Raw genomic sequence first — 144,179 nt, 5'->3', positions numbered from 1 at the left:
GGAGAAAATGATGCAATCAAGGTATGCAATCAACACAAGGTGTATGAGGCTGCTGCTGGTGTAACATGGCATACTATTTTACAGCAAATCTTATTTTTACAAGTAAAAGGAGTACACTCTAAAATAATAATGAATAGTACATAGTTGGAGAAACCATGCCATCTTGAAGGGGAGAGTAACTGTGATTGAAAGCCCAGACTTACTTTCAACCAGGAAGACCTTGGATACCTCTTGGGACCCTACAACCACAACTACAAACCCACACAGAACATGGTAATCACAGCAAAATAGAAATAACAGTGGGACCTGTAGAGGTAGCTGGCGGGAAATGATGGCCCTGGGATTCTGGTGGCTCCAGTTGAAGGATATGGAATGAATCTACACAGTCACAGGTGCTTTTAGTGTGGGAATCAGATTGCAGCCCAGAGTAGCAAATTAGAAGGTTAGCCACAGGTTGCTCTACTAAGAGTAAGGTGACCCTGAAGCAGAGGCTGTAGGGTGGATGGTCAAAGCCAGGGCCAGATGGAGACTGTTGTCGAGATCAACAGACTGCAGCACCTGTAGAATGGAAGAGGGAATCCTGACTGTAGCAAGGGTTCAGAGCAGCAGAGCCATCAGGACTAAGTGACCAGGTGAACAGAGACTTTCTCCAAAGCAAACCAAGATCTATCCTGTTGCCACAAATCCAATGTCCTCCTACATCTGGGAACTGTACTGCATCGGGGAATGAGAAGAGACAGCCTGAAAGGCTAAGCCCTCATCCAGAAACGGTGCAGATAATTCATAAGAAACTATATTGCCCTGCAGAGATGGGGATAGTTTGAATGCCCAAGTTTCAGCCTTCCCCTCAAAAATTCCTCCCCTTAGTAGACCTGACACTACTCAGCAAAGAAAAAAAAGAAAAAAGAAACAATTTTGGGGGCACATCTCAGTTTTCTGGGTAATGCAGTTTTATCCTTCTCTTGAATATATTTCCCTTTTCCATGTGCCTCAGAAATTGTTCATCCTGAACTTGGACTGTAAGAACCATAACAGAATGGGAGTCCAGCCCACAGCAGGAGCCTCAGACGATTAAACTAAAAACAAGAATCAGAATGCCATCTACTGGCATGGGAAGGAGCAAAACTGCTCTTAGTTTTAGTGGAAAAAAGATACAGAAGGAAAACCATGTTGTATTACTTTGTCATGAAACAGTGATAACAACCAGAGAATGAAGAGTTAAAATAAGTAGTTTTAAAGTAATTGATTGCAAATAAATAAATTCTCTCTTAACTAGTAAATTTTTCACTTTTATATGTCAATTCTGTATTTTCTACTCAAGGCTCCATCTGGACACAAAAGAGATAGATGACACAAAAAAGTTGTATTTGTTTTACTGATTTAGCAAACTGTTTTCAATACAACCTAATCTTGCTCTTGATTCAATCTTTTTTAAATGTGTTAATAAATTGGTTTGCCTATGTAGAGAAAATGATAGAACACAGGATTTGGCTGTCTTCATTTTCTATATATTGGAGATATATTGGATTTCCTTGCATATTTTTGTAGAATGTAAACCAGGGACTGATGTATTATATTTGTCAATATTGATTGCCACTTTATGATCATTTATATAAATTTTCCTCAGTTGGCTGATGTTAATTCAAATTTTTAAACTTTTTCAACAGAATCGTTTATTTCTAATCATTTATTGGTTATTTGAAAAATCTTAACAAAAGTCGAAAGACCTGTGGAAACATGCTGTAAATCACAAATCATCTGAGAGATGCAAATTAAAACAACAATGAGATACCATCTCACACCTGTCAGAATGACTATTATCAACAAATCAACAAATGAAAAGTGCTGGCAAGGATGTGGAGAAAAAAAGAACCCTCATGTACTGCTTGTGGGAAATCCCATTTGACCCAATAATCCCACTTTTAGGTCTATATCCCAAGAAACCGGAAATACCAATCAGAGCGGATATATGCATCCCTATGTTCATAGCAGCACAATTTACAATATCTAAGATTTGGAAACAGCCTAAGTGCCCATCAGCAGATGAGTGGATTAGAAAACTATGGAACATCTACACAATGGAATACTATGATGCTATAAAAAAAAAGGAAGAACTCTTACCATTCACAGCAGCATGGATGGAACTGGAGAGCATTATGGTAAGCAAAATAAGCCAGTTGAAGAAAGATAAATATTACATTATCTCACTCATATCTATAATAATAAAGGCATAATATGCTAATTAGATTGGACAGCCAAATGACCTTCCAGACATCCTTCTGGATGGCCTTCCAGATGACCTTCTGGACAAAGCCAGGGCTGCGAGGGCTCAGCCCCTTGCATGAATTTTGTGCATCAGGCCTCTAGCGTGGGATATAATGAACAACATAAACTGATAAACAAAAATAGATACAGAGACAAGGTAACACTGAACAAACAGACCATCCAACCTCTGAGAGAAGGCAGGGGAGGAAGGGGGGTTAGAGATCAACCAAAAGACTTGTATGCATGATATTAGCATAACCAGTGGACACAGACACTGGGGCTGTGGGGCTTGTCCTGAGGGGTATGAGTGAATGAGGGTGTCAATTGGGGACAAAGGAAACATATGTAATATTTTAAACAATAAAAAACATTTTATTCAAACCATAATATTTTATTAGGTTCTTGATTAAGATTCATTAAAATGTCCACAAGGTCAAGGTTCATTTTATTACCCACAAATATTCAATTGTACCAGCACCATTTGTTGAAAAGATTTTCATTTACCCAATTAAATTCCCTTGGAACATTTGTTGAAAACCAACTGGCTATATAGATGTGGGTTTGTTTCTGGGCTCTAAATTCTGTTTCATTAAAATATTTGTTTATTTAACCGAAACCGGTTTGGCTCAGTGGTAGAGCGTCGGTCTGCAGACTAAAAGGTCCCAGGTTCGATTCTGGTCAAGGGCATGTACATTGGTTGCGGGCACATCCCCGGTAGGGGGTGTGCAGGAGGCAGCTGGTCGATGTTTCTCTCTCATCAACGTTTCTAGCTCTCTATCTCTCTCCCTTCCTCTCTGTAAAATATTTGTTTATTTATATGCCAATTCTAAATTGTCTTGATTAATCATTACAGCAATTCTTGATATCAATGAGTGTATGCCATCCAGATTTTTCATTTTTAAGTTGTTTTGTCTACTTAGACCCTTTCCATATAAATTTTAAAATTAGCTTGTCAATTTTTACCCCACAAATGCTGATGCCCTGGCCCAATGTGAGTTAGTTAAGCTCAGTTAGTTAAGCATCATCCCATACACCAAAAGGACACTGGTTTGATTTCCAATGAAGATACATGCCCAGTTTGTGGGTTCAGTCTCCAGTGGGGGAGGTACAGGAGGCAGCTGATCAGTATTTCTCTCTCCCATGGATGTTCCTCTCTCCCCCTCACACTCCCTCTCTCAATATAATCAATAAAAAGATAAAAAATTGCTGAGATTCTAATTAGGATTGTGTTGAATTCATATATCAATTGAGGAAAATATATGTCTTAATTAGGTGCCCAGTGCACAAATTCATGCCCCTTGAAAAAAATTGTGGGCCAGGAGGCTGTAGTGGACAAAGGTGCTGGTCTCAGCCCATCATCCGCTCCTCCACCTGTCTCTTCCCACCACAGCCCCCCGTCCCCTGTCTGCTGGTAGCCCTGCTACCACCACCACTGCTCCCACACACTGGCACAGAGCAATTGGGGCCAGCTCCAGCAATGTGTGCTAGCGGGGCTGGCACCGTCAGCGGTAGTTTCTGCCCTGATCACCCTTCAGGAGCAGAGAGAGGTGGAGAAGCCCTGAAGGTATAAGTGGTGGCTTCGGTGCCAGCAGCAGGTGCAAGCAGCGCTATGCCGGCAGCAGGTGCAAGGTCCAGGTGGGACCGTGGTGCTTGTGAGCAGAGAATTTTCAGTAACCACCAGAGACTCACCCAATGACAGCAAATAGTGTCCCACCTTGGTCTGACACCCCTGCTAACCTGCTCCACCATTCTACCAGAGCTGGTGCCCACTATGTTCTGCATATACACCCTGTGGTCAGCACATGTCATAGTGACCAGTTGTTTGGTTGTTCCACCATTCGATCTATTTGCATATTAGGGTATGTGTGTGTGTGTGTGTGTGTATATATATATATATATATATATATATATATATATATATATATATATAATATTAAATCTTCTGATCCATGAACACCATTCATCTTTCCATTTATTTAAGACTAGAGGCCCAGGCCCAGTGTATAAAATTTATACATACGGGGGAAGCGGGGAGTCCCCTTAGCCCAACCTGCAACCTCTCCAATCTGGGGATGCCCTTAGGGGATGTCCTACTGATGGCTTAGGCCCACTCCCTGTGGTTCTCTGCTCTCTGTGGACCAGCCTGCTTGACACTGCTTCAGGCCCTGGTGTCTGCTCTCTGTGCAGGGGCCTGCTTGCCCCTTGCCACTGCAAAGGCATTTGCTTGTTTTTTCCTATACAGGCTTTCACCACTCTATGGTCTGTGTCCAAGAGTTATGCATATACTACCTAATAAAAAAGTAATATGCTAATTAACCATCACTCTGCTACAACCACAAGCCATGCCCACCAACCAATCAGAGTGAGTTTGCAAATAAACTAACCAAGATGGCTACAGCCACAGAGAGCAGGAGGGAGGCTTGGGTTTCCCTGGCAATGAAGGAAGCCAAGCTTTCCACCTGCCCTTGCTGGCCTAGGCTTCTACTCAAGGCTACAAAATTTCAATTATAGAAGGTAAACAAATCCAAACAGAAATGGCTGCTGGCCACAGGGTGAGCAGAAGACTTGGCTCCACTCCAGGCTACAAAGTTTCAATTGTAGAAGGTAAATAAATTCCAGATACTAGGGCCTCCGCTTGGGTCCTCAGGGGGTGTGGCTGGCCTGCAAACCACCACAGGCCCCTCACTCAGGCCACCCCATGCCCCAAGGGAACCCCCATGCTGATCTGGGACACCCTTCAGAGCAAACCAGCTAGCCCCCACCTGTGCACTAGGACTCTACCGATCTAATAAAAGAGTAATATGCAAATTGACCATCACTCCCACACACAAGATGGCTGCCCCCATGTGGTCAAAGATCCTGCCACCATGTGGACACAAGACAGCTACCACAAGATGGCCAGCAGGGGAGGACAGTTGAGAGGGACCAGATCTGTAGGGGAGGGTGGTTAGGGGTGACCAGGCAAGCAGAGGAGGGAAGTTGGGGGCAAACAGGCTGGCAAGGGAGCAGTAAGACATCAATCAGACTGGCATGGGAGTGGTTAGGGGGTGATCAGGCTGGCAGGCAGAAGCGGTTAGAGGCAATCAGTAAGCCAGGCAGGTGAGCAGTTGAGAGCCAGCAGTCTTGGATTGTGAGAGGGATGTCCGACTGCCTAGTTAGACCCATTCCCAGTGGGTCTAAACAGTCAGTCGAACATCCCTCGAGGGGTTCCAAATTGGAGAGGGTTCAGGCTTGGCTAAGGGACACTCCTTCACCTTCATGCACAAATTTCATGCACTGAGCCTTTAGTATGCATATAAGTTCCCAAGTTAATCACTCCCCTCCCACTCACTCCCACCCCTGCCTTCCCTCTGAGAAGGCAGGGGTAGGAGTGTTCCATGCTTCTGTGTTTCTAGATCTATTTTATTTATCGGTTTATTTTGTTCATTGCACATATGATTGAAATTATGTGATACTTATCTTTCTCTGACTGGTTTATTTCACTTAGCATAGTACCCTCCAGGTCCATCCATGCTGTTGCAAATGGTAAGAGTTCTTTCTCTTTTACAGCAGCATAGTATTCCATTGTATGGATATAGCACAGCTTTTTTTACTCATTCATCTGCTTTTGGGCACTTGGACTGTTTCCAAATCTTAGCTATTGTAAATTATGCTGCTATGAACGTAGGGATGCATATATTCTTTCTGATTAGTGTTTCTGGTTTCTTAAGATATATTCCTAGAAGTGGGATCACTGGGTCAAATGGGAGCTCAATTTTTAATTTTTGAGATAACTCCATACTGTTTTCTACAGTGGCTGTATCAGTTTACATTTCCACTAGCAGTGCATTAGGGTTCCCTTTTCTCCACATCCCCACCAGCACTTGTCATTTGTTGATTTGTTGATGATAGTCATTCTGACAAATGTGAAGTGATACCTCACTGTCATTTTAATTTGCATCTCTCAGATGATTAATGACTTTGAGCATTTTTTTATGTCTCTTGAACTTCTGTCTGTTCACTTTGGAGGAGTACCTATTTAAGACCTTTGCTCATTTTTTAATTGGATTGTTTGTCTTCTTTTTGTTAAGTTGTATGAGTTCCTTATATCTTTTAGAAGTTAACCTATTATTGGATGTATTATTGGAAAATATGTTCTCCCATGAAGTAGCCCAGAAGAGCATCAAATGATGCTGTAATTTGTTAAATGCCTTACCTTGCAAGGCACAAGAGCTCATTAGGCCCATTTCTCTCCATCCTAACAGGAAAGTTTTAAACAGTTCCAAAAGATGGTAATACTTGACACAAATATTCAAATCTTCAGAAGAGATACCCATAATCTCCTTAAAAACATCCTTTTCAGCCAACTCTAAGGGAAATGAATTAAGGATCAATGAACCCATTACTTTTAGTTTTCTCTCAGTTTTATCTTGGCTCCCAGACCCTTGCAGCTCTCTCTAAGTCCTTCCCATGAAGACTGTCCCAGCTCTTGGCAGTCTGCCTGCTCTGAGTGACTCTTTTCAGGGTGTCCCAAAGAAGGGCAGGTTTGTGAGGTGCCCCAAAAGAGCCACCTTCCAGCTTCACCCGGGCCTGACCATTCAGTAAGCATCTGCTAAGTGAGTGTCTAACTGAAGGCATCTCAGGCATAAACTAACTGCACTGAAAAGCTTGCCTTTAGAATCCCAAATAGTTTAGGCTAAGTATTGTAGATGAGATATTGTCTCAAGAATCAGAGACTATCTACTTCAGAGGCCATTGCGAGAATTAAGAAGACTTCTGCAGGTAAGCACCTAATAGGCAGTATCTAGCAGGGAGGAGACCATCAATACAAAGAACCTGGTTCACAGTCACTCAGCTCATGCAGAGAAGAAGCTGGGTTAGAACTCATATCCCAGCTCCTAGGTCAGCGTTCCACACTCCACAATGTTGCCATGGAATTTCAGGAATTAAATAAAGACCTTCAGCGTTATCTGATGCAAAATGAACACATTTCAATGGAAAATGAAATGTGAGGAAAATAAAACAGGAAAGAGCAAACCTGCTATGTACAAGACTTTCATGCTAAATGCTCTCTCACTTGTTTTCTCAGTTCCCAGCCACATCCCTGATGTGAGCATTTTCAGCTTTATTTTATGAGAAGAAAACTGAGGATCAGAAGTTAAGTGGTGCATTGAGGCAGAGGATCATGGTCTTCTGACTCCAAGTTCAGTGTTATTTCCTTCCCATAGCAATACCAAGGCTTAGATAGAAGCATGCGATGTGCAACATGAGTATGTCAGGCTAGGAGAGGACACGCAGAGTGACTTAGCCTGGGAAGACAAGGAAGGTCCTTTGGAAAGGACAGCACCAAGGCAGGTTTGTCTGCATTACAGTAGAGTAAGCTAAAACATGAAATGCAGCAGCCTGGCCCAGCCAATGTAGCTCAGTGGTTGAGCATAGGCCTATGAACCAGGAGGTCATGGTTCAATTCCCAGTCAGGGCACATGCTGGGGTTGTAGGCTTGATCCTCAGTGTGGAGCCTGCAGAAGGCAGCAAATAAATGATTTTCTCTCATAATTGATGTTTCTATCTCTCTCTTCTTCTCTGAAATGAATGAAAATATATATATTTTTTAAAAGAAATGCAGCAGCCTGACAGGTCTCTCATATAGGTAACTGCATCTTTCCAATTGCTCAGCCCAAAGAACTTGATTCCTCTCTTTTCACCACCTGCAGTCATTGTGCTACTTAATTCTTATGGCTCTCCCTCCAAACTATATTCAGACTCAAAACCTCTGGTACCACCACCCTCTCCAAGCCACCACCTTTCCCCTGGGTTACTGTGGTAACCTCCAACTGATATCCTTGGATCTCCAGCTGGTCTGCCTTTGACTCCTTCAGTCTTTTCTCCAGTTATCAACCAAAATAAATTCTCCCTCAACATTTTGTTATGTGAATTCTCAAACCTACAGCAAAGGAAAATTTTATTACAATGAGTCCAAATATTCACATCCTTGATTCTACCACAAAAAAATGGTTTATATTTGCTTTATCATGTTATCTATCCCTCTAGAGAGATTCTTTTAAAATGTAAGTCAGATGATGTTGCTCTTTTCTTCAACAACCTCCAAAAAGCTTCCTGTCAGAATAGAAGTTAAACCCTTATAAAGACCAATGAGGGCCTAAATGATTTGCACCATCTCACCTTCTCTGTCTTTATATCCCACTGCTTCCTGCCTCCTCCCCTCCAACACACACACACACACACACACACACACACACACACACACACACACTCCTCATTCCTCTCCATCCACACTGATGTCCTTGTTTATCTTAAGATACACCAGGCTTTGTACTAGCTGTTCCCTCGGCCTGGAATTCTCTTCCTACAGATTTCTATGTGACTCATTCTCTTACTTCTGTCATGGCTTTATTTAAGCATCATATTATAATAAGGCCTTGCCTGCCCATTCTATTTAAAATTGCAAATGCAAACCACCGTTTACATTACTTTTCTCCTTTCCCTGCTTTTTATTTTCTCCATAGTCTTCATTACCATGGCACTTTTTATTTTAGTAATTAGTCTTATCTATTGTCTGTCTCTCCCTATTAACATGTGTTATTGTTTGCAACATACAAAACATTACATTAGGCATTTTATATGTGTTGGCCTCATTTGAGCACAATGGCTCTCTCAAATAAAGATTCTTAGCCTCTTCTAATAATAAGGAAACAGCCCTGGCCAGGTGGCTCAGTTGGTTGGAGTATCACCCTGTACATCAAAAGGTTGCAGGTTTGATTCTGGTCAGGGCACATACCTAGGTTGCAGGTTAGAGCCTGGGTTGGGACACATTTTGGAGGTATGATGTTTCTCTCACATCAGTCTCTCTCTCTCTCTCTCTCTCTCTCTCTCTCTCTCTCTCTCTCTCTCTCTCTTCCCTCTCTCTCTCTCTCTCTCTCTTTTCCCTTTCTCTCTTTCTAAAAGAAGCAATAAAAAATATCTTCAAGTGAGAATTAAATAATAACAATAATAATCATAGAACAGACTCAAGGAAACAGAAAACTAGCTCAAGACTGCCAACTAAAACTCAGGTCTGTCATATGCAAGGTTCATTCTTTTTTACTGTCTGGTTCTACATCAAATAGCAGTGAATTCTGAGAACAGTGCCTGGAGTCCAGTAGCTTATTAGTCAAATATTGGCTTAGTTTTAACCTGAATGTTAGTTCGTGCACAAGACTTCCCCTCCCCACTACAACCTCTTCTTAGTTCCCTCTATTGTATGACAGAGTTTGTATCTGTGTCTGGGCACTATATATACCATAAATTCTTGAAATTAAGAACCATAGCTTACTTCTACAACAAAGAGATCAATGCTTTGAAGATAATGGGCATACACATAAGTGCCGGGAGCCAATTCCAGCATGTCATAATTGCAAGAGTTCCATCGAAAGGTTGATGCAACTTGGGGACTCAACAAGGGCTGAGTCACATATGCTATCGCTTGCTGGGAATGGCTAAAGGCATTTCCCCAAACCTGAAAAAGATGCTGCTGCCAGACAGCTCAAGGCATCTTAATCTACATGTTTTTGCCTCCTCCTGGCCAAAACACCTGAACAGCCAGAGATAATAACCCAATCTGACAATGGATTCTGTATCTAACCCTACCCTTTGACGTGTATATCCCCACCTTGCCTTAGGACAAATTGTGTTAATAAAAAGCAAGGGGTCCTGAGACAAGGAGAACTTAGTTCCTTTAGCTAAGTCTTTCTCTGACTACCCAATATCCCTTTCAAAATTATGTTTCATCTCTGGACTCTATTAATTTACAAACAGTTCCTTCTCCAGATTGCTGAACCCTTCTTGATGCTGGATCAAGACCCCTGGGGTTAAATGGTGCTCGAGAAAAGGACAGAAATCTGTAAAAGAAGTTTTTGCCTGAGTGGATAAAACAGCACCAGTGATGGTGGTAAGATTAACTTTGCATAAAGCCCATGTCAGCTTCAGAAGCCATCAGATCCATAAGTGTGTGGGTGATACTTTTTGTTTAAGTCAGATATCTGTGTCTGGGTACTATGTATACCATAAATTCTTTTTATAAAATATATTTGATTGATTTTGTACAGAGAGGAAGGAAAAGAGATGAGAGTTAGAAACATTGATGAGAGAGAGTCATCGATCAGCTGCCTCTTGCACACCCCCTACTGGGGATATGCCCGCAACCAAGGTACATGCCCTTGACCCGAATCGAACCCGGGACCCTTCAGTCCCCAAGCCAACGCTCTATCCATTGAGCCAAACCAGTTTCAGCATACCATAAGTTCTAGAAATTAGGAACCATAGCTTATTCCTACAACTAAGAGACCAATGCTTTGAAGATAGTGGGCATATACACAAGCATTTTTAAAAACTAGTAGTTAGATTTACTGTCTTCCCTCTAACTAAAATTAGTAAGAATAGGTTTTTACTATGATATATCAATTAGATTACTAGTTGATGCACATATCAGGATGGGGAAAAATTAGACAGGCTGCCAATCAAATAGCTTCATAAATATCACATAGGATATACCACAAACAATCTTATGGACCATGTATAAGAAAACAATTTTCATTATTAATTATTATAACTACTAGAGGCCCATTGCATGATATTCATGCCTTCCTTCCTGTGGCTTCACTCCTAGCCACTCAGGAGCCAGCAAATCTCTGCTCCCTGGCTGCCTGCTGGTCAGCAAGTCCTCACTCCTGTAGCTCCTTCCACCACCCCCCTTCCCCTCATAGCAGGTGTCACACCCCTCCAGGCCACTCTGTGCCTGCATATGCAAATTAACCTCCATCTTTGTTGGGTTAATTTGCATACTCACTCTGATTGACTGTGGGCATAGTGGAGTGATGGTTAATTTGCATGTTTCTCTTTTATTAGGTAAGATGGTGGCTCATATTAACTAGCATTTATTGACTATTTGCAAAATGTCTGAACTGGTACAGGTGTATTTACAAATATCAGCTCACTTAGCCCCAGACCTAAAATTCATTATGTACAATTGTTATCACTCATTTAAAGAATGAGCATATTAAGGTGTAGAGACATTGAGCAAATTTCCTGGGGTCATCCTAAGTACTGGAGCAGGGCATGAACAGGCTTGAAGGAGCACAGGGTTCTACAGATCTAGCATTTTAGCATTATTTTGATTAATTGAATTTTTTGGGGGGGTGGGGGGGAGGTCTCATTTTTGTTTGATTTATTTAATTTTTATTTTATCAGACTGGTGTTTTAGTCTTTCCTAGATTGTTTCAATTGTAGGATCTACATCATTATCAGAGAGCCTGTGGACCTTTGTTGAAGTGGAGTGAGTTGATTTCTTGATTGCTCTGCACTATTCTATCACTTACAGTAATAATTACAGAAGTTAAAGTACAATAAAATGGGAGGTTTTAACCCATATTTTATGAGTCACAAATGGGCTCTAAAAAGCTGCCATTTTATTATTTCCTTTAGAAATACTTAATAGGTAATGTCAGTAGTAAAGTTTAATGCCTAACCTGCACTTAATATTCCCTGCCTCCAGAATTATCAACCCTCTTTAATGGAAGAATAATGAAAGGAGGTTTGTAATATATACACGTGTCCACACAATTTCATATCATCTAGGTTAACAACTTATTGTAAAGGAGAAGGAATTAAGGAGCTGCCATCTACTGTATAGATTGGGCAACAAGAAAATGTAAGAAAAGAACCAAAATGAGGACATTATCCAGAAAATTGAAATTGTATGTGGCTGAACATACAGCATATGCTACCTGGAAGGAATGGCCTTAAATTGTAGACACAGCATGAAATAGCCATTGCAGAGTTGGTTATTTTCACATTAACTCATATAATCTGACCTCCTCCGACATAGTTCAACACCTAAAAATTTTTCATTTCTCTCTAATAAACTAAAGATCTCTTCTCCTTGGTTCACCTAGATTTCCAATAACTATCCTTACTAGAAGCTGCTGATTAACTGAATTCCTTTCAGCTCTTGCCTAGCTGCTGGTTTCTATCCATTTTATGGAAAACAAGGATATATCTTTCTATGTAGGCATCAATGGAAGTAGTTTGTCACCTTATAATTCAGTTTACAACAAAACCTATTTTCCAATACCACCAAACCAAGCCATAGACTTGTTTAGACACTATCAGAGTCTCTCCATGAAGAGTCAACCCACACTGTTTTTGCTCAAGGGTATACCAGAAGGCTCCAGAACTTCTAAAAGTCTGGGAGATGTAAATTATACATAAATGTATATACCACTGGCACTGCAATTTGTCAAGACCTACCATTTTATCCAGTGTAGTTATTATAATAAACACTTGCTTAAATTCACTGCGTATATTCTTTAAACATTTGATGTAGATCTCTATTACTTCAAACTTACTGTATTTTCAAATTACTATATCTTTATTAAATATTTTTATTGAATATAACAATAATTAAGACAAGTGCAATGATGTTCCTACTATTGCTGATAAATTTGACTTACTCTGAATCTATCAATTTTTGCATTATATGTTTAAAATATTTTGTTAGAGAAATATGATTTTAGAGCTGCCATAGCTTCCTGATAATTTCATTATCTTATTATCCTCTAGATTTATCATAATGTTTTTTGTCTGAAAGCCTACTTTGTCTGATACTATATCTATATCTCCTTCATTTTGGTTAACTTTCCTGGCATTTGTGTTTTTCTACCCTTTAAACCATTCTATACCTTTATACTCCAGATGTAAGCTAAAATATTGAAATCGAATCTGATAATCCCTAACTTTAACTAGCATATTTAATTTATTTTTCTTTACCATATTGTGATATAATTGGACTTACTATATTTTTATATATATTTGTTTCATTTTTAATGCTTTCTTAAATGTTTTTTATTTGTTTAACTTATTTTTGCATGCTTTTTTGTCACTTTGTATTGAACTTCCCTTGTCTATTACTTCAGAGTCTCTTGTATTACTTGTCTCTTATTCTGGCCACTGTTAAAGTGACTATTTCTATGTGGACTCCCACCATCCCCACACCAGTGTGAACTGCCAGCACCTTGCTCTGCCCTATAGTACATGCTCACTTACCTGCAGCCTCTGGGGATGCAGCCCAGACAGGCATAATTGAACATTCTATGGAGACTAGGGAAGAGGCACCAGTGGATGAATGCTTTTCTGAGTTTCTTTGGTGTATTTGTTTTGTTTTGTTTTGTTTTTGTAGGACAGCCATCATGTGTATTTCATATAGCCTCTCAGTTGTATCTCTAATGTGGGGTTAAGCAATCAATTGCCTGTATCAGTGAAAAAGAAATAGAAGAGAAGAGCAGGAGGAGGTTTCCATTAGAAGATTTTGATTTAATACAGTTCAAAAAGCACTGGCAGTGGACAGATGATAGCAAGCCATGAGCCTCCATAGCTTTATAAAATAGAGACAATAATGATCTCACAAGATTTTTTTAAGAACTAAATATGTAATATAATAACCCCTCTCTATTTTTAAAGTGCTTCTCTAATTTTAAAATGTTATTTTATCATAGAGTGCTATTTATTATTGGCAGTAGGCTTGAGGGTAATAAATGATTTTTATGATTTTTTTTTCTAAAGATGATTGTAACACTGGGCTAAAGCTAAATATTATTTATATGCTAACAACAGTGGACTTGCTATTGAGATTATCCCACTTACCAACTTATTTCACAAATATTTATTAAGTATAATGCTGCCATTATTGTTTCCACTTGGGAAGAAATTAATTTCTGGCTCCATCCTGTACTATGTGACATGGACAAATTATTAATCATCTCTTGGCCTCAGTTTTATTTTCTCTTCTTTTAATTTCTCTTCCTTCTTTTATTTTCTCTTCTTTCAACAGGGAACACTCTACCCACTGAGCCCTACTCAGTTTGGCTCAGTGGATAGAGTATTGACCTGCAGGCTAAAAGATTCTGTGTTTGATTCTGGTCAAAGACACTGACCTCAGTTGTAGGTGGAGGCAACCAATTAATGTATATCTCTCACATCTCTGTTTCATCCACTCCCTTCCACTATCTTAAAAAGTATCCATAGGTGATGATTAGCAAAAAAAAAAATGTGTAGTAAGTAAACATTTAAATCATAAATAGGAAAAACTTTTGGTTTAAGCTCATTTAACCTCTTTTACCTTATTTTGACAAAAAAGGCTGTGAACAAGAGTAAGGGCTGCTGGCAGGAGTGTACAACTGACATTTTCCTGAAAGATGGCCCATGAATGAGGCGCAGACTATCAAATCCCCATATTGGGTGATGAAGGACAGCACACATGTGATTGAGTGATTTGCACAACTTTACTCGGCCACTCCGGGAGAGCATGCTTTATAATTAGTGCCAGTAGGACTAGACACCTACCTGTCTGCTCCAAAGGCATGAAATGCACACAATTTACCTCCCATCCCAGCATTTCATCAAGAAAGAGCAGCAGACACCTCTGTGCTTGAAAAGTACAACAGAACGACTCCCTGTTGACCCCTGTCCAAGTTTTGAGTTGATGCAAAATTTCCATTTTCTAGTTTTATCTTATGTTTTTAATGGCTGAGATATGTTATCTAGATCTTTGTACTGCTCATGGTAATGTAGTCTCTAAACACAAGTCAAAATTCATTCTACGATCCCAAAAGAGCCTATAACTACTTTAAAGAATTTCTCTCCACCAATTCATTTTTCAAGGGAATCCAGCTGTCAGGCCTGAGTTATCTTGGATGGTTTAGATAGAAAATTTTATGCACACGTTTGTTTTTATATATACTCATAGGTGTTCACACATATTTTTCACCTCCTTCAAAATTTAGAAGGAATAAAAACACGAGCCCTGAGTAAATCATACAAGATCTACTGTCTGTCTGGTGCATCCTTTGTTCAGACAAGTCTCCTTTTCATGTTTCCCTCCTTGTCTCGTCTATTTTATTCCATTTGAAGAGGCCAGTGTATGTCTCTTCAGTTTTCACTCACTAAAGACCTTGGGGTCTTATATAAGGGCTAGGGATCTGAAAGCCAGCTCTCTTTCAGGACCTCAGAAACACCAAACCGTAATAAACTCCAGAGGGAAGCAACTGGAAGGTTTCATTCCAATTTCTCTGAGGAAGACAGTGAAGGAAACTTGTTCACAAATAAGTCAATGCACACAGAACATTCCTTATGCTTTCTAGGTAGGTTTCCACGGGATTACAAGATGACAGTATTGCAGCAGTCACACTACTTACTAGTAAACTCAGTCAGCCTGAAACTGAACACACAATTCAGTGGTGCCGTGTGGTCTCTGTGGCAACTACACTGTGCAATATCAATCACATTCCTTTATAAGTTTAATTTTTAAATGGAGCAATCAATTTGCATGGATATATATATATATATATATATATATATATATATATATATATATCACCATGATTAGCATTTCCTATTTGTCCTGACATTTTTATTATTCCAACCATAAACCAGTTTATATGTAAATTGCCACATGCTCTTAAGTTAAACTCATAGAATCCTACCTGTGAAGGCCTCATCATTTTGCTGTAACTATGTGTAAAAACCCATTGCACAAACAGTTCCAAGAAAAAGAAACAGTATGTTGCATAAAAGAAGCAAACAAACTTCGTGCCCAATTCAAATGAATTCATGAATAATATTATGTGCTTGGCTTTAGTAATGTTATAACAAGGACCATGCCTTCTGTTTTAAATGAAGGACATCAGCCAAAACCGGTTTGGCTCAGTGGCCTGAGGACCAAAAGGTCTCAGGTTTGATTCTGGTCAAAGGCGTGTACATTGGTTGCGGACACATCCCCGGTGGGGGGTGTGCAGGAGGCAGCTGGTCGATGTATCTCTCTCATCCATGTTTCTAGCTCTCTATTTCTCTCCCTTCCTTTCTGTGAAAAATCAATAAAATATATTAAAAATAAATAAATAAATAAATAAATAAATAAATGGCATCAGGTAATTAAACATTATTTTTATCAGAAAATTTAGAGATTAAGCACATACTATATGGGTTGGGTATAGACATATCTTCCACTCTATAACCATCCCAGCTTCTAAACACATGCACACATGCACACACATTTGCCGACAGGTGCAAGGCATGAAAAGACACCTAGATATTTACCACAGGTCATGTTCATGTGAAATAAAATAATTTAGTTCAAATGTATCCACTCTCCAAAACTGTCATAAGAGTTTTGTTTATAAATGACTGTTTTACAGAAAAATCCATAATAACCATATTTTAAGTCATTTAATCATCTATTTATTATACTTTATTCCATTATACAGCATTCTAAACTACATTTAAATAGATTGAATAGGGCAATAGAACAAATTGCATAACATTAAATTTTTATATATTTAAGAGATCTGTGGGAGAGTGGCTATTTAAATGAGTCAGGAGGGTGAAGCAAGCAATGGTATTTGAAGAAACAGTTACAAGATCCCAGGACTGGGCTGCTTTCAAAATTATTCATTCATTTATTCATTAAATATTTCTTAACACCTCCTAAATACCAGGACCTCTTCTAGACAGTGGGGATATGGAGGTTAGACAGAATGATTTTGTCCCCTTTCCCAATATATCCATATTAAAACCTAACCCCTAGTGTGATGGTATTAGGAGGTAGGGACTTTGGGAAGTGATTAGGTCATGAGGGTGGAGCCCTAATGCATGGGATTAATGCCCTTAATAAAAGTGACCCCATAGAGCTCCCTCACCCCTTTCCGTATGTGAGGACACAGTGAGAAGACAGCCATTTATGAACCTCTATGAACCAGGTTCTCACTAGACACTCAGTCTGACTGTCACCTTGATCTTGGACTTTCCAGCCTCCAAAACTGTGAAAAATAAACTTCTGTTGGCTAAGCTACTCAGTCCATGGTATTTTTGTTTTAACAGTCCAAACAAACTAAGACAGAGGTGAATAAGACCAACATTGAGTTTACATTGTGCTGGTAATGAATGGAAATAATCACATTAGAATGTAGTCATATAGTGCTTCATACTGGTGGGTGCTATGAATAAAACAGAACAGAGAAATATGGTGCTTTTAAGCATTATCTCACTTATACTCTTAAAGTATCATCCTGACTACTATGTAAAGAATAAACTATAGTCCTAGCTTGTTTGGCTCAGTGGGTAAGGCGTCAGCCTATAGACGAAAAAGGCCCCAGGTTTGATTCAGGTTAAGGGCACATGCTCAAGTTGTGGGCTCGATCCTTAGTAGGGGGCGTGCAGGAGGCAGCCAATCAATGATTCTCTCTCATCGTTGATGTTTCTATCTCTCTCTCCCCTCTCCCTTCCTATCTGAAATCAATAAAAATATATTTTTTTAAAAGAAGAAGAAACTATAATAAGACAAATATGGAAGCATGGGGACTAATCAGGATGCTATTGTCTTAAACAAGGTATGAAATAAGGACAACTCGAATTAGAGTGCTACTGATGAAAGTGATAAGAAAGGGTCACATGTGGAACCCACTCTGAAGGTAGAGACAACAGGATTTTCTGATTTAGAGTGGAAGAAAAAGAGAGGCATCAATGATGATTTCAAGGTTTGGAGACTGAGAAATATTGGATGCAAGAGAAATCATTGACAAAAATGAGGGACACTAAGGGAAGAAGAAGTATGAAGGGAGGGATCAATAATTCTGTTGGTTATACTAAATTCTAGAAGCCTATTAAACATCTGTGTGAAGATGTTGAGAATATACAAGTCTGAGGTTCAAGGTGGAAAAACAAATGTTGATTTGACAGTAAAATAGAAATCAAGTTTTCAGGTTAATTTAAATTGGTTAATAGAAATAAGTGAACATCCAAGAAAATTTAAGTGTACTAGATAAAAAGCTGTTACTAAAATATTAACTAAAATTTCTGTTGGTAGTGCATTCCACAGTAAAATTGCTTAACATGAAATGAACCTAAAGCAGTCTTATTTTTGTGCAAAAACTTAAAATTTAAAGTTATCAAGATGGCATTACAAAATTTACAAAAGCATCCATTTAAAAAAAAAAAAAGAGGGATAGTAGGATAATATCATGTAAGGAAAATATCCTGTAAGTAAATTACATCTAGAAAATTTTTACTGTAGAAAATTAATTTTCATTGGCAATGCTAACAGCAAGACACCCATGAAAATCACACATGGTGTCAAAATAAGCCAAAATAAAATTGTTTGGGCAAAAATAAAAAGGATCCCAAGTCAATTTTATAGAAAAGATTCCTTTATTAACTTTTGGTCAAGAATATATTTGTATATTTTCAGAAAACTACTCCAAGACCATGGAGATTCCTGCAACAGAGAGGAGTTGTCAGGTCTGCTCCAACCATGAAGACAAGAGGAAAAACAATCCAGAGATGGAAGATGCTGATGACACCTGGCCACGCTAGCAGTCAGCAGCTGTACATTGCTGCAGGTTGCCCAGGACCAAACCAGAGAGGGTCGGACCTGCATTGCCACCATCTGTCCATCATCCATATATCATTGCTAACATGAACACATAAGGCACTATTTGACATTGAAACTGGGTCTAAGAACTGTTGGACATTGAAATTTGGACTCAAACATTTTTCTAGTCTGCAGTTGCAAGATTTTTTAAAGAAAAGAAATGGGGGGAAATTTGTTATAGAGATAAAGAACCATTGAACAGACTGTCAAACTATAGCGGGAATGCAAGGGAGGTAGGGGAGGGAGCTGTAAGAGATCAACCGAAGGACTTGTATGCATGCATATAAACATAACCAATGGATACAAGATATGGGGGTGGGGGGAGAGCAGGTGAAGGCATATGCAGGGGGGTAGAGGAGAGTGGGGGGACGTCAAGGGGGCGGTGAGAGGCATATGTACTACTATTTGTAATGCTTCAAACAATAAAAAAAAATAAGAAAAATAAATGTTGGCGTTATCAGTATACAGATGGTATTAAAGCCTCAGGAATGTATGTGTTATCTAGGAAATGAAAACTCTAAGGAAAGAGAACAGATCCTGGGACTGAGTTCTGGAGCATTCAAGTATGTGGAGATTGGAAATGGGGGGTGATCTTGGAAATGAGACCAGAATAAATAGCATATGAAAAATAAAAATATCCATGAGTACACAGCCAAATGTAGTCAGTATTTCCAGAAGCAGGGAGAAAACCAATAGACTGAAATTCTGCTGACAGACTCACTAAGTGAATGAGCACTGAGAATCATCCAGTGGACTTGGCAGTGAGGCAGTCCTTAGTGTTCTTGATGACAGTAATGATAATAGAGTATATATAAATGCAAAAGTTTGATTTGAGAAAATTTAAGAAATAATGTAAGAAGAACAGTGAAGAAAGCAAATATAGGCAACTCAAGGAAGTTTTCTGTAAAAGGGAAGTGATAGATGAAAGGCTAACTACAGATGAAGGAGAATATTTTTTAATAAAGAATACTATAGTTTGGTGTATGTTTATGGAAGTGCTCCAGAGGAGAAGGAAAAAAAAATGATGATGCCAGAGACTTCATATAGGCTAAAAGGGCAGGGTCACAGTACCCTGCGATGGAGTTGGCCTAAATAAACAGAAAGGACACTTTATCCAGTGCAACAAGAAATAACGTGGGATATTTGGCATGAATACAGGTTAGTAATCTAGTAAAAGGAGGACATGGAAGTTCTTGGTTGATTGCTTCCAATTCCTCAGTGATTAAAGAATCCAAGTCATTAGTTGGACATGAGAATGGGGGGGGGGGGGATGTTAAAGTTGAAGGAGAGCAGGTTGAGTGCAAAATATTCATTGGGAAGAATGAAAATCAGGAACCAGAGATACATTTGGATGCAGAGGTGATTGGGAGTAGGAGTGATACATGGACTGTGATTCGCCCAAGGGAGAGCCCCACTGAGAAGATGAGTGAGGCACAGAGAGGCTCCCTGAGGACCAGAACTAGAAGAGGGGATACTCTAGTACTCAGGTCCATCAAGAGGCTGCCTATCTGGGAATCGAGCTTTAGCTCTGTTTTCTACGAGAAACATAGTAAAAACTATAAGATCACCATCAGGTTCCATGGACATGTTAAATTTAAGGTTTAACACAATGTCTTTTACATGAAGAAGAGGTACTCTACCATCACAGAAAATGACGATGCTCAGGAGTTAGATGTGATGGGTTAAACCCAACTTTCCCAGCATATGAAACTCAGAGTCCTCATTTAGAAAGTAAAAATGCTAATATTTCCTTTTGAAGCTTGTTGTGATGGTAAATGAGATACCTATCAAGTATCGTATAGGATGTAAGTAGAACTACTAATCAGTTAAATGTTTGGACTTCTCTTTAAACTTGTCAGTTTAAACACATGTATTTTATATCTATCAATACTTCCTCTAAAAAAGCCCACTAAAGCAACAATACAGACTAAAAAGAAAATCATGAACCCACAGAGACAAAGAGAAGTGAAAATAAAAAGCTTTTGAAGATACTCTATCTGATTTGTAGGAGTTGAAACCTGCATGTTTTCCAACAAGAAGCAAGCACTGCCAGTCATAGAGCCCCCAGAAGGTCGATAACTGAAGATATCAAGTATTTATCATAATAAAAGTGTAATTTGCTAATTAAACCAGACAGCCAAATGACCTTCCAGATATCCTTCCAGACGTCCTTCTAGATGAAGCCACCACAGCAGGGGCTGAGGCAAAGGTGGGTTAGGGGCAATTAGGCAGGCAGGCAAGCAATTAGGGGCAATCAGGCAGGCGGGCAGAGTGGTTAGGGGCAATGAAGCAGACAGGCAGAGTGGTTAGGGGTTATCAGGCAGGTAGGTGAGCAGTTAGAAGCCTGAGGAGTCCTGGATTGCTAAAGGGTACAGGCCAGGCTGTGGAACCCCACTCTCCCCCTCCCAGTAATATACAATACATAAACTGGTGATTATACATGGGGCTGATAAAAGATGCAATGGATGATGATTGTAAAAACCTTGCTAGATTTATAAATAGAATAGCATAATTATAAATTGAATATTACAGATTAAGTAAAATATAGGCTTTTGAATCTATAATTTTAAAAATTAAATATTTTTAAAACTGAATATCAGTCTTGGAAACCACTCAAACCATACAATGAAATTCTGAATATAGAAAACAAAGTCAATAAAGAGAATGAAATTATCAGAGAAATAATTAAGGGACATTTCTCAGAACTAAAAGCATAAATTTTTATATGTAAGGGGCCAACAAGAACCTAGCACAATAAATGAAAAAAATCTCTCACATCATTAACTCCAGAATACCTGAGAAAGCAGTGCATTCTAAAAGTTTCCACAAAGACCATTTACATACAAAGAAACAAGCATCAAAATGCACTAGGGTTCTGAATTGTAAAGTTAAAAACTAAAACAATGGAGTAATAGCTTTAAAATTCTAAGGAACAGTTATTTTCAACCTCAAATTACATACCTAGGCAAATTATCAAACAAGTGTGTGAGTAGATAGAACTACTTCAGCCATAGAACTTTCCAATAATTTCTTTCCCATGTACCTTTTCTCATAAATTACTGATACACTTTGCATTAAAGTGAGAGAGAGTAAATCAAGAAAGAAGACTTGGGGTCCAAGAATCGGAGGATCAAACATAGGACAATTTTTTATTTTAATTTCAAGATGAAAAGGGAGGACCCAAGGTGACAGCATTTAACAGGACTAGAGAATTTCTAAATTGGTGTTAAGTGAAGGAAGGAATGCAGAATGAATGTCAGAGCTGAGGCGAGAGGGTGAATGACTTGCTAGATGATCAGATACATTTGATCACTTTAAAAATGGTATTGAGCTCTAGCTGGTTTGGCTCACTGGACAGAGCATCAGCCTAGGGATTGAAAGGTCCCAGGTTCAATTCCAGTCAAGGACACATGCCCAGGATTTGGGATCCATCCCCAGTCGGAGGCATGCAGGAGGAGCTGATCAATGGTATTCTCTCTCATCATTGATGTTTCTATCTCTCTCTCCCTCCCTCTTCCTCTCTAAAATCAATAAAAAATATGTGTGTGTTTTTAAATAGTATTGAGAGGGTGTTGGTAGGATTAAAAGAATTCATGAAAATTGCCAAAACTGATTTGGCTCAGTGGATAGAGCATCGGCCTGTGGACTGAAAGGTCCCAGGTTCGATTCCGGTCAAGGGTATGTACATTGGTTGCGGGCACATCCCCAGTGGGGGGTGTGCAGGAGGCAGCTGGTCGATTATTCTCTCATTGATGTTTCTAACTATCTATCCCTCTCCCTTCCTCTCTGTGGAAAATCAATAAAATATATTTTAGGAAAAAAAAAGAATTCATGAAAATAACAAAAATTTGCAAGGAACAAACTGGCAATTATTAATACTAGGAAAATGTCTATTCTTGGGGGGGGAGGGGAGTTGTAATAGTGCACTACTTTGCTTAAAAGTTTACAAAAATATTTACATTATATGGGGAAATGGTCTATATCTTTGTCTACCAAACAGCAAGTAAACAGATGTTCCTAAATTTGATAAATCAGTTTAAAGTTGATTAAATAAGTTTAAGTAAATTGCAGTGTAAGCATAGTATCTAGAAATACAGAGGCAAAGGCCATATCCTTATGGCCTAAAAGGCTTGAAGGTAGTTGTCTCCGGGGAGCAACTCTGAGGGGCTAGGAAGAACAGGACAGAGGGCTGTGGGTTGCACTTAGCCTTCAATAAGTCTTGACTTTTAGATTTTACCAGTATGTGTTCTATTTTGATAAAATTAGAAAAGTTTTTGAGATTATTTTTTTCTAGGTTCCATTCTTTCTTCTATTCCTTCTCTTAAATTCTAAACACCCATTGACACATACCCTTATAATGAATAACACAGGGCAGCAAGGCAATGATCACACTGGTTATTTCAGTAGCACACACCAAATGTTTGTTGAGCTGGGTTAGATTTATTTTATACATGAGATAGACTCCTATCTTTATTTTCAAGAGACAAAAAAGTTGGATATAAAAGTTCCTATATTCCAAGTAAGTTTTTCTCAAAACTAGGATCTGACAACTTCAATTCTAAATCAAGGTCTGTATGACATTAAAGCATTGTCATATTTTTTTTTTTAAAGGAACATTTTAACAAAAGCAGTAATGTCATACAAGCACAAAACTCACCAAACATTTATTTACATAATTCCAGAAAAGACTATTTTTTATGAATCAATACAACTTAAAGGAGAGGTCAGGTTCTCTCCATGGAAGGGAGTTCGCCAACATCGTGAAATAAAGAATAAAGCAGTAGGTCCATTGTCTAGAATATAATTCCCTTAACTGTGAGAACATAAAATGCCTTTTGTGTCTTAGAACTAATCAAAGCAACCTACATTCAGATACCTGTAATCTTTCCCATAGAGATTAAAACCTACCCTTACCCCCATTCTCCCTAGATCTTATAGGATTTTGTTTTGTTTTGTTTTTTGTTCAAGATGCTAAACACTGAAAAAATGATAACAAATTAAGCCAGCTAATTTAAAGTGTCACAGTTTACTGTCATTACATTAAACAAATGATCAACCCTCAAAATTACTACAGCAGTGTTTATTTTCTAGATCACATTTCTTAGTCTTTGAAATGTCAAATATGCTTTCCCACTGAGAGGCAAATGTGGATACATATATGCAAAGATATCATCAACACAGAGAAGATTGAAAGCAAACTTACAGGATTCCATACAGAATTAATGCTTCCTAAAATTCTGATTCAACAAGGGACTTGATTTGGGGGCATTCAATTTATTGATTATAGACATAGTCTCTGGTGTTCTTTATTGTTTGACAGAATGAAATTTTGGATTTGAGAGTATGTGACCTCCCAATAAGGGACATTTACAGTGTGCTTTATTCATATTCATGTGATATAGTCTCCTCCGACCTGGAACAGAATGAGAGCTATGGCCTGCAGAGCTGTATTCCTGTTATCACATTAAAGAGCAAAGGCCACAAACATGCTCATGAGTCCAAATAGCCTTGGAAACACATAAGCCTTTTAGAATAATAATGGGAAATGTTGTCCCAGACCTCCATACCGGTCACTCCTGCCAATATCATGAAATAAAGAATAAAGCAATAGGTTCATTGCCTAGAATATAATTTCCTTAACTGTGATAACATAAAATGCCTTTTGTGTATATTTGGTTAGTCCACCAAAGCAACCTACATTCAGATACCTGCGGTCTTTCCCATAGAGATTAAAACCTACCCTTACCCCCATTCTCCCTAGACCTTATAGAATTTTATTTTGTTTTGCAGATGTAATTGGTGAAGATGAAATCATTAGGGTGGGCCTTAATGTGCGCTTGCTTTCTGGCTTAGCCAACCGCTGCCACCCCGACCTACCCCAAACACACACACTATAAAAGGTATCTATCTGTAAAGGTGTTTAGCCACCATACACATGAATGACTGCTCCCAGCCAACCCATCTTGTCTTGCTCCCAGTTACAAAATACCGAAGCCCTTGCTCATTGGCTCCCCTTCAGACTCCTCACGCCTATGTCCTCACACTACCTGTGAGGACAATGGCACAGGTTTCTCTCTGTGGAGGGCTCATAGTTTACGTGCAGAAACAGCAGCCAAGCAGGCAATTGCCAGATAAAAGCTGAGCACTGAGAGAGAAGCAAGCATGAGGGAGGAGGGAGGGCAGGTGCTCATTCCACTCCATTTGAGGCGGCATATGTGTGTGACATGAAGCAGGGGCACCAAACAGGGGCCAAGGGCAGTATTCCGGGGCAGGGAACACGGCCTTTAAATAGCACAGCATTGCCAGCAAGCAGGGTGCCCTCAGAGACCTATAAATGGGTTCCATGTAACCGAGGCCAGAATGTACCGGTAGAGAATGTAAGGAGATGAGGCTGCAAAGGCAAGTTTTAGGAATAATTTACAAAGGGTCTTATATGCTGAGCGAAGGAGCTTAGATTTTTGTCTTGTAGTGAATAGGGAACCATTCAGAATTTTTAAGAGACTATAGTCCTAGAAGTTTCAAAATTAATCTGCCTCTCCATTTTTTACCACAAATTCACCTAAGAAGACTGAAAATGCTCTTATCTCCATTTTAGAGTTGATAGGAGGATTCACTCACCAACTCAAATTCCCCTAGTGGCCTTAGATCAAGAGCCCATAAAAGGAGAGAATACATCTTTTCTGTGTGTTTTATGCCGCCCTCTAATTCCACTTAGCCCGAAGCAAGGGGGCTGTAAGTGCATGCTAAATCTATTCCTAGAATTTCCTAAAGTAATCTGCAGCTTCGGGTCTTCTACAAATAATATTCACCAAAGGAAACTCAGATGCCTCTCATCTTTGTTCAATATATTGCTTCGCTTTTTAGGACCAGAGTCTCCCAATAAAAAAAAAAAAAAAAAAAATTCAATACAGCTGGATTTGTTTGCCCTCTCACCAATCCAATTTCTGACAATGACCCCATTCCATCACACTCAATGTCAGGTGCAAAGACATGACTCTGGGTCACCTCTTGCACACAGGCGAAGACCATCTTGTATTCCTGTGGAAACATAGTAAGTGCTCAGTAAACGCTGACTGCTGGGCTTGTGCGCGCCTCCTCCTAATTTCTAAGTAGATTAGAGGAGTAGCGGATCTCCAGGCAAGCCCACATTTCCCAGGACTGATCTAACCGGAGCACACCCGGTTAGCACTGGAACCCACCTTACCTACTCATAAACTGCCAGTGAAGGATGGCCCTTGAAGAGCTAACTGCGCCAGATAGACAGATGGACTAGTAGTTTATGCAGAAATCTCTCCAGGCTAACAATTGTAGCTGGAACTCAGGAGAGTCCAGTCCACGCCTGAAGGCCACTGGCCTGAGGCCAGCGACGTCACAGTTACAGCCGGGGCTGCTTCTGTTGTAGAGAAGCAGTAGAAGCAGAGGCCCGGCTCCTGCCCCATGTGGCAATCCCCCACACAGCTCCTCTGCCAACACCTGTTAACAATGACCCCAGGCCTCACGCTGATGGAGGCTCTGTAGATAACATCAGTCTCTACAGGTAGGACCACACAATTACTCTGATTTTTCTTTAATTCTCCTTTACAGTGTTTAATATCTCAAGGTTATGTTTCAGCTTAATTAATGAGAGTGCTGAGCTTCTTCCTAAGACACTATTCTATGTTTAGCTCATACATAGTCCTTATTATAATGCTGTCCCCCCCATTCCAGAGATGAGGAAAGTGAGACTCTGAGAAGGTAAGTCCCATCATATAGATTTTAAGTCGTGGAGCCAAAGCCACCTCCCAGGCTTTTCTGCTTCCTCGGCCGAAGCTCTCTCCCCTGCACGCACCACCTCTTGCTCGCTGAGACGAGTGGACACAGTGAGAGGCTTGGGGAGGATGGAGACTGCTTTCAGAGATATGCCTCCCTGCTAGAGAGGGTAAGACACTGAGAAGGGAAGGAGGGAGAGAAAGAAGAAGGATGGAAAGAAGAGGAGGGGAGGGGAATTTATCTTGCTGATTTCCACCCTCCAAGTAGACCTTATGACATATTGGCACAAAATGTGAAGCACATTTCTTAATTAGACATATGTCTGGCTTAAGTCAAAACAGCGAGAGTTACAAATATGTTGAGCACACGCTCATGATTTTAGAGTGACTTTTGACAAACTACGTGTTGTGGGCATTAATTCCCTTTCTGTCCGCCATCGACCACCGCTGCCATTTCTGATCTGATGGCCATCAGTGACAGAGAGACAGGGAATTCCTGAGGCTTTAGGAAACTCCATGCCAGGGGCTGTGTGGGGTTTAGGGTAATGTGCCCTAGAGGAAGGAGGTTAAGATGGCAAAAAAGAGGCATTAATTTTACCTTCTGCTACCAGTTTCCATTGCTACTAATCACCTTTTGTTTTACTAAATTTCAACTGTGAAAAAGGCCACTATTTTTCTGCTTTTCCTCAGAACCTGCCTCTTGTTCCCATGTTGTACCTAGACATTTTTTTAGGTGCCATCTCCCTGAGGAAATACTTTGCGCGGTTCAATGACAAAGATTATCTCAAACGGCTCCTTACATAGTAGATCTTCGAGGGGCCAATCTTAGAAACATCAAATTATAAATTGTAGGCATTTTGATTACTGAAATATAATAATTAAATTACACAGAAATTTCCTTAATGGTAGGGTTGAAAGGAACAAAAACAAAAACAAAAACAAAATTGGTAAAGCGGTCTCAACCAGAGTCAATAACGTTTTTCTTTTTACTTACATTTGGTTTTCCTATAAACTGCCTACTGGGTTGTGAGGAAGTAAGAGGCCAGCAAAAAACCGAATCCCCATCCATCAGTATTAATCTCACACTTTACTGTGGCTCCATCCATTTATCTTTCCGACACAAATTAGAAATTCAAGAGTTTTAACAAATGAGCCTGCAAATGTAAACTTATTAGGCCATATATTTTTACTACACACTGTGCAGTGCCCTCCACAAAGCTGTCCCTTCAGAGAGCATTTTCCTGTTTTGCGTTATTGATGGCAGCTAACTAATCACATTTTTAATGTTGTCTTCGGGGAGGGCTGTTTGAGTGAATGTGCAAGCTAAACTACCCAGAATAAATCTACCTTATTAAATGCTTGAAATTATGTGTCTTTTACGATAAAGAAACTCCCGAGCATTGTTACATTTGCTAACCTTCTTTCCGCAGGAATCAAAAGAGTGGGATTAATTAAAATCATACATCAAAACTGGGGTGTTGTACAGAACGTGTCTGTGTGTGAGAAAAGGCCAAGAAAAATTGGTTAATTGGTCTCTTCATCCCTATTCACTCTCCTCCATCTAAATAGCTGTAAGTGTTACCTCCTGAACTGAAACTACAATGAGGTGAGCGGGGGACTCACTGCCTGCTGTAGACAATGGCTGGTGCCCGCCCCTAGGAAATGTGTTCCCGTTTACATACATATTGCCTCTCTGATTGATGACTCCAGAATTTTTAGTCCCCAGACATAGAAGCTCTAAAACATAAAGTACAACAACTCTATGATGAGCCCCGGTCTTTCTTCCAAAGATGCAGATTTAAGGCCTCTGAACAACGTCATGTTTCACAAATATTAGTAGCAAAAGAATATGTCTGTAGGTCAATACTTTATCTTTTAAGCCCAGGTCCTCCTTTCTTTCCTTCAGCTATGGTGGGCATTGGGATGGCAGGCCTCCCTCGGTCCTGTGTACAATCATTTCATTATTCCAAGGCGGTTTAATTACTGGCAGGTCCTTCACTACTGCGCTCAAGTGCTAAACTGAGCCTTGAGCGCATCTGCTTTCTACCTCTAGTCTTTGTAAGTTTGGCGCTCTCAGCGGCACCTGCGTACGTGGCCACGGTTCTGGCTTGTCACATAAATTTCAAGGGTAACAAATGATGCCTAAGCTTGGGAGATCGAATGGAGATCATCTGAGAATTAGAGCTCTCGAAGGCACACGTGGTACAGAATTTGGAATCGGCTCCAATACGTACACTTCGGGACAGGAGACGGATTAGAAATTTGCCTAAAAGAGGGACATAAATGCTTGCAAAGGGGGAGGTGACAAAGCAAGAACTCAACTTTTGCAAATCATGTCTCAGTGACTTGACTGTCCCACCTGAGACGCAGGGCCTTTGTGAAAGCGACACTTAAGCTCAATAAGCATATGCTCTTCGCAGAAATTAAAGTCACGAGCATTTCAAGACCGCATAATAGTTGTTTTAGTGTTCCCCTGCAATCAGCATTCTCCTCTATTACTTAGCTTGGAGGGGAAACATAAACTTGATTAGCACTTAACTAGAGTGAAACGGCTGATAAATGGACCTTAATGTTTCAACATTACACAACTACGCTAAGGTGCCTAGAATGTATTTCTTAACTACGCAGAGGCACTCATTTTTCTCACTCAGTCACAGGAATCAACAGTTTTAAGAAAGCACTGGCTTTCTTGGAGTGTATTTCTTATTTATCTTGGATTACTTAAAGATTGAGCTGTTATCTCTGGCAAGAGTACACTCAGAAGAAAGGTAAGGACTGATGAAGTAAAAAGAGAGTCGTGGCTGGCAGAGGTGAGACTGACTGGGAAAGCCTTCTGCATGAGAATTTGATTTGATAAATGAACGAAGGTGTTTATTTAGTCACTCAGCGAATGTTTATTGAGCACCTACTCGGAGCGGGACCTGTGTCAGGTGCTGGAAAGACAAATGAACAGCTCCTGCCCTCAAGTTGCTGGTGAAGAAGACAGCCCTGAGAGCCTGCAGGGGCTGTAACAGAAACACACCACTAGTTTGGGAGCCCAAATAATCACTGAAGAAATATTCCTGCCTCTGAAAATTTGGTCTGTTGCGATGTTTAGAATCTAAATTACACTTGCTTTCATTACATTCACATGGGGGACATATTCCATTTTGCTTTTTATATTAATGGAAGCAACCTTCACATTTTATTTTATTTATTTATTTTTAATATATTTTATTGATTTTTGTACAGAGAGGAAGGGAGAGAGATAGAGAGTTAGAAACATCAATGAGAGAGTCATCGATCAGCTGCCTCTTGCACACCCCCTACTGGGGATATGCCTGCAACCAAGGTACATGCCCTTGACCGAAATCGAACTCGGGGCCCTTCAGTCCCCAAGCCGATGCTCTATCCATTGAGCCAAACCGGTCCCGGCAACCTTCACATTTTAAATAGTAACACTTGCTACCTTCATTGTGAACCAGGTGAAACCCCACATCCCAGAAGAGTTTCTAAAAAGTTGGATTTACAAAGAATTAAATAAATAATCATTTCACGTAGCCCATCCTGAAGGATACTTATTCTTAAAGAGCTCCCTGCAATTAGTCCTTTATTGAAGTAAAGGACCCTGTTTTGACTTGAACGACCCCCAGGTTTATTTGCAGTACAAGCCTGGATTTTCATATATTAGGTTTGAATCTCAAAAACCTTAGTGGTAGGTCCCCAGGCAATCCATTGTTTTATCTTCATTTAGGCCTTGATACTGTGCTTGCAATGAATAGAACGCAAGGCATTAGAAGCACTAATCCCTCCTGCCTTCGGGATAAGGTCCAAATTCTTTAACCTTTCCTGGTAAAATCCTCCAGCCTCCCACTGAGTGACATAAAATAGTGGGACCTCTAACAGCCTGGTTCCTGAGTGACTACAAGGAACAGAGACACTTCCGCCCTCACCAATGTCCCCTCCAGTCACGTTGGATATATAATGTGAGCCATAAATAAATAAAACATTTTTCTTAAGCTGCTGAATTCAGGGGCTGTTTGTTAAAGCAGCACAGCCTCTCCTTACCCTTAGTCCTCTGACAGCCACAGTCCAGTGTGGCCTGGAGCAATGTTTTCCACACTTGAGCACTCATGCTATCTTCATAATTTTTTTATATCTAAATACTATATTTAAATTTAAACCAGTTTAATTTTATTTACCTAAAACTTCTAGTTTAAAAATAAAACTGCAGCCTGCAGGTGTGGCTCAGTGGTTGAGTGTCGACCCATGAACCAGGAGAACATGGTTCCATCCCCAGTAGGGGGCGTGCAAGAGGCAGCCAATCAATGATTCTCCCTCATCATTAAGGTTTCTATCTCTCCCCTCCCTTCCTCTCTCTAAAATCAATAATAAAAAAATAAATAAATAGCTGAAACCGGTTTGGCTCAGTGGTAGAGCGTCAGCCTGGGGACTGAAAGGTCCCGGGTTCGATTCCAGTCAGGGGCATGTGCGTTGGTTGCGGGCACATCCCCGAAGGGGGGTGTGCGGGAGGCAGCTGGTCGATGTTTCTCTTTCATCGATGTTTCTAGCTCTCTATCTCTCTCCCCTCCTCTCTGTAAAAAATCAATAAAATATATTTTAAAAAATAATAATAAATAAATAAATAAATAAGACTATATTATCACTATTTTAAGTAGAAAATCAGTATCACTTCTAGTAAGTAGAACTACAAAAACGATATCTCTCTAAAGAAGGTGCTTATTTATGTTCCACATTAAAACCTCTGATGTACCACCAGTATAAACTTAATAACCCTTTAGAAATACTAGTAAAGAAAAGAAAGGCATAAGCCTTAGTGTTCAATAAAATCACATTTGAATCCCAGTTCCACCACCTACTGTGTGTCCTCAGGTAAGTTACCTGATCTCTCTAAGCCTCATATTCTATTAAGATAAAAATAACTATTACATAAAATTAATTTGAAGATAAAATAAGAAATGTATGTGAAATGCCTTATTTTCAGTACTCAATTCAATTGTTGCTAGTATGCAGGCACATTTTTCATGTTCAGAAATATTAAATGTTATTATTATTTTTATGTCATATAATTTCTAGATTATGAGTTCCTTAAGGTATCATGTTCATTCATCTCTGAGTCCTCATAACACATACTGGTGTTTTATGCACATCAGAGGTGCTAAATAAATCAATTGACCTGAAAAACCAAAGATTTTCCCCCTTATCTGTGATATCCGTTTTCCATCCCTTCATGTATAGAATTAACCAATCAGTTGAATTACTTCTCAGGGTGTGACTATAAATCATTTTGGCCAGGCTTTGCCTAATTCCCACCCATAGACCAATTAGGGGTTCTTATCTTTATAAATCATCATTCTTCAAAATAATCTGTATCTGTCTTTTAGTTATAAAATTTATTAATTAGTCGCAGAAAGGATCTGAAGTTTGAAAGTTGGAGGCATATATTTATAATAGAAGCAAAAGCTGGATTTTTCAAATCCAAGGACATTCAGACATTTGGAACGATAATTACTGTTCACTTTTCAGGGATACGTAAGGAAGCCATTTTGTAGTGATTAAGCATACAGAATATGAAATTAGAGGCATGTGGGTTTGAACCTTGAATCCACTGTGGACAAGTTATCAAACCTCTCTGTTCTTAGTGTCCTCATCTGTATTATGGCCCTATTAACAGCACTCTCCTCTTAGAATTGTCAAAAGGGTTAATCGAGAAGATGCACAGAGCTTAGATAGGGTTAGAATAGTTCCTGACACACAGCAAGAGCTTATTAAATATTAGCTATAATGCACTGACCAGTGTGGCTCAGTTGGTTGAGTGTCGTCTCTTGCACCAAGAGGTCACTAGTTCAATTCCCAATCAGGGCATTTGCCTTGATTGTGGGCTTGATCCCCCATAGGGGGTATGTAGGAGACATCACTGTTTCTCTCTCTCCCTCTCCCTTCTAAAAATCAATTTTTAAAATATTTTTTAAAGTTAGCTGTTATTATTCTCTTTTGTACACTTGATTATTGTGATTATAAAACTTTACATTCTAAGTATAAGGATTCAAGCTCTGAATCACTATAACATTTCAGGTAACTGAAGAGATACTTTAGGCATCCTGTAATTGCTTTTTTAATATATTTTATTTTTTCAATTCAGTTGTTTCATTAACCAGGATAAATTAGCTAGGTTTTTTGTTTGTTTATTTGTTTGTTTAAAAGTCCAACAAAAGTTTTTCTCTCACTCTCCACATGACAGACAGCACTCCAGGGCAGTTTATCTTCAGAAGCTTGAGTTTTAGGGCATCTCTATATCAATATGAGCAATCCAACATGGGGTTTGGCCTTTGATCAATCTTACCTAATAATAGAGAAACATGTAAATTGACCATACCTTTGCTATGCCCACAGCCAATCAAATTGAGTATGCAAATTAACCCAACAAAGATGGCGGTTAATTTCCATACATACCTGGGTCCTGGGAACCTCCTCAGTACCCAGGTCACTCCCATCCAGTCATCGAAGGGGAGTGGGGGGCAAGGAGAGATCCCTTCCCAAGCCTAAAGCCTGGGGCAGAGGCTTTAGGCTTGGTAAGGGGCTGAGCCTGGGATCAGAGCGAAGGGGGGAAAAAATAAATGGAAACATATCTTCAAGTGAGGATAAAAAGAAAAATAAAGAAAGAAATGTCATATCCTGTGAAAGACACATCTTGAAAATGCCTAAAGAAAGTTGTCATTTTTTTCATGGTGAAGGCTACAGCAGTGGGGTGATGGGTCTGGCGCCTTTCCTGATCAGCTCGGTCACCTTCCACAAAGGAAGGCCAGACTGTGACTTAGGCCAGCTCCCGATGGGGAGCAGACCTAAGCCATCAGTAGGACATCCCCTGAGGGTTCCCAGTATATGAGAGAAGGCAGGTTGGACTGAGGGACCCCTCCCCAGTGCACAGGGCCCCTAGTATGATCATATTGCTTGTTTTAGGAAGGGGTACAATCTACAGAAAATCACTTCCCCATGGGAAAAGGGTGTCCTCACTTTATCAATTCTTTCCAATTTCCCTCCCTTTTCTTGTAAAATAAAAACTTGTAATTCTACTTCCTCAAACTTGCTCCCTAGTTTGCTTTTTTTCTCTCTCTCTTTCTCTTGCTGTCAAACTACTGAAACAAATTATATCTAGAGTTTCTGTTCATTATTTTCCATTTTCTCCTTCCATGGACTTCATCATTAAATCTGCACCCACAATTTTGATCACCCCAGCTACATACACACTACATCACTTGAATGTCTTCACAAATCTAGAAACACACTCAGAATATCCCCCCAAAGCCAGCCATCTCTGTTGCATTATTTTAGTTAATTTTCTGCCCAAGTTTGGGATGTCAATGAACTCTGATTTCTTTATCTTTCTTAGCCCCCAAATGTTATCTGGTCTCAATGCCTATTAATTCTTTTTATGAAATCTTTGTTTCCCTTTCCATTTTTCACCGCCAGTACACTTGGTACCTCACACCTGGACACAGAAATCATCTTATAATTCCTCCCCTTTTCTCCAGGCTTTTCTATATCTCGACTTAAGCATCAGCCTGCACAATCATCCTAAAGCATTACCTCTTTTAGGTTAATCTCCAGAGGAAGGGGAAGAGGATCCTCCCATAATTTGCCACTTGCATACAGCATTAAACACCAACCATTAAACACCTTTTCCTGATTGGACTTTTTGTTGTAAGCATAAATTTTCTACCAAATAAAATAAAATAAAAAACACTCACTGACCTTAGGAAAGATCAGCTACTTTCTTTCTTTGCCTTTTCCCATCCATCTCTTCTACCTAGCATGTGGCCTCCCATCTCCAAATCCCTCTTGTCATTTATAACATGAAATAAATGCCTTCATAAACTCTTTTGAACCGTGGTTGGCTCTGTAAATGCAACATAATTTGTGAACAAATAATCAGAAAGCAGCCTGCCACAAAGTGCCACTTGGATGAATTTTGTTTGGTCAACATGGTGTTGTTACTATTGTTGGGTTTTAATGCTGTTAGGGATCACTTACACTCTTAAATTGCCTTAGCACTTGAGTTTGAAATCCCTTATTCGATGACTTGTCATACTGGTGGCATTATTTATTTCATAATCTTAATATGTGATTTAAAAAACACATGCTTTGTTTAATTTTCCAACTAATGTGTATATTTCATAAGGTTAGGGAAATGTTTTTATACAATTAGAAATTTAAATAGGGCAAGATGAATAAAAAGCACTTTGTGAACTTAATTAGCTAAAACATTATTGAGTGCTATGTCTCTTTTATCGTAAGTCCTTCAGTAGCAAGACCAAGAGGATATCTTGAGCCATTCAGGAACCAACATGGCTTCACTTAGTGGGGAAGATAAATGATTTCATAAATACCTTTTCTCCTCTTTTCCTCCTTCCCTACCCAACTGACAACTTTTATTTTTTTATTAATTCATGGATTTCTTCCACATTTTATCCCAATTTAAGTTAATATTTAAGAAAAAACTCACAAATTCTGTAAAAAGCATCTATTTGGACTCTGTCCTTTGGCAGCCATTGCTGATACATAGATGGTCAAAATGAAGGTCTGGTCCTTTGTGACTTCTGATAGGAGCAAGAACCATAGAAAGCATTTCAATGCACCTTCCCACATTTGCGGGGAATGTTTTGTCTTCTCTTTCCAAAGAGCTGAGACTGAAGTACAGTGTTCCATCCATGCCCACCGAAAGGAAGATGAAGTTCAAGTTGTGTGAGGACTTTACAAAGGACTGCAAATTGCTGAGCAGTCCAGGTTTACAGGAAGAAACACGTCATCTACACTGAATGGGTACAGTGGGAGAAAGCTAATGGTACAACTGTCCGTGCAGGCACTCAACCCAGCAAGGTGCCATCATTAGACCAACGCTGGACAAAGACTGCAAAAAGATCATTGAACGTAAAGCAAATCTTGCCAAGTAGAAAAGGGAAAGGGCAAATACAAGAAGGAAACAATTGAGACGATGCATGAATAAAGTAGTCTTATATATAACTTTCACTAAAGACTGTTAAAAAAGAAAAAAAAAAATTAAAAGCATACATTTGAGAGCTCTTCAAATTCCGAATTAAAGAAGTAGCATGAAGTAGGTAAATCCAATATGGAAAAATGAGTAAAAATGACTTCAAAGAAAAAGAACATCAAAATTCCACAGAGAAGATGAAAACAAAATCTCAGTGTTTATAATAATTTGGAAATGGAAGAGGAAAAATATTTGCAGGAATGACTGTATTTTGAGAAATTAGCAAGAGCAGGAACAGGGTAGTGATTGAAAAAGTCAATACTTATTGAATGCTTAATAATGCCAGCCAAGATTTTACATGCCTGATATCACAGAAACCACATAAGGTTGGTACTGTGTTTTTTTATCCTAAATGAGGAATTAAAGTTCATAAGATTTACCAGAGGTTAACATCAGGATTCAAACCAGGATCTGTCTGACTCAAAGCCTACATTTGTGGAACTAGGCTGCACAGTCTACTAACAGAATGAAATAGAAATAGTAGGCTAAATAGATGACAATTGGTTAAATAGTTTATTTTTAACTAATAAAAACTTTTAACTTTATTCAAAAAGAAGCCACAGAAGAATAACTCTACTAGTGCCAGAAGATAAACAATGGTTAAGAGAAATTATTCTGATGTGAAATGATTAAGTGAGGGCAGGCAGAGGATTGTAAGAAAAGACCATGGCAATAGTTTGGAGAAGACTTGACCTGGGCTATGACCTTGAGGTGAGGGACACTCAGAGGCAGGAGATGTTAGCAGGACCAACACTGCTGAGGGCAGAGATTGCAGTTGACATTGTAAAGGGGTTCAGACTTTTTGGATGACAATTTTGCAATACAGTTCAATATCCACAAAATGTTTATACCATATGAAACAGGAATTTCACCTCTGGAAACTTGAAATAATACAAAAAACAGGGGCAGCGGGAAGAGGATGATGCATGAACAGAGATACAGATAGCTGTGTTTATTTATAAAAGAAAAAAAACTACTAATAAAAATATGAATATTTGCCCTGCCAGTGTGGTTCAATGGTTGAGCACCAACTCATGAACCAAGAGGTTCCTGATTCAATTTCCAGTCAAGGAGCATGCCTGGATTGCAGCTAGATCCCCAGTTGGAGGCATGCAGGAGGCAGCCAATCAATTCTCTCTCATCATTGATGTTTCTAACTCTCTCCCTCTCCTTTCCTCTCTTTGAAATCAATGAAAACATATTTTTTTAAAAAATTAATAAATAATACAAATATCCAATAGTTGGAGAAATGAGTAAACTATGGAAGACCATATAAACCCATTAAAATATTAAGTATTGCTTAGAGACCTTACAAAAATATTAAAAATAGGTGAAAGGCCAAAGTAAAGCATTAATCTTGTATGCACTATAATAGCTGTTATTTTAGAGCACTCACTATATTCTGATCTAAAAGCATCACAGGTATTAATTCATTTATTCTAATAACTGCTCTATGAGGAAGGTATTATCATCATCTCCATTACATAGAAGAGAAATCTGAGGTTAACAATGAGTTACACCCAAGATCACACAGCTACTGAGAGGATGAGGCAAGATTCCAACCAATGTAGTCTGGCCCTAAAGTCCAAATTATTGACCAGTGTTAATGGTGGCTCCATAATAATATGATTCATAATTAAGCCACTGCAAAAATGAAACAGTTTATATGGATAAAGAGTATTACTGAAGAGCAATTAGCACTCCTTGAAAGTAGACAGTAGATCAGATTAGACATTAATTTATTTTATTCCTACTCTATCTAGGCCCTGTACTAATTGTTGTAATAAAAGATGTCTCTGATAATGGCTTCATTCAATTCTTTCTGGAGTGTTAAATTATTTTTTGTGGTTCTTTTCAGATTTTCAATTTAGAGACATTAAAATATCTCATAATTAATATTGCTCATATGTAACTAGCCATGTTGATTTGAAATTTATACATACAGGCTCATAGAGACTTTCATCCACAAAATAAGAAATTATAATAACATGAAAATAGTAAAGTCTAAACAAAATATAATAGGGAAAAATTATTCCTCTGTCAAAAAATAAAGTTCAACTCTTAAATATATTATGCTTTTAAAGTAATGAACATTTCATATCCCAATCTAACTTCTTAGAACATTTAGTTATTAAACATTATAAAGAGATTCGTGTACACCCAATTATTCAAGTTAGATTTAATCTGTCATCATTTTAGCAATTTGTGGCAAAGAGAATGAGGTTGTTTCTTTAGACTATTACTGTATAAAATCATATAAATTCAACTATTTCTTCAATTAACCCATTTCATATGACCTACTAAAATTAAATCCCCAAATAATACCGCAATGAATGATGTTACATCCAACTTTTGCAAGCCACAAACTGTCACTGTAAAGGCACATTTCATTTCAACCCAATTTCAAAAGTAAAACCCTCTAAATCTCTAAGGTAATTTAAGCTGTATTCCACTTTAAAGGTTTCAGCTTTAGTTGCCACCATCCTCGTTGCTTAAACATTACACACCTAAAATATTAGGGGTAAATTAATGCAGTAAAGCAAGCAGAGGCATTGTTATAAACAAGAGAGAGATTTTCTTGTGCATCTCCTGGAAAACAAGGGTTGGGTTTTTGGGGTTGTTTTTTACTTTATGGACTCACCATGTACATTGTTTTAATATGCATCAAGAAATTACCAAGCTACGCCCTGTAAAAATAAAGATCAGTTAAAGCCTCTTCATAAAAAATATTGAACCAGGTTGTACATCATACACACACAAATTTTCAAAACACCCATATTACGTACGAGTTAAACAGAGCTCATGAGGCTGAGGGTTACAAGCAGAGGAATGTTATCCCTTGTTTCTAACGCTATTTCAAATGGATTCATTTTGAAAACTCGATTAAAAATGCATACTGGTATGTCAGGTAAAGGATTGGGAAATAGAAATGTACTTTTTAAGACCCATTATATAGTTTTTATTATTTGAGGATCAGAAAGTAAAAAAGCACACATAGGTTTTAAAACAAACTAAAGCTTGCTACTGCGCCCACCCTTCATTTTCTCCTACCAAAAAGGTTATACAAGGCAATAAAAGCGCGCACGGTGGCTTGCACCAGCATTGTAAAAATCGATTTAAGAAGTGCGACTGCCGTTGTCTTTCCCGGGTTTTTAATTATGTGTTTGTTTGCCATGGCGGCTTCATTTAGTCAGGAAGATGAGCCCACATTAAAAGCCGGCCGGAGAGGTAAGTAATCCCCAGGGTGGGCGGCTTGCGCTCGGGAGTTTAAGGCTCCCCACACAGAGGCAGCAGCCACGGCACATGTGAGAAGGGGGTCCACATGACAAACAGGGAAAGGCGAGCAAATCAAATTTTTCACAATTAGTTGAACAACAACTGTGACAGGTTTAGCGCTGAGCATTTTCATTTGTGTGCTCAAATTTGGTTATCTGTCCTCTTTTATGCAAATGCGATGTGACAGGAGAAGCTGGGAGCACTGGAGCAGGCCAATCACTCACCACAGGGGCTGGGGCTGCTGGGCTGAGGGGCCCAGAGTAAATGGACTGGATGCTGATGGATAAATGACAGGAGAGGCGCTGAAAGCCTCATGAACTGATTTAAAACTTCTGAGGGAGGTTGCCACGGACATAATGATGCTTTATGCCCCAGCCTAAACTGTCAAAAATAAAAAGATAACAGAAGAATATAAATTGTACCAAATGAATATTATCAGCATTCATAATTTAACTAAACCCCACATGTTTATCCTGCGTTGAAAAATAGATAAGATTGGAAAGCTGTGTTCTTAGGCCAGACGCCTTGGGGCTGAAGCAGAGTTTAAACATTTTTAAGGGAAGCGCAGTGGCTAGAAATCCAAGACATGGCAGCTTTCTTCTTAAAGGGCTTCCGTCCCCAGCAAGGAAAGGCCCCTCTGCAAAGTTGGCACAGTCAGTTCATCTTCAAATGTATGTCTGCCAAGGGGGTTGGGTTCAGGCGGCCCCTCCCATGCATCTGGAGCATTGGAGCACCAGCACCAGTACCTAAGAGACAGAAGGACCATTTCCATGAATTTTGGGGTGTCTGTACTCTGTCCCAACCGGCACTAACAGTCTGTGATTCTAGCAAGTCAAAGGACGAAAGAACACGAGGGCTTGTTATCTAGCTTGCTCTACCTGGTCTTCTAATTCTATTGTCTCTAACATGTTCTTCTTAATGGAATGTTTTACATACGCTTTTCAGAGGTTCCTTTCAACATCTGACTCTACAATTTCTTTTCCTTTCAACATCTGACTCTACAATTTCTCCTTTATCATTACACACACACACACACACACACACACACACACCTTTCTGGGAAGACTTCAATAATTCTAGACAAAAAGATGGAAAAATCTCACACAGGTATTTTATGGATGAATACATATACATAAAGGGACAATGTGATCTTAAATTCTTTTTTATAAAAAGAAAGAATATCAAGCAGTGGCATATGATATAAAGAAATGCAGGGAATAAAGATGGTAACAAAGGCAAACCATGTTTAAATGAGCCAGAGAATACTCATATGCAAGCAAGCACATAAATGTTAAAGTATAATTTGTCCCAATTAATTGGTGCTATAAGCTAATAGAATATTTTCTGCTCTGTAGTAAACTTTGACATAATTTGTTACCTTAGTCCATCTCTTAAAACTCATTATCGTTTATCACAGGATTAACTATTAGTGTCAGAAAATATTAATGATACATATATGTACTTAAAAGAAATATATCAATTTCTGTGCAAAAGATACTATAATAATAAGAAAAATTAAACTCACCTTCATAAGACTATAAATAACATTTAAATAAAATGTCTGTTACTAGACAAATCTCTTCTTAATTTTTTTAGAAGTAAAAATAGATGTACACAAGTCATAAGTACATATATCAAAGACGTTTTAAAAAAGTAACCACCATCTGTACCAGAAATGGAGCACTCCCAATACCACAGCAGCCCCTGAATGCCCCGTTTCAGTCATTAACCCCTCAAATGTAACCACTTTTTAAAAATATGTACTTTTATTGATTTCAGAGAGGAAGTGAGAGGGAGAGAAAGACAGAAATGTTAATGAGAGAATCATCAATCGGCCCATTGGGGATTGATTTTCCCAACCTGGGCATGTGCCCTGACAGGGAATCTAAATCTCCTGGTTCATAGGTGGATGCTCATTTACTGAGCCACACCAGCCAGGCCAAATGTAACCACTTTTAGAAATTCTGTCAGCACAGCTTGATTTTGCCCATTTTTAAAATTCATACAAATTGAATCATTCAAAGTCTACTCTTTGTCGTCTGACTTCTTTTGGAGAAAGTGGCAGTGTCTAGCTTCTTTACTCAATATTCTGTTTGTGACATTTATTTGTATTGTGTAACAGTGATTTCTGCTTTTTTTATTGTATAATATTCCATTGTATGTATAGAATATTCTGCCATTGGTGAACACTTGCTTTGCTGCTACGAATATTCTTGTACATTAACTCTGATGCATATATTTTCATTTCTATGGAGTATATGCCTGGGGTGGTATTGCTGGATTATTGAGTGTACACATATATTTTAATACTAGAGGCCCGATGCATGTATTCATGCACCGGTGGGGTCCCTCAGCCTGGCCTGCACCCGCTCGCAATCTCTTAACTACACAGAGTCTGTCGGGAAATGTGCAGCCAGCTCCACGCTCACTTCTCCCCCACCATTTTAAGTAGCTCATGGGGAGAAGGAGTTGAGATCTGGATCTTTCCCTCCAACAAGGCTCCTAGTTTGAGAATGTCCTCCACCTTTCCCCAGGAACCATCAGACCCACAGAGTGTGTGTGTTTTTTTTCTTTTTTTGGAAGGTGGGGGTGTCACAAATTAAAAACCAAAGTCTTCGCCCACTGGTACACAGTCCACTTGTCCCTCCCTGGGCTCCACATAAGCTTTCTTCTGACGACTGACTCCCCCCACCCCCGCTGGCCCACCTGCATTTTTGGTGCCTTAGCATTTGTCTGCATTCATGGCCAGGTGTCCTAATGTTCATCCCAAGGCAAGGACCCGTCTTCCACAACATCGATGTCTTCATTCTCTTTGTCTTTGTTCTGTGTGTTCCAAGGTTTGCATCCCATTCTGGCTTCGTGACTATTGCCCATATCCTGTGCCTCTGTGATTTTTTCCCCCCCAATTTTATAATGCAGCAAGATAAGGTTTATATTTTGGTGTCTTATTCTTCAACCTTCTTGGCTAAGCAAGTAGCCAAGAGGGAGGTACATAAGCAAACGTACATCATTTTCTGTTTGGAGTTCCCCTCCTAGTTTCCCAATCTTCACATCAGCCATCAAAGGGATGTCACTGGCAAACCAAACTGCCCATAAAAGTGGCCTGCCCACTCTAGTGACCTTTTGTACTCTTCCTTACGTAACGGACAAGACAGTACACAGCAAACAACACTCACAGAATGAACCACAAGCATCTAACCTATGGGCCATCCCTTCCCACATAGAGATCGATGGCCACCTCAGGATTTGCCCCACAGAAACTCCTTTTCCCTCTCCCATTTCTCTGGTCTCCTGATTGGCTTGCCAATTGTTGGGGGAGTTTCCTGGGGCCTAGAGACCAAGGAAAGAGGCTGACAACTCCGGAATCACATCAGGAGTTTATTAAGGGAATGTACAAACAGGCTTTAGAGGCAGCAGGGCAGTCAATCTCTCCAGTGAAAAGAGACAGGATCCTCATAAGTATGTAGCTAAGCAGCCGGTGCTAACGCAGGGGACTTCTAGCCACATGGCATGTGCTTGTTAAGAGCTGTAGAACACAAGCACAAAATAAACGAATGGGCCCACTTTTCTACACACAAACATTCTCTACAGGTGATAGGGGCCGCCTTTCCTGTGACAACCGGACGTCAGCTGGCTTAGAAGGATGGTGTTGGTCTCATTAAGTACCAAGAATCATTTTGTATAACACATGCCTAAACCATCGTTCTCCACCAGACGAATTTTTAAAAAATATATATTTTATTGATTTTTTACAGAGAGGAAGAGAGAGGGATAGAGAGTTAGAAACACCCATGAGAGAATCACTGATCAGCTGCCTCTTGCACACCCGCTACTGGGGATGTGCCTGCAACCAAGGTACATGCCCTTGACCAGAATCAAACCTGGGACCTTTCAGTCTGCAGGCTGACGCTCTATCCACTGAGCCAAACTGGTTTCGGCACACCAGACGAATTTTTTATTCATCCTTTAACACTTGGCTCCAATGTCATCTCTGTGTTACCTGCAGCAACTCCTGTAGACAAAGTTAGTCATTTCATTTGTTAAGCTTCACAAGACCATTCTAGTGTTTAACATGTGATACTGGAATTATCTGCTGAAACTCCTGCCTTCCCCAGTGGACCATGAACTCCACAAGAGCAAAGGCTGTGACTATTTCATCTTTGCATCCCCACATTTCAGTTCAAATCAACACCCAAATTGTGTCAATTTCAAAGTTGGTAGTTAATAAATATTTCATGAAAGAATGAAAGATAAAAGGAAATTAAACCTACATTAATTTAAAACTCCTTCAAAAAAGTTCGAGCAGAAATTTCTTTTTTCACTCCTATGTCCAAAGAGGGGGGAGGGTGAGTTTTCCCAAAATTCGTACTTAAGTCAGGGAACTTCATGTTTATTTTTTCAGTTTGCTTTATATTTATAAATTTAAATGAATAACTTGAGTTATATGGCATAGCACAGTGACCTCAGACATAATCTACTAGTCTGAGGAGACAGCTAATATACATCACACTTGGTTGCTGATCTTCACTTCCTGCATGACAGACAGCACTAATCGATCATGGCACTGCTTCTCAGATTCAGCCTTAGAAATCTTAACTCAGCCTTAGAAATCTTAACACAGGCTGTTTCTGGAGTCGGTGGTCAAGATGAACCCTGCTTGTCACTCCTGGTCTAGTTTACTTTATCTTATTACAGATAAACCAAGTGACGTCCTGAGAGGTTGAATATTATAGTTTTGCCTAGGTCATAGAGCTAATTAGTAGTAGAGCCTGAACTAGAACCCTGGTCACCTAAGGCTCTTTCTTCTAGAATACACTTTCTATTTATTTTAATTTTTATTTTGATAGCAGATTAACAGAAATGAATACATCATAGAACATGTTAGTTTTGTTCAGGGTGACCAAAAGTAGGTTTACAGTTATGAATAATTGAAACAGCTTATTATTGCTTTATTATTTATTAATTCATTATTATCTTATTTATTTGCATTACTTGTCTTATACATTAGTTATTATTATAGCCTTATTTTATCTTTTAAATACTGACTAGAGGCCCAGTGCACAGATTCATACACATCAAAAGGAAATTAATTAGAAGGTGGCTGGCATGGTAGGACTGGATGAGACAGGCTGGACATGCCCTGGAGCCAAACTCCCGAGGCCCCTTCCTGATTGGCAGCACCTGGGGCAGTACTGGGGCTCAAAGGGCATCTTCGGAGTAAGCGGGATCCCTCTGGCAAGTGGGGTCTCTCAGCCTAGCCTGCAGAGATCAGGCCAAAACCAGCAGTCAGACATCCCTCTCACAATCCAGGACTGCTGGCCCCTAACTGCTTGCCTGCTTGCCCCTAACCACTTTTGCCTGCAGCCTGATCACCCTCTAACCATTCCCCTGACAGCCTGATCTCACCCCCAACAGCCCTTCTCTGCCAGTCTGATCACCCCTAACTGCCTCTGCCTGCCTGATCATTCCTTATTGCCCTCCCCTGCAGGCCTGATTTTGCCCCCAAATGCCCTCCTCTGCCAGCCAATTTGGTTCTGATTTGTCAGTTTCTATGCCAGTCAGAGTCAAAAGCTCCGCCTCCTAGGCAGCCATTGGCTCCTTCCAATTCACCCAGATTTGGTTCTGATTGGTCAGTTTCTATGCAGTCAGCATCTCTGGGCCTATTTCTGGGTCTGATCATAGAGGCAGGGCTGATCAGCATCTGACCCAGGCTGCTGGCAAGCGGCTGAACTGCTGACCTCTGGGAGAGAGAGAGAGAGGCTTGGCTGCTAGAGAAGGAGAGATAAGCAGGGTCTGACCCCTGCTTCTCTCTCCCAGCCTCGCCAGCAGCCACTGCCACTACTGATCAGCCCCAGCTCTCTCTCTCTCTCTCTCTCTCTCTCTCTCTCTCTCTCTCTCAGAGGTCAGCAGTTCAGCCCGTTTACCTGCTGTGCGTGCACCCTAGCAAACAGATGAGCCTCCTGGTCCTTGCTAATGAGATGGACCCAGGGTTTTTATATATTAGGATAATAATTTTGAAACTTCACTTACTATGTCTCAACCAATTGTATCAACAGACCAATGTATCATAAAAACCTCATTGCTCTGTCATTCCAAGCCCATTTTCCCTTAAAGCCATAAAGGCATAATTTTTCAAAACTGACTGAAGCTTGGCCCGGCATTCTGGAACAAACATACCACTATTTTTTAAATCAAAGTGAGTGTGCTGCCATTGTCAACCCTATGGACCAGGAAGTCACCTGTTCAATTCCCGGTCAGGGCCCATGCCCAGGTTGTGGGCTCAATCCCCAGTAAGGGGCATGCAGGAGGCAGCCAATTGATGATATTTCTCTCTCATTGATGTTTATATCTCTCTATCCCTCTCCCTTCCTCTCATTCTAAAAATCCATAAAAACATATTTTAAAAAATTAAGTCAAATCAAAGTGAGGTGCCTCTAAAAGTTTGCCATAAAAAGTAGTAAAACACCAGAAAAAAAAATGCAATGGAAGCAAAAAGTACTGGTCAGTTTAACTGTTTGGTATCTTATAGCTAGTTTCTTAGCATATCAAGAATGTATTTGAAAAAAAATAGCTATGGAAATTAGAATATAAACAAGACTGGTCATATATATTATATTTTCAAATGGGTGCTCGGTTAGTAATATTTGTTAACTTTTTCTGTATATTCTCATTATCCTCTTCCATTTGCCACCAGTACAAGAGGGTGTCAGAGAAGACCCCCAGAATGGTCTTTTAATACAAATGCTGTAGGTCTCTATCTTTATTACACACAAATCCTGATGTGTAAAAGGATGCATGTAAAAGAAAACAAGAAATATATTAAGAAGTGTTTTCTTTTCCAGTGCATAAACTTAAAACTCTCCAAAAGGATGGATTTGTTTCTTCCCAGTGGGCTCGCAGATGAAGAAAGAAACAGAGAAAGTTGAAATAACTTAAAATCTCAGATTCCTCAGCCTCTTTTTCTTTGAGTAGCATACTGAAAAATACTCTCAAAGAATCAACACCCAAGATACCTCATTATCAGAAATAGGGAGGCAAATGAGAAAGGGGGGAAAGAAAAAGCAATCCCACAGCCTGAAAATAGATAAAAGAAGGCAAACCTAGTTCTTGGGGATGGAATCACACAAAGGTTTTCCATTTGAGGATAAGAAATGAAATAAACTGTTAGCAAGTAACAATGATAGCCTTTGGCCGGGGAGAGGCGGGGGGGGGGGGGGGGGGGGGGGTGACTGGTTTTCATTGACTGAGAAAAAGTAGTTGTAACTGACCTCTGGTTGATATTGAGCAACATGTGTCCATTTACTTCAATGACAGTGATCCTGTAGACACGCCTCTTTGGAGACCTGGGGTATCAAAGCAAGGCATTAACAATCTTCTTTTTCTGACAATTCTGGGAGAAATGGTGATGGTAGCTACTACCTCTCAGACCCAATCTAACCTGTCTACATTTGGTTCTGCATCACTGGGTGACTGCAAACTACATTTCCCAGAATAACTGCCAGGTGGAGGCACTGTTGGGAGACTACAAGGGAAAACAAAGGGTGAAAAGATGCTCCCACTTCCAGCTCTTTTTTTTTTAATTTTTTATTGTTCACAGTATTACAAATGTCTCCTTTCTTCCCCATTGACCTCTCCCCAGCAACCCCCCTGCACATGACCTCCCCCGCTCCCCCCCCCCTTGTCTGTGTCCACTGGTTATGCTTATATGCATGCATACAAGTCCTTTGGTTGGTCTCTTACCCCCCACTCCCACCCTCCCCTGCCTTCCCTCTGAAGTTTGACGGTCTGTTCGATGGTTCTCTGTCTCTGGATCTACTTTTGCTAATCAGTTTATGATGTTCATTATATTTCACAAATGAATGAGAACATGTGATATTTATCTTTCTCCGACTGGCTTATTTCACTTTGCATAATGCTCTCCAGGTCCATCTGTGCTATTGCAAATGGTAAGAGTTATTTCTTTTTTACCACAGCATAGTATTCCATTGTGTAGATGTACCACTGTTTTTTAATCCACTCATCTGCTTATGGTCACTTAGGCAGTTTCCAAATCTTAGTTATGGTGAATTGTGCTGCTATGAACATAGGGGTGCACGTATCCTTTCTAATTGGTGTTTCTGATTTCTTGGGATATATTTCTAGATCACTTCCAGCTCCTGTGTGCCTCCCTCCAGCATCTTTTATTACTTTCAGAATTAGCTGTGTGATTCCCTCAGAAGTCCAGATAGGCCCTGTGAGTGGGTTCCTCTTCCATAACTGTCTGTTCCCTTCTAGTCTTTGTTCTGGAAAGAGCAGTGACCACCTCCAACTCTTTAAATCTGTTGTTAACTAACACTTCATTATCTATTTTTGTAAGATGTTACACTGAGAAACAAGAAGGCAATACAACTACATGCATGACTCTGTGTGTGTAAACTGAAAAAAGGTTCACAGTGACCGATCACAACAGAATTTGAAAGAAGCAACATGATGGATCACTGATCATCATGCACATCTCTTATTTACAGAGTGACTTGTGGACTTAAGAGCTAGTGGTGAAGTTTGCACTTGAAATAATCACAGTTAATATATTGTGGCAATTGATTTTGAATCATGGTGTTGTGGGACCAGTGGTAACTAAAATTCATGTTCATAAGAATAATCTAGCCCTAGCTGGTTTGGCTCAATGGATAGAGCATTGGCCTGTGAACTGAAAGGTCCCAGGTTCGATTCCAGTCAAGAGCACATGTTCGGGTTATGGGCTCAGTCCCCATTGGGAGACTTGCAGGAGGCAGCTGATCCATGATTCTCTCTCATCATAGATGTTTCTGTCTCTATCCTGCTCTTCCTTCCTCTCTGAAATCAATAAAAATATTTTTTTTTTAAAAAAAGAATGATCTACAGCAATGAGTTATTTATATAATTATGGGTTCCTTCGTCCCCAGCCTTTGCAAATATTGGGGCTCACAATCGTTAGTCTTCCCTTGTTGCATGGTGATGTCCTTACTGGGGAATCTTACTCATGTATGTGGTTCCCAGGCCTTTATAGGCACCCCAGACTTTTCTCATGTGCTTCAGAAAGCAGACATCTGCCTATAGAACATGTCAGAAATGAATTCACCTTTTTTTCTTGTCCCTGCTCCCAACCCCACACATCCCATTTCAGGCTATGGCACAACCATCAATTTTGTTGCTTAACCCAGAAAGCTGGGGTCTCTTTGCCCTGATATCCAGTTAGGGGCCCCGTGCACAAATTCATGCACCTTGAAAGATCCATGAGGCTACAGTGGGCACATGGGTGGGTCTCACCCATCCTACACTCCCCCGCCCACCCCTCCCACTGAGGTCCACCCCTCCCTTGTCCCCTGTCTGCTGGCAGCCCTGGTCCTGCCACCACTGCTCCCATGCATTGACAGCACCAGCCCCACTTGGGGCCGGCACCAGCAGTGGGTACAAGTGGTGACTGCTGCCCTGATTGCCCCTCAGGAGCAGCAGGGGAGGTGGAGAAACCTTCAGGGGTGATCAGGGCTGGCAGCCGCCAACTCACACCCACTGATGGCACCGAGCAATCAGGACCTGTGCCAGGTGCCAACAGTGAGTGCAAGTGGCAGATCCAGCACCAGCTACAGATGGGAGTAGGACCAGTGCCATCAGCAGGTGTGAGCACCAGGTGGGACCGCAGCATATGGGAGCCAAGAATTTTTAGTAACCACCAGAGGCTTGCCTCTGTGACAGTGACTGGCACCCCACCTTGGTCTGGCACCCCCGCTCACCTGCTCCACCACCCTGCTGTGACCGATGCCCACCATGTTCTGCGCACGCCCCCTGGTGGTCAGTGCACGTCATAGCAATCGGTTGTTTGTTGTTCAGTTGTTCTGCAGTTTGGTCTACTTGCATATTAGCCTTTTATTATATAGGATGTCCTCCCTGCCTCTAATTCATCATCCTCACCATTACAAAAATGATCTATAATCAAAAATAAAATTATAATCATTTCACACTATCCTACCCACATCACTGTCTTCCTTCCATTGCATCTCCTTTTTTCTTCCAAACTTTCAAAACTTTCAGTGGCTTCCCAACACCTTAGAATGAAGTTCAAAGTTCTTAAACATTTTCTGAACCTTGTTTCTTCCAGATTCCTATCTAGCTTCTATTTTTCCTAAAACTCTTTACATTCTAACTACTTCATGCTCCTTGCCACTTCTCTGAGTACTTGTTTTCATTAATTGATATTTACATGGGAACCTTTACCCTCCAAGTTAGGTATCAGGAAAGAGAATGGATAGAGTAGAAAAGAATTACAGAAGGAATGGCAAAATGCTTGTTTGTTTGATTGATTGATTGATTGATGATTGTTTACTGGCTTGAGAAGTTTAGGGAAGGAAGTGGGAGTTGTGTTCCAAAAAGACAGGCTCTGAGCAGATGCTATGCACTGCCTCCCACGTACAATGACTGACAGTCTCATTGCTCAGACCGCAGTGCAGCTTTGGTGCCCTGAAGGCATGGCATGGGTGGGAGAGAGGGAAGCAGTGTTTTAATAGAGACTACTATGGCTGGCAGTAGCAGCTGTGGTGAAGGATCCAGGTGAGTCTGGTATGGAAATATCAAGACTAGATATTTAAGGGATTCTCAGGTACAGTTGGGAAAGATGGGAAAGTGGAAGGGGGGGGGGCTATTTAGCAGTTATACAGGTGAGGACTATGCACTACATGATTTTTCTACTAGTTGCAGAGAAAACTAAAGTCATCTGACGGGAATTCTCTGAATTCCACTAGCAAACCTAAAAGCATAATGAGCTTTTCTCCCTCTCCTCCTTGCCTCCAGTTACAATGGAGGAGGTGTCTCTATTACCACCTAAGTACTTCCACCTTCTTGTTAGAACTCCTTTCTGTACAGATTTAAACATGATTAAGTGTCTGGTTTCCTTATATCCTACCTGCCTTGCAAACTACTAATGTATCTCCATTCTGCCTTAAAATCCTCCTCAACAAAACCTGCAGCCTATACTCCGTCTCTATATTCTTACCTCCTTTTACACCTCAGCCCAGGGGTCGGCAAACTCGTTAGTCAACAGAGCCAAATATCAACAGTACAATGATTAAAATTTCTTTTGAGAGCCAATTTTTTTTAATTTAAACTTCTTCTGGATTTTTACTATTATGAATAAAGCTTCTATGAACATTTGTGTGTACAATATTTGAGTGAAAAGAAATTAAATACTCGGAGTATAATTGATGGTTCATATGACATTTGTTTAGTTAGCTATTTAAGAAACTACCCCACTGTTTTCTAGAGTGCCTGTACAACTACCAGTTTTCCAAAGTAACAGTTTCACTAACAACGTATGAGTGATCCTTTCTCAACACCCTCCAGCATTTAGTGTCCCTATTTGTTCATTGGCCATTTCTGATAGGCATGTGGTGATATCACATTGTGGTTTTAGTTTTCATTTCCCTAGTGGTGAAGGAGGTTGAATATTTTCATTCATGTGCATATTTGCCATCCAAATATTATCTTTGATGAAACTCCTGTCTCTCGCCCATGTTCTAATTAGATTGATTGCTTTTTCATTGTTGAGCTTTGAGTTATGTATATATTCTAGATACCAGTGCTGACACATATTAATGTGTTTTACCATTCTTTTCTCCCACTTTCTAGTAATCTTTTCATCCTCTGACGGATTCTTTTAAAGAACAAAAATTTTAAATTTTGATGAAGTCCAATATATCAAGCTTTTATGGATCGTGTTTTTGGTGTTAAATCTAAGACTTCTTGCCTAGCCCTAGATCCCAAAGATTTTTTTTCTAAAAGTGTTATAGTCCTACATCTGTCTGTGATTCATGTTTTAGTTAATTGATGTTGAGTGCAGTTCTTTTGTCCTTTTTGTCTTTAAATAATGTCTAATTATTCCAGGATCATTTGTGGAAAAGGCTGTATTTCCTGCATTCAGTTGCTTTTGCATTTATCAAAAATCAGTTGGGCAGCTCTAACTGGTTTGGCTCAGTGGATAGAGTGTTGGCCTGCATACTCAAGGGTTCCAGGTTCGATTCCAGTCAAGGGCATGTACCTTGGTTGCGGGCACATACCCAGTAGGAAGTGTGCAGGAGGCAGATAATCAATGTTTCTCTCTCATCGATGTTTCTAACCCTCTATCCCTCTCCCTTCCTCTCTGTAAGAAATCAGTAAAATATATATATTTTTAAATCAGTTGGGCATATTTGTGTGGGATCTATATTGTATTCCACTGATCTATGAATCAGTCCCTCTTAAGATCCCTTCATTAAGAACAGTTTTTATTACTGTAGCTATAAAATGTCTTGAAATTGGATAGACTGGTTTTTCTCACTTTAGTCTTTCTTCAAAATTATTTTATTCTAGTTATTTTGCCTTTCCATAATGATTTTAGGATAATTTTGTCTGTATGTTGGGTTTATTTAAGTCTTAACACTTTGTAGTTTTCAGTACAAGTCCCGTACATTGTTAGATTTAACACCTGTCATTTTTCCCCATCAGTCCTTCTAATTGGCATTGTCTTTCATTTCAGTCTCCAAATGTTCAATGATAACATATAGAACTATGATTATTACATGTTTGTGGTAAGCCTTAGCTAGAAATGCACATGGGAGGGCCTAAGGGTTCACATCTGGAAAATTACCCAAGTCCCACTGGGCAAGAAAGTCAGAGGCAGTTTTCTAAGTTTAACGAAGCAATTATCTTGAAACAATGAACCTGAACATTGAAGTCTCAATATGTGGCAGTTTCATGTGATAATATAAATTGTGCTGAGGTGCCCTTGTGACAAATGAGTGTTTGGGGGGGGGGGGGCACGTTGAGAACCATACAGGTTGCTATCATCATCTTTACCTTAAGTGTTTCCCATGAGGAACACAAGCACTCCCTGAATAAATGAGCCCTTGGCTGTAAGCATTTCTATAAAATTTTCATGTTCTTGATGCTTGATAAAGCTTAGCAGTTGGGGCAGGGGCAGGGGAGGGGAAGAGATGTTCTTGCTTTGAGGCTGCTTTCCTTCTGAACTTTCACAAGTGCAGGACCAAGTCTATATCCATCTTTCTCTTCCCAGCCTTGTCATCTTAGATGACTCTTCTTTTGTGAGCACTGTTATTTGGAGATTATACCCTTTTTCACTGCAGATCTTAACAAAATTTAAAAATTCACTCCTTTAGGTAAACCAAAGAATGGTGGTTAGGATTATATTTTTAACATATGTAGTTTTCATCTAGGTAGTATTACAAGTATGAAATGTGTGAGGGTTATCATAACTAATAATCTGAGCATTGCTCAAAGAATATTTTTGTCAAAGTACCTATTTAGTTTTTAAATTCTCAGCTCATTCATACATGGTAACTACAAATGACAGAGAGCCTCTTATCATTCTTTAATTTTCTGTGAATATTGACTTGACAAAAAAAATAATAATAAAAATTAAAATGTAAAACTAGGATATTACCTACTAGACTTAAACACCACACACACACACACACACACACCTAAATACTTCAATAAACTTAGTACAGATTTAATAGCTATCGATTTCTAACTCCAAAACTGCCAACATTTATATAACTTCTACATATTTCTTCCTAACACTGACTTCTAAAAAAGTTTTGAAATCTTGTCACAGATACTCCTTTTTAAAAAAAATAGGTTGGTAATGTCACTGAAATTTTTTATTTAAAAGAGACTTTTGGGCCGAAACCGGTTTGGCTCAGGCCTGTGGACTGAAAGGTCCCAGTTTCGATTCTGGTCAAGGGGGTGTGCAAGAGGCAGCTAACTGATGTTTCTCTATCATCAATGTTTTTAACTTTCTATCCCTCTCTCTTCCTCTCCGTAAAAAATTAATAAAATATATTTTTAATTAATTAATTAAAAGAGAGCTTTGGGATAAATAATATTTTAACATGAATGTTTCAAGAATGTTAAAGACTTCAAAGGCTTACTTTTCTTGTATGTAATTTATATTCTCATTCTTGAAATCAGAAGTAGAAATTTGGTCTTTTCATTAACTCAAAGCCCTAAATTCAAAATAACACTGAGTACTATATACCAGTCAGAATCATGATCCTCATATCACTAAACACAAAACGTATTCTTGAAAATTTCAATACATATACTATCTAATAAAAGAGTAATATGCAAACTGACCATACCTCTGCTACACCAACAAGCCACACTCACCAGCCAATCAGGAGAAATTATGCAAATTAACCCAACCAACATGGCTGTGGCCACAGAGAGGCTTAGGTTTCCCCAGCAATCAAGAAAGCCAAGCTTTCTGCCTGCCCTGGCTGGCCCAGACATCCGCTCAAGGTTACAAAGTTTCAATAAAAGAAGATGAATAAATCCCAACAAATATGGTGGCAGCCACGAAGCTGGAGAGAGCAGGAGGCTTGAGTTTCCCCTGGCAATGGAGGAAGCCAAACTTCTGCAGCCCTGGCCTGCCTTGGCCTCCACTGAAGGCTACAAAGTTTCAATTACAGAAGATAAATAAATCCCAATAAAAATGGTTGCAGCCATGGAGTGAGCAGGAGGCTTGGCTCTGCTCAAGGCTACAAAGTTTCAATTATAGAAGATAAATAAATCCCAGATACCAGGTGCTTTGCTTGGGTGGCCGGATGGTGTGGCCAGCCTGCAGACCACCACAGGCCCCTTACCCAGACTGCCCCATGCCCCAAGGGAACACCCACCCTAATCTGGGACACCCTTTAGGGCAAACCAGCTGGCCTCCACCTATACACTAGGCCTCTATCCTATCTAATCCTATCTAATAAAAGAGTAATATGAAAATTGACCATCACTCCAACACGTAAGATGGCTACCCCCGTGTGATCAAAGATGACTGCCCCCATGTGGACACAAGATGACTAGCAGGGGAGGACAGTTGGGAGGGACCAGGTCTGCAAGGAAGGGAAGTTGTGGGCGATCAGGCCAGCAGGGGAGGATAGTTGGGAGGGATCAGTCCTGCAAGGGAGGGCAGTTGGGGGCGATCAAGTCTACAGGGGAGGGCACTTAAGGGTGACCAGGATGGCAGAGGAGGGAAGTTGGGGGTGATAGGGCCTACAGGGAAGGGCAGTTGGGAGGGACCCAGGCCTGCAGGGGAGAGCAGTTGAGGGGGACCAGGCCTGCAGGGGAGGGCAGTTGAGGGGGACCAGGCCTGCAGGGAAGGGCAGTGGGGCGACCAGGCCTGCAAGGAAGCAGTTAAGCATTAATTAGGCTGGCAGGGGAATAGTTAGGGGATGATTAGGCTGGCAGGCAGAAGTGGTTAGGGTCAATTAGGAAGGCAGACAGATGAGCAGTTGGGAGCCAGCAGTCTTGGATTGTGAGAGGGATCCCAGATTGGAGATGGTGCAGGCTGGGCTGAGGGACACACACACTCCTCTGCACAAATTTCATGCATCAGGCCTCCAGTTTAAATCTATAAAAGTGAATCAAAGGTTGACAATGAAAGAAAATGGACATAGCACTGTAAACCCTCAAACACTGGAATTAATACAATACACTCTTGTGTTAATTAGATAAAACATGATCATTCCATGGATAGCTCAGGAAAATTTACAGTTTACGACTTTATTCTTCCCAATAAAATGGATGGACTTTTCTACTTATGACATAGGAGGAAAATACATGGAATTCACTATCTTCCCATACCTATAATCTTCTTTCATAGTTTACTGCATGCTTCATAAATTTCAGTTAACAAATGTTCATGAACTTCCTGGGGAAAACATATTTTGCTGAGGAAAAGCAGTTTGGAGAGTTCAGAAGCAAAATATGAGGGAATATGTTGTTGCTATAAATTATTTGGCAACTTTGTATATTCTTGTAGTAGATATGGTATTAAGAAATGAACATTCATACCCTGATCCTGCCATGTTAATTTTACAAAGATAATCTGCCTTACCTTTTAATAGACTAATTGAGATTATAATAGTTCTTAAAAATTTATAAAATGCTATTAAAAATTATAAAAACCTGTAATTACAAGAAAAAAGTTTGCTCCAGTATATAAAATCCTGGGACTATATATTGTGGAAAATAGCAATAATAATGTCACTATTGCATCAGAACTACTATATTAGATATAGTTTTGTTACTGTTATATGAATATAGAATAAACCCAGTAAGTCTTAACATATGTGTGAAGAAAATAATTTATCTTGTTCTCCCAAGCTAGATGTTTATACTTAACTAGAGGTCCAGTGCATAAATTTGTGCACTGGAGGGGGGGGCGGTCCCTCAGCCCAGCCTTTGCCATCTCGCAGTCCAGGGCCCCTCAGGGGATGTCTGACTGAAGGACATCCTTAGCGCTGTTGCAGAGAGGCAGGTGAGGCTTCCACCACCACTGTTGCACTCACCAGCGGTTAGTTTGGTTTCTGGCTGAGCAGTGCTTCCCCTGTGAGAGTGAACTGACCACCGGGGGACAGCTCCTACATTGAGTGCCCCATGGTGGTCAGTGCAGATCATAGCAACCAGTCGTTCTGCCAGTTGGTTGATTTGCTTACTAGCCTTTTATTATATAGAACTAGTGGCCCAGTGCACAAAATTCACACACGAGATTGTCCCTCAGCTCGGCCTGCACGCTCTCCAATCTGGGACCCCTTGGGGGATATCCAACTGCCAATTTAGGCCTGATCCCACAGCAATCCAGACTGCTGGCTCACCTGCCTGATCACCCCTAATTGCCCACACCCCAACCCCCACTGGTCTGCTTGCCCCAACTGCCCTCCCCTGCAGACATGGTCATCCCCAACTCCCCACCCCTGCAGGTATGGTCCCCCCAATTGCTCTCCCTTACGCCCCCTCCCCCCCCCCAAAAAAGATGCCCTTCCCTACAGGCCATCACCCCCAACTTCCCTCCTCTGCCAGCCTGGTCACCCCTAACTGCCATCCCTTGCAGGCTTGATCACCCCCAACTGCCCCCCCCTGCAGGCCTGGTCCTCCCCAACTGCCCTCCTCTGAAGGCCTGGTCACTCCCAACAGCCCTCCCCCGCAGGCCATCTTGTGTCCACATGGGGGTAGCCATCTTATATGTTAAGAGTGACAATTTGCATACTATTCTTTTATTAGATAGAGGCCTGGTGCACAGTTGGAGGCTGGCTGGTTTGCCCAAAAGGATGTCTCGGATCAGGGTGGGGGTTCCCTTGGGCAGTGGGGCAGCCTGGGTGAGGGGCCTCTGGTGGTTTGTAGGCCAGTCACACACCCCGGCGACCCAAGCTAAGGCCCTGGTATCTGGGATTTATTTTGTATAACTGCAACTTTGTAGCCGCCAGCCAAGAAGCTTGGCTTCCTCCATTGCCAGGAAAATCCAAGCTTCCAGCTCGCTCCATGGCTGTAGCCATCTTGGTTGGGTTAATTTGCATACTTGCCCCGGATTGGCTTGTGGGCATAGCAGAGGTATGGCAAATTTGCATATTTCTTTTATTAGTGTAGATGTGCTTTGTGAAAGATCAAATTCTAAGTGCATCAGATTTTAAAAACAAGTTTACTTTGACTCAGCAGTTCTGAGAATGTCTTGAAAGAATAATCAAAGATATTCAGGGACACAGCAGCATTTATATTAAAATTAAAAAATAGGAAGGCCTTAAGTGCTCAAAATAAGGATTTAATACATTTTCATCTACAAATGGAGCAGCTTTGAAAATGGTATGAATCTGTTATAAATACAACAGAATAATATATATTACATAACCCCACTTAAAAACGTCTAGTGATCATTTAGAGATGACAGGTTTTCTATCATCCTACCTTTGTCTTTTTATTTTTAATGTCTAGCTATAACATGTGATTTTGAAAAAGGATTTAAAAAAAACTAAATACATTGATACATTACACAGAAACTTTTTTTCAGGTTAAGTGAAAGCTGACATGCTCAATCTGCAAATATTTCATGGGGGCTGGCAATATTATTTTAAATTTAAAATATAGAATTATTTAAAATCTTTAAAAAAATATATACTTTAGCCGAAGCCGATTTGGCTCAGTGGAAGAGTGTTGGTCTACGGACTGAAAGGTCCCAGGTTCAATTCCGGTCAAGGGCATGTACATTGGTTGCGGGCACATCCCCTGTAGGGGGTGTGCAAGAGGCAGCTGGCCGATGTTTCTCTCTCATTGACGTTTCTATCTCTCTCTCTTCCTCTCCGTTAAAAATCAATAAAATATATTTTAAAAATAAAAAGAGAGGGAGGATAGTTAGAAACATTGAGGAGAAACATTGATCAGCTGCCTCCTGCATACCCCCAACTGGGGATGTGCCCACCAAGACACATGCCCTTGACGGGAATCAAACCAGGGACCTTTCAGTGCTCATGCTGATGCTCTATCCCCTGAGGCAAATAAGTTAGGGCCAAAGTATTTATCTTTTGAAATAATAAAAAGAGCACTAACAATCTCAATCTAATTTGTTTTATAAAACAAATTCGAATTATTTTAAATAATTTTACCAAGTGTGTCATTATTACCCAAAGTCCTGTCCTAGTTCACTAGATCTAACAATTATCATCAATACTTATGCACTTGGGAGATAATGTATTCTCCTAAAAGCAGTGCCACTAGTGGAAAACATTTATTGAGCTTTTTAAACCCAGATTACAGATGATAGAAAGTATATCTGTAATGAAAAAATGTTATCATTTGATAAAATATGAAATGAATATGCTAAGTGCTGGAAAAGTAAATCAGAAGAAATGTCTCAAATGAAAACTAAAAAATTGCAAGTTCTACAAACTTGCAAAGGTTGACAGTCTAAGTACTTTACATCAAATTCCACTTTAGAATCTATGGAGTCTTTCTTTGACATATTTTCATGCTTATTCTGATCTTCAAATGGAATAAAAAGCTAATTTTTGGCAGTAGAGGCAGGAATTAGGGCGAGTAAGGGTAAATGTATGAGAAAAAAGCCATTAGGCCAAAGAACACATTGGTACCAAAGGTGACTTAGAACAATTTAAAGTGAGAATGGAGGACAGAGAGGGAAAGAGGCAATGTGAAGCCATTTCTTTATTTAAACATTTCCAGAATTCTCAATTGTGCAATGCCTGAGGGCTGCACATTTTTCTATTGATGCAACATAAAGGACAATTTAAAAAAATTAACAATTGATTTTAAGTAAGACTATTTTATTTAAAAATTTTTCAAAATATAAAAATAATAAACATGGATATTAACAAACAAAACATAATTCAACTATAAATTAAAATGTTGACAACCTCACATAAACATGTAATACTATAATAAATAATCTAAGCATACAAGAGTAGTTTTCTAGTTCAAGTTTTACTTTTTTCAGTTCAAGTTTCGCTTAAAAAAAAAAAAAAAAAAAAAAAAAAAAAAAAAAAAAAAAAGCTGCTACAGCTTAACCAATTTCTTTCGCTCCATTCAAAGAGCAGGGAATTTTTCCCCATGCCAACGCACATTCATGAAATGGATTCTTATGGGCACAGGTATTAAAAACTGGAACAATCCAGTCTCCAGACAAGAAAAGATTCCTTTGGTGTTTTAAGTTCAACAATCCACAGAAGTTGAGTTAAATTAAACCACTTATTAAAGGAAATCTTGTGCCAGACATGTTCTATCACACCCAGAACAGGTTCAGGATTCTGAGAATCAAAAATAAACATCTACAAATGCTTTGCTGATACTTAAAAAATTGTATCTTAAGAACGTTTACTAAGGTGCTGGAATAAAGTTTTGGAGATGTAGAAAACAATCTACATTAACACAAAACTTGTACAATGTAAATAATACATCTCTTTCCAACTCATCAAATGTTCTATAAATATTTAAGAATTACCCTGCCTCCTATTGAGTAAAAGACAAATGGGAATTTAAAGTAGAACTTTCAGACTAGAAAAGTTTTCTATTTGAAATATAGGAAAACTGAGCCATGCTAAATGTTTCATTTTTTAATTTTAGCCAGGTTAACACAGTTCCTCTTATCAAAAGAGCCAATGATAAACTGAAAAAGCTGTTTCTTTTGGAGAAGCTGGGCAAAAATAAGAACGTCATTCTGCTTATTTTTAAATAATGGGGTGTTTTCTAATGGTCTAGGCTCTGTACTCACCACAGACCACTTTTCTACTGATGTTGTTAGAATAAAACAAGTCAGTAGCAATCACAGATGAAAGCCTAGTAGTCCAAACAATTGATTCAAAAATGATATTGAAAGGTTTTATAGCACCAATGACTTTTTCCTAAGACACTTTGGGGCTGCATCACTTATCTTGTAAACAAGACCAAAATATTCAATCTGTATTTTGAGCATAAATATTTATAAACTCTATTTTAAAAAACAAATATAGCATGATTAGAGCAGCTAATAGTGTAAAATCCAAGTATATTAAAAATATAGATATATAAAAACTTCCATAATGCAATCATGCAGAGGTAAACTGCATCATTCAATTACATAAGTGATTCTGTACAGTTATCTATACATAGCTTCATGAGAATCTTATTCATGAAAATGAAATAAAAATTCTAATCTTTAGCTAATCAACATATGGGGATTTAACTACTTAACTGATCTACTAGATCCCACAGTAATTTCCAAAAAGTGCAATGATCTTAATGAAAATCAAATCACCTTGACTCTGATTCAAATGGTAGTTCATTTTGTTTTGCTTTATTTTGCTTTTAATTTAAAGGCAAAGGAAAAACAGGAAGATGACAAAATAAAGTTGAGGGCAGTAGTATGTGGTCCACACCCATTAACCAACTAAAACTGTAAACAGCAAATATGGTCTCAGAAAACATTCTTTATGTTTCTAACCTAGCATGGAAATTACTGTTAGATGGGCACTATTAGATGGAAACCACTATTCGATGAAAAAAATACTAAATTAATCTGAAAAAATATTTACAAACTTGCTATATGATAGTTTGCAAATATAAACTAAAATTAAAGTTTAATTTTAAAAAGGCCTTGAATACTAGGTCATAATTATGTTTGAACTCTTTCCAAAGTCTGTACTTTTCCTTCAAACCATACCTAATATTAACTATGCTGTCTCCAACTAATGTGGATTAAAATAGATCATTTACATTATGATAGATATGTTCATTCTTTTTATTTTTCATGAAGATAAATGCAATGCACACTCAATAAAGTGTTTACAGAATGGTCAATTTTGTACGCAAAAAAAAAGAAAATATAGATGGACAAGGGTGAACAGAATCAAGTGTAGTCTGGACTTTCCTAATAAAGAGTTTGTACCAAGAATAACTTCTCAAATGCCTAAGGAGAATTTGAATATTCAAAAACTGATTTTCTGAAAACTTTTTTAATGGCACCCATTATAAAAGGAGTGTTTTGGTAAATATCTGTAAATTAAATCATGTTCTAGAAATAATTCTAAGCCATATTAACATTATAGTAGTAATATTAATTGTTTACTAATAAATATGAGCATATACGTTTTAAAATAGGAAAATTATAGTCGTCTTTAACAATGTAAGACATACAACATTCTTTCCCCCTTGCTTTCAAGATTGTCTTTGATATCTTGACTGTGAGAAAATATGGAAAAACCTTGTAAACTAGATATTTAATAGATACTTTTCAATATTTATACTCCATAGGTCATCCTGCAATTCTTGAAAAGAAAGAAAAATAGTCTCCTTGTTGGTTTTAAAGAGCTAAAAACTTAAAAATTATTCAGATAAGTGGTCTTGGGAACATATGTTTAGAATATTTAGAAGAAATAGGCAAGTGTGTATAAAAAAAAGTATTTTACCACCTGTCCAAAATTATTTAGGTGACTATTCTAACCCCAGAAATATACCCTTTTAAAGCTCAGAAAATTTAAAAGTAACCCATGCTTAATTTTTCAATCATTTTCTTCATTCTAAATTGTTCGTGTTCATTAACACAGCATCATGGCTTTATAGATTTCTTAGACACAATTTTGAACCTGACTGAGACTGCTTATGTCATATTAGGAAACCAAGAGGTCTTTTGTCTTCTTATGGTGTAAAAGAAAAAAAGAAAATAAAGAGGAGGAAACATTTAAGAATAAGGCCAGACAAAATACACACTCAGATATACTTCTGGACTCAGATGTACCCTTAGAGAACTGTAAAGATAAAATGCTAATTATAGTACATGTAAACATCTATTCAAATTGATAGAAGGCAAACATAAAATGATAGAGTTATTATAACAGTCGTCTCCAGACAGGAACAGATCTTGCTGTTGTAGTCACAAAGCTAAATTCAGGCAATGATGATCTCTCTCTGCTGAAAAAAGAGAAGACTATTAAAAAAAAAAAAAAAAAAAAAGAACTCTGAAAATTGTAAATGAATATAAACATTGAATCACACCATAAATTGATCTCCAATTTTTCTAAACATAAAAAAGATCTACTTGAGAAAGGATCAAAATCAAAGTTGTAGACAAATCTGTTTTAAAAAGCTTGATTTCTTAATGAAACCTCTATGCATCATGCTTCCTTAAAATATTAAGTTATGCCCTAACCAGTTTGGCTCAGTGGATAGAGCGTTGGTCTGCGGACTCAAGGGTCCCAGGTTCAATTCTGGTCAGGGGCATGTACCTTGATTGCGGGCACACCCCCAGGAGGGGGCGTGCAGGAGGCAGCTGATGGATGTTTCTCTCTCACTGATGTTTCTAACTCTTCCTCTCCCTTCCTCTCTGTAAAAAAATCAATAAAATACATTTTAAAAAATTAAGCTCCAAAGATCATAGCTCTACATGTTTATCATCTTAAAATTATGGTTAGGAAATGTAATAACTGACCAGATAGAAAATTTTATAGAGGTATAGGTAGGCAAAGTAATTTGAAAAAATCATGAGCAAATTCCAAGGTATTACATATAAAAATGAAAGCAAAAACAATTATCTTAAGTTTCCCCAAAATTTCATAGAAGTTTCATGGTATATCTAATTACCTTAAACTCCATATGATAATCATGTCATTCTTTAGTTACACTATATGACATAAAATTCTATACTAAGCACAATGATTAACAAAAATAAGTAAAAGGAACACATCAAAATGCAGTGCTTGGTATATACAAGAAGGCTAATTTTGTATGATAGGGAGATGAGTAGGCAGATGAAATGAAGTAACAAGGAAGCAGGGATAAGAACAAGTATAATAAACTGATATTAGAAAGGTAAAATAAAAAATGCTTTCAATTACACTAAGCAATGAATAACATAATACTTATAAACTGAAAGAAAATTTACCAGATAAGAAATTTTTCAACTAAACAATGTTTTCATTAGAAATTACTGAGCATGGCAGTCATGTCCACCAAAATTTGTTTTTGGGGACTTCTAGGCAGCTATTTTGGAAATTATCTGCTGTTATCTAACAGGAATATAATAATCAGAGAGAAAAAACTACTCTTCTCTAAATGCCTGCATACATACCTTAGAGCAACTAGCCAGTTCAAGAAGTTAACAAGAACAAGGTAGTTCCTGAGTCTAGGGCAAGGACATTTTTCTTTCTGCCTATAAATGTTATACACTCCTGATTTAATACTATGTTAAACTTCCATTTTTAATTTACAGGGTTTTAGAAGAGTAAGAAAAACCCTGAAAGACCAAAAAGTGAAATTACTTAATTAACCCAGAACTTCATGCAGGACATTTTTTGTTTTAAAAGAATAAAATACTTTTGTAAGAAATTTTTTTTAAAAAAAGCTTATATTTTTATATAAATTCTAGAAGAAGTAAAAATAATTTTCTATAAGTAATTCATATTGTAGGTAAGGGGAAAATGAAAATATAGATAAGGTTTGTATAATACTGTAAGATGGCCATTGATATTTTAACATACCAATCAAGCAACTGTTTGCTTCCTTCCTATAATCTTTAGAATCAATGATTAGTGTTCCATTTAAAATTGGAAATACACTCTTCATAAAACAGTTCTAGTAACAGAAAATTTCCTTCATTAAACTCAGCCATTCTTTCTACAGATAATCAGCTAAAACAGTGAAATCTTGTCTTCATAGAAAACTACCAACTGATACATTTGATCATATTACAATAAAACAAGCATTATGAAATACTCTCGCATTCCTACAACATGATTTCAATAAATGCTCGGGCAATGGTTAAATATTAAAATTAAATTTTAAAATGTTACAATTATCCTATAACATTTAAAACAACACTGCTTAGGCAGAGACATAAAATACTGAAATATGTAAAATGACAATTCAACCATCCCTTGAACTAATCCTAATCAATCTTTTATCCAATAATATATAATTCTCCTTAATTTTTTTCCTGTAAGCAGTAGTTATCTACATTGTTCTCAATCCTTTTTTCACTCCAAATTCAGCCCAGATCTATACTTACTATGACGACTGTATTTAAAAATGTGTTTCAAGTTTTAGGTAGCATATTGTAATAAGAAAGAGTTTTAAACATTGAATTCAGAAGTAAATGGAAGAGTTATAAGCAGAAAGGAAAAGTGCTAGCAAATACAGAAGTTAATCTGTACTTCATAGAATGAAATTTGTGCCAGCAATAGCAAGCATTTGAGAACACTATATATAAAACTGTCCTAAGACACACTGTATGAATTATCATAACCAAATTGAAATTGTTTCAATTGATAAGACAGAAACAGTAGCAAAAGTATGTAGAATTGGTATATATTAAATTGTTTTAGATTAAACGTTAATATACACCAGGGAAGCTATAAATGTGAAAGGAAACTTAGATCATCTAGTCCAACCACTTTCATTTTATAGACAAGGAAACTGCCCTGGATAAGTTTAAGAGACTTATCTAAGGCCACAGCGAGTTATAGAGCTGAGACCAAAAGCTAAATCTCAACCCTTTTCCAGTACTCTACACTAGGGAATGAACTAGATATAAAAAATAGTGGGATGGACTAGATTAGTAACCCTTGCCATTTCTATTCTTATATATTAACAGAAACCAAAGGGCCATTTTACTCCTGAAACTGACTACAATATTTAATTCCCTAAAAATATTAATGCCTTAGTTTATGAAAATTCCACTAAGACTACCTGTGTATTTCCTCCATCAGCATTTGTAACCCCAGTGGTGCAATACCTAACTGTAGCTATTTTTTTTTAGCAAAATGGTCCCAATGACTGAGAAGAGCTTCAGGAGATATTTTTGAAAAATTGATAAGAATTAACAAGGGAGGTAATTGTCACTCCATTACTGGAGATTCAATTGTGCATTCATTCATTCATTAATTCGTCCAACAAAATCTTAGTGCCCACTATGAGCCAGCCTTTGTGATAATTACTAGAGATAAAAAGATGAATAAGACATGGTCCCCTTTCTAGAGGAGCTTGTAATCTAATGGGGAAGACAGACATATAAACCAGATAAATTATATTGCAATGTAAGTACTTGTAACAGAGATATGAACAAAGCGCTGTATTAAAAGGGAAGGTAAAGTTATGACTGGCTAATGACCAAGAAGTCCACTAGTATTGTGCAAGAATTACACATTCATTGTACACAATCTCATGCTCAATCAATCATAAGAAAGGAGGTAGCAAGATAGTTTTTAAAAAACTGTAGCTGGCACTGAAATCAGAATTAGTGTATTTAATTCTATTCACCTGACTAGCAGTGACTTTGGGCAAGTCAATCTCTATTATCCCAAATATCCTTAGCTGTAAAATGGAAATTTAACGACTTATTTAAAGGGATAGCTTAAGTTTTGAATGAGAATAGGTGAAAGTACAGGTAGACTACTAGTATTTTTAAACATTAATTTCAAAAACTCAATAGCAATGAAAATCTAAATAATATTTACAATTCAAATCATTCTAAAAATACATTTGTGAATCTAATGCATGTTGCTAATATTTAGTCCCCATACTTCTGGACCAAACTGACATATACTTGCCTTCTGATTCATTCACAGAAAAATGGATTAAAATATTTTAATTTTAGGTTATTAGAGAATGAAAAACTAGAAAGAGTAATTACCTATTTGTGAACTTAAATAATAGGTAATTTCAATTACATAAGGGATTTTACACTAATTTTTAAAATGTCAGGCTAAAATTTATTAATCCAATTATAAAGCCAAAAATCAGCATGGAGATTTAACTGGCCTTTGAAATATTTTTTTTTTCTTTATAATACCTGTTTGGTGTAAAGAGAAGAAACGTGAGCCTCTGCCAATTTGGCACCTTTCACGACTACTAAAAAGAAAAGAAAACAAACTTACCTAACAAATCAGAATAGTATATAGTCAACATACAAGAGACTACATAGAAATCTTAGATCTAGGTATAATAAAGAAGTTTTTGAGTAAAGTCACTATTTGGACAAAAGAAATGATTTTGAAATGTTAAATATAAACATATGCACTAATTGCAAGTCAAAACATTCCTATGAAATAGTATTACCATCAAGAACATTATGTATCTTTAACCCTAAGTGTGGAAAAAATCCACTAGTCACTCCACTGGTAAAAGCGTGTGGATGGTGGAATTAGTTTGTGATTGTGAGAACCACAGTATGGAAATAAAGTGATGTTTTTTTTATGTGACTTTTAATATAATCACTATAATCTCAGGAGGAGCAGAAACACTTTTAAACAAAACAATGAATGTAAAAATATAAATATGTATCCTCCCACCCCCTCATTCTACAAAGAATGCATTTATTTCCTGTATCAACTTTAAGTGATCATGTTCACTTGCCAGAGAAATCCACTTAAAAATCACAATATGTTGCAAATGTCAAATATTTTTATACAAGTATAGGAAACACACACTTAAAATATCAGACTGAAACACTTACCAAACAGTGTTTTCCTAAAGTAGTATCTATAGTACATTTCTTTATTCATACATCTTCAAATGGTCAAGTTTTCCTTCACACATCCAAAATGTAATGTGATGGTTTTCTTATTCACCAAATGTTAGCTCTACTTGAAGTCTGGTTCCAAACTAATCAGCCTGCTTTTAAATTTTAAGACATCTGTTGAAAATTTATAGGATCAAACCAAACTGAAGTGGTATAAATTTTAAACATTGGATTGTACATTATTATAAAGGTATCAGTAATCATTATTACTAAGAATAAGTTAGTGATTATAGCTCCTTTTGTGATAATTGGGGGAAAGGGTAGATCACCATTAGGAATGGTCTATTTTAATTTTTTTCTTTCTTTTTATCTTTTTTTTTTTTTTTTTTTTTTTAAATCAAAGAACATCGTCTTGGTTGTGTTTTTTTTGTTGTTGTTTTTTTTCTGCCATTGCTTTTTTTTCTTTTCTTTTCTTTTTAAAAGACCATTCCACTTTATTTTAAACATCTGAATGCATAAGGAGAGTCATATGCAAAGCAGTCATACACCATTATCATTGAAACCCATATGGTAAAATACATACACAAGTCCAACAAAAGGCTAATACATAGTAAAGCCTAAGCATTCTACTATGTAATATTATGAATACATACTTGGAGACTTTAGTTAGAGTACTATGTTATCTATCATTTTTGAAAACATTCATTAAGATTTTAAATGCAAATTCATTCCTTATTGGAGTAAAACAAATTCCTCTAAGTTATTACAAGTATTGGTCATAAGTTTTTAGACCTATTCATTAAATTACAAAGAACCCAAAGAATTCTGTATTGTTCAGTAGAAGTATGTAATAAAAACATTTCATGTTTCTAGTGTGATGTCTTTAGCAATTGTTTACTGAAATAAAATGCAAACATCAATCTTTCAAAATACAGGAGCAGAAGGTAGTTTTCTTTTCTTCTATTTGTGAAATCCATCTTCTCACATTTACCAAAAAATTGTTTTTACAAATATGTAAAAGTACATTAGGTAATACTAATGAAACACAGGTAGAGTTCTAGCATGTGCAGTTCAATGATCAGTCAAATCATCTTCTCCAAGAACGAGATTCATTGTCCTCTTCTTCTTCATCATCATCTTGAAGTAATGAGTCATCCACCATAGACTCTTCCTGAAACTTTAGGTTAAAATGCATTTAGGAATTTACCAAAAAAAAAAGAAAAGAAAAAAGGTGACACTTTTAAACACTGATTTCTCTCAACAGAGTTGAATACAAAAGGCATTGCTATAGCTAGAACATTCAAGAAACAAAAAGCAACCTTTACTGACTCAGTGGTTTCTCTATAGTATCTATTCTCTTGCTTGCATCAAACAGGCACTAAAGAATTATCAAAGTAAACTTTTCTACATGCCATTCTCCTGCCTCTCTTTACCAAATAATGCTATCTTCTGTATACCTACAAAACATTGTGTAGTACCTTTTTTTTTTTTTTAAAGAAAACATCAGTAAGTCTTCTCTAACTTACCCTAATGCTGGACACTAAATCAACCAATAAGTTGTATAAAAGTCTATCCAAGATTTTCTACTGTACGTAAACAAACATTTTCTTTATAGCATTTCTTTTCTCCACTCCTTTCATAAAAGCTTCTCAGACTGCTTTTCAAGCTTTTCAAAATACCTAATACCAGGAGCTCTCCTGCTTTTCTCCCCATTCAATTCAAACTCATGGAAGGACAAAGGTATAATCTAAAATATAAAATGACAAATCATGTATATGAGTTTCAAAACACAATTTATTCTTGCATTTGACTATGGATATGCGTTAGCAACCTTGAACGCTCTTCAAACAAAATGAAGTGACACTGATAATCTAACAGAGGTAAACATGGGTTTGTTTAGTGTCCCTCCCTTACCTTTATTTTTTAACTTCAACTTTTTTCCTACAGCTTACTTCATGATTAAACAAAATAGAGTTGATTAATCTTATGCTTGGAGTTGTTCAAAGGGCTCACTTGCCTTTATGCTCAGAACTCTCAGACTAACTGCTGTTACCCAAGAAATATGTGATTTCCACAATTATCTCTCTGCTTAAATATGCCTCTCAACTATATGCCCCCATCCAAGCTCTTGGTTTATGGAAAGCTTTATTACTTAGGGTTCAGTTCCACTGTCACCAACTCCTTCAAGATTCTTATGGATATAATCACTCCTTCCTTTGAATTCCGACAGCATATTGTTCAAATCTTTATTCAGCATATCAGTCTTTTATAATTTGTTTCTTATGTGTCTGTTAACACCACCTCCCTTTCCAAATTATAAGCTCCATGATAGGGACCGTGTCTTATTCATTTTTATGCCTATCAGTATCTACCATATACCAGGCATTCATTCTAATGAATTAAAACAATATGAATTAAAATAAAAAGTACCTGAAATATTAATAAAGCAATTGAGTATACTTTAAAACTTAAAATATTACAAGATTTCCTATGGATAAAAAAAAATCTAATAAATAATTATTCTTTTAAGAGTAAGTGAAAACTGTGTGTGTGTGTGTGTGTGTGTGTGTGTGTGATTTGCATATATTCTCTTTGGATTAGCAATCCACAGATTTCATTAATCTAGAAAATTTAAAGTTGTCTGCATTTATCTGATATCCCCTTCCTGAAATATGGTTCAGGAATAAAAATTTTATGTTAAAAATCATAGCCATAAAAATCACAATTTATATAAAAATGTGAACATTTAAGGGCAAAACCAAGTGAAAAAAACAAACATACTTCCTCTTCATCAGGTTCAACCTCTTCTGTTTCTACAGCTGAAATATTAGTTATTGGTTTATTCCATGCCAGTTTTAGATCCTGCCCCTTGAAACGAGCTCCATGAACTGCAGCCTAAAATAATTAAGAACATTGGAATATAGAACATTAATAAATTCTGAAGAAAAAAAACATAGCACCTAATATTTAAATCACCTAAACACAGTGAAGACAGCTGTCTATTAATTTGATTTGTGGTTATTTAATTATAACTATTTACTACTTATAATAATTTGCTTTATATGGTTATTTCTAAAATTAGCCTAGAGATTGGAAATTCCTTTAAAAAGAAAACAAGAACAATTTCTCACAATTAATTAGAGCTAAATGAGTACTGGCCATTATTTGACTACAAAAACTATGTTTACAATACAATAATTGCCATTTAAGGCAATAGCCTCAAAATACTTCCAAGATTCTGAATCAAAATTCTAAGTTAGAATTAACAGGCTAAATGTATATCTCTGCATTTTAATTCTTACTAATTTACAAATGACATACATAGTAACTATAAACTAGAAATTTTTAATAGAATTAGAATAATTTTGCATACATAAAGTATCACATTTTATATTATATTACATGATCACAAATTGATATATCACTATTATATAAATATCTCAATGAAAGAAAAATACTGAACTTTTCTATTATAAAGTACTTTCTACAAAGCTTCCAGAATTGCATACAAAACTTAAACTTAGTAAATAGTAAAAACTAAATACTTGCTGCATTAAGTGGCTGCTTTGGAAATAGTGGATTCAAATTAAAGTAACATGAACTAACATAAATCAATGTAAGAAACATACCAAAATAACTCATAGTCACAAAAGATTTATAACACAATCTCAAAGTATAGTACAATGTAAAATGTAGAAACAATTGCATGTTAAATGATATCTGACCATGAGTTGTGTGACATTAGAAGTCCCGAGGTGTAAATTCTAAATCTGTACATATAAATTTGTTACAAATCTAAAGGATTCCATGCCTAATAAAATGCAGCTCAGAAGTTTTTAGTCCATGGCCTCCTCACAATGTCATATAACTAAAAACTTTTAAAGTACTTACTAGGTGTACTGGTTAATAACGGCAGATTTTGTAATCAAAGAAAACACAATCATTTCAAGAGAAACATCAAAAGTGCTTTATTCAAAGTAATATCCATCACTAACTACATATTTCCCCCATTAGGTAATTTGTGGATACCGTTCCAATAGAACTTTTCTTGTTTTGAGGCAAACTATTCAGAGACCCAATTTTCCACTTCTTCGTACGTTTTGAAGTACTGCTCAGAAAGTGCATGTACTATTGTTCAGAACAAGTGGTAATCTGGAGGAGCAAGGTATGGTGAATACAGCGGGTGGATTAATACTTCCCAGGCAAGATCTTTTAACGTGTCTTTATCTGATTTTGGAGTGTGTGATGGTGCATCATCATAAAGCAAAATTACTTTGCCATGTCTTCTGGCACATTCTGGTCATTTCATGATTAAAGTGTGGTTCAAATTGATTATTTGTTGTTGGTAGCAATCAGTATTAACTGTTCACCTGGTTTTAGAAGCTCATGATACACCACATCTTCCTGATCCCACCAAAACAGAGCATTGTCTTCTTTCCAAAGTGATTTGGCCTTGTAGTTAATGTTGATGTTTGACCTGGATTATCCCATGATTTTGTGCATTTAGGAATCTCAAAATAAATCCACTTTTCATTGCCAGTCACAATTAGATGCAAAAAAGACATTCTTTCGTGCCACCGAAGCAACATTTTACTGATGCCTTTTTTGGTTTTCCATTTGTCTTTTGTTCAGTTGATGTGCCACCCATTTTCCTTCCTTTAAAATCTTTCCCTCTGCCGGCACTGGTTTGGCTCAGTGGATAGAGCATCGGCCTGCGGACTGAAAGGTCCCGGGTTGGATTCCGGTCAAGGGCATGTACCTTGGTGTGCAAGAGGCAGCTGGTCGATGATTCTCTCTCATCAATGTTTCAAACTCTCTATCCCTCTCTCTTCCTCTCTGTGAAAAATCAATAAAATATATTTTTTTTAAAAAATCTTTCCCACTGCTTATAAATGATCAGAAATTGTTTGCTGAGCAACATTTAATCTTTCTGCAAGTTGTTTTTGAGTTTGACATGCATGTTCACCCAATAATGCCTGTAACTGTTGGTCTTCAAACTCTGTTGACCTGGACATTCTTTGTCTTTCATGTAGAAATCATCACTTTTAAAGCATTTAAACCAGCGTTCATAGGTATCTTGAGATGTAGCATGTTCAGCATAAGCTTCCTGAAGTAAACCATAACTTTCAGCAGCACTTTTCTTCAAAATAAAGTAATAAATTAACACTTCCCCTTTTTTTTAGCACGAAATTCGACATTTTTAAGTGTAAAAATATCTGATGTTATGACCTTCAGCAAATTTGACATGTGAAGTTTTTGAAGCCTGCTGTCAATACAACAAAATAGCACACATATCAAATTGTTTAGATATCAACATGTGTAATTCCATCTATTAAAAAAAAATCTGCATTATTAACTGGTACACCTAGTAAATATGAGATTTAAGTCCAGAAACAATTTGTAATTTGTTACAAGTTGTAGCTATTACATCCTATATAAAAAAGGCTAATATGCAAATCGACCAGTCCCTATGACACACACTGACCACCAGGGATAGATGTTCAACTCAGGAGCTGCCCCTTGAGGGTCAGTGCACTCCCCTTCAGCCAGAAACCAGGCTCACAGCTGGCGAGCACAGGAGCAGTGGCAGGAGCCTCTACCACCTCCGTGGCAGCACTTAAGGATGTTCAACTGCTGGCTTAGGCCCACTTAGTCAGACATCCCCTGAGGGCTCCTGGACTGTGAGAGGGCACAGGCTGGCTGAGAACCCCCGACCCACACACCACACACACACACACACCTCCCGAATCCACAAATTTCATGCACCAGGCCTCTAGTATACTATCAGGAAAAAAGAACTAGGAATATTAAACTTTTATTCCCAGAAATTATATTATTTGTGGTAAAGGTGGTATTTTTATTTTCAGACTTACATATAGAGCACATAACTAATTGTGTTGATGTCAGTGAAATGTTGTTTTCAGCATGACAAAAGATAGGCTTCTCTAGACCTTTGCCTATTTATTCTTGCACATTATCATTAAAAGTTTGCAGTCATATACAGAACAGAAGGGGAAAAAGGCTGAAGATCTGACAAAAGATGGAGGAAGAAAAAAGCATGGAAAGTACAATAGTTATGTGATGGGTTCAATATCTTACCTGGAAAATGGATCTGGAAATAATTAACATTTTGAAAAAATGGGGTTAAACAAAATTAAACAGAAGTGTTTACCTTCTGCCTTTACAAGTCACTTTAGATTGTGAATCTAAATAAAATACCCAAAATGCAGCTTTTCACAAACTTATCTGACAAAAGAATTCTTTGTTAGGGGAGCTCTTGTAGAATCAGTGTTCTGTAAAAACAGTGTGGGAAAACTGACCTAAGGTCATAAGACTTAAAGCTGCTATCCTATCCTAGCATACCTTACATACCATAATGATTAAAGCTAATTTTTAAAAGAAAGCTAAAACCAAGTTTATTAATGTTTATAATAACCACAGTATACAATGTTTATGCAGGAATTACATTAAAGGACCACAAATTTAAAAAGAAAGTAAATTCTAATTTTTAGAACTTACAGGGAAAGAATTCTTTCATTCCTTTAACTCTCGAGTTCAGGCTGCATGGCCACTTTCTAACAAGTTTTAGACTGAGATTTACTATCTGGTAGTTCACTGCCCATCATATGACATTACTTAGTAACTGTTAAGTAAATCAGTAAAAAAAAATACACAAAAAATTCTTCTATAGACATGATTTTGTCTCTTAATTGAATCCACTTAAATATACTGTTCTTAATATTAAGTTTAGTATTTATTCAGTCAGCCCCATTAACTATTAACTGCTTACGTTGCATTATCTTCTATGAACTCAATTTTATATTTCTACCTTCAGGTATAAAGAATGAGAGTTTTGAAGTAATTTTCTCTTTCTTGTCCCTATTCAATTTCCAATCATTTCTCATTCTGAAAAAAAACAAACAAAAAAAAAACAACCCACAATGATTTTAATAATAGCTAACATTATAGCCAGAATTAAGACTTACTATGTCCCCAGGCATTATTCTAGGTACTCTGTAAGTTTTGAATTAGTAAATCCTCACCATTCTCTAGATTTCTTTGATGCTGTCTTACCAAACCACACAATGCCAAAATGTATGATTAAATAAAGAGTGAAGCAATAACTTTAAGGAAACACAAGATAATCTGTTGAAAACAGTTCGAGGCACAGGTGTAAAAAATGCACAGAACAAGATTCACTTTCCTTTTGATATATAAAGTTATACACCTCTTTGTGTTTAAAATTGATTCTTATAAAATAGGAACTTAACTGCTCCTTTACTAAAATTGGATCCTCGTATCTTACAAAGGTGTAGGAATAATTCAGAGTACTAAAAATAACATTCTAATCAGTCATGGGAAGAGACTATGTTTTTCTGAACTGTTTGGGTACTTATCCAACTTTAGTAAATAGGGTGGTGATAGGAAAAGAGAAAATAAGCAGTAGGAACCATCTTCTAACTAAATCAAATCATAATCATCTTAGCCTAAAGCTACAAGTGTTCTATTTATATTATTCCATAAAATATTTTGATCTTTTTCCCTAGGGAAAATTTCTCCCTTTTCAGTTGTTATATTTGAAATAGAGGCCCAGTGCATGAAATTTGTGCACAGGTGGGGTCCCTAGGCCTGGCCTGCGATCAGGGCTGATTGGGGCTAGGCTGATCAAGGCAGAGCTGGAGAGAAGGCAATGATCACCAGGGCCAGATATGGAAGGAACGGAGGCTGGCACTGCCATCATCAGCAACCTGCCACCGTGCGGTTCCCCACCTCCCATCTTCCTCCTTCCCTTGCCACCACGCCACCACTGGGGCAGGCTGATCAGGGCTTGCCAGCCAGGGGGGAAGGATGGGGAACAGGAGGTTGGCCGCTGGCCCTGAGGAAGGAGCCAGCCCTCAGATCCCTGGGAAAGAGGCCAGGTCCACCGTCAACCCCACCCCCCACCCCCCACCCCACCGTTTCCTGTCCCAGACCGGGGGCCAGCTCCAATCAAGCAGCAATTGGGCCTGCTGGCCTGGGGGCAGGACCATGGGAGTTTGACCAGCTGGGGGAAGTTGACTGTGGGCACGCACTGACCACCAGGGGGCAGCTCCTTGTGTTGAGAGTCTGCCCCTGGTGGTCAGTGCACATCAAAGCAACTGGTCATTCAGGCATATATATATATATATATATATATATATATATGTGTGTGTGTGTGTGTGTGTGTCTCAATTACCTTATTCCTGTATTTTCACTTTGAAATACTATGCATCTATTGATTATATGAAATAAAAAGACATTCATTCATAAATCTATGACAAGAGTTGAGAAAATAAGAAAAATGAATAAACATTAGCAAAGGTTAACAATTTCTTGAGAAAGCCTATCTTGACTTTATCTACATTTTGGTATTAAAATTTCCTTATTTTACACAAGGATGGTGATGATAAATACAATCTTTTGTACTTTTTAAGCATTCTTCCTTGACAAAATTAAAAATTAACATCTTTATGTCAAACACAGTAATTTTTAAATTACTAAGCCTAATGTTTACTGAAATCCAGATGCTTTAGTCTATACTCTGCCTGTATAAGATAAAACTTTAACTTAATTTTCAAGTCTCTTCTAAAATAGAAGGCTACAAAATTTAAAGAATTTTTATGGCTTAAGGAATAGTTTATGGTTTAACAACTTCGATATCTTAATTCTAAATGTTTATCACAGCAACAGTATTTACCCTGAAAAGGTAGCTCTCATTACATCTAACTTGACCTAAGAAATTTTGTCACTTATTCAGTGCTAAAGTCTTTCTTACACATTAATCCTTAATCTTTTGAATTCACTATACATTTTGGGGGAGGGGATACACACATACATACACACACACACACACACACACACACACACACACACACACCCGAGATAGAAAAATCAAGACTCAAGAAAGAAGTCAGATGTCAAAAGTCTTAGCAAGTGCAAAACTTCTAAAATTTAGGTCTTTTTCCCCACTCAGCCACATAAGTAAGCAGAAAAAAGTGGTACATATTTTTTTAAATTGTTACTAAATCCACAAACTTAATAATACAGTATTGTAATCATCTGTACAATAACTACCTGTGACTACTTCTTCAAAAGCAAATAATACTAAGCTACCTACCTAACATTACATCAAAAATTATCACTGAAGCCATTATTTAATGGAAGATCATTAAATAAAAGATTGCTCAAAACTAGTTTTATAAAAATAGAATCCTATGATAAGGAATCCCCACCCCACTAACCTAGAAACTAGGTTATTGCAGGGCTCAGCTGAATATTTTTTTGCTACTTATCAGACCCACAGTCTGTTATTGGGTACAATGCCCCAAGAGCAACCCCTATCAGGTAAGCCCCAACAACGTAACATTTTGCTGGCAGGAAATATTTACTACAAAAACGATAAATCAATATTTGGAAGCTATTTCACAACTTTTTAGACCACACTCAACTTAAAACTTCTGTAAACTATCCAAAAAATTCATTCACATTAAATTAACTGTTTAGAACATTTAATGCATTTTTGCTAAGGACAAAATGGTGCATCTATTTCTCTCAAGTCTGAACAAAGAGCACACAAGGTTCCTATAAATTCCCCACATCTCATACCCATTTTTCTTTTTTAAGCTTTTAAACCCATAAGAAAGACAAGGTTGCATAGACTTCTGGTCATTCAGTTGAAAGACTATTCAAAATAGTCTATGACAACTGTACTAAAAGGACCCTAAAAGCTAGAACTTTATATCATGTCTTGGGCAAAAAGTTGCAGGGGTCTAGTTGGGCATATACTGATTATGGAAACTTCTTTAGGGTTCAGTCAAAAGGTACTAGGAAGCAGCAGATGAAGGATGATTAAGACAGGCAGCCATGAGAATTACATTTCAGTCTGCCAAAGAAGACTTTGTTCTAGGCCATATGAGGAAAAGTGAAGTGAAAGAGAAAAGAAACACAATTCGTGATGTCTCAAAAGAATATAACTTGACATCCAACTTGGTGACTATACATTCTAATTATAACATGTTACATAATAGAGGCCTGGTGCATGTAATTCATGCACAGGTAGGGACGCTAGGCCTGGCCAGCGATCAGGACATTCTGGCTGCCATCTGGAGCCTTCCTTCATTCTGCGCCACCTCCTGGTGGTCAGCACACGTCGTAGCAAGTAATCAAACTCCCAGTCTCCAGGTTGAACTCTCAAGGAGACACTTTGCAAATTAGCCTTTATATATATATAAATACACACACACACACACACACACAATATATGACATTTTTTGTGGCCTTGAATTCTACTGATATATTCTATCTATTGCCAAAGTGTAGTTATGTAGAAAGTTTTAAAAATTCATTTATATTAAAACTTAAAAGCAAGATTTATAAAATATTTAAATCTGAATCTTTTGTAAATCAGATCATTTATAATACTTACTGCTTCAGCTTCTGCTCTTGTCTTGAATGTAATTATTGCATGAAGTGAAGAGTCATCAATCTGACAATCTTCAATTTCACCATATTGCTTTAAATTAAAAACAAGTATTTCCTCCAAATAAATATTTTGAAATATCTAAAATTCTAGTGATTATGTAAAATGTTAAAATATCAAAATATAACCCAGAATACAAAACAATTCATGGTAACAGAAAAAAATGGTAAATAATTCATTTTTGTACTTAATATTGTAAGATAGAGAGTGGTCCTATCTTCCAAATACAATCTATAATTTTACACTTTCTAAATAGTCATTGACTATTCTTTATATAAAGGAAACAATGACCAAAATTGAGCTTTCTTATTGTCTTTCCTTTCATACTTATTTTCATCCCAGAATATGCTAAATTCTTTCTAAAGCAGAATATTTAATCCTCAGAATATTCTTAGTGTTTATTTGCTTGTTTGTTTCAGTTTCACCCAATTTAAAAATGGGATGAAAAAGACTAAGAGAAGTTAAGTAATCCCCCCAAAATATAATTAATTACTAGGATAAGCGTGCAACTCTTTTGATCCTGCTTTCACTCTTACTTTGATTCCTGTGGACCACACACAGGATAGTTCTTTTCAGGCATTTAAAAGCTAAACATATGAAATTATGCTTGTTTCATATGCTGGGTTTTATTTTTCACATGTGAAGGAAGATTTTTCTATAAACAGCAACTTTTATCATATAAAATTCTAGTCCATGGTCTGGCTGGTGTTGCTCAGTGATTAAAGTGTTGGCCCACACACTGAAGGTCAGGCTTAACTCATGGTCAAGGACACATACCTGGGTTGCAGGTTCAATCCCCAGTCCTAGTTGGGGCATATGAGGGAGACAACCAATTGATATGTCTCTCACACATTGACGTTTCTGTCTCCCTCTCCCCCCGTTTCTCTCTTTCCCTCTTCCTCTATCTCCCTTCTATTCTCTCTAAAAATCAATGGAAAAAATATTCTTAGGTAAGGATTTAAAAAAAAAATTCTAGTCCTTTATATATCATTACTAATACCTTCCTTATTTCTTACATAAAAATAAAACTATAAACACGCTTTCATTAAATGCATACACACCCATACAGAAAAACTCTGTATAGTAAAGAGAATGAACTTTAGAATCAGTCAGATCCAAGCTCTGTCAGTTAAAAGCTGTGTAAATTTGATTAAGTTATTTAATTTCTTCATGCTTCATTTTCCTCAACTCTAAAATGAGGTACAATAAAGGTACCTACCTCTTAGAGTTGTCAAGATAATTCAAAAGATAGTGACTTATATAAGGCACTCAGAATAACACTTCCCCCCAAAAAAGTGCTTATAAGTTTTAAGCTATAATTTTTATCCACTACGACCAGTAGCAGTTTCCTTTCTAGGTTGGCTAGACCTAGAATACAGTATTAACAAATAAAATTCCATCTTAATTTTAAAAATCTGGATGACTCATGCAACATGCTAAATTTTTCCTTAAAAGTATCAAATAAAAGTAAACTACAGGACTTCCCTCTCTAGAGCAATACTTTAAGTCACAATACTTTCAAGCCTCACTAAGACTAAGAATAATTAAATAAACAAAAAACACCTACAGCTTATTTTTTAAATAATTAATAAGACAATTATAAAGTAATCAAACTCTGGTCAAATTAATGGGTTTAAATTATTCATGTCATTTTCATAATTTCCCTTTAATATATCTATTAATCCCCAACAATGATTAGCAATATTTGTTTTGTTGCTCAGTAAGAAAATACCGCAAAATGAGGAAGAAGATCTTCTCTATCACTCTCTGTAAATGCAGAAATCTCCAATGCCCTGGGACGGTGATCCACCACAGCATGACCAAGTACGCCTCGACCTCGACCTCGACCTCGAACTCGACCCCGACCCCTGCCTCTGCCATGAGCTGCACCTCGACCTCTTGAATGAACTCCTCTGCCCCGACCAGATGAAAGAATCCCTCGTTTGGCAGCCTAGAGGAAATCAAACACACAAGTTAAAGATCACAATAACTAACACAAGCCATGCGTTATACTTTGTCGGGCGAGTCAAACTTTTATACAATTTGATAACTTATTCAAATAATGCCCTAAGAAAAGATCTCATAATTTTAAGTTGAGATTTTAGTTTTTAAAAGTGAAAGCAAATTTATGTAGCTAATAAATTTAGAAAACAAAATAACATTAATTTAAGCAATGTTTTGAAATTATTGAATGTGTTAAACTATTAAATGATCATTTGGTTTTAAAAATCCCATCAATACAGGCATCAAGCTCTAGAATGGAGAAAACACAATTTCTATATTAACATACAGAAATCTGTCTTCTCCAAAACCTGTTACTTTGGGCAGGTCACACAGGTAACCATATCAAGTTTCCAGAGAATGAAAAGTGTGCAAGTTTAAGGCATCATCTTATGGCTTCTTATGACTGTTAGATAAGACAGCACCTTAAAACAAACACAGTAGTTGCTAAATTAAGTCTTTAATACCTGGATGCCAGTACCCAACACAGATTTGTACTGTGTCGAAAAAAGATGATCAAATTGCTAACAAATTTGGGGGAAAAGTATTATTTGACCAAAAGTAATAATCAAAAATATAAAATTAAATTTTTATATTTAATTAAATATAAATATTGTTTACTGTGACATTAAACAATAATATAGACAAGTACCAATTAATGACATTAATGTCTCCATACTTAAAATGTAATTCTGATTTTTAAACATTATTTTGCTAAATGTTAAAAATTCTCATACATAGAAATCAATTTCACTTGATTTTCATTATATAATCATATGACTATTAAGAAAGTAGTTTACTTTCTCTTTATAAACATCCACAGCACCATCTATAGGCAAAACTTAAGTAAGCATGTTCTTTGATATAGTTCGATCACTAGAAGTTTACTCTGTATAGAACTTAATATTATAAATCTATTTATGCATAGGATATCTCTGAAAGAATGCCTAACAACCAAAAATAGGAAAGTAATAAAATTCAATAGAAGTGGAAGGTACGTAGGTAGAACTGTTGCTACCCCTCACTTATCATGTAACAGATTTCTCTACTAGCTCTGAAAATTTTGTTAACCTTTTCCCTCTTTTCCTATATCAATTCCCAATATGTATGCCAAAGAAAACCCACAATTGTTGACTATTATAGAATGAGGGAATTGTGTTTTCAAATTAACCACCGTAACTACATCAACTTCTCTTTAGCACACTATGTGTAGCTATGATGAAACATACTTCCAGCTGTAATTCTGTATACTTTCTCCTAAGTTCAGTGACTTCTTCTCCAGCTTGCATCTTCTTATACAAATCCAGCTCTGTGTCAAGTAATTCTTTCTGCATCTAGAAAATAATAATTAATATTCTGGGTGACAATTAACATCCTGCATTTAAACAAAACATTTTACAAAGAACTTGTATACATTCCCATTTCATCTGTACATTTCTTTTCTATCATCAGTCTTACCAACCTAGTTCAAGCCATCAATCACCTCTAGTCTACAATACTGCTAGCTTTCTAACTTGTTCCTATTTCCAATAATTTCCCTATAATTCACTTTCCATAAATAACCCTGGGATTTTAATGGACTAGTATTAAGTAATTTTCAGGAAATAACTGAAAGCAAAATACCAAGGTATTAACAAGCAATATATAGTATGCTTTCATGTAGGAAAGAACCCATACACACACACACACACACACACACACACACACACACACACACACACACACCAAGGAGAGAAGAGTAGGGAATAGTGTTAGGAATCAATGGGGAAAACCTTCTATATATACCTTTTCATAGTTTAATTTTTGAGTCATGTTAATGTTTCACATATTCAAAAAATTAAATCAGCAAAAATGAGGGGGATCCAAACTGAATACATACAGAAATATACCCAACTTTATCAAATTAATAATAGAACCACGCAAAAAGAAAAAGTAATCCTACACCACAGTTCTGATTTTATACCTTTAGTGGAATGTATTGTGAAGTTATAAAGAATGTAAATAAATTCTAAATTTTAGATTTAGTTAGTTGTTGGAAGTGGTACTGTTGTAACAATTCTGAGACTATTTGGAATGTATTACAGGACTAAGCAAGTGAGTGCGGTGTTGACTTTAGTGGAAAACAAGTTGTCATTATGGGAAAAGGGAGAAAAAATAAGGAAATGAAGAAAGAAAGAACCCCATTATGTTGGATTAGAATCAGAAATTTCAATAGGAACTAATGATTTTATACATGTATACATATACCAAATATAAATATTGTATAAAACAGTTTTAAAACAATTTTCTTAAGCACTTATTATCATCTGAAATTAACTTGCTCACTTATTTGTTATCTAATAAATTATCTCCTGGTTCAATAAATACATTCTGTAGAGTGCGGTCAGAATGTTACTTCTCTGTTCGTTAATGTTTTATAACACAAACACCTTACAAAATAAAGCTCAAACTCCTCAGTCAAGCATTTAAGTACCTATTATCATTTTGTCTTCAGGTTACCTTTTCAGGATTATTCATAACTATTTTCCTAATTATTAACTTTCCCACTGTAATCCACAGAATTCAAAAATATTAGTACAGTTTGCTTGTGTTTATTTACTTATTAATTAATGGAGGAAGAGGAGAATCGTAGCATACTATGGTGAGATTTTTGAGCAAAGGATATAACCTACAAGGAAAATGAACCTTTAAACAATGTGTTTTCTGATCCTCCACCTAATATAGTCACCAATAATGCCAAACACCTTGGTCATCCAGCAGGACCATGGGAGGGGCAAGAAAGTATAATTACACAGGGGTCTCTACCCAGCTTCCCTTTTGTATGACACAAAATCAAAACACTGCCCCTTTGTGTGTAAAATTGAAGAGCGATGTTTGGCTTGTGTGGACACCAAAGAAAGGGTGTCACTACTATCACTACTAGCCCTTGGGAGAGGTGTAGAAAATGTAACTAAGACCTGGTCCATATAAAAAGAAATGGACAGCCAGTATGAAATGGAATTGCATGGCCTAGTACAAAGAATATCCTTACATGATATTATTCTACAATGTCATTAAAATTTTCCCCAGATTTGTGTTATCCCAATTACTTATAATAGTATCTTGAACCCTTGGGGATCAATAAAAAAAAAATCACCTTTTTGGTGCTTGGAGACAAAGGTAACACATCTCTTGATATTCTAAAATTACAACAGCATAATATACAATTATCCCAAGCAAACTTACAAATTAACTCTTTGAATGTCTGGCTGCAATTTAAAAAGGACATGAAAGGATTTATTCCCTTCCATTGTGTAGAGGGCCTCCTGGGAAGACACCAGAGCATTCTATATTGGCCCCTCTTGCTCTTTTGGCCAAGAGGGACATTCTTCTCACAATCCAATTGCCCTGAGCTTTCTGTTCATGTCGAGGTTGAAGCCTCGTGATGACTGGTACCATAGATCTGTCTCTCACCCAGTGGGGCGAGCTGGGTACTCCCTGAAGAAGAAACCTGGGTTTCCCAAGATACATGATCAGTGCTGGGCCCCCGCCAGCAGGCGAAGGGATTCTAAGGCAGGAGCTGGACATGGAGGCCACAGGGGCATAGGATACCAAGAAGACAGAACTGAACCTCACATCACCCTGCTTGGCCCCAGAGGATGGCTGGTTAGCCAGTGATGGGTAAGATTACTCAGGGAAGGAACAATCTAAGACAGGCACAGTCGAAGAGGGGCCATCAGGAGAGAACTTGGTGATCAACTGAGGTGGGGCACAGACCCTCACCTCCTCAACTTTGCAGGAACATGAAACCTCACTCCTGCTGAAGGATTCTCCTGCCCCATGGCTGCTTAACTTCCCATGCCCAGCTCAAATCGGGACCCGGGTAAAAGACAGAGACTTTGCTGACAGCAGCTGCCCTCGCACTACAAGAAGACTTGTTTGAATTGTATTGTAAACATGGTGTGGGGAAGTGGGTTTTTGATATCTAAATCTAGCCTACCACCAGGAATGCTCAGGGCCTACTCAAGAAGGCAAATAATCCTTTCCCCTAATATTCACATGGTAAAATAAAATTGTTTTAGAGTAATAAATTTGACAGTAAAATAGTAGACAAGTTTTCAGGCTAATTTAAAGTGGCTAATTGAAATAAGTGGATATTCTAGAAAAACTAGTTGCACTAGACAAAAAGCTGTTCCTAAAGAGTTAACTAAAATTTTTATTGGTAGTTCATCTCAGGATAAAATCTCAATAGGAAATGAACCTAAAGCAGTCATATTATAGTGCAAAAAATTAAAATTTAAAAGCTATCAAGACTACATTATAAAATTTTCAAAAGCCTCCTAATATTTAAATCAAAAAGGGGGCAAAGTAGAAGAATATCATGTAAGGAAAAATATCCTGTAAGTAAATTACATCTAAAAAATTTGTACTTTTTAATTAATTGTAGTGCTAACAGCAAGACACCCATGAAAAGCACACATGGTATCAAAACAAGCCAGAACAAAATCATTTCGGCAAAAAATGAAAAAGGATCCCAAATCAAATATACAGAAAATATTCCTTTATTAACTTTTGGTGGAGAATATGTTTGTATATTTTCAGAAAACAACTCCAAGACCCTGTGAGGAATTGACAGGGCTAATCCAGCCATGAAGACAGAAGAGAAGCAGTCCAGAGATGGAAGACACTGATGACACCTTGCCATAATAGCAGTCAGCAGCTATGTATCACTGCAGGTGGCCCAGGACCAAACCAGAGAGGGTTGGAACTGCATTACCACCATTTGTCCACCATCCAGAACTGAAATATCATTGCTGACATGTATACATAAGGAACTGTTTTGACATTGAAATTGGGTCTCAAAAGAACTGTTGGCCCAGAAAGAAACTCACTACAGACTGATTCATATGCCTTTGAGCATTATGATTATTGCTTGTCTCATTTTTGATTCTTATAAGTATATCCAGTATAGATGAACTCACTCATCTAGGGGAAATGGTGAACAACATAGACAGATGAACAAGAACAGACCCAGAGATAAGGAGCCATGGGTCAGACTGTTGGACCTCAAAGGGAGGGTGAGGATAAAAGGGAGAGATCAACAAGTACTTATGTGCATACATCTGAGCCTAACCAGTGGTCAAGGACAATAGGGGGGTAGGGGCATGAGTGAGGAGAGGTAGGGGAGTGGAATGGGGGGTTGAGGACAAACATGTGATACCTTAATCAATAAAAAATTATAATAATAAATAAAAATTTAAAAAAACACAATGTGTTTTAATGTTTTCTTAAAGAATATAAAGAAAAACAACACAAATAAAAATACCTGAGCCTTGGTTTTTATACTTTTTGGAAGACAGCGTCCAGGAGAAGTAGCTTTGACCTCATCTTTCAACTTGGTAATATTTTTTGTCAAAACCTCTAAAGTTTTCATTATTTCTGCTTTATCTTCAGACTTCATTGCTTTGTTTTTCTCCAGTTTTGATATTAACATCTGCCAGATTTTTTAAAAGAGAAAAATAGAAGATACTTAATCCTCCTATTATTAACAAAACAAACATAGCAAACTAAATATAAAAATAAGTATCTACTAGTTTTAGTTTATGTATTCATAACAAGGATTATAACCACTAATATACCAGAGTGGTGATGCTAACTATCTCAATTCAAGCCTTACTCTTGTGAGGAACTATAGTATTACTCTTTGGGTCTGTCTCTTAGAACACAAGAAATTCATTTCAATCCCTGAAAGGCTGTCTATTTGAAGTAGTATTAACAATTTTTACTTTCTAATCAATTTGTTAATATTACTGCCTCTCCTGTATTCCTGATCTAAAAGGAATCTATAACCTACAATGAATCACAGGAAAAATTCTCCTTTCCCTTCATATAATAAGGTTTAGGAAAATTAAAAGTGCAATTACTTTCTTTATCATGAGGAAACTACCTAGCTACCCTAGGAATGGTAACACCACCATGAACAGGAAACAAGAAGAGAAACAAGGTATTATAAGATAGAAGATGCCATACAAAATTATAGGTTCTCTGAGTCAAAATGGTTTCAGTTTTTGGTATAAAGCACCATGATTTCTCTTTATCAAGCATATCCAAACTTTTCAGACTAAAATGTATACTTTTTGTATTTTCAATATTTGGAAATGTCATAACTTTTATTATTAGATATAATTTAAGAACTTACATTAAAGTAATGTCATAAGCTAGAGACATAAAGAAATACTGTAAGCCACAGAAGTAATTTTTAATTTTCTAGCAGTCACTTTAAAAAGATGAAAGAGTTATAGTAAAATTAATTTAATAATATATTCTATTTAACAAAAAATATTCAAAATATTACATTGCAACAAAAATTATTGAGTTTTTTCACACTATAACTTTGAAATCTGGTGAAATATTTTTTTACACTCATACCACATCTCAACTTGGACTAGACACATTTCAAGTAAATAATAGTCAGATATAGCAATTAAATAAAGGTCCATCTCAATATTGAGAAAAAGATTCCATTTTACTATCTGTTGAATAAAGGACTACACAGCAATATACTTGGATAAATACTCCTTATTTTCATTTCAAATTTGATAACCATAGTTCCATTCAAACTACTTCAATTCCCAGTCCACAATTCAATGTATGCTCTTCATGTCCAATATACTAATATATCAATTGATAATATACTTTATCACTGATAATATCTTAGTTTTACCATGTCAATTACAATTATGTTTCTCAGTAATACATATGTAGTGTAAGATTAATTTCACTCAAAGCTGTAACATTTATAAATATATATTGCCAAATCTAGTTGTTAATATTTTACCTTCTGTGTTTCAATGTGCTTTTCTAAAATTTCTTGTTTTCTTTTCCTTACATCCTGCTGAAGTTTCAGTGCCTCCTAGAGGAAGAGACCAAAAATATCATTAGAATACTGACAGTTTATTAGAAACAAAATGACTTAAGAGGACAGAAATGGCTGTAACTGCAGAAGCTTGGCAACAATTAAATGCAAACTTTTCATATGTCACACTGAAATATGTATGCAAGTTTTAAAAGATCAGGAGAACCTATCATTCCAAGAAAAATATTAATATTTACTGCTACACTATGGGAAATAAAAGTTCAGTGACAGCCAACATACTCCTTTTAAATTGCATTTTGTTATGAACACTGAAAAAACAGAATCATACAGAAGAGCTTTTCTATAATACATGCAAATTTTGTACAATAATAGTTGTACTTACCTGTTTTTTTTTCTGTGCTTCATTATTATCAACTGCAGAGGGGGAAACAAGTAAGGTTTTTTGTGCAGCCTTCAAAGCAGCTGGATTATACACTGTTTTTGTTAGGCCAGTAGATGTAGATAACACCTACCAATAAAAATTCAATTTTGTGAAAAAAAGGTATCAGACATTCATGATTTTCTGAGTCCCATTTTCTTATAAAATAGCATTAAATCACTTCTGTTAAAATTTAGTACAGTGAATTGAATGTATTGATTTGAAAGAAGGGAATGAATAATGAATAAACTATGAAATAAAAAATTAATATATCTATAGGAAAAAAGTAAAAACAAACATAAAAACTTCAAGAAAAAACACTATCAATACTATATTTGAGAAAATACTAGTTGCTGAATACCTGTGCTAGTATTTCTACTAACTAAAATAAAATCTGTACATAACAGCATGGCACAGGAAAAAACTGGATGCTGTCCTTCAAACAATTTGCAACTGTTTGGCCCTTAAAATCACTTGCAATTTACAGTTTGGAAATTAACTTTGTTGATTTCTTTCTCCATATCTTTGCTGGCACTGCTCCTTCTACTTTGAGTTGACCATATACTTTTAAACCCAGCTCAAGACCTCCACAAAGTCCTAATCATTTTTTCCCCTTACCCAGGTCCTTCTATGAAATTTAATCTTATACCTATTAAATTATTTAGTAAAAATGATCTGATGATATATTGTTTCTCACCCTGTCTACGCTACAAGGGCCTTGAAACAAAAAGCATGTCTTTCTCTTCTTTGCCCTTCTTCCAAATACCCAATTCTTGCTAATAATCCTATATAATAAAAAGCTAATATGCAAATTGTCCCCTCAACCGGGGGTTCAACAGGGAGTTCGCCCAGGGGGTAGGGCCAGCCAGCCAACCGCCTGCGGCCCCTCCCCTCAGCCAGCTTGATTGGGCAGGCCGGCTGTATCCCACCCATTCACGAATTTGTGCACTGGACCTCTAGTTAATTACAAGACCCTGGGCAAATTCAAGTACTTTTCAGACCTCAGTTTGTTTTTCTATAAAATGAGGATGTTCATCTTGATGATACCTAATGTCCTTAACCAACCCAGGAGAGTAGAGATTTTTTTTTTTTGCTTGTTTCATTGCTATATCTTCAGTGCCAAGAACAGTTCCAGCACACATTCTAAATATTCAATAAACACTTTGCACTAAATTAAACTGAAATGATGATAAATCCAAATGGACAACCTTTTCTACACTAAAGTCAAGTTAAGAAAAGTGTTTGGACTACTTTTTTATCCTTCAAAAGCAAAAGGTTGCAAGTTCCATGGGGTGGTTCGTTATTGGGTCTTGGAAAGGAGTCTAGGAATCACTTCAGGTCTGTGACTGCTATCTAAAAACAAAACATTGAACCATATATATGAAGTCTTAAAGGAGTTCATGATCCTCCCAAGTCTTAAAGGAGTTCATGATCTAAAAAGACATTTAAAAACTACACTGAGTGGCCAGATCATTATGATCTCTGAACGCATAATAATCTGGCTACTCAGTGTATATCCTATATAATAAAAGGCTAATATGCAAATTGTCCCCTCGACTAGGAGTTCGACCATCAGGCAAGCTGGCTGGACCCCACCCAGGTACGAATTCATGCTCTGGGCCTCTACTACACACACACACACACTGAGTGGCCAGATTATTATGCATTCAGAGATCATAATAATCTGGCCATTCAATGTATATAAATAAGAATGTATCAATGAATAAAAAAAACCCTACTCTCTAGCTACTAAAATATAAATATCTGGATACCAGCGAAGTAGCAATCTGGACACTGCATTATAATCTTTTATCATGAAATAGATTAGGGAACATCACAAAATTTATGTAACTCATCACTATGCCTATTATTTAAGAATGCTGGCTTCTAAATAAAACAAAACCACAGAATACTGTAACTTACAATATATATATATATATATATATATATATATATATATATATATATATATATATATACCTGTACACACACACACACACACACACACACACACACACACACACACTAGTGGCCTGGTGCACAAAATTCATGCACAAGGCTGGGTGAGGAGGGGAGGGGGTCCCTCAGCCCACCCTGCACCCTCTCGCAATCTAGGACTGCTGGCTCCTAACCACTCACTTACCTGCCTGCCTGCTCGCCAACAACCACCCCCAACTGCCGCGCCCACCAGCCTGCTCGCCGCTAACTGCCACCCCTGCCGGCCTGATCACCACCAACTGGCCCCCGCATGTCAGCCTGCTCACCCCCAAGTGGCCCCCCTGCTGGCCTGCTTGCCCCCAACTATAACCCCCCTCTGACCTGATCGTCCCAACTGCCCTCCCCTCCTGGCCTAATCAGCCTTAACTGCCTCTACCTTGGCCCCGCCACCATGGTTTTGTCTGAAATAACATTCAGAAGGTCTCCTGGTCTATATAATTAACATATTACCCTTTTATTAGTGTGTGTGTGTGTGTGTGTGTGTGTGTGTGTATATACACATACATATATACTAGGGGCCCAGTACATGAAATTTGTGCACTGGGGGAAAGGGAGTCGACTCAGCCCAGCCTGTCCCTTTTTCACAGACTGGGAGCCCTCAGGGGATGTCCTACTGACGGCTTAGGGGAGCGAGCCTAAGCTGCAATCTGGCTTCCCTCTGCGGGAGGCAACTGGGCTGAACAAGGGAAGGTGACAGCCCCACCATCCCACTGCTGCAGCCACTGCCAGCCACTGCAGCCACCAAGGTGTTTTCATCAACACGGACTCTAGTCCCTTCACCATGAAAAAACTGACAATTTTCCTTAGGCGTTTTCAAGATGTGTCTTTCATAGGACATAACATTTCTTTTTTTTTCAATCCTCACCTGAGGATATGTTTCCATTGATTTTTAGAGAGTGTGGAAAAGAAAGGAAGAGAGAGAAAAACATCAATGTGAGAGGGACACTTTGATCCGTTGCCTCCTGCATCAGCCCTGACCTGGGCCCCACCAGGAAGGAGCCTGTAACCTAGGTACATGCCCTTGATCAGAATCAAACCTGGACCCTGTGGTCGAAAGTCCGAGGCTCTATCCACTGAGCCAAACCGGCTAGGGTAGGTTATGACATTTCTTAGCCCCTCCAGCAGCAGACCTTCATTTTTTCTTCCAGGAGTGCAGTGGAAAAACCCTAAATCACCTCCTTGGATTTTTATAACCCATTACCAAGAACACTGTAAGTGGCAGCATATAGGGAGCTTTGCCAACGAGAGGTCAGAAAAGGTGTTTAGGCTCGAACTGGTTTGGCTCAGTGGATAGAGTGTCGGCCTACAGACTGTAGGGTCCCAGGTTTGATTTTGGTTAGAGGCACATCCCCAGGGGGGAGTGTGCTGCATGAGGCAGCTGATTGATGTTTCTCTTTCATCGATGTTTCCAACTGTCTATCCCTCTCCCCTCTTCTCTGTAAAAAAAAAATCAATAAAATATATATATATTTTTAAAAAGAAAAGTTGTTTCCTCTGCAGTTCATGCGCAGAGGACCCCCTGCGTTGTGTCCACTGGGCTAGGAGCATGTCTCCACTACCCTGGGGGCATGGCCCCCATGCTGGCAGCCCTGCGCTGTGGGCAGGCTTTGCGCCGGTGAACGTGGCCTTGGGGCGGGAATATCTGCTTGGTGCCTGCGCCCATAGGCCTGGGCTGGCCAGAGGCGTTCTGGGACCTCAGCCACTCAGGGCCTACATGCGGGTTTACAGACTAGGAGTGGCATGGGTCCCAAGGATGTTCTGGGACCCAAGTCACTCAGCACCAGTGTATGCAAACCAACCCACCATCTTTGTTGGGTTAACATGCATCCTCACTCCTGATTAGCTAGTGAGCATAGCGGAGGTACAGTCAATTTACATGTATCTTTTTTATTATATTGGATGTATGAGTTCAGAGATCATAATAATCTGGCCACTCAGTGTATATCCTATATAATAAAAGGCAAACATGCAAATTGTCCCCTCAACCAGGAGTTCAACCAGCAGGCAGGTCAGCCAACTGCCCATGTCCCCTCCCCCGGACCAGGATGGCCGGATCCCACCCATACACAAATTCATGCATTATGCTTCTAATATATATATACTGAGAGGCCAGATTATTATGCATTCAGAAATCATAATAATCTGGCCCCTCAGAGTGTGTGTGTGTGTGTGTGTATATCAAGAATTTATAAGTTTAAAGTAGATAATGTGAACAGCCTAAATCTTTTTAAAAAACTAACCAGGATGGTATATGCAGATGCCTTTATTCTTCATAAATCTCCCTAAGGTAAGCAGAAACACTCAAACATCATCTGTCTGATCTCTCTATTCAAATAATAGCTATTTAATTGCTATTGCAATATCTTAATATTTAGCTGTATCAATCAGGTTTTAAATTTCCTCTCTATTAGTCCTCTCACAAAAATGGAAACTTAGAAGAAGAATCATTAAAGGGTTTACTCAATGTTATTTACAAGAAAGAAATAAAGTTTTATATTTATGTATTTATTTGCTTTAAAAATGACAGAAGATACTGGGTGGATACTAGTATTGAGATTTTCCCTGCCCACAATAATAAAAAAAAAATTGTTTTAGTAATATTTGATGATGAACAATTTTCTATTTTTCCTAAGACTTCTCTGAATCACTGACCTCTGCAGCAAAAATCATTATGAACTAGGCAGAGAAAACAAAACTAAAATGCTACTCTTTAAACAAGTTCACTGAAGTTGACTAAAAGTAATATTTTAGAAATAACTGCTTTCCGCCAAAACCAGTTTGGCTCAGTGGATAGAGCGTCGGCCTGCAGACTGAAAGGTCCTGGGTTCGATTCCGGTCAAGGGCATGTACCCTGGTTGCGGGCACATCCCCAGTAGGGGCGTGCAAGAGGCAGCTAATCAATGACTCTCTCTCATCGATGTTTCTAACTCTCTATCTCTCTTTCTTCCTCTCTGTAAAAAATCAATAAAATATATTTAAAAAAAAAAAGAAAGAAAAGAAAGAAAGAAAGAAAGAAAGAAAGAACTGCTTTTTAGAAAATATTCTTTACAAGTAATTTCCTCCATAAATAGCGCACTGCCATCACTGATTTTTCATAAATTAAATTAGTGGTAACTATATTAATAAATTATACTATAATTTCCAAGAATGTCCCCCTTTTATCCTAAAGCTATATAAAACATGCTAAAGAAATTAAAACAGTAGCAAAAAAAAAAAAAATACTAGAAAAATTTTGTAAAAGCTTTAATTAGTACACTTCAAATTTGTACAAGTCCAAATGTCAACATAAACAGATCCTAACATCATCAGCTTTGTATACCTCCCCAAAACTGCTAAGAATAAAAGACTTATATAGTTCATTTATTCCTCAGCTACTTATCAAGGAAAATAAATGTAACCAAAGTAAATATTTACATATTGCTAAATTTAATAGCATAGACTAAGGGACACAAATGTAGAGTAAAGGTGGGTATAATATGAAAAAATGTGGAGGTTTCATAGAAGAGGTTAGTGATTTTTTCAATCTTTAAAAGAATGACTAGAATTCAGTTAGGCAGAGGGAAATGCACTCCAGAAAAACCACCACCAAAAAATTAAAAAGAGGCAGGAAATAGCAGAAAAAAGATTCCTTAGAAAAGAAAGGTCTAACGCAGACATAGTAACAGAACCAGAATAACTGAGGTATAATGACCTGTGAACCAAACTAAGTCATTTAGCTGAGGAAATGAAGGTTACTTTAAGCAACTAACATTAAAATAAGTTTGAAAGTAGGATGGTGGCAGAGTACACTAGATGAAGGTACAGCAGCTCTGAACTGTATCCATAGGCCAGGGGCCTGAAAGTGGTAGAAAAAGAGATGTGGACTGCAAACACAAGCAATGACTCTAAAGGCTTTTAGACTATACAAACTGGAAATTAGTGGTATTAGTTTCAGAGGTAAGGCTAGGAGAAATTAATTTCTGTGGGAAATAATGAATCATATTAGGCATGTTATGCCTGAAGTAATGCTGAGGTGTCTAAGAAGGAAATCTGATTTAGCGAATGAAATTCATATTCAAGTATCTAGAACTGCCAAAGTTTTACACAGGAAATAAGGAAAACAATATACTGAACAAGTAGTAAAGAAAGCAAGTCAGCTATCTCATGGGGTGTTCATGAAGTCAATAATCTTCATAATGGACTAAAATAGGAGATCCAGATTCAAGTAACTCAAGTGTATAGATAGCCAAAACACTATTTGGGCCTTATCTTCCTTTAAGGTGAGGGTACAAAAATGGGAAACATTATCAAATTCTGATATACTGTGTTTCTATATATCTCAAATAAGACTAAAAATCAGGACATTCACTCATACCTAACCAGAAAGGAGAGAGAAAAAAAAAGCCACATCTACACAAAACTAGAAGATTAGTCCATAAATGATCTTAATTTAATCAGCATTTGTCTTTATTTATTTATTTTTTTTAAATGGCTAGATTTACTAACAGGCTATAAACAATAGCTATTATAAATAAAAATACTACATTTACATCATCTTTTCCAGTTTATAAAATACTTTTAAAATAAAATTTATTTAATCTCTCACAAAACTTTATGAGCAATATAAATATTACCATCACCATTTTATGATGAAGAAAAAGGTTCATAAAGATTAACAGCACTGCCCAATATCATGCAGTTAGTAAATAGAGAGTCAAAGCTCACACTCAAGTATAATTCCTAGTTCATGGCCCTTTCTTTTAGACTGCCAGAGTTTTCAAAATAAAATGTAAAAAATATCCCTAAAGAAAAGACAGTAAATACAAAGAAAAAGAAAGAATGAAGCACATGGAATCTATAATGAGCAAGTATTAAAATGCTGATGCAAAAAGTAAAAAAAAGGTAAGCAAATATTTTTCTTTTCAGCAAATGGAAAGCAAAATGGTAGGAATAGAGATACATATACTATTAAGAAGCAAAAGTTTGAAACTATGAAAAAAATTAAAAAATTAAGATGCCATCTGAAAACATTTATGAAGCCAAGACAAACACATCATGCTGCTTCTTACCTTTTCAGTTGCTGAAACAGATGGCTTTGATACAAAACCCAACCTGTCCTTCACAGATAATTTAGTTACATTCTAAAAAAATTAAAATGGACATATTCAGTGTTTCCCTAAACATATATGTCTGATGGGATTATGAACATTCTGATTCTACTAGCATATACTGACTTTGTAAGTATACTGATGTTAATCACAAAACTTGGATCTTTTTTCAAAGAGAGACAGAAAGAAAATGTGTATGGAAAAACTAACAGTATGTAATAGTTATTATGAAAAACTATGATGTAAAATAAGATGTCTAAGCCAGGTGGTTGTTAAAGTCCCCTCCAATGATTCAGAACCATAAATACTTAAAATCCTATGTTGACCAATAGAAAGTTTGAACATTGTAAATATTAGGTTTGAGTAAGTAAAGATGTACCTGCTTCTTGAGCTTAAAAATAAAAGTAATTCTTTCCTAAAGTAAGTTTTATTTTATAGCCAAATACATTACATTTGTTGATGATTTAGAATAGGATTGGGTGGGGTTTATTAAGTAACTAATAATTTTCCAATTTACATTCTGTATGTTTAACAAAATCTCAATCTATTACTTTTTTTTTTTTTTTCAATCTATTACTTTTTAAATAGAATCTTAATATATTACTTTTCAGGAAGACTACTGGAATAAGGTGTTATCCATTAGCTAAGTAGGATAGTATATCCTAACTTTATTTTATACAAATGCTGAAACATCTGGAGACAAAGAAAAGCTAAGTTTTAGAGACTGGAGGTATAGAAATAAGAAACTGCCACTCAAGTATGGAAGGGAGTGGGAAGGGAATGACATATGGAAAAGAAAATCCAAGAGTCCGGAATAAGTGATACAAAGTTCTGCGAGTGTAATAAGTAACTTGAATCAGTATATTAAGCATGTTACAACCTGATGGTTTAAGCCTTCCTGTCCCAATAGCTTTCAGTTCAGGCTACTGCATAATTATTTCTGAAATAGAATTCTAGTTAAGTCAAAGATGATGGGAAAAATAAGATTTAGTACACTGAACTTCACACTTTTCAGGCAGATTTGCTAGAAAAATAACTCCTCCACAAAGTGAGAGCTCTTTCTTATAAATAAGTATTAACTAGAGAAAAGAATTTAATATTCAAATAGTATAGAAAAAGTAGAATGTGAAAATGTTATAATAGTAACAAAAATATGTATAGACTATCCTATTTCTATATAAAATATAGTTAACTATAATTCAAATCATCAAGGGAAACTAATTTACTCAGAACATACTATGCGAGAGACACAATAAAACGACTTTTCACTTACCTGAGGAAGGTCTGCACTGGCACTCTGGGCTTCTGTTGGTTCAATGGTACTTGTAGGTACTGGACCCAACCGCTCTTTTACGGACTGCTTCACAACAGGCAAAATGGGCTGCTGGACTAAAGGCTGCATTACCTCAGAACAAGAAAAAAAAAGTTAAATGTTCACGAGCATCAAAAATAACCTTTGTTATTTTGTTACTAAATTGCCCATGCAGAGAAAGTCTTAAGAGTGCAGCTTGTAATCAAAACCTAGCCACCTTCCAAATTTCTTCGCTTTTTCCTTTGCACATAAAAACTTATTTATAAAGTAGAGAAAAAATTAAAATCTATACTTCAATACCTTCTTTCTTTTATTTTAATGAACAGTATACAAAAGTTAAAGAAACAATCTGCTATAAGACACCTCTATAAGCAATTAATCTAACATTACATATTGACTGATTCACTGATTGAAAGTGAGATGGAAGAAAGGAGAAAGGGAGGGAGGAAGGGAGAGAAAAAAGGATTTCCAAAATGAACCCATGTGTCTTTGTGTAATATGTAAAGCTATTATGTGCTAAGTGCCTGATATACCTGGGACTTTTTTCTATATATTTTACACATATCTTGTAATTGTCCAATAAACTAGGGCTTAACTTTCATAATAAAATGAAAGAAGAGAGATTAAATAACTTCCTTGAGTCTATATATTTAAAAGTGGTTGAGGCAGGATCTAAACTCAAAAAGTCTACCTGACTGCAATGCCTCTGCTCTTAAAAACTACCGTATACTTTCTAAGCATTAATTTCACATAAATTTCTCTTACCTTTGGAGAAGTAGTTTGTAATTGCTGGGTGCCTCCTTCTCTGTGCCAATAAACCTTAATAAAGCGATTGTTTAGAACTGCTTCTGTACTTGATATTGCTTTCTTTGCTTCTTCATATGTTGCAAATTGGATAAGGGCACCTTCAGGATCACCATTATAGGCAACCTAAGGTATCAAATATTAAGAACAGTGAATTTCCAAATGAATCTGTTTTTTTCATACAGTAAAATTCCTCAACAAATAAAATATTGGTCCTCCTATGTAAGATTCTATCTTTATATTTCTTTAAATCTAAACTATTACCATAATCTTCTTTCACTCCAGAGAATGCAAGAGGCAACCAATCAATATGTCTCTCTCACATAAATGTTTCTCTCTCTGTGTCTTCCCCCCTCTCTTACACTCTCTCTAAAAATCAATGGAAAAATATCTTGGGCAAGGGTTAACAAAACAAACAAAAAAGAGTGCAAGAAAATTTAAGAAAAAAAATAAATTTTACACATAAGTAAACTGAATTCAAAGAGCATATGATTCTGCAGACTCATATTAGTAAGTAGTAGATAGAAGGCTTTTCATTTCCAATTTTTTGTTCTTTTGGTTTTGAAAATTCTCTTAAATTTAATATTACCAGTGTAGTTAGTTGTGTGAGAAAAAATATTCCAGAAACTTTTTTGTATAAATCTAAATGTGATAGATCAATTAAATAGCCATAAAAAGATATTCACAAATAACTATAGGGTAATGTGTAAAGATGGGTCTATATCTTTTAAATTTTACATTTTTAAGGGTGGGCTTTGATTGACTGATCAGCCAATAGATATAGAAATGCAAAACAAAAAAATCTAGAATAATGCATGGTAAATTGTTAACAATGCTATAACTATATTATGGGATATATAGGAAGAGAAATGTAAGGGACACAAGTAATTGACATAGAAACATTTTTTTTTTAATTCTATATAAATTTTTATTGCCCTGCCACAACCAAGCATGCAATTTTTATCTATTACTTTTATATTATTTTAAATGGCAATAAAACAAAATTTTCCAAATTAATCAACTTAAGCTGTACTCTCTAAAATTTATTATTTTTATGAGGTGATGACAAATAATTTTTATTAAAAAAAAAACTGAAAAAAGAAAGCCCACTATTATTTCAACACTTTTACATATTACATAATGTAAGTTCAATACTAAATAAACTTACAAATTATAGCCACCAAAGCCAAGGTCTAACTTTAGGTGAAGTCAAATACAAACTACACTGATATTTATCTTAAAAAATATTCAAGAATGGTACAGAAAAAAGCAAATGTTTCAGCTAATTATGGATTACATGGTATCTGGGCCCCATCTGTTAAATGTATCCCATCTCAGAGGCAGCAAAAATAATCTAACTAAAGCATCTTGTTGTAATGACTTGTTATCTCACTAAATAATTAAGCAAAGACAACATAATCACTTCAGAGTTCTTACCTGTAAGTTAACCAACGTTCCAAATCGACTAAAATGCTCATTAAGTTTGCTGATATTATTTAATTCTGGTGGAACTTTTCTAAGTTCAAGTTTAGTGTTTTCATTTCCAAACTGAACCTTTTTCTGGAAGCCTGGGCTGTTTGTTCTATTAAAATTTGGTCTGTAACAAAAATCAAGTAAATTAATACATTCATTTATATATCCTATCCATTATCAAGTACAAAGAAATAACATTTTATTATTTATGTTCTATTTTTTAAAACTGAAATTACTGGTTAATCATGAACATTTACATTTTTTTTTTAAATAAAAAGTGAAGTCTCCAAATTAGTACACGTTCACATCTTTCATATCACCTGTATTTTTGACATTTTCAATCTACTCCTACGTAGAACTCTTATAAGGAAAGGTCCTAGCACCCCATTTCAGTCAATTTGCATATATAACCTTTGTTCCATTTCTGCAAAAGCTAGTTTACTGAAATGTATCCTATTTTAAAACCTTGATTAAAAAGGTAAGGATGACTGTCTCACCTGCTTCTCAACCTAAAAAAAAAAAAAAAATTCAGAACTATAGACCACACATTTGACACTTGGAAAAAAAGGATAAAACAATGGCCCTGAGAGGTAACAATGCTTGCCTTAAATCACAGAATTAAAGCCAGAGGCAGAACTAGAAATTATCCACCTTTAAGTGATGTTACAAAACTCTAAAAATGTGTGATCTTATTCTCTCCTCAAACATGAAAGTTTATAAATGAATCATCATAAACACCCCAACATTCTGATTCCTTACCTCTTTCACTGAAGCCCCTTTACAACTTCAGTCCCTATCCAGCCTTCCCCCTAATGCCCACTGCCAAGCCCCCACCCAAAATCCCTTTCTAGTTCTTAACACCAACTGCACCCAGACTAATGTCCCTTCTCAGACATGATCCACACTTTCTTCCCTAATAACAAGCTCATGACAATCCTCTATATGGATAACTAGAGGCCTGGTGCACGAAATTCATGCATGAGAGTAGAGGGTGCCTCTCAGCCCAGCCTTCACCTTCTCCAATCGGGGTCTCCTTGAGGGATATCCAACTGCCCATTTAGGCTCTATCCAAGTAGGATAGAGCCTAAACAGGCAGTCAAACATCCGTCTCACAATCCAGGACTGCTGGCTCCCAACTGCTCACCTGCCTGCCTTCCTGACTGCCCCTAACTGCTTCTGCCTGCCAGCCTGATCACCCCTAACTGCCTTCCATTGCAGGCTTGATCGTCCCAACTGCCCTCTCTTACAGACCTGGTCCCTCCCAACTGCCCTCCCCTGCTGGCCTGATTGCCTACATCTGCCCTCCCTTGCTAACCTGATCCCTCCAAACTGCCCTCCCCTGCTGGCCATCTTGTGGCAGCCATCTTTTGACCACATGGGGGCAGCCATCTTGTGTTGGAGTGATGGTCAATTTGCATATTATCCTTTTATTAAATAGAATATTCAATGATATCGCTAACATAAGGAGTATTTTATAGGTGGGGAGGTGAAAAAATTTTGTCCTTAACCACTATACCATTTCTATATGCAAATGCCTTCCACATAGCAGACAACTAATTAACATTTTTAGGAAATTTACATCTTTGTCGGGTAATGCCTACAGAACAAAATTATATAAATTTTATTTTGGAAAATAATACTATACTGTCATAATACTCCAATTACCCTAAAAATTACTGTGTAAAAAAATTCTTTAATTTTCCCTGACAGCTTACTTATCAAACCAAGTCTTCTTTGTAGTAACTCCAGGCTCCCCAGAACCAATCGTTCTTTTCCTTGACTCTGAATCCACTACTATCCTCATACTGCTTTTATTAGGAGGCTTTTCTGTTTGAAAAGAAAATAAAAGAAAAAATTAATATTTTCTGTTTATCATAGCTACACTTCCTTAAATTCATATTGAAAACAAAGTTCTGGCTCTTTGTCCAAATATATATTTTAGAAGAAATAGAAATAAATGTACATTCAAATATAGTAGTAATCTAAGAGATTTTAATTTATTTCTAATTCACTTCAACCTAACTACAGAAAAATTAGTAATTCTCACATGTCTAATTAAAATATGACTCTGGCCCTGGCCAGACTGTTCAGTTGATTGGAGCATCATCCAGTAGACCAAAAGGTTTCAGGTTAATTCTTGATCAGGGTACATACATAAGTTGCAGATTCAATCCCTAGTCAGGGTGCATAAAAGAGGCAACCAATGAATGTTTCTGTCTCTTTGTCACAAAATTCTTCCTGGTTCTAAAAGGTAGTTTAGGGTGTATACACTTTATCTAGACCCTTTCACTGGCTATCTTTGACTTAGCATACATGTCTACAGCAGATTAGGTAGAAATATCCAGTATCTAGCACGGGTGATGTTCACAGTGCAAGCTGCAGTTTCTTTGGCCAGTGTATCTTCGCAGCATCAGTCCTGCAAAGGGATTTTTGCCCTTATTCCTGCCTCACAAGCCTGGTTCACTGGCCCTTTTGGAGAGGTCTTGAGCTATCCAATATATTTTTTTTCCTTTAATATGTTATTTACCTAAAGGTTCACTAAAGGCAATGATGTGTTTTTCCTCAGTATTTGTCATGTGTTTGCTCCAATTCATCTGTATCCTCTCACTCATATTTTTGTTATTTATTTTAAAAAGAGAGTTAAAAAAAAAAAAAAAAAGCAGCAGCAGCAGCAGCTAGCCAAAGCCAGTTTGGCTCAGTGGATAGAGTGCCAGTCTGTGGACTGAAAGGTCCCGGGTTCGGTTCCGGTCAAGGGCATGTACCTTGGTTGAGGGCACCTACCCGGTGGGGGTTGTGCAAGAGGCAGCTGATCGATGATTCTCTCTCATCGATGTTTCTGACTCTCTATCCCTCTCCCTTCCTCTCTGTAAAAAATCAATAAAATGTATTAAAAAAAAAAAAAAAAAAAAAAAGGAGCTAGTTCTTCTGGGTATACAATTACCAAATGTGCATATTACCTATATGTACTGTGTTTTACCCCAATATCCATTTTAATAAATTATTTTTCTGCTTAAAATTTTCAACACTGGTTTTGTTGACAGCAAATGAAAACTTAGCCCTTCTTCCTACCTACATTCAATCAAGGAGCATCTATCAAATTTCCCACCTCCTTAGCAATATGGAAAAAACAATTATCAAGGACTCCAAGTTACATTAATATTCAGAATTCTAAGACATCAAAGTACCTACATTTTTTTCATTGTAAATTTAAAGTATGAAGCATAAAAATATGATTATCACACAATAGTCTTAGACAAATTTAAATTAAGGCCATCTATAGGCTATTAAAAATATATAATAATTATATAATAAATAGTATAATAGGCTTTTAATTACCTATCACAATCCAGGACATTAAGTTTTAAACTAAACAGGCAACAGATGAAAAGATTTTGGGGGTTGAGGTACCAAAGAAAGGAAATAGAAGTATAGGTAATACTCAATATAAATGGGTTGCTAAATCAGTTTTGTGATGCATAAAAACAATGTTATTAATAAAGAATATATTCCTAAACCAGATCACAGAAATAGTACATAATGTTTCTAAAGAACAGTATTAAAGCAATCACTACTATGTATGATTCCAAAAGAAAAGGCGTTCAAATTTCTAGGCACGTCAGAGATTTATCTCTCAATAGGTCCATTTCTGTAACTTACATGCATGTGGAGCTGAAATTACCCCCACTCCAACTTCTACATGGTTAAAATTTATATGTAAAATGTTTGATCCCTCTTCCTTCTCTCATTACCAACAAAAAATTCACCTGGCATTGGAATGGGCCTAATAAAAACCGATCCGTAGCAGCGTATAGTTATGCCACTCCAAAAGAGCAAGATAAGAGATGACTTGATGTTGGAGTTCTAGCAAGAGCAAGGAATATGTATATGATAAAAAGAAAATAAGTACTAAATAGTGACCTAACAAAGTTTTCTCTGAACTGGCCAGGTAGAATAGATTTGGGGGATAAACAGCCACAAGTGCTACTTTTCAATTACAAGAAATGGTTAAAAAACTTTTTTTGCAAAACTAAAATAATCTTTTTTTCTGCTGTTTTTGTAAATGAGTCATTGGAATGCTGCAAGAAGAATTTAAAAGGTGGGCATCAACATGAAATGTCCTGTGATCTCAATTTAAATTGGGTAAATATTAAAATGATCTTCGCATCTTCATCACAAAAAGGTCTTTGAATACTCAAGGTACCTGAGAGTTTTCAGTACACAACAACAAAATAAATCAAAGTATAAATAATCACAAGTTTACTAAACCACAATAGTTATTGACTGTTACTTAATTAAGTTGGAGTTTATTCACACTTGATGAGGCATGACATGCTAGAAAAAAAAAGATATTGGGAAAATATGGAAAGAAAATAGCATTTAAAAACTAGTTGAAATAGGGGAAAGGACACTTTTATTGGCATACATAATATTTCCTATTAAGTCTAACGATCCTTCACTTCCCTGTATCAATTATCTATAGCAAATCTTTCAAATTAATGTAAGCTCTACACCTCCTCTGACTCTCCATATCCATCTGTACCTCTAGAACAGGAGTCTTACTGCCTCAGCTTGTGACTGTGTCAATCTAAACTCTATCTTCTGTCATTTAGAAATTTTATCAAAAAAATCTGTCTTCTCTAAGAAAAATTTTAAAAGCTAATTAGTCACTTCCTAAAATATAATTCCTTTTGCTTAAAACATTATAAGCAATCCAATTTCAAATTCTAACATCAATATACATCAAGTACAATTTGTACAGCAAATTTCATTATTAACTGTGACAGAATCTATCTTTAGGAATTAAAGCATTACTCTAAAGAGTTTAAATAAAACTATTAAGACTGCAAATGACAGATAGAAAATACCCAACAAAAGCTACATTAGAAAATATATACTTTTGTAAAACTTTTTTCCTCTTGGAAGCACCATAAATAGAGAACTACATTATTACCTTTTCTCTCATGGGAGACCAAAGGTTGAAGAAAAAACATAAACATTATCCTTTACTCAACCTATAAATACAGGACCAATTGTTCTTTATAAATGTTTGTCATGTTGATATTATGAAAATTATTTTAAAAAAAAGATTAATCATAGTACCTCTGGGTGGCAAATCCATATCCCCTGATGTCAGTCCTATCAAGTTAGGCCTTTGTGCATGCACTCTGTGTCTATACATAGGTCTGGAAGTGTTTGTTATGCTTGGGGCCTCAGGATTGTAGCCATCTGTGTCATATGTATCTGGTAATACAAAAACTGTAATTAAAAAACAATTGTAAAACTCCATTTTATAATTTTTCTATATTGATAACAGAAAAAGTAAACTATAATGTTACTAATACAAAGCTAACATATTTCATATGTATTAAAAAGAAAATTTAGTTTTATAAAAATAAAAATGCTATTTAAAAGAAAATGTAAGTTTTTAAAAACATAACTAAAGACTTACATTTAACGTACATTCAACTTGTCTACATTTTTATTTTATATAATTATAGTGAGAAAAATAAGACCTGCTAGAGCAGTGGTCGGCAAACTCATTAGTCAACAGAGCCAAATATCAACAGTACAAATATTGAAATTTCTTTTGAGAGCCAAAAACTGACTTCTGCGCATGGGCCATGAAGTTTCAATCGCAGTGTTCGTGTGCGCTCGCACTTGGTATTTTGTGGAAGAGCCAACCTCAAGGGACCAAAGAACCGCATGTAGCTTGCGAGCCGCAGTTTGCCGACCACTGTGCTAGAGTAATTCGCTCTCTAAACATTTAAAAATTCCTTATCTAAAGCTATATTCATAAATATAGAGAGGGCCAAAACTGCACCTGCAGTAAAAAGAGAGGGTGGAGCAGGAGGAGGCTGGTGATGAATGCCAGTTGTTACTACAGTAGGAACAGAACTGGTTGCAGAGTTTGGGGGAGCATCCATGCCAGATGGCTGCAAAGGAGGAAGTGGAGGTGGTGGTCCTGTCAAAACCAAAGAATAAGAAATATCATCTGAAAGCAAACAAATAAAATAAGTTATTTGTATATCCAAACATGATATTTTCATTCATCAAACTATAATATCTATAAACATGAAGCTCTTACAACTATTTTAGTTTTCTAGGGTAAATAGCCTTTTAATGTTTTCTAAAACAGGTTTCTCTTAAGCTATAAAATATTACAGGCAGCTGGGATTTATCAGGGATTGTGCATAATTCAGAGCTACTTCAAACCATAGTAAATCACAGGTTTGGCATAGTCAAGCAAAGTTGGTGTATAGTCTAAATGGGGATATCTTGCTCTTAGTTTCCCAGCATCTACAAAATTACTTTAGATACTTTTAATAAAAGCAAGCATCAAACTATTAACTTTTTTAAAAGATTACAAGTACAGACAAACATATTTACTTACCTGTGACAGGTGGTAGACTGGGTGGTAATGGGCCTGGTGGTGGCACTGGGGGTCTCAGATTCACAGGTGGGGGTGTAAGAATTGGTGGGGGTGGGGGAAGTCCAGGAGGAGGTGGTCCTTCAACAACAGGAGGTTGTGCTGGGAAAGGCAGCATGCCAGGAAGATTCACATCTTCTACAACTACTGGGTCACTTCCATGATCAAAAGGGCACATGTCTCCTCTCATACAGAAACCCTTTTCTGTGAGGAAAAAGAGAAATATGAAGAGTGCTGGCACTGGTGGTCTGACATATGAGTTAACAAAAGTAATATATTTAAAAACAGAATATTTTTTAATATAGGGCAGGTTTAATTAACCATATCACAAGAGCTACCCTACTAATTCCAATAACTTATTAAGTCATAATAAAGATAACACACACACTAGAAAATATATCACCAAATTAAAGTGAGTATATTTAACTAGTAAGATGGTATAAAACATATATATTTGTCATTAGAAATACTCCCTGTATTTAAATCTCACACAAAACTTTATAAACACTGCAACTATAGCTTTCATAAGTTTATAAAACTTTTACAATAAAACCTTAAAAGTCTTCATTTATAAATTCTTATATAGGTGATATTCACATTTCTGGTTCTATAATATTTACATGACAATAACCATTCATTTTTAAAAATGTAAACTCTGAAGAAAATGTTTCAGTAGCACATTCCCTCACAAGTAACTCTATAAGTATTAGTCTTGTTTGATAAATTCCAAATATATCTTTAAGACTTACATGCAAATAAATAATATATTTAAATTGGTATTCAACAGTCAGTAGTGATTAATGAGGTTTTCAATAGGATTGAGAAATTCATGAATGCTTAACATTAATTTCCGATTATTTCCAATAGGTTAAGTCTTCGGATAATTGTGTGTAACCTAAACTTACAGAATTTAGTCAGCTGGATATATTAATTCAGTATGTCATGAAACAGTTGAAAGGCTTACTTACCATCATAGTCTCTACACCGCTTTTTTGGCATTGGTGGTCTGACATATGAGTTATGGTCCACTTGGTCTTCATGAAATTCAGACCAACTTTCGGTAGTGTTATTACCATGATGTGTAGGAGCAATTACTGTTATGGTGCTGCTCAAGGTAGGTACAGGGTAGTGACCGGATGAAATGTTAGGTACCGAAGAAACTGGAGTATAATTGTTTTCTAGTGGATCTGCTCTATCCAGGTCATATTTAGGTTTTACCAGATCTCTTTCTGCAACAAAATATAAATGACTTATAAAACTATTTTTTTTAAAAAAAAAACCAGGTCCCAGATGCAGAAATGGTATTATTTTCACTAAACAGAAAACGTTCCAATTTTAGATAATCCTCTTTTTCTTTTGAAAACTAGCAATGAATATAGCATGTCCCAAAGAAAACTATTTATTTTCAATGTGACCTAAACTATAAAACCACACATAAACTTGCTGTACTTAATGAGTTTAAAATTTCTTGAAGTTCTATTTACAGAAAATAGATTTTTAATTTTTCTTCACTGTAATCTTAGTATGCATAATTTCAGCCCCCCAAAAAAACAAATTATGTAATAAAATATGGTTATTTTTTCTGCAATGACTATTTGTTATCCTTCTAAAAATCTTAACATGCCTTTTTACGGTGAACACCATTTGACAATGAGAATGGATGAGCAGAGAAAGAAAATGGAGTGCATATTAAACATAAACAAAGAAATTAACTGGGCTGTTTATGGACCCTAGGAAAAAGAAAAGATATTAAGGAGATTCGTTAAGTGAAGCAATGTGCCAAGAGGCCTAGTATATGTAGATCAAAGGGGGGGAAACTCTAAAAGAAGAGAAACAGAAGTGCAGGGTTTATACAAAGGCTACAAAATCATTTCCTAGACTTAATAAAGATGGTTAAACAATAAAGTTTGCAAGGGTAGCTAATATCAAAGCTTAAGTAAAAGTGTTTTACTCAAAGATGTTTGTTTTATTGGTAATAATATCTCCTGTTGAATGCACATTGTAAGAAAAATTATACGTTGGAAATGACATGGTCTTGCAATTACACACATCTGAAATGAAAACTTTTAACTGTTTTCATAGTTTTGAAGCATAAGTGACATATAATTAATACAAGTTTTATGGCCCTTAAATAAGAAGTATTTTCCCGGTAAGAGAATACCAAAGAAAATTTACGCCTATATGATTTACCCCTGCTTCGTGTTCTGCTCCTGCTTCTGGTCCTGCTTCTATCCCTATCCCTGTCACGAAGCCTCTCTTTACTCCAACTTCGACTCCGACTCCTGCTGTAACTGCGACTTCGCCCTCGTCTTCTGTTGTACCGGTCTCTGTATGAATCTCTTCGAGGAGGGTTTCGATCATAATCTCTTTTGCGAGAACGATCATCCTTTTTCCTCTCATCACGACTTCTAAGGAAATATATGATCATTTTCATGTAAATAACTTTTAAGTAGATACAGAGAAAACTCTAAATGCAGCAGTCATATTTAATTCTTATAATATCATGATTATTTATTGTACCATCAAAATACAAACATAGGAAAATGAAACAATAAATAACTCAAACAATAAAAAATTGAACATGATCTGCAGAACAAGTACTCTAAAACTCCTTTAAGAAAAAATCTCAATTCTTAGTCTTACATAAAAAGGCATATATACATTTAGGTATCCTATACATATGTCTTATAGTACATAGTATCTGTAAATATGTATACTTATACTTATATCTGAATGTGAACACTTATATCTTATCTCATAGGCATGTATCACATGCACTGCATTATAAATGCTTTGAAGCCTTACTGAAAAAAAAAATCATAAATTCTTATTAAAGGGAAACTTCAGGCAAGAAAAGGTCTCATTAAGATTTCACTGGAGCTGAAACCGGCTTGGCTCAGTGGATAGAGCGTCGGCCTGTGACTGAAAGATCCCAGGTTCAATTCCGGTCAAGGGCATGTAACTTGGTTGCGGGCACATCCCCAGTAGGGGGTGTGCAGGAGGCAGCTAGTCGATGTTTCTCTCTCATCAATATTTCTAACTCTCTCTCTCTCTCCCTTCTTCTCTGTGAAAAATCAGTAAGATATATTTAAAAAAAAAAAAAAAAAAAGATTTCACTGGAGCCCTCGCTGGTTTGGCTCAGTGGATAGAGCGTCAGCCTGTGGACTGAAGGGTCCCAGGTTCAATTCCGGTGAAGGGCACATGCCCAGGTTGCAGGCTCAATCCCCAGTAGGGGGCGTGCAGAAGGCAGCCAATCAGTGATTCTCTCTCATCACTGATGTTTCTCTCTCTCCCTCTTCCTTCCTCTCTAAAATCAATAAAAAGAAAAAAAGATTTCACTGGAACTTGGAAGTTAAGAATAAAAATAAGAATAACTAATAAATGGTAGAAAAGGACTGAGTTACACTTTCTTAAACCAGTAACAAAATAGACAGTACTTGCCCCCATGTAAAAGATAATCAAGTCTAAACAGCTGTGTAAAAGATAACCAATGTCTAATCACCAAATATGGTTCAATGAATTAATCACCTATTTTCTCTATATCGGGAGCTTGACTGGGGAGGACTGTGATTTAGCTTTCTGGAAAACTTCTTCTCTCGTTCTTCCTCTTTTATAATCTGACAAACAAAAGGAAAAAAAAAAGGTGTAGAAGATTTAACAACAGTCATTCTTTACCATGTTACTATTTCAATGACTTAACTAATATTAAAATATAAAAGAAACATTGCCATTTAAATAAAATACATTTAGTTTAATCACTAAAGACAGGCATGCTGAAAGTTAAAGTGAACCCAAAGAAACTCATAAATGCTTATTTTAGATAATAATTAGTGGAGAAAGCCGAAACCGGTTTGGCTCAGTGGTAGAGCATCGGCCTGGGGACTGAAAGGTCCCGGGTTCGATTTCGGTCAAGGGCATGTACCTTGGTTGCAGGCACATCCCCAGTAGGGGGTGTGCAAGAGGCAGCTGATCGATGTTTCTCTCTCATCGATGTTTCCAGCTTTCTATCCCTCTCTCTCCCTCTCTGTAAAAACTCATAAAATATATATTTTTTAAAAAATAATTAGTGGAGAGAAAACATTTTAATCAAGTGTCCTCATCTAAAAATTATCAGTAAAAATCCAACTTTATTCCTCTTTCAAAAGTCCAACATTCATGTTTTGGTTCATAAATTTGGTTTGGCAATGAATACATTAGGGGATATATGAGCATGCATTACAACTAATCAAGTCATAAAAAAAAAATAGAACATTTGAGAAAATAAAATATTGCTTCAGTTTCTCATGGTAGTATAGCAGCAATATATTCCTCTTTCCTACAAAAGACCTTCATTCACATTGTATAATTAATAGAAAGCAGCCCTGAAAAACATTCCCTTGTTCAATGCTACATTGTTTAGGATAGAATTTTCCATGCTGTACTGCTCAGAACACTGTTTTCATAGCACATTAAAAGGTGTTACTAAAAAGAAAAGGATTTAGAGGATAAATTCAGAAAATACTGAACATGTGGCTTCTAGAAATATGATAGGCATTAAGATTTGCATTTTTTACAAGAACTCTAAGATATTCCGATGTAGGTGGTCTACAGATAATATAAACATGTTCTAGTTTATGCCAGTTGCTCCAGCATCCCTTTGGGTGAAAGCCGCTCACTGTCAAAAGTGTCCTCAATCCTAAATAATAAAAGGGTAATACGCAAATCGACCAAAAGGCAGAATGATCTGTCACTATGACGTGCACTGACCACCAGGGGGCACACGTTCAAGACAGGAGCTGCCTCCTGTGGTCAGTGCGCTCCCACTGGGGGAGCACTAAGCCAAAAGCCAGGCTCATGGCTGGTGAGCCCAGCAGTGATAGCGGGAGCCTCTCCCACCTCCATGGCAGCGATAAGGATGTCCCACTGCCAGCTTACACCCACTCCCTGCGGGGAGCGTTATTTGGACATCCCCCAAGGGCTCCCAGACCGTGAAAGGGCATAGGCTGGGCTGAGGGATACCCTCACCCCCTCCCGAGTGCACAATTTTCATGCAATGGGCCTCTAGTTGGATGATAAGTTAAATATGGATATTCTAACAACAGACCAAACTCTGACACTGCTTAAAAATTTTATAGCAGTCTTTCCTTTCCTCCCCCTTATTAACACTTTTATTCTCTTGCCACTCATATCAACCCTCCCCTTCCAAAAATACTGGGTACAAATACAACTCTCCTGAGGCACTTTTTCCTTTTTATTTGCCTCAATGCACACTTGTAAGTAATTTGTGTTGACAGATCACCATATTCCATAGTACATAATCAATGGTAAACTTTTACTACACCCACAGCATTTTTTATCTAGATTGCCACCTGACATTTTGACAGTTCTGAAAGGGATAAATACCTTTAACAGGGTATTGTATGTGTGCCTGTCTGTGTAATTATGTACAAATACATGTGTATAAAAATGTTTAGGTATAGAGGCATAAAATTATATTTAAGAATTATTATGTAACATTTTATATGTATATATATTATTGCATTAAAATGTTTTAGTTATATAATATGAAGGGAATAAAGGTTTATGGGGGGTAAAAAACCCAAAGGTCACAACCACATTTTTCACACAACAATCTCTCAATACTAACTGTAATTACCATTTACTAAAAACCCTACTATGTGCCACATAAATACTGGGTTCTTTCAAGATATTACTTAACTAGTCCTCACAACAACCTCATAGTATTTCCATTTCACAGCCGAGAAAACTATGGCTTGAAAAAGTAATGTTTTCAGTAATGACTGTTAAAGGCAATTTTTAATTGTCAATTTTTTTAATGGAATTATAATCCTTAAATATCGAATTGAGGAGATCTGAATTATTAAATGATTATTAAAGAATGGTAATTGTGTATAAAACATGGAGTTTTCCATTAAACCTTTTAAATTAATGAGGTCATTTTATTTATCTTAAAAATAGTTCCCTACAAAATGCTTGTAGAACAGAAACTCTCAATCTAATTATTTTCACAGAACATAGGTAATAAATGTCCATAGCTATAAGATACTATGCAGAAAAGTTAAAGGCCTGCTTGTAACACAGATCCTTGGGTGGCACCTGTGAACTATGATTTCTGGAGGGTTCCCATCATTGCCTGATAATAGCAGCTCATTTATGCCTGAAGCGTCTGTGTACGCAATATAGTTTATGGCAAACACCTGCTTTCCTCATGGGAATCTAGAACACACTAGGCAGGTGGCCAAAACTAAGTAAAAGTCCTGGACACTGAGTCTTTAACAAGCTTCCCTGGTTCACATATACTGTCACTACTCCTTAAGCACATCTTACTTAGGTGGCTCCACTGGGAGAGAACTCTGAAAGCTTGCACCTGCTTCCCCCTAGACTTTGCACCATACACTGTTTTCCCTTTGCTGATTTTGTTTTGTATTCTTTCACTGTTAGAAATCATAACTGTGAGAATGATTGATTGAGTCCTGTGAGTATTCCTAGTGAAATCATTGAAGTTGGGGGTGGTCTTAAAGACTCCTAACACAGATACAGAAAATACAACTCAGTTTAATTATCCCTTATATGTTTTCAAAGAAAGTATATGCTTTAAGACAAATCCTTACCTCGTCTTTTTTTATATCTTTTTCTTGGTGCTGAAAAAATTCCACTTTTAAGCTTCCTGATGATGGCTGCTCTGGAGGAGGTAGGTAACTCTTTGTATTCACAGCATCAAAAAGTTTTTCCACAAATATCTGTGTCTCTAAAAATAAAACAAACCAAAAATTCCCACATATTAAAAGCCATTTGCTAAGATATTATTCTCCACTTAAAACCTCCCTAACCAGTGTGCCATGGCATAGTCCCATGGTAACACCAATATATTCAGTTTTCAGGGTGATGAGGGCTGGAACAGCCAGAGTTTCTGGGCCAATCACTTCCAGCCATACCAGTCTCCATGTACCCTACCAGTGTGCAAACACAAATACTACCATCATCTAGAATATGTTGGCAAGTGGAAAAGCTAAACAGCACCGCACTAGAAAACATTCAAAGTAGATCCCTAAGAAGTACTATCCTATATAAGAAAGAGATGATATGCAAATTAACCCTCATTCCCTCACAAGATGGCTGCCTACGACCAGCCGGCAGGGGGATTAGTGAGGGAAGACCAAACTACTGAAAAGCAGGGTGTGTGGGGGCGAATAGACCGGTGGGAGACAAGGGGCGTGAGGGGTGACCAGGCCGGCAGAGGGGGGCAGTTGGGGGTGACCAGTCCAGCAGGGAGGAGCAATAAGAGGTAACCAGGCCAGTGGGGGTGGGGGGCAGTTAGGAGTGACCAGGCTGGCAGGGATGGGGCAGTTGAGGGTGACCTGGTCAGCGGGGGGTGGGAGGGGGGGTGGCAATTAGGGGCAACCAGGCTGGCGGGGGGATGGGGGGGGGGGCAGTTAGGGGTGAACAGGCCAGAGCACAGAGGCAGTTAGGGGTGACCAGTTAGGAGCAACCAGGCAGGCAGGCGAGCTATTAGGAGCTAGCAGTCCAGTATTGCGAGAGGGATGTCTGACTGCCAGTTTAGGCCCAATCCCGGACACCCCCCAAAGGGTCCTGCATTGGAGAGGGGTGCAGGCTAGGCTGAGGGGACCCTACCCCCCTCCCCCCCACACACAAATTTTGTGCACCAGGCCTCTAGTCTTTAAATAAACAAGCATCCAGTCATTTTCTTAATCTTCAAAGAAAAAAAAATCATAAAATTAAAACCTGTCTCTTACTGAGTTCCTTTAATAGTGTGGATACTTTAGTGTTTATTTTATGTTCATTTTACTCCTAGGCCACAGGAGTAAATTTAGAGAGAAATTCTTTAGAGAGAAAGGAAGGGAGAGGGATAGAGAGAAACATCAATGAGAGAGAGACATCAATAAGCTGCCTCATGCACACACACTGTACTGGGGATCTAGCCAGCAGACAGACATGTGCTCTAATATGGAATCAAACTGGTGACCTCTTGGTTCATGGATCGATGCTCAACCACTGAGCCACACTGGCTGGGATGGAATAATCTGCTCTTTTTCAGTAAGGATCAACTCAGTGTGGAAAAGCTAATATATTGGTTAATCTGCCCATGAGCTCTGTAAATTCTGTACCACATCTTGGAAGCTTTGTTCACTTGGATGTGCTCAATAACCAGAGAATCTACATTACATCTAAACCCTTAAGCTCAGGATTACTCTGCATTTTTTAAGCATGTGCAGCAAAATTTAGCACTCTTTTCAGGCCACTGATCCTGTGTTCAGCCCACTGTTTGGCCTGGGCACACATACCAATTCCAATACTGTAACAATGGAATGGCACACATTGCTTCTGTAAAGTGACTGCCTTCAGATACCTGGTAGCTTTTCGGATATTCATACCCTTGATGGCCTGGAGAGTTTCACAAGTCTTCTTAAAGTGAACATGAGGATCTGAACCTTTTGATTTGCATGGTTTTGTGAGGTCTTCTGGTCAAGTGAATAGGATCCATTTTCAGAGGTCACCTCAGATTTCTTTCAAGAACAGCTATATAATCTTATTTTAAATGACATAAAATAAAGTAGTATTTTTAAAACAAAGATCTTACCTTTTTGAAGAAATACATCCAGTTGATCAATACATAATGCCTTTAATTCTTTTTCACTTTTGTCTTTTTTTACCAAAGCAAGAACATATTTTGCAAGGGCTGATGGATCTGCATCACAGCTGAAGAAAAAAAGTGTTGGAAGAAAATTTAGCCATAAATAATTGCATATTCTACAAATTTCAGTTACAAATGGACTTAGTTGGCATAATAGTGACATGAATTAACATATATAAAAAACACCTGGTTCGTGGAAGGCAATATAGACATATAAGTTCTGCTTTGCAGTAATATACTTTACACAATTTGTACAGTCATTATTCAGTATCCTTCCAAATATATACTAATATATGTATTGAAAACTCAGTAGGCTTTATTACTATCAAAAAAGATAAAATTATAAAGTAAAATAATTTTAAAACATTAAAAACTAATATAATTAGTATGGTATGATAAAAATATCAAAAGGCTTTTCCCCCTCAGAAGTAGATAAATAGCTAAGAAAACACAATAAAGAAAAACGTAAGTATATACTACTCAATATATTATTTTAACAACAGACAAGAAAGTCTAGAAACAGACCCAAACATACATAGAATTTTAGATTTTATAATGGTGGCATTAAAATCAATAAAGAGGAGATGAACTAGGCTACCTGTACCTAATGCCTGACCTAAAGGAATGATAAGTGTTATGAGATGATAAATACCTACAGGGCTACTAAGTTTATCTTCAGGGTAATTTGTTATTTATCATAAGTCAACTTCTCTCATAGATATATTACTACTATTTGCAAAGACTTGAAATGGGTTATAACTTAAATAAAAAACAAGGGGGGAAAATCTTATTTCAATGGTACAGGAGAGATTTTAAAAAACTTTTTCTTCGTAATTTAATATAGTTACTTATATCAACGTTTTTAAAATGCAGACAAAATAACTTATGGTAAATTAATATTTTCCCATTAAATTATAATGAGCACGAAAAACTGAGATCTGTGATGAAATAAGCATGAAGAAATGTGATAATAACCTCATGATGTATTTATAGATATACTTATATCTGGCAATCTGCTATTACTGGAGAAACCATGAAACAATACTTATGCATGTTAGGTAACTTGACTAAACACAATCAACTAAGCATTAACCTAACTAGACATCAACGTAAACATACTTCAGTTTACTAGAAATCACTAATACTATATCATCGTGTTATATTGTTCTTATTGCAGTTGTTGTTAATAAAAAATTCAGTCTCTACATTAAATCTAAATGCTATAATTTGATTCAAAACTGGTTTGTTGTGAATTTTTAATTTAATAATGCCTTTCTAATAATGTAACTGTCAGTTTACATTTCTCTAAACTGAACACCAAATCTATTCCATTCTCATCCTGTTAGTTTTCAAAGTGGATTAATATGTCAGCAGCTAAAAATCTGGAGAAAGAACTTTGTGATTTTCATAATTATTTCAGTCTATAGACTACAGTTTTATAAAACAGTAAGACAAAATTCCCAAACAATCTTTGCTCAACAACTTTGAATAAAATCAAGAACCAATAAAAATCACAATGACAACAAATCAATTATACAACAAATCAAGTATACACAAAAAATTTAAGTACCTGAGATAGTCTGAAAGGCAGACTACTTTTAAAATTTGTTAAGATTGCAAATTATAAACTAGAAGATTTGTAATTTCACAATTAACAACAAAACAGGTAAATCTGCATTCGATAGGCAATTTTTCTTTAGTCCTATAAGAAACATTTTATTTGTATTTCAATTATTTTGGGGTTTTTTATCTTTATTGTTGACCAAAAAAAAGGAACCTATGTTCTTGCAAATTATAGCCTAGTAAAAAGTAATCTGAACTATAAACATTTAATAATATACCAAAACGGTATGTATCAGGAATATGGAAAATGTGTTCTCTTTTCTATTTGTCTTAATTAAAAGTGCCAATGCTGCATCATATCAACATCTAGGATTGATAATCTGATATACAAAATCAATGATGTAAAAAAAAAAAAAAAGTCTAAATAACCTAATCAAAAGAATCACATTCACATAATAAGGAGTTAGTTACTTTTAAAAACTGTCTCCTTGGCAAGCAAGATTGATTTTTCATTAAGTACTTTACTAAACTAGCAGCTACTGATAATAAGCTTGTGATTTGAATGATACATATCTTGTCAAAGCTAAACTTTACCCTCTCTTACACTGCTAGCATTCTGGTAACGTGTAAAAGAAAAGAGGGGTTGAAATCTTTCAGATTAGAGAAAGAGACAAAAAAAAAGTCAGATTTTGAAAATGCGTAAGGACAAAGGAATACTGAAAGAATGGCAAACTGCATTCCCACCACCTCAGAAAGCATGCCAAATTCCCTCTGATTTTATATTCCATAAGCACTTAGCCCAGCAAAAACATAATCTGCCAATAAAGAAGAGTAATTTTGTGTGTGCGTGTGTATTTGGGGGTGGGGGATGGAGGTGAAGGGATGTGGGGAAAACACAAAGAAAACCAGAAACTACAAAATAAGGCAGGCATTATACATGACCTACCAATAGTATTTGCGACAGGTGGGATGGAAGTTGGAGCAACTACTAGTGTTTTAGTTAATAGTAAGTCAAGTGAGACAAATGTGAAATGGTTGTGAGAAAACTTAAATCTTAAAGATGCAATAAAACAGGACAATGAGAACTTCCAAGGAAACAATGCAGTGCAGTTTTCTTATGCAGTAATGAGTGCTTTCACTTAAAGGTGCCAACTTTTATAAATATATAAACATACTCAATCAAACAGATTCATAGAAAAAGACCAGAATGGTAAATGGTCAGATAGCTTACTCAGGGATTCTCTGTCAGAAAAATTGAAATGTCAGAGAGAACTTTTTAGGCTTTCAAAGACTTGAGGGACTATCACAAGAAAAGGTTTACTTTTATATTCACTATATCTTCCATGGGTATAATTAAAACTAGTAAATGAAAGCAATCACCTTGGCTTAAAATAAAGACAGAATTTTAAAAAAAAATATCAGAAGCCTCCCACAAGCAGAATAAACTGACTGAGAGAAAGTGAGTTTTCCATCATTAGAATGGTTTTCAAGCATAGTCTGAACAGCCCCTGGCAGATACGTACTAGATTGGATAGTAAATCCCTCACAAATCTGAGAGCATAATTCCCTAGGTTAATTTTGTTCGTGGTATATTGTGCAGCTATATAAAATATAAGATAATGCAGTAATCTTTTTACTAAGTGTATTGGTTAATAATGTGGATTCTGTAATCAAAGAAAACATGAAAATTTCAAGAGAAACATCAAAAGTGCTTTATTCAAAGTAATGTCCATCACTAACCCTGCACTTCTCTGTTTCTCTTCTTTTAGAATTTCCCTCCCCCCGTTTTGATCTACATATACTAGGCCTCTCAGCACATTGCTTCACTTAACAAATCTCCTTAATACCATCTTTCAGGGAATTTGTGGATATGGTCCCATCAGAACTTTTCTTGTTTTGAGGCAAACCATTCAGAGATCCAATTTTCCACTTCTTCATACATTTTGAAGTGCTGTTCAGAAAGTACATGTGCCACTGATCAGAACAAGTGGTAATCTGAAGGAGCAAGGTCTGGTGAATAAAGAGGGTGGATTAATACTTCCCAAGCATAATCTTTTAACATGTCTTTAACTGGTTTTTAAGTGTGTGATGATGCATCATCATGAAGCAAAATTACTTTGTCGTGTCTTCTGGCACATTCTGGTCATTTCATGATTAAAGTGTGGTTCAAATTGATTATTTGTTGTTGGTAGCAATCAGTATTAACTGTTCACCTGGTTTTAGAAGCTAATAATACACCACACCTTCCTGATCCCACCAAAACAGAGCATTGTCTTCTTTCCAAAGTGGTTTGGCCTTGTAGTTGATGTTGATGGTTGACCTGGATCAACCCATGATTTTGTGCATTTGGGATTCTCAAAATAAATCCACTTTTCATCACCAGTCAAAAAAAGACTTTCTTTCGTGCCATTGAAGCAACATTTTACTGATGACTTTTTGGTTTTCCATTTGTCTTTCGTTCAGTTGATGTACCACCCATTTTCCTTCCTTTAAAATCTTTCCCACTGCTTATAAATGATAGGAAATTGTTTGCTGAGCAACATTTAATTTTTCTGCAAGTTGTTTTCGAGCAACATTTAATTTTTCTGCAAGTTGTTTTCGAGTTTGGCATGCATCTTCATCCAATAATGCTTGTAATTGTTGGTCTTCCAACTCTGTTGACCTGGACATTATTTGTCTTTCACATCAAAATCATCACTTATAAAACATTTAAACCAGCGTCACAGGTATCTTAAAATGGAGAATGTTCACCATAAGCTTCCCAAAGTATTCAGCAGCACTTTTCTTCAAAATAAAGCATAAATTAAAACTTCCCGCAAATGCTCTTTTTTTGGTATGAAATTTGATATTTTTAAGTGTAAAAATATATATGATGTTAACACCTTCAGAAAATTTGACATATGAAGTTTTGAAGCTTGTTATCAATGCAACAAAATAGCATACATATCAAATCGCATATATATATATCAACATATGTGTAATTCCATTTATTGAAAAAGAAACACATCATTAACTGGTATACCTAGTAATTACTAATCTATAAATATTAGTAATAAAATGTTTAAAGTTACACAACACTATAGAGATAAAGTACACATTATATAAGTTAGTTTTATAAAAAAAATCAAAATCTAAAAATAGAACTTCTTACTCATGAGTGCAGCCTCTGGGCCTAACACAGTACCTGAGACAGAATATTAAAGAGTACGCTATGTAAAAATCTATCTCAAGAGAGTTCACTTTTGTCAGGGGCACTTTTTTTCTTCATCTTCATAAAGTTCTGATAATAAAATAAATAAATTTATTATCTTCTAAATAGCACAATCACCTTTCAAAAGTATTTAATTAGACACTATTCTAGATCCTGAGGATACAACTTAGAAAAAAATAAAGTTCCTGTCTTCAAGGAATTTACATTGGGGGTAGAAGGAGGCAGACAAAGCATACATACATACAAATAATGTAATGTCATGTAGACAAGTGCTCTAAAGAAAAATAATACAATGTAAAGGTCAGAGTATAGAAAAAAAAGAATGAAGAGGAGGAAGGAGGAAGAAAAAGAGAATGAGTGAATATATCTTATATAAGATCATCAATAAAGGTGCCTGATGATATAACATTTAAGTAGGGATCAAAATGGAGTGCAAGAATAATCTAGGCCAAGGCACCCTACAGAAAAGGCTTGACCCTACTTGATACATTGAGGAACAAGAGTTCAGTGGGATTGGGCAAAGTGGGCATTCATAAACATTTGAATTTCTAATTTCTCTTCTCTGTAAGGATTAAAAATGGCTTCAATGAGCTTTGACAAATTTAATGTCCAGACTGCTATGAAGTCATTCAAATGAATGATTTTGAAGGCATAAATATAGAATTTTATCAATCTCTGAATATACTGTGTTAAAGATACAACTAATAATAATGGCCTTGAAATGCGCATGGGTGACCATCTAAGAGGGACATTCTCTTAAAGTTGTTAGTACACACACTAAATAAATTGGAGAAGCGAAAGCAATGCAAAAATCAAACGTTGTAAGTCTCTCCCCCAAAATAATTTTCTTAATACTTTAACACAAATCAAATAAGCCTTAATATGTTATAATTACTCCTAACACACTCATATTAATTTTTACTTTTTAATTTAGAACTTTCAAAACAGTAAAACAGTAAAGTTAAAAAAAAAAAAAATTTAAAAAGCTAACACTCCAGTATAATATTTCAAAAAGCTATTTTGTTTTGCTCAAGTTTCTTAGAGGCTTTAGAAATTCGGTGGAAAACAAAATTTAACCCAAGCATCTATTTTCAGTAATCTTGAGAGAAGGAGCTGGAGATGGCAGTGGGAATTTAAAATTAAATTTAAATATGTTAACTCAGTAACTTTAGAACATGAATACACCCACATCTGTTCCAACAAAATTTTCACTTTGTATTCAGGAAAAATACCTCATTTGCATCAGCCATGGATCTATTATTCTGTACTTAAACTACTCTTTTAAAAGTCTAAATATCATTGCAACAAATATACATTGAAAAATGCTTGCCATAGTTTATTTTAACTTCATTCAATTCAAATTAGGAGGCAAAAATACATTATTTGTATGTAGCAGTTAGTTACAGCAGAAGTTACTTACTCATTGAGAATAATCACATCCACTTAATTTCACAAAATAAAATCACCACCACAAAATAAGCATATCAATCCATAAGAATCACACAAACCAATTATCACTGAAAAATTTATCACAATACATCTATAATAATAAAAGCATAGTATGGAAATTGACCAAATGACCGAACAACAGAATGACCATCTGGATGATCTTCCGAACCACCATGCTATGACACACACTGGCACCAGGCCAGCCAAGGCAGTGCAGTGGGATTGGTTTGGGGGCCAGCCACCGCCCCATAATCATCCTGCAGTGGGAGGCCCAGGCCACCAGCTGGCAGGGTGACCGATTGGGAGGAGGGGAGTTTCATGATCACCCCAAAGAGGGCCCAGGCCCCTCTCTGCTGTGTGATTGATCCCGGAGCCCCTCAATCACTCGCTCCAAAAAGGGAGGCCCAGGCTACCTTGCCAGAAGTGCTGCAGCAGGTGAGCGGGCCCTCTGCACTGAAATCAATTGCGCAGCCCTGGCCGGGTGGGTGGAGCCTCCTTTTGCAGGACTATAGATCTGCCCCACTATCAATCACCCCACAGAGGGACAGACAGGCCAACAGCAGTGATGCTGTGGCGGGTGTACCAGGCTACTAGCCCAGTGCAACCTGAGGTCCATCACTATGGGTAAGTGGTGCTCCTGCTGGAAGTTGCTAGTCTTGCACATGCAGCAAGCAGTGCAGCTTGCACAGCCTGGGTGCAGAAGCTGCCAGCCAGAGCTTCCTGTTCCATTGTGGGCCTAGATGCTGTGTTCATGTCCATAACCCCAGGCAAACATGGGAAATCCTGCATCCAAAGCTGAAAATTCCCAGCTCCTAGTCCTCATTAATGCTCCCACATGTATACAAGTAAAAAGCCTCAGATGAAAACACAAAAATGGGAAATTTTATATTAAACTAATCTGAAAATTGACTATTTGTTAATCTCTCCCAAAACTTTTGGCCTTCTCCTACCCCGGGTGCCCAGCAATTTATGATCTTCCTAAAGGACTTTAGGTTTTCCTAAAGGCCTGGCCAGTGGCCTTCCCCTTCTCTCGCCACTAACACAACACCACCACGCATTCCCCCTCCCCCCCTCACCTCCCCACTTCCTCCTTCCCTCGCTCCCTCAGCACCCCGCTGCCACCACTGGCTCACCATATTTTGTCTCCGCATTTTGGCTGTCACTGGCTCACCATATTTTTTTGTCTCCGCATTTTGGCTGTTTCCCTGAGTTGATAAGAGTGGCTTTGTGTGCTAGGTGTCCTATAGGGCCCAGTGGCTCAGCCTCCCCAGTTACCTGAGGTGGACACTCTTGGTGCACCCCTGTGGGCTGTGTGCACAGTCTTGATGTAGTTAAGTCTTGATTGTTGTTGGTATCATTGGGAGGAATTGACCTCCAGGCCAATCGGCTGTGAAGATCAGCTGTGTCTATGCTGAGAGAATTTCTGTGCTAGAGACACCCTTATGAGACAAGATTTGCAAAAGCCTCTGTGCTCAGCTTGGATGGGACAGAGTCTCAAAGCGGAGCAATCAGTCCTGCCCTAATAGGCCCCTGTGGTAATCACTGCAAGCACCTCTGAGAGAAAGCCGGCCTCGAGTTCCACCAGCCACCAGACAGTCCAGTTTCTCCCCGAATGAGTCTGAGTCCCCAGAATCTTGCTCAGAAATGGAGTTCAGTGCAGTCGGGGGCTTTTGTCTCCCTCTTGCTTGAGAAAACCAGCTGCGCACTCAGCCGCCAGTCCTCTCCGTGGGCGTGCGTCTCAGTACCTCTGCCTCCTGCAGCTCCTTTGAGTCTCAGTGTGCTTTTCTCTTTCCTTCTAGTTGTAGAATTTCCACTCAGCCAGCCTTTCTATGGTTCTGGATGACATCCGTTTTCCCTTTTAGTTGCAGTTTTTGAAATTGTTGTGTGAGTCAGCAGTTTAGGTGTTTACCTGTATGCCACCGTCTTCTTTTCTCCCAAAAATAATTTTTAAAAAATATATATGTTTCAACTGAAATCACAATGCCCAGTTGTGGATACTTGACTCTAGTGCAGTAAATTGACTTCAAAATGTTGTTTACCTAAAAACTGAACTGGTTCCGGAATTATTCTAGTTTTCTTCAACCCTCTAAGCTAATGTTTCATTTTTTTCCCCCAACCATCTTTACTCTAAGAATTATTGAGAACTAAACTTTTTTCCTAAGGCTGTGTATGAAAAACATTAGTCACCTGAACACCTGATGGAATCACTAGAAATGTTGAAACTGCAGACAAAGAGGATCTATCAGATTGTAACTGCTTATTTTCATTCCAGGAAAAGCCTTGCATTTGGAAGTCTTCTCAACTAACAGTCTTATAGAATCAGAAACTGGTTTATAATCTTCTTTGTGGGGATTTTCCCTTTGGTTTTCAAGGGTGTATACCTATGACCTTATTTACCTGATTGTTTATACAGTATAAGCCTTACATTAGAAACCCATATGCATCACCCCCTCCGAAAATGAAATTCAGCAGTCTGGCTGGATTGATTTGACAGGACTAGATGGTTGAGTTGGTGAAGTATGGAGCGATCTATAGGCTTCACTTAAAACTGCTTTCCCTTTTCTGCCCAAGTAATTCAAACATAAAGAGCCCAAGGATATTCAGGGGAGAAATCTTAAAATGTTCCCCTCACCCTAATTTGAAATAAGTATGGTAAACAAGAGTGCTGCAGATAGGTGTGACATACTTTACTCCAATCTAATCTGGGACACTGTAAAGTTAGTCCTCCCTCTATCACTTTATTTTTGCCTCTCATCATAACTTTACTTGCTATAATTCTCACTTTTGGACCTTGTCTTTTTAACTTTGTCAAATACGTCACCAATAGAATACAAGAATGCGAGCTTATCCAGCATCACCATCAATTCACTATTGCACATGCCACCTCCCTAGGACAGCACCAGACTGACCTGGACTTTGCAAAATCCCTTTTCCCTGAGAGAAGATTCCCCCTTCCCTTTAACTCCTTTATTCCTTTGCCAGATAGGAAGAATTTCTTGGCCTGGGCCTACGAAGGACTATGCCACTTGACAGCAAGAAGAAGCTACAGGAGATGAGACCTTCATTCATTTACCCTTGTAAGATTATAAAGCCACAGTTCTTCAGGGGAGAAACACATTAGCATAGATAGCAAGATACTGATAAAGGAAGGGAGCAAAGGGAATCAGATATTGTTAAGCCTAATAAATCAGGGAGCTGAATCTAGTAAGCCTGCTTACTACAATGGGAAGTTATAGCTTCACACACTCTCCAGGGAACCACCAGTCTTTCCCCATAAATTACTGGGAGAAGAGAGAGAACAAGAAAAGGGAGGTAAGCACATGTGCAGTATAAGTCAAGATGGTGCAGAGAAAGGTGCTTCTACTCTGAGACATGCACAGTAGAAGCCAAGATGGTGACCATAGAGGCCTGCCTGTATAGCCTTTGAAAAGGATCAGAATGAGTAAGGAACACAGAACTCCAGAAGATCTAGGAAATAAATTGATTAGGGGGAGAATTGAGAAGTTAACTGGTTAGTTTAAAAGGGCACCTGGGCCTGGCTGGTATGGCTCAGTGGTTGAGCACTGACCCCTGAATCAAGAGGTCATACTGTTTCAATCCCCGGTCAGGGCACATGCCTGGGTTGCAGGCTTGAGCCCCAGTAGGGGGCGTGCAGCCAATCAATGATGTTTTTCTCTCATCTTTCTATCTCTCTAATCTTCTCACTTCCTCTATTCCTTTTCAAATAGGTTGTGTCTTCTAAGTGTTACAAAGTACCTACTAATAATCACACTATACTGTATAAGGGCATACTAAGTCATGGCATATCAACCAAAAACTTATAAAAAATAGCTCTCAGTTTATGTATAACCCGATTATGACAAAATTAAGAATTCAAGTTCAAAAATCTAAGATAAAAACACAAGTCAATAAAAATGTGTCCAGCATTTTAACAAGTTTTTCCTAGTTGTTCTTTCCTTCTATATTCTGACTGAGAGATGGCCCTCAAGTATATTTGGGTACATATGTCCCAAGAATATTACCTTCCTAACAATGTCCAAATGCAGGTATTACACAACTCATTCTTAAAACTAGGATTAAGCCGTAGCCAGTTTGGCTCAGTGGATAGAGCATTGGCCAGCAGACTGAAGTCAATGGCACATATCTCGATTGCAGGCTTGATCCCCAACCCTGGTCAGGACGCATCTGGGAAGCAACCAATCGATGTGTCCCTCTCACATTGATGTTTCTCTTTCTCCTCCCCTCTTCTCCCTTCCACTCTCTCTGAAAATACATGGAAAAATATTCATTAGGATTAACATAAATTAAAAACAAAATATCCTTAAAAAAAAAAAGCTAGGGTTAAAATAAACAAATAAGAACCACTAATCTTCCTTGTCTCCAAAATGCTATCTAATCAAACCTCTGCATACCATAGTATCATCCTTAGAGATCTGATCAAGTTGCTGTCTTGCTTTAATAATCTCCCCCACTGTCCATAAGTTATTCCACAAAATGTCCAAATACTTCAGCATGACAATAAAACCTCTTTTTAACGTCGTAATACCAACAAAAGCTAGCTGGATTCAGAAATCTCTTCCTAACCATAATCCTATCCTATATAATAAAGCCCTAATATGCAAATTGACCAAATGGTGGAATGACCGGTCGCTATGATGCACCCTGAACACCAGGGGGCAGATGCTAAATGCAGAAGCTGCCCCCTGTGGTCAGTGTGTTTCCACAGGGGAAGCACTGCTCAGCTAGAAGCCAGGCTCACGGCTGGCAAGCACAGTGGCGGGAGTCTCTCCATCCTCTGCTGTAGGCAGGCAATAAGGAGCAAATGGTCCCTCACTGCGAGAGCTCCAGACTGCGAGAGGGATGTCTGACTGCTGGCTCAGGCAGACATCCCCCAAGAGTTCCCAGACTGCAAAAAGGTGCAGGCTGGGTGGAGGGAACCAACCTGCACCCCAAAACAAGTGCACAAATTTCATGCACCGGGCCTCTAGTGAAGTCATAATTTCTCAGAGAACTTAACTATTCTTCCAATGTTGGCTACTTACTGTCATCAGGAGCTTCAAAACGTGTAACACATTTGACAGAGTGCAGGAAAAACTTCAGAGACTGATCACTGAAAGTTTATTAAATAGTCTTAAAGCTATATTACAAACATTAGCACCACAGCAGGATGAGTTATTCCCTTTTACTCTCCCTTTGATTTACAACTAGTTAAGACATCGATAACTGAAAAAGAAAAGTAAAAAAACCTCTGCACAACATATCAGGATACTCGAAAATCCAATCATCTGTGCACCTAGAAGTGGGGTGGACTGGACTGCAAACAAGCAGGAAGCCCGTAACTGATGGCAGGGAAGGTGTTGGCCAGACCAGCTGTGAGCCACAATAACCTTTGTGACAGAGAAATGGAAGGTAAAGGCCGTGAGTGGGGGTCTGCATGGCCATGAGAACTACAGCTGGTCTCCCTGAAGGAAGACTGCATTGACAGGGGAAGGGAAAGGGAAGAAGGCAGACAAAGAGAACTGAAGGAAACTGTCTCCCCATTATCTGCCCCAAAAAGCAAGAGGACCATTCACTGATCTCTGGAACCCCTCCACTTGATGATCCCCTACTGAGTTGTGGGCACATTAGAAGCCCCAAGTGTTAAGTACATTCATTCCCTGGGGTTTGCCACCATGCTTTACCTTTTTTTTTTTAATATAACCTATCCCAAACTTAGAAGCAAGTCAGCTCCAGTGAGAAAAGAACATTAACTTCTGATAGTTTCACTTTATAGAAAACAAAAGGAAGACTCCTAAGCACCAACTTGTTGAACTATTAGAATCAAACTACACAGGTCTTGCCTAAACAAGAAAAGTGTTCACTAGTTCAAATGCAGCAACAAAGGTGCTTCTCATCAAACACCATAAATCACAGTAATATATTGATAGTATTCACATAAAAAAAAATATTTTTTCCAGCAAGCAAACCCAGAGACATGAAATACTGAATCTAACTGATAAAAAAAAAAAAAGCTGTTGTAAAAAAATAAAAAGAAATTAGCTGTTTGAAAAAAATTCAACTAGCTAAAAGAAAACTCCAAAAGGCAATGCAATGACCTCAGCAATAAAAGTAATGCACAGAAGTACTTTAACAAAGAGACTGAAATTCTGAAAAACAAACAAATTCTGGAGCTGAAGAACTCAATAAATGAATGAGATTTAAAACTACATTAGAATGCATTGGAAATAGGACATATCATATGGAAAAGAGAATTAGTAAGCTGGAGCATAGAAATATAGAAAGGATTCAGGTGAAAGAGGAGAACTAACATTCATTTTTTAAGCAAAAAAACCCTATGAGAAATGTCACTCCATTAGAAAAGTCAACATAAGACTAATAGGTATCCCAGGAGAAGGGAGCAGAGTATACTTAAAGAAATAATAATGAAGAGAGGGGAAAAAAAAAAAAAAGAATAACTGAGAACTTCCAAACCTGAGGGGAAAAAATTGGATATACAAGTCCACGAAGGTAAAAGAACACCTTATTATCTCAACACAAAAAGAACTTCTGCAAGGCACATCATATTAAAACTGTCAAAAGCCAATGAATGAATTTTAAAGGCAGTCGGGCGGGCGGGGGGGGGGGGGGGGGGGGGGTTGGGAATAATAAACCTACAAAGGCATTACAACTACGGTATTAGCAGATTTCTCAGCAGAAACTCTACAGGCCAGGAGAGGGTAGGAAAACACACAGCCAGCCACCATAATAATGTTTGGTCAGTGATGGACTACATATACAATAAGATTGTAACAGAGCTGAAAAATGTCTATTGCCTAAGTAACATTGTAGCTTTAACATCAAAGGACAAAGGTTGCAAAATTCAGCTCTCCCTCTTGGAAGCATGCCAGCTCCTTTCCCCATCCCTCTATTCTTTCTGTTAAATTCCAAGGGCTCCTTCTTTTGCCTCTGTCACTTGTTTCTTGAGCCCATTTCTTCAACAGCTTACTTGTACTTCTGTAACTTTCTAAATAAGCTTTTTATTATCCTATATAATAAAGAGCGAATATGCCAATTAGACCAAATAGCCAGATGACTGTCTGGACAAAGCCGGGGCTGTGTGGGGCTGCGAGGGGCTGCATGAATTCCATGCATCGGGTCTCTAGTTAAAAAAGAAAAAGTTTGCAAAATTCAACAAGGCTGTTGTTGAGATGGCAAACAACTTTAACATGGATGAGAATGAGGATGGCATTAAGGAGCTCCTAGAAGTGGTTCCTGAGGAACTGACTAATGAGGAATTATTGGAAAGTGAACAGGAATGCATAAAGAAAAGGCAAGAGAATAGAAAAACTTCAGAAAAATAAAAAGATGAACCCTCAAGAAAATTCCGTGAAGGGTTTAGCATATTAAAACAGTATTTAAAAAAAAAAACTAGTACCCAAAAAACAGAAGTCCTGACCTGCATGGCTTCCGAGGTGAATCTTACCAACATTCAAAGAACACCTGTTCTAAACTACTCCAAATGAAGCCAGCATTATCCTGATTCCAACAGCAGATAAAAACACTATAATCTCTCAACAAGCAATAGCTAGTATCTTCATTCTCCATACCTCTCAATAATTGGCCCCAGGCCGGGTACTAACAGCAGCCAGCCTTGGTTCACAGGTTGGCCTCTCCTGGGTACCTTCAAACTCAACACAAGTAGCAGCCATGTGCAGGTTGCTTATAGCTCATGCTGGGTAGTCCCAGACAGGGCGCAGGCAAAGGCTAACTTTGTACCTCCTGGGAGGCCTCAGACCCAGTGTACCAGGTGGTCAACTTCAATCACGATGGAAGGTGGTACAACTCTACCACCTCCATGAGTGACACACTCACAAGAAGGACTCGTTGAGTACCAAAGCCCCACTGAAGCAAGTCCTGCTCCATAGGGTGGGCTCCTGCTTTTCAGTTATAGCTGCAGCTGATCCTAGCAACCAATTGACTTGGGGGTTAATCCCTCTCAAAGGCGCCAACATAAATCAAGGCTCAACTACAATCGGACAGTGGGCACAGCTCATACAGGGGCACACCTGGAATGTCCAGCTCAGGTGACTGGGGAGGCTGAACCATGGAGGTCACCTACTACCAAGTCCAGGAGACATAGAAAATCTACCTAATATAATACATAGGAACAAATACAGGGAAGCAGCTAAAATGCAGAGACAAAGACACATGTTACAAATGAAAGAACAGGAGAAATCTCTAGAAAAAGAACTAAATGAAAGACGCAAGAAAACTACCAGACACAGAGTTCAAAACAATGGTTATAAGGATGCTCAAGGAACTTAATGAGAACTTACTGATAACATCAACATAAAAAAGGACCAGGCAGAAATGAAACATATACTAACTGAAATAAGTAATAATTTGCAGGGGCTTAACTTTAGAATAGAGAATGTGAAGAACCAAATCAAGAATTTTGAATAAAAGGAAGCAAAAAACATCCAATCAGAACAGCAGCAAAAAAAAAAAAAAAAAAGAATCTAAAAATATAAAGGTAGTGGTCAGTGGTTACGTAAGTCAAACATAAATATGAGAAATAATTGCATGAAGCAGAGACTCTCTTGGAAAAGCTCAGAAATTCAAGGTAAATGCGTATGGAATATATGCAACATCCTAAAGGAACTCTTTAATTAAACTTTCAAAGAATGTACAATACACACAGAAAATTTTAAGAACAACTGCCACAAATTATAATAGAAACCATCCCTGGGCATGAATGTGAATGAGGTAACAGGGGCAGAAATGATTGAGAGAAAAAAAGTCATGAAAACAGAACTTGCAAAATACAAATAAAAGGCAAGAAAAAAACTAAGGGACTAGAACTGACTTGAGAAAAAAGAGAACCAAAGTATTAGGGAATCAATACCTCAAAAGTTAAAAAACAAAAACAAAAACAAAAAAAAAAAAAACACGGCAGCACCAACCTTTTCTAATTTTATAAATACAGGTCAAAGAACAAAGTTTATATAAAATCTTTACATTAAGTCAATATAAACCATTGGTAACACTGAGGTTAGCAATTCTGGTTGAATATAAATAAAAAGAAGCTATACTGAAAAGCATTAAGAAATAAATGGTTGAAGGCAAATGAGTAGAAAATTAAAGACTCGTATTTCTCAAGGTTCACCTCTGAAAAGCGAGAATGCAAGTGACTAGAGGAAAAATATGATTTTTGTTTTCGCCGCTATTGTTGCTGAGTTTTTCTTCCTTAAAGAATGAAAGATTGATTTTTCTATGCCAAAAGGAGTCTGTGGAAAGGGAAAGATCAAAGGAAGGTAACAGGGTTAAAGTTCATGAGTAAAATGATCACCTTTTAGTTCTTCCTGTAAAACAGGAACAAAAATATACTTTAATGTGGTGAGAAAGGTACCGTAACAAGTGTGGGTGAAGGGGGAAAGACCACAAAAATACCTAAAAGGCTTATTTCTTAAAACTGTAAAGCACTAATAACCATGACGCCTCAGAACTTATTCCCTTATAATAGCAGCTATCACTATGAAAATGTTATAATAAAAAATAGAAAGTTAATAGGAAAATACAGTATAGTAGTAAATAAAAAACATGACTCAAGTCTAAAAGCTTTAGTTTAAATCACTGTTCAGTCACACGCTATAGCTAACTCTGTGACTCTAGGCAAGTTATCCTGACTTCGTGCTTCAGAGCCTCAAATGGAGATAAAATGTTTACCTAATAGAACTAGGTAGTAATAGAAAACTTATCAATGAATACAAATGTTAAGGTGGTAGTGACAGTAGCAATGATAGTGATAATAGTTACAGTAGCAATAGAAATGTAACCTATTTGTGTTTAATCAACCAATATTTAAGGAAGAAGGAAAGGACTAGGCTCTAAAAAAAATGTGCCACATTCAATCCTTTCAACTACAGAAAGAAACAAGTATAATTCTCCCTATTATACTAATAAGGAAATCAGTTAGTAAGTGGCAAAACTAAGATTTGAACACTGGTATATGTGGACTCAAAACTTACTTTCTTTTCACCACACAATATACTATCTTCAGAGGAGTACTTAGCATTAGCAGCAGGAGCACAAATTTAGGCATTCTGTCCTTTACTATTAAACTCACAAAATCTGGGTACATAATTAAATGTCTGGCTTTCAATTTTATCTTCTGAAAAATTGAGTTTGATTAGATCTTGAGATTTCTCTTCAGCAAAGAAGTTCATAATTTTATAAAAGTGCCACATTTAGTGATATGTAAACTCACAAAACATTTTAAAACAGCAGAAAACCTTTTCTGTTTAAAAACAAAAACAGAAAACTTGAACATAAAAAAAAGATTTTTCTTCCCATTATCAAAGAAAAGACTAGTATCTAATTTTATTAGCAAGTATGATTAAGCAAATGTTTGAGAACAAAACATCAACCTTAAGTATTTCAAGATGTCAATTTTAACACCTACATTTTCAATAATGAAAATGAAAACTCAGAATCCTGATACACCTACAGAATTATAATCAAATAAAATACAGATTTACTGAATTTTATTTCATGCTGAAACTGCAACCAGGCTATTTTTGTTTTAAATATCAACATGAAAACTTGATATTAAAACCCGCCTTAAAACCTGCCACTGGTTTCCTATTATCCTTCAGTGACATCCAAAATCTTTAGCATGACTCAACAAAGTCATGTGATTTGGCTCCTCTTTTTGGTGCTATCCAATGCTATTCCCCTTGCTATTCCCCTTGCTCTTTTTTCAACTTCATCCAATACACATTTTCTTTCACTCTAGGCGCAGTGTTTCCCAAAGTGAAGTACACATACCCCCAGGGGTATGGGAAGAGTTTGGTGGGGGTACGAGTTTCACCGGTGTTTGGTGGGGATATGCACTACACCGTGCTTAGCTGTGCCTAATTCTACGTTCTCATGAGTACGAGGGGTACTCAGTGTTATGAAAATTATAGAAGGGGTACACATATGTCAAAAGTTTGGGAAACACTGCTCTAGGGCTTCATCCTAACTGCTCTCTAAAACCTAGAATGCTCTCATAGACCTCCATTCCCATCCTTTTGACCCAAACTGTCTTTCATTCTTGAAGGCTGAGATCAAATGTTATCATGACAGGAAAGCCTTTTCTGATCCCCCAGACATATATTTTGACAACATTCTGGACTTCACAACACTTGTAATTACTTGTTCAACACTTGTCTTCTCTGTTAACTGGTATACAATATGAAGATGGTCATTTCACATCTTGTTTCCTACTATTTTCCCAATATCTAACACATTGTTTAGCACAGAGGAGATTAAATAATAAATGTATCCTGGATGAATACATTCAAAATGGGAGGCAAAGTCCAAAACCATGAGATGCCTTACCTAAAAAGTTCTATACAAATTTGAGTTACATCTTACACTTAGCTCTTCTTCAGATGTTCCTCCCTCAAACAGATGCCATTTAGCAATTATACAACTTTAAAGCAAAAAATACCTCCAGATCATGAACCTACTCTAGTTTCACAAAACCAAGGTTGGAAACCACAGGTCTTAAATAATTGAAGCTTTAAAGCTCATCATTTAAAAGAATTCACCTGAAATACAATTAAAGGGACAGAAACTTGGATAAGGACTTAATTTTACTACACCAATGTACATTGTAGAAGGACCAATCCCAATTCCTACAACTGCAGTGCCTTATTTATTCCAAAAGTGACGACTGCAGTGCTAGTCATCTGAGTAGGCTACATGATACCTGGAATATGCTTTGTTAAAACTAAAGAAAAATTATAGCCCTGGCTGGATTGGCTCCGTGGACAGAGCGTGGGACTGTGGAATGAAGAGTCCCAGGTTCAATTCCAGTGAAGGGCACATCCCCACTAGGGGGCGTGCAGGAGGCAGCCAATCAATTATTCTCTCTCCTCATTAATGTTTCTCTCTCTCTCTCTCTCTCCCTTTCTCTCTGAAATCAATAAAAATATATTTCTTTTTAAAAAAAGAAAAATTATAAGCATAAACACTAAGTAACTATCGGGTCTAGTAATAATTAATGTCGTTTTTAAACATTCGTTTAAAATCTTGCTTGGCGTTGACTTGTATTGACATAACCTTCAAACACGTGGTATCCACAGAACGTGTGAAGTGCAATTAACAAGTTTTGCTTGAAAAAGTTTGTGTTTGGTTTGGTTTTTGTTGCAAAACTAGGGCTAAGAAGATGGCGGATGAAGAGCATATTTGGCACTGCATGCTTTACGAGTTCCAATTAGGAAGAAAAGCAAGTGAGGCTGCAAAAAACATCTGTAGTGCTCTTGGTCAAGATGCAGTTAGCGCCAGAAAATGCCAGCGTTGGTTTGAGAAATTTCGCGAGGGAAATTTTTCGTTAGATGACAAGAGTGGTCGAGGCCATGTGTCCAATTTTGATCAAGAAGCTCTTCAAGCTCTTTTGGTGCAAAATCCTCAAATTACCCAACAAGAGCTTGCGACAACTTTAAATTGTTCACAAAAAACAATTTCCAATCAATTGCGTGCACTTGGCAAAGTCCAAAAGTTTGGAAAATGGGTTCCTCATGAGTTGACCGACAACAACCGTAATCAAAGAGTCACAATTTGCAGTTCGCTCCTCTCTCGTCAAAACCGTTTGCCGTTTTTAGAGCAAATTGTTACCAGAGATGAAGAATGGGTGCTGTATGTTAATTTGAAAAGGCGGCCTCAATGGTTGGACAAAAATGAGGCTCCGCAGCCCACGCCAAAACCTGACTTGCATGCGAAAAAAGTGATGTTGTGTGTTTGGTGGAATTTTAAAGGAATTCTTCATTATGAACTTTTACCATCTAACCAAACCATTACAAGTACAGTGTATAGTGCCCAATTGGAAAGGTTAGCCCAAGCTTTAAGAGAAAAAGAACCCGCGCTGATTAATCGGAAGGGCGTAATTCTTCACCACGATAGCGCACGACCGCATACTGCAAGAATCACTGCTGAAAAACTGCGCCAGTTGGAATGGGAAGTTCTCCCTCAACCTGCATATTCTCCTGATATTGCCCCTTCCGATTACCATTTGTTTCGTTCTTTGCAAAACTTTCTTCTTGGAAAAAAATTTAATAATGAAGAATGCCTCAAAAATGCATTGACCGAATTTTTTGCATCAAAATCACAAGAATTTTACAACAGAGGGATTAAAATGCTTCCTGAGCGTTGGGCACAAGTAGTAGAAAACAACGGCAACTATATTGTTGATTAAATTGTTGTATTGTTTAAATAAATTCGATTTAAAAAAGTATTAGAAACGACATTGATTATTACTAGACCTAATATAACTAATTTTAGCTTAATGGGGGAAAAGGGGAAATGGCAGTAAAGTTAAGTAATTCAAAAACTGAAGGCTTAAAAAGAATACTATTTTGACTCATAACATTTTTTAAAGTTTTCTGTTCACCTAAAACAGTGTTAATTATAAACAAGGCAGCATTCAAAGATTTGCCTAACACATAATCATTATTTTCTCCAATTTAGAAATGAAGAAAAAGAGGCACTGAGTTAAGCAACTTACTCAGCTGTTAAGTGCCAGAGGCAGACTCAAATGCAGCTATTCTAGCTCCACAGTTCTCCCTCTCAACCACTATACAACAGTGATGCTCACTCTCCTTCCAAATCCCTGAAATAGAGCTTCAAAAAAAACTAATTTTCCTAAGGTCACCAATGAAGTCTACCTTGCCAAATCAAAGGGTCACATATCTGCTGCCATCTTTTTCACCCATTCTGCAGCATCCCATCAAGTTCACAACTTGCCTCTTGTCATATATTCCTTTAGCGACATATATCCCATTTTCTTCCTACCACAGACCTGGGCTCTCTTCTCTTGCATATCTACCCATTTTTCTAGGAAGCCTCCCACAATTCCATGGCTTTAAATATCATCTACATGACTCCAAATTTCTCTAGTCCTGGCCTAAGCTCTAGAGTCATATAACCAACTACCGGTACCTATTTGACATCTCACTTGATGTAACCAACCATCTTACCCTCCTCCCCTCAACCTTTTTTCTCCCAGCCTAGACCATCACCCATCCAGTTGCTTAGGCTAACTTCTTAGTCATCATCCTGACTTTCCTTTCCCACATCTCCCACATAAAATCCATCAGCAAGTCCTATCAAATCCACTTATAAAATATATTTAGTTCTGTCTCCATTATCACTCTAATGCAAATTACCTACATCTTTACCTACAATACCTTTCACAATAGTCTCCTAGCTTCCATGTTTGCCCCCTTAATCTCTACAAAGCAGCCTAAATTAAAACAAAATCAAATCAGTCTTTTGCTTGCTTTAAATCTTCTAACGTATTCCATAATAATTTAAATAAAATCCTGGCTCTTGAACATGTCCTCAAAGATGCTGCATGACTTGGCCCCTATTTCTACACCTTCATGTCCTTCCATTCTCTCCCCCGCCACAAGGTTCCTTGGAGCCACAACTACCTTCTTTCTCTTCCTGGAACACACCATGATCATTTCTGCTACAGAGCCATTGCACTTGCTGTTCCTCCCACAGGAAACATTCTTTTTCAGACTTTCACACAGATGGTTCCTTCTTCCAAGGTGTTGCTCAAATGTCACCTCCCCTGAGAAGCCTTCTAATCAGTCTTTTACAAGATCCTCTATTATTAACAACCGTCGCTATTCTTATTATTACCTGAAGTTACCTTATTTGCTTACTATGCCTTGTCAACTTTGGAATTTGAAAGCTCCATTCCCCAACGCTTCCCATAGTGCCTACCAAGTAGGTGCTTAATAAGTTTATTGAATGAGTGAATTTTCCCCAGTAAGTTTATTATAAATCAACCAATTTTATAAAGCACGTGGCCCGTCATATATGTTTTTTATGTCGTCAAAGACAAATCCTTAAAACACTCCTTAATTTTTCCACTCCAAAGCGTTGCAGCACTCTGAGTCCCCTCCCCCAAAAAACACACAGTCCATCTACAACACCCCACTCAAAACTGCTAACTATTCCAAATGGGCAGACTGCCTTCCCTCCTCCTCCTCTCCAGGCGAACGACCGTGTAGGTGGGAAAGGGGAATTTTACTGAGCATTTATCTCAGCACCTGTTACATCTTCAGCTAGAAGAGGTGCCCGTGAGCCAGCCGGCACAGGGGAGACGTGGCTTTTCTTTCAGGGATAGATGGCATTTAGTTTTGTAAAACCTAAATGGCTTGGACTAGAACTATTCAAATCTTTTATAAGGACCATTCAGTTCGTTTAAATAAGCATGTCTATAGGCGGGATATTATGATCGTATTCACTAAAAAAAAAAAAAGAAAGAAAGAAAAGAAAAGAAAAAGAAGAAGCCGCCGCCGATTCGGAGACCTTCAGGAAACACAGAGTGAATGAGAGTGTAGGTTGGGGATCGAGCTACCTATAACGTGAAGACAAGAACAGGAGACAGCAGTTCAAGGACCAACTTAGCGATACGATAAAGGCTCTCCGGGACACGCAGACCCCGGGGACCGGGGCAGAAGCTGAGGAGAAACCACAAGAGCCCCGAGCCCTCCGCTCACCGCTCCGGCCTCCGGCGCAGGCATTTGGGGCAACAGCATGGGTCTGTGCCCGCCAGTCTCCCACCTCCCTCCCTCCCTCCCTCCCTGCAAGGGGACGGAGACAGCCCCGGGTACTCACATGGGCTCCAGAGTCTTGCTGAGCCAGGACTTCAGTGCCTCGAAGTTTTCAATGATCATTTTAGAAACCATCCACGGCGGCCCCCGGGCCCGTCACTCTCCTCCGCCCGCCCAGGTCGCGGCCGCTACGGCCGCCGCTGCCCCCGCCCCCTCCTCCGCGCGCCGCCCGCGTGGGCCGCGGTGGGAGGCGCCGGTGGCCGGCTCCCGCGAGCCGGGCCGGCGAACAGCTCCGCGGGGGCCGCCGCAGGCCGCGAGTCCGCGGGGTGCCAGGAGCTTTCCCCCCTCCCCGGACCCCCGGCCCGGGCTAAGGCAGCAACGGCTGGCCCGAGCCCTCCCCCTTCCCTCCACCCCAGCCGATCTTTCGGAGCCGGGAGCGCGGCACGCGCCTAGACCCGGGCCTCCTCTCGGCCTCGGGACCCGCTGCTTGTCGGAAACGCACAAGAGGCAAAATGAAGAAAGCGAAGGCGAAGAAGCAGTTCAATGTGAGGAACGATTCGGGGGGTCTCCCCGGCTCCCAGCACCCCCAAGAAGATGGCTGCCGGCAACTCTCGCGAGAGTTAAGGAAGTCTCGCGATGACCCGGGGCCTGCTGGGAAGACACGTCGGACTCGCGGAGAGCGAAACCGTAGGGAGTGCACTGGTTCAGGCTTTTGCATATTTGCGGCACTTGTGCCTTTTTTTTGCACGTTAGCCCTCTTAAGGAATAAAGATTTTACTTTTTTTTTTCCACTAGAAGGAAAAGATCGATGGTTTCAAGAACAGCAGGAGCCCCAGCTCGTCTTCTGAAACGGCCGCGGCGCGTCGGCTGGAACTAACTCGGGGCCTGGAGCGCCCCCTGAGAGCCTCCCGCCGGGGTGTGTGTGTCCCCTCCGGCCGCGCCGGGTGTCTCCTCGGGTTGCGGGCGCCCTGCACTGTCACACCCTCCGTGTGCTGTGCTGTGGTTGGGGGAAGCGCAGTCTGGCCTAATTAACCCACTGAGACTTCCGGAGGATTTTAGTGTCTTGTCCAAAATGACCCGGCTTGTGGGCAGAGCACTAATAACCTAGGATTGCTTCAAATGAAAGGTGAGAAAACCTTGGCAGTTCTCCAATAGCTTCCAACCGTCTGAAACGTTAGGGCTTATCCGTAGCTGACGATAAGAAAAGTGGTTGTGTTTTTTAATTTTTTTTTTCTCTTAGAGCGATTCCGTCCCCATTGCGTAGCTTCAAAAGAGAGAGCCTTCATATCAGCATCCCGAATATAAACGTCCCTTCTCCCTGGGAGTCAAATAAGTTTGATTTCTGCCTGAGTTGTTTTACTGCTATTTACGTTAATGTGCTAGGTGGAATTTTGCAACAGGTCAAGTGCCCATAAACAAAACAATTCACAATATAGACACTTGGAGTAAGTAGACCAATAAAAAAGTTATTTATGACAGCCCCTAAATTGTCGTGAAGAATGCTAAGTTTGTAATTTCCTGGAGTGACGTGCCCTAAAGCAGTAAGTGGAAAAGATTATCAAGTAAGGAAAGCTAGATATTTGTTTTCAAATACAGCATATAGTATAGGATACAAATTAAAATCCAGCTACGGAATAACTAGGGTGTTTAGTAAAGCAATTTGGCTAAGTGAAGTAAGCCAAACATAAAAAAACAAATATTGTATGACTCCTCCTAATGTGAGGTACCACCTAGAGTAGCCAAATTCTTAGAGACAAAAAGAATAGTTGCTAGGGGTGGGAGGGGAGGGGGAGAATTGGGGAGTTATAATTTGGGTTAATGAAAAAGATCTGGAGATAGGCTGGGTTGACGGTTCACAACAATATGAATGTACTTAATGTTGAACTGCACACTCAAAAATAATTAAAATGATACATTTTATATATATATTTTACAGCAATAAAAATACTTTATAAATTAATGTTACAAGGGAAAAGGTAATATCTTATTTGTTTAATAAAATTGTCATTGGATGAGTCCACCAATGTTTTCAACCTCAACACTGTTCCGTAACTCTGGCCATTCATTCCAGACGGCCAAAGCTAATCATTCCACTGCCAAATACTGTATACTTCAGTTAACAGATATGCTTATCCTCCACTTTTCCAAATATTTATTCACATCATTCCCACAGGGAATGTTTTTACTTCTTTCTCTGGCAGCTCAAACCTTACACATACTTCTCTCTTAATAACACTGCTAATGTTTGTTTGAAATCTCTTATTTTCTCTAAACAATAGCAGCAACCTTTTAATCTCTGCCTCTTAGGTTGCACCCATATCAGTTCATATTCAATTACCTTCATCATCAATGCCTTTTTTTAAAAATGTTTTTATTTTAGGGAGAGGGAGAGAGCGAGAGAAACATCGTTCATTTGCCTCCTGTATGCAGAGAGAGAGAGAAACATTGTTCATTTGCCTCCTTTATGCAGAGAGAGAGAGAAACATTGTTCATTTGCCTCCTTTATGCATCCTGACCAGGGACACAAACCAACCCCAGCATGTGTCCTGACTGGGAATTGAACTGGTGATCTTTTACAGTATTTTATATTTTTATTAGAGTCCCGATGCACGAAATTCGTGCAAGAGTAGGCCTTCCTCCCCAAGGCTGCTGGTACCGGCTTCCCTCCAGCACCCGGGACCCGGGCTTCCCTCACAGCCCCAGCTTCATCCAGATGGTCCTCTGGATGGACATCTGGCTAATTAGCATATTTCACTTTTATTATTATAGATTTCGCTGTCTTGTACCTTCTTAAATATCTTTAACTAGAGGTCCCTCTACCTGGCCTGCGGGGATTGGGCTGAAACTCATCTCTGGGCCTGAGGTGCAGGTGAAGCAGATTTGGGGCCCACAGTGCCCCAGCAGCAACCTAACCTGGGTGGATTCCACAAGGTAATGGGCTCCCTCCTCTACCAGTTGGAGCGGCTGCCTCCTGGTGGTCATTGCACATCATAGCTACCGGTTGGTAGATAGTTTACAATTAAAAATTGGGAGTGACCTCGTCAAGTGGTTCAGTTGGTTGGAGCGTCATCTTACATTATGGAGTATCAGGTTCCATATCTGGTCAGGCTGCATATGGGAGGCTGAACTGGTGACCTTTTAATGCATGCATGGAACAGCACTAAACCAACTGAGTCACACTGGCCAGGACCATCACCATTGCCCTTAACATCTTTGTGAAACTTGAATCTAAATCATGTCACATCCCTGCTTAAAATCTTTATCAACTTCCACATTGTCTTCAGGATAAAAATCCAAATTCTTTAACAGCCTATAAAAGACTTTACACAATCAAACCCCTCCCTATTTGCCTTAGAGACTTCTTTCAGTGCCTTCCAGCCTTTGATCCAGCCATCCTGAACTATTTCATGTTCCTTAAAAGAAGTGTGTTCTCTTTAAACTGAGGCATTGCAAAATGTGTTTCCCTCCTTTTCACTGGACAGGATCCTACTAATCCATCAAAGTCAGTGCAGTACCTTTGGATGCCCATCCCTGATCTCCCTTCTCTAAAGCAAAAGCCTCTCTGAGGTTTTCTCATATCAGCCTGTGCTAGCTTCTATTGTAGCATCCATTACTTTATTTTTGCAATTATCTAATTATCTGTTCCTTAGTAAACAATAGTTTTGAATCTACTGCTCCAAGCACAGTCAGTTCTCTGTTCTCTATTTTTTGAATGATCAAATGAAGCCCTACCACTTCTATGAAACCTTCCCTGGCCAATGTAGCTAATTGCAATCTCTTATTCTAAATCCATGATACAATGTTTATTATCACTCCAAGGTTAGTCATCAGTGCTGCCTAGCATACTTCTCTTCCTCAACCATTAACATGTATCCTTCATCATTTCAGTGATTCATCTTTGATTTTGCCTTCAAGGGTGATAATTAGTTAACATAATCAGTGCTATTAAGGAAAGACTAAAATAACCCCAATAAGCTACTTTCTCTATTCAGTAACAAATATTTCAGAATGGCCCGTTTTAGGTTACTGACTTGACATTTTCCAACACACCATGCTCTTTGGAAGCCCCATGACTTGTTAATGCTGATCCCTTGGCCTGGAATGACTTTCTTCATTATTCAAATACCTGAGCAATGAAGGTAGTTGCCTCTTGGTTACTACCTATAGAATGGGAATTAAAACATTTTATTTAGTTTCTCATCTGTCTCCCTAACTAGATTAAGAGCTCTTTAGAGACCAGGACCCAACCTTATTTCTCTTCATACTTCCTTCACTGAGTACAATGTCTGGAACTAAAATAGATAGATAGATAGATACATAGATACATAGATACATAGATAGATACATAGATAGATACGTACTTCATTTTAAATGAAGGGAAGTAGACACAGGAGAAAATATTTTGGGTAGGTAAGTTATAATGATATAGTTCCTAACCTATATAAATATATCCTTATGGTTTACTTAGCTGCCCTGATCCTAGGAATATTCTTCAGAGTGTACTTAATTCCTTAGGTTCTTCCATTTATCTCTCCTAACTGATGGATATAATCTTTCTTTCTCTCCCTCCCCCCTCTCTTCTTTAAATATATTTTTATTGATTTCAGAGAAGGGAGAAGGAGAGATAGAAACATCAATGATGAGGGAGAATCGTAGATCGGCTGCCTACTGCACACTCCCTACTGGGGATCAAGCCCACAACCTGGGCATGTGCCCTTGACCAAACCCAGGGCCCATCAGTTTGCAGGCTGATGCTCTGTCCATTGAACCAAACCTTATGGGTTACTCTCAATGATGTTTTGAGGGTCTTGTTTAAAAATTCAATTTGCATTTCAGCATCACAAAGATACTCTATGTTTTCTTCTCTTTGTTTTACGGTTTATTCCTCTCTCCAGAGAATCACATTTAGGTCTTTATTTTCTTTGGAATACATTCATATTTATGGTGTAAGGTGGGAATCTAGCTTACTTTTTCTCCAAGTGACAAACTAATTTTTCTCTATAATTCTACTTCTGTCTCCCCTTGATATTTGATGGATGTCACCATTATCATATCTTCATATTTTCATTTATAGGTGGCTCTAGTTCTGACCTCTTCAATTGGTCTCTGTCTATGACTACACCAGTGCCATGTTTTTATATACCATCATCTTAGACTAACTTAATCCTAAATAATAAAAGCATAATATGCTAAGTATCCAATCAATCAGTTGGCCTCTTGACCAATCACTATGACATGCACTGACCACCAGAGGACAGATGCTCCGACTGGTAGGTTAGCTTGCTGCTGGCAGATTGGGACTGGGCAAGAGGGCGGACATGCCCTGGAGCCCTCCCGTGGTTCCTACTGGGCCGGCAGCCAGTCTCTCCCCCCCCCCCCAATCCCCCCATCCCTCCTCTGCTGGCTGGCCCTGATAGGAACTGGGCAAGATGGCCCCAATTGGCCCTGATCATGGCCAGGCCAAGGGACCCCACTTGTGCATGAATTTGTGCACTAGGCCTCTAGTATATAATAGAGCAAATCCTTGACTTAGCTAAATGTGAAACTTTCCAAATAATTAGAAAAAGCTTGTTGAGTTTGTAAAAAAATCATTCATTAAATTTATGGATTAATTTGGATTAAGTTGACATCCTATAATGTATGGCAGTCACCAAGGTGCATTGCTCAGATATACCTACAAGAAAGAACTCATTGCTCAACTGCAAGGCATGTAATTAGCTGACAGCCTTCTGGGCTCTCTCAGCTTTCAAGCTGAAGTTACACTATTTTCAGAGCAATCTCTTCCCCTTCTTCTCCAACACCCCTCTCCCCCCCTCCCCCCAACCCTTCCTCAGCCAAGAATGAGCAAGGAATGATATAAGGATCTACTCTACTTAACACTGGAATGATAGAAGTTTTGTCAAACCTGCAAACTGATGGCTCCCCCTACTAAATACTTCTTCCTCCCTTTTCCTTTCACCAGTGTTACTCTCCAGTAAATCTTTTGTACTTCTAACTCTATCTCAACATCTGCTCCCCAAAGCAGCCCATCTATATCACAAGTTAAATCATGATTCCTTCTATTTTTATGGATTTAAAAAATATATAGTTAATAGTAAAATTTAGCCATCCCTTCTGGCTCAATTATTATTTTAATCCTCACCTGAGGATATTTTTTCCATTTTTAGAGAGAATGGGGGGTGGGGGGGAATATCGCACTCACCCCAACTGGGGCCAGGATCAAAGCCGCAATCCACAATCAAGGTACGTGCCCTTGACCAGGAATTGAACCCATGACTCCTAGGTCAATGGCCCAGCATTCTAACCACAAGTTAACCAGCCACACCTCAACGACTGTACTTCTTTGAAATCATTCTTAGCCACCTCGATTTAATATACTCTCAAGACATACATTCTAATATAGATACACTTTACCTTCTATCTTATGCTCTGAATTTAATCCCCTATGGCCTCCTTTCATAGTTAGTCCCTTATCTTCTATTTTCAACTCTTGCACTTTATTCAGTCTTTCCAATTTATTGTTTAACAAACGTTTACTGAAAATATGCTCTGTTTTCAGACATACTTGCTGAGAATACAGTGTTAGACAAAAAAAGACATAATATCTGCCATGGAACTTATAGCATAATATACAAGGAAGACATTTAACAAATAATATGTAGGGGGAAATGTATAATTACAGGTATTATGAAAAAAAAATAGAGAAAAATATGAATCTTTGTAATAATTTAGGTCCAAACAAGGCTTCTCTAAGGATATGATATTTAAACGATTAAGAAGAGTGAGTAATAAGTAGAAGTTAGCCATGTGAAACGAAAGAGACAAGAACATTCCAGGCCAACATAATAGCATGTGGGATGTTCTGAGGGAAGGACACACTGGGATCTTAAAGAAGGTCAAAAGGGATATGAAGTTAGGTTAAATTAGGCAAACAGAGGCCATATTAAAAATTTTGAACTAGTTTTTATTTCTATATGATGCACAGTCACTAAAGGTTTTTAGTATGTAAGGATTAATTGAAAACATGAACACATGTGTACTTCTTTTAAGAAAAAACTTAAAATTTGGGAATCTATATATAATATATAAAAGCCTAATGACCAGCTGACCGGTTGGGAGCTATGATGCACACCGACCACCAGGGGGCAGATGCTCAATGCAGGAGAAGTTCTTGGGTTCTGCATCCGGAACCAGAGAGGAGGGAGCCCAATTCCAGGATGTGTCACCTGAGAACCACCCTCTTACAATCTGGGACCCCTCTGGGAATGTTGGAGAGCCAGTTTCAGCCAGATTCCTGCAGGCCAGGCCGAGGGACCCCATTGGTGCATGAATCTGTGCACCGGGCCTCTAGTTTGTATATAAAAACAGAAGAGATACAAATCACCTTTAACACAATAAAGGCCAGGATTTTTGTTCTCTAGAAGTAGAATTAGGAGAATCTTAAAGGAACTATAGTTTTATCATTTGAGACTAGATACATAACTAAAAGAAAAAAGTAATGCTTGCTGTAATGAAGCAAGTCCTTAGGTAATTCAAAAGGAAATACTTCAGCAATAGCCAATGGTATAAGCTGAGATCAGAGAACAGTCTCATTTTCCCTTAATAAAATCAGAAACTCCTGGTTAAAAAAAAAAAAAAAAAGTTTAATGGGCCATCACCAATTCTTTGGTGGACACTCCATTTATACCAATAATCTATATATATAAAAGCCTTAGTGACAATTACAACAGGTCAACCAAACTACCAGTTGACCGGTCGTTGTCATGTGCACTGACCACCAGGGGGCATACGCTCAATGCAGGAGCTGTCCCCTGGTGGTCAGTGCATTCCCACAGCAGGAGTGCCACCGGGCTTACGGCTGGTGAGTGCAGCTGCAGTGGCATGAGCCTCTCCTGCCTCTGCAGCAGTGCTAGTGAGCAGCGGCAGTGGCAGGCGCAGCAGGCTGGATTGAGCAGGAGTAGCATGGTGCCCTGCCTGGGCTCAGGCTTCTCCCCAGTTGTCTGCAGCTTGGCTCAGGCTTCTCCCCAGTTGTCTGCAGCTTGGCTCACTGCTACAGCCCCCAGGGGATGTCTGACTGCCACTTTCAGCCCTATCCTTGCCTCACTTGCGGGGATCAGGCCAAAACTGGCAATCCAACATCCCCCATGGGGACCCAGATTTCAAGAGGGTGCAAGCCAGGCTAAGGGACCCACCGGTACACAAATCTGTTCACCAGGACTCTAGTCCTACAAATAAAGAGGGAATATGCAAATTGTCCATCACTCCATCACAAAGATGGCTGCACCCACAGCTGAGGCCAAGTTCTCATAAGGAGCCTTAATGAGCAATCATCAGGGACATGAGGCTATGCCCTCCCACTGGCCTGTGGGGCTTGACAGGGGACTTAAGATCATGCCCCCATCCAGTGGGGGCTTGATGGGGGACCTAAGGCTGCACCTCCTTCCCAGTGTTGGGCCAGGGGATCTGAGGCTGCACCCCCTCACCTGGCGGGGCTTGACAGAGGACCTCAGACCATGCCCCCCAACCAGTGGAGCTGGACAGGGGATCTCAGGCCATGTCCCCCACTTGGCAGGGCTTGATGGAGGACCTCAAGGCATGGCCCCATCCCGGTCTGGCTGGGGGTACCTCAGGCCACACCCCCTGTCCTGGTACCAGGCCAGGGGACCTATGCTATGCCCCCTGCCTGATAGGGCTTGACAAGGGTGGGACTGACTGGGTCTGGATCTAGCCCAATGGTGCAGGTGGGGAGGGGGTGGCCAGGTCTGGGTCTCATGTAATTCGAGGTGCATGTGGGTGGGCAGGGCCTTGACTCTGGGTCCTGTGGTGATCCCCATGCTCTGACAGGAGGAGGGTTTTCATATACATTTTATTAATTTTCTTTCATTACTGACACTTCTATTATAGAGAAAGGGAAAATAGCAATATTAAATTATTTCCTCTAATCCCTTTTAATGTGCATGAATTTTGTGCACTGTGTCACTAGTTTATTATAATGATTTCATGTAGCAGTATCCAAAATATACTAAAACATGCCCTGACCAAGTAGCTTAGCTGGTTAGAGCATTGTCGCTATACACCAAGTTTGATCTCCAGTCAGGGCACATACAAGAATCAACTAAAGAATGCATAATAAATGCAAAAACAAATCTCCCTCTCTCTCTCTCTCTCTCTCTCTCTCTCTCTCTCTCTCTCTCAAGTCAATAAAAATGTAAATACCAAAACAGTACAGAATAAGAAGACTAGGAATTGTGCTGTTAATACAATAACAGCACAATTCCTAGTTTGTTCACAATAGAAGAAAAGTCCTTATATTTTCAAAAAGCACTATCCAAGGGAGAACCAAGATGGCGGCATAGGTAAACACCTGTACTTGCTACCTCTAACAACCACATCAAAACTACAACTAAAAGACAAAACTACAACTACCATCCAGAACCATGGGAAAGCTGGCTGAGTGGAAGTTCTACAACTAGAAGAGAAGAAAAAAGCACATTGAGACTGGTATGAGGTGTGGAGATGCAGAGACACACATGGAATGGGCTGGCAACCAGGTGCACTGCTGTTGGTTTTTTCAATCGGGAGGAAGATAAAAGTTCTTGATTGCTCTGAACTCCAATTCCAAGTGAGATTCTGGGGATCCAGACTCATACAAGGAGAAACTGGACTGTCTGGCATTAGGCTAGAACATGGGGGTGGCTTTCTCTCAGAGGTACCCCCAGCAATCATTGTTCTTGTGTGGGGGTGCCAGGCGTGGAGACACAGGGATCTCTCTGGTGCAAGGCTGACTGGAAGCCATTGATGTTTGTTCCACCCTGGTGATTCCCTGAAACCCCGCGCCACCCAATTTACAACCCCACCCATACTGTGCACAGTGGCTCTTGCATATGAATGGCCTGTCCTTTCTCCAACTAAAACCTACCAAACTGCAGCTGGGTCAGAGAGCCCCAGAGCTTCCAAAAGAAGGCCCAAAGCCCGGCACCAGCGGCCTGCCTTGCTTCACAGCTGGGTCTCATCTGGGCACTTCCAAACTTCATATAAAGAGGAAAAATCTGCAGATCTCTCTGTAGCTCCTACTGGGTGGCTCCAGACAGTGGCTGACTTTACCCCTTCTTGGAGATCCAAGAGCCAGTGTACCCAGTGGTCAGTGTGAGACCATACCAGATTATAACTCTTCACATCTATAAGCAACACACTCAAGGGGCAGATTCAGTGAGCACCAAAGCCCCAATGAAGCAAGTTCTGCTTCATAAGGGTGTCTCCAGCATACATGTTCTCCCACAGCTGATCCTCGCAGCCAATTGGCCTGGAGGTCAATTCCTCCCAGTGATACCAACAGCAATCAAGACTTAACTACAATAAGACTGTGCACACAGCCCACAAAGGGGTGCACCAAGAGTGTCCACCTCAGGTGATTGGGGAGGCTGAACCACTGGACCCTAGAGACACCTACCACAGAAGGCCACTCTATCAACACAGGGAAGCAGCCAAAATGGGAAGACAAAGAAACATGTCATAAATAAAAGAAATGAAGGGAAGCAAACTACTTGATATATAGTTCAAGACCACAATTATAAGGTTACTCAAGAATTTTCTAGAAACCTCTGAGGAACTTAGTGAGACCTTCAAGAATCTTAGAGTGCCAAAAAATAAATAAATAAAATGGAAAAGGACCAGTCAGAAATTAAGTATACACTTACTGAAATAAAGAATAATATATAGAGATTCAACAGTAGACTGGATGATCCCAAGAATAAAATCAAAGATTTGAAATTCGAAGAAGCAAAAAACACCCAACTGGAAGAGAAAAAGAAAAATCCAAAAATATGAAGATAGTGTAAGGAGCCTCTGGGACAACTTCAAATGTACCAACATCTGAATTATGCCAGAAGAGAGAGAGCAAGATATTTACAACCTATTTGAAGAAATAATGACAGAAAACTACCCCTACCTGGTGAAAAAATACTTACAAGTCTAAGTTCTGGTAAAAAAAAAAATACAAGTCCAGGTTCTTTTGTAATAGACAGTTTTGTCCTAAGGCTCCAGGAAGCACAGAGAACACCAAACAAGAGGAATCCACAGAGAACCACACCAAGACACATCATAATATGCCAAGGGCAAAAGACAAAAAGAGAATTTTAAAAGCAGACAGAGAAAAACAGTTACCTAAAAGGGAGTACTTACATGACTATTAGCTGATTTCCCAACAGAAACTATGTATACCAGAAGGGATTAGCAAGAAACATTCAAAGTGATGGATAGTAAGAAACTA

The 144,179-nt window shown here is 38.0% G+C and overlaps 1 protein-coding gene across 11 annotated transcripts; it reads right to left on the bottom strand.

Annotated features, from left to right (window-relative positions):
* Window positions 1-60,870: 60,870 nt before the first annotated feature.
* Window positions 60,871-133,162, bottom strand: RBM26 (RNA binding motif protein 26). Of its 11 annotated transcripts, none has more exons than XM_084877114.1 (22): window positions 132,975-133,162; window positions 111,044-111,162; window positions 109,056-109,192; window positions 105,973-106,061; window positions 104,635-104,852; window positions 103,413-103,673; window positions 102,409-102,648; window positions 101,839-102,009; window positions 101,118-101,273; window positions 97,733-97,844; window positions 95,982-96,141; window positions 94,506-94,670; window positions 93,702-93,833; window positions 92,390-92,461; window positions 85,308-85,433; window positions 84,887-84,961; window positions 83,375-83,542; window positions 79,299-79,403; window positions 77,801-78,019; window positions 76,015-76,101; window positions 68,352-68,465; window positions 60,871-61,027 (listed from the first exon to the last, which is right to left on the bottom strand). In XM_084877114.1, exons 1-22 carry the CDS (start codon window positions 133,043-133,045, stop codon window positions 61,004-61,006), a joined length of 3,021 nt encoding a protein of 1,006 aa, XP_084733240.1. In that variant the 5' UTR covers window positions 133,046-133,162; the 3' UTR covers window positions 60,871-61,003. The 11 variants fall into 11 exon arrangements, with proteins under 11 accessions (XP_084733240.1, XP_084733232.1, XP_084733235.1 ...); XM_084877106.1 differs by lacking the exon at window positions 60,871-61,027 and adding an exon at window positions 66,446-66,747 and having other exon boundaries at window positions 132,975-133,124; XM_084877109.1 differs by lacking the exon at window positions 60,871-61,027 and adding an exon at window positions 66,446-66,747 and having other exon boundaries at window positions 93,702-93,824; window positions 132,975-133,124.
* Between the last annotated feature and the right edge of the window lie 11,017 nt (window positions 133,163-144,179).

Source organism: Pipistrellus hanaki (genome assembly GCF_964339955.1).
Source record: "Pipistrellus hanaki genome assembly, chromosome: 3".
NCBI lineage: Eukaryota > Metazoa > Chordata > Mammalia > Chiroptera > Vespertilionidae > Pipistrellus > Pipistrellus hanaki.
The sequence above is the reverse complement of the archived record's forward strand: the minus strand, read 5'-3'. Positions and strand labels throughout refer to the sequence as shown.

Excerpts from the sequence above, each read along its gene's own strand:
- RBM26 (XM_084877106.1), bottom strand. The coding sequence starts at position 133,045 with ATGGTTTCTAAAATGATCATTGAAAACTTCGAGGCACTGAAGTCCTGG. Across the intron at positions 93,834-94,505 it reads TACAAACTACTTCTCCAAAG|GTAATGCAGCCTTTAGTCCA; the intron begins GTAAGAGAAATT and ends TCTTGTTCTGAG. Across the intron at positions 79,404-83,374 it reads GTATAAAAACCAAGGCTCAG|ATGCAGAAAGAATTACTTGA; the intron begins GTATTTTTATTT and ends ATTATTTTCTAG.